Below are 141,645 nucleotides of genomic sequence, written 5' to 3' on the forward strand. Positions count from 1 at the left end.
TGGCAAGCTCCTGATGATCTGTTACATTTTTTTCTGCTCAAGGTGACAAAGGACACTGGGAGGGGGCTGTGTCCAAGAGGAGCCCAGACATTAGGTTTTATCACAGAAAGCTGGCATCCCTCAGACATTAGCTGAAGCTGGAAGGCTCTGGCTCAAGTGAGGGCCACTGCTAAGTGGCCTTAACTCTGAGCAACCAGGGCTATTTGATTTTCATGCTTCCCAGGGTTCCCCCAGGAGAAGGAGGAGCACTCTAAGGCAAGCAGTGGACTGGCAGGCAGTGGCCGGCCATGCAGGGGCCATGCCCTTGGGTACACTGTCTCCAGCCCTTCCATCCTCCTTTCCCCGCCCCTGCCACCTCTCCTCTGCAGCTGGCTGGGAAGAACACATCTTTGACCCCTGACTGTTTCAAGGGCTCCCCTTCCAGGTGTCCTTTCCAGCTCCTTCTCCCGCCTCCATCCTTTACACGCTTAATCCCTCCCCCCCCTCAGGAATGTCTTCCCCTCTGAATTGACCCAGGCTCCAACTTCACTGGCCCAAACCTTGCTCCCTGCCCATCCCCTTCCTGGCTGCCCAGCAACCGCCAGTGCCCCCAGTCTCCCACTAGTCTGGCAGCCAAAGCACCTTTTGGTTATCTTACCATGGGAGGGGCCTGGAGAGGGAGCTGGACTCATAAGGGTCAGGGAGGGACAAAAGGCTGAGATCTGTGATTCAGAGGATGGAGGAAAGGATAAGGATGAATGTGGAATGAGGACGAGAGAAAAAGGAAGAGGAGCAAGAAGAGGAGCAAGGGGAGGAGAACCATGTTTACAGAGGGAGCCAAGGGGTAGAAAAGTGTGAAGGGTAGAACTGTGAGTGTTAAAAAAAAAAAAAATTCTATGATACATGTTAGAGCACAGCAAAGAAGACTTTGTTCAGGAGGATTGTGAGAGGTACAGGGACAGTGCACTGTAAGGGGGCCTTACAGTGTGAGAGACAGATTGCACTCAACTCTGCATGGGCAGGTGGTGCAGGGGGCAGGGGGCACGGTGCAGGTTGGGGAGCAGTGGATGGAAAATGACTGAGAAACATCAGGGATGAGGGGGATCCTGGCCAAACAGACCTAACAGGAAACTTGCTGAAGCCAGGTCCTTGGTGATCAGATTCCACTTAGGGACAGGGAGCTGTGAGATATGGATCGACAGAGTTATTTGCCAAAAGTGGATTTTACAAAGATGTGCACAAATGTACCTAGAATGTGCTTCAGACATGACCAAAAGCCTAGCCAAAAAACAAATCCTTGTCATGGGGAATGGTAAAACCTAAAGCAAGCGTTGCAATTTTGGCTGGGGGGAGCACAGGAAGAAACATATTTTACATCACAACACAGTTCATTGCACTGCTCACGTGTGGACACGCAGCAGACTCAAGTTTACCACTTACCCTTTCTCCTTGTGATACTCCTATTTTTCTATTATACCCTTCCTTTTTTATATGCTTGCCTTTTGTTATATAATTATAATACATAATTATTAAACACAGATAATACTATATTACTTATTATTAAAGTGATTTCACAACCCACCAGTAGTTCATGACTCACAGGTTCTACAACAATGACCTGAATATAGCTCATTGGATGTGAAATTTATTATTGGCTTCTAAATTGCTGAAGGATGATTAACAATGATAGTAGTAAATAATGATAGCACACATACATGGTTCTAAGCACTTTTTAAAAAAATACTTTTTTTAGTTATAGAGGGACACAATACCTTTATCTTATTTTTATGTGGTGCCTTCATACCTAAGAGACAAGCACTCTATCACTGAGCTACAACTCCAGCCGGGTTCTAAGTATCGGGTTCTAAGTATCGGGTTCTAAGTATGTACTGTTTTATCCAGTCTTACAAATCCTTGAGGTACTATTATTATTCTCATTTTACAAAAAAAAAAAAAAAGAAAGAAAAAGGAAATGGACATAATGCGAGTTTATATGGTTTTTGCTCAAGCTAAAAAGTGGCAGAACCAGGATGCAACCCTGATGTCAGAGCCATGTTCCAGGGTTTAGCTACTTCTGCACCAGTGATCAGACATGTTTGTGGAGTCATTTTGTTCAAAGCTTTGAGCTCTGTTTTCTGAGCTACTTCTTGAACGGTGACAAGGGAGCAGGTATGGAACAGGGAAGTACTGACATGTGAGGACCCAGGGAACCACCGAGTGGAACAGATGTTACCAAGGCTGCCCTGCACCTCATGGACAGGCAACTGAGGCCCCAGGATCCACTGAGCTGGAAGTTGAGCCTGGCAGAAATCCAACAGCTCTCTCGGCAACCAAATCTGTTCTCCTTCCTCCAAGATCCTCCCTGCAGGGGTTACGAGAAGCCAAGACTGGACAAATATTTGTGGTTGTCTTCTGGGGATTCTTATGAACAATATCATGAGGTCCTGAAAAGAGAAGGGGGCATATGTTCAGTTCCATCCTGCTGTCCCCTACCACCTGGCACCAGCTGGGCACACTACACCAACTGTAGGCATCATGTTAATTTTCTTTTCATTGTGAGCTGCCTTGTCATTTCTCTGTTTGACTTTTTCTTGCATTTTAGATAATTCTCGTGGCATTTGATATCTCCCCAACCCCTGAGAACCATAAGCAACTTGAGATTGTAGAGTATATACTTCATTTACTAGCGTCGACTGAATTGCCTGGACAGCTCCTGTCTAAAAGACAAGAAGGAAGAAGGGAAGGATCAGGTGGGGGCGGGGCATCTTAGACTTCCCACCCTAATGCTGCTCTTCCATTCCTATCTCTGAGCTTTGCACATAAACTCTGTCCACAGATGTACTTTGTTTGCTTCCTCAGAAACCGGGAGTAACTCTTGCCGGTGGACTGGGAAGCCAGGTGCAAGCAACTCAGAGGGGTTGAGCCTTGTGGCTTCATTTCAGTTTGTGAATACAATGGCCACCAGGCAAGGTAAGCCTGGCCTCGCAGGACCCCTAAAAGTCGCTCCAGGCTTGCTTTGGATCCTTGCCCTGCCCCTGAATTTCTGGGGTTCCTTTGCTCTCCTCTTCTAGGTAACAATGGCTGATTGGAGGAACCAACAGATCAGTGGGGAGGAGGGGGGGGCGCGAAGGCGGTCATTCCTCCCCCAGTCCCTCCACTTCCTGCCGTCTGGGGCAGCAGCTGTGTCTCCTTCTGTGGCCCCAGTTCCCTCAGGGTAACCTCAGCCAGTCCTGCTGGATGGAGAGAGGCCAGATTTAATAATTGAAAAACAGAGCACCAGTTACATCTGAACTGCAGATAAACCAAATGTGTTTTTTACATTAAATTTTTGATTATGATCAAATTCCATAAAGATAGCAAGGCAATTTTCACCACAGAAACCATTTTAAAGCATACAATTCTGTGCCATTTCATATATTCTGTGCTAGTTTTTTATACTAGAAAATATTTGTTGCTTATTGGAGATTCATAGTTAACTGACACCCTGTATTTTAGGTTGCAACCCTCGCTGTAGACTGAGACATCTTTTCTGTGGTCCCTCCAGCCTGAGGAGATTTTTCTAGCACCTAGGGTTACCAATTTCCTTCACTCAAGTTTCTGGAAAAAAAGACGTAGGGCTGGGGGTGTGGCTCAGGGGTAAAGGCTTGCCTAGCCTGCGAGAGGCCCTGGGTTCATCCCCAGCATGGGCAAAAAAATAAAATTAAGTTTTAAAAGATCTAGAGGGTCCCTACCCCTCCCACTTTCCTGGCAGGACCCTGACTGATGCAGATGAGAAATATCTACTCTTCAATCACCAGGAGCCCAGATATCAAAATAAGGTCCCCGAGTTGGCTAAGCAAGTGGCAGAGTTCTCCGTCTCACCAGCCCCTATCCTATCACCAGCTCTTTATCCTCCGTCGCTCCCAGAAGCAGGCCAGGTGTCGTTTTCCTTCTCAGGTGCAGCCCCCACTCCCTGCTGGGGTGATTGGTTCCACGTGTCTGTTTGCCCGGGTCACAGGGTCCCCCGCCCCTCCGCCCACCACCCGCCCACCTGCCTTCCTCCCTCACAGCTCCTCCTCTCGCTGAGCCCTTCCTGTGGCACGTCTGACACGTCCCCTACGTCTGCGGGCTCTCCTGCCCCCTCCCTGCCCCCTTTCAGACAAGACAAAGGAAAGAAAAGGGTGGCTCTGGCTGCATTCACGACTTTTATTAATGAATGCGTGAAGGAAAACAGCTGGCCCTGCAAACATTCCTGCCCAGCTGGGGGATTGTAAAAGGAGATGGAATCTGGGCATTTGGGCTTGGGGAGGGACTTTTGGAGCAAGCTAATCAACTCCTGTACAATACAGGGGCCTCTCCTTAAATCACCCAAACCAGAAACACAGTGCAAGAGCCTCTCACCAACCCTTTAGACTGGAAGGAGGGGTGTGTGTGTGGGGGTGGGGTGGGGGTGGGGGTGAACAGTTCAGCCACCGAAATCCAGACAAGAGATTCCTTTCAGCCCGCAAATGGGTGCTTTACCTCCTCAGAGCCCCAGCCAGGTGGACTGGCACAGTGCTACCAGTGTGTGGCCCCGGGCTGCCCTGGGTATTGTGGTTAGGGCATCACCACCATGAGGTGAGTAAGCATTTAGAAACTTCTAGGACAACTTGGCTTTGGTGCCTCTTCCCAGCGCCTGATCCTTTCTTCTTAGAATTTCATTGTATGAGTGCGTTTTGCAAAAATGTTGGTCTGTGTAAAGTCCGGGGGCAAACTGGCCCTTCGCCAGAAGTAACTCATACTTTCTTTCTTTTTCTTTTTTTTTGGCATTCCTGGGGAGTGAGCCCAGGGCCCTACCTACATACAAGGAAGGTGCTCCTCCAACTGAGCTACATCCCCAGCCCACCTGAAAGTAGTTTGAAAAAGCAACATACAGAGCACAAGTCCTGGCACTGTTGTTTGGGAAAAATAAAAACATGTTGAGGGAAGTTAACCTCTCTGTAGCTCAGCGTCTCCTCTTTGGGCTACTGTCACAGAGCTGGGGCCTTCAGGGAAACCAAGGCAACATAAAGACCCCCCTCCCCCCACTTCAAATCTCTATTCTTGTGATGGAGCAGAGTAACAGGCAATGAGTTCATTAGAAGGGATGGGAAAGGGGAAAAGGGACACTCTTGAGGGTCCTCTCAGAAAGGTGAGGGACAGAGTGGCTCTCCTGCACTCCAGTTTTATTAAGAATTCCAGAGAAGTTTCCAGAAAGTCCCGCCCAGGCCCACCTCTTGACTTTTGACTAACAGCCAGGTGACATCAGACTTTCAAGTCCCCAGTGTCAACTTTAGGTCATTTTGGCCCATGCTAACTGGCTCTAACTGGATTCTGGACCATAAATTCTTACAGATTTTATGGTTAGGAGGAATTCTTATCTTCCTGATTTAGGGGATCTGGTCTGGGAGAGGGATCACAAAGGCTTTTCCCTTCAAGGTAACTTGGGTTTCTCTTATTGACATTATTTCAGACCTGCACTTCCCCTGCAGATAACAGGTAGTTTGCTGAGGAATGAAACGTAGCCTGCCTACAGAAGCCAGGCAGAGCTGCAGGGGAATTACTTCTCGAAAAAGAAATTATGTGGTGGTGGGGGGAGGTCCACACAGTGGGCATATTTTATAGAATTATTCCCCCAAAGTCTTGTTTCCCCCACTCGCATCTGTCTGTCCCCTATAAGCATGATAATGGCTCCTACCTCTTGGGATTGCTAGGAGAATTCTAGGAGCTGGAGCTCATGACATAAACACTGAGGGGTACCTGAGGCACAGTGACGGGCATGTGCAACAGCCATTATTACTCCTTGATGCTTCTTGAGTTGAGTTGACTAAACCACAGAGACCAGTTCTGGGGAATTTCTGAGGACGTGGCTTGTGCCATCTCCTTGTTTGCTGGCATAGCAATTACTGATCTTAAAGTTCTCTCCTTTTCACGTTTGAAACAAAGTTTATGAGGGCCCATTGTTTTGCACTGAGCTTCTGTACTAGGCCCCATCAAACCAGAATGGTGTCACTTGTGCTAGTTGCCATATAATCAAATTGACTTTGAATTGAGCCATTTCTTCCTCAAAACCAGATTTGTGGCAACCAATTGAAAAGGCCTAGTCTACCTGAGCCAGCACCATGATGTCCCTGTGTCTTAACCTCATAAGGAGAGTAACTTCAACAACCGATCTGCATTTTGCTCTCATTGCTGCTCTTTCCAAGCCCTTTTCTGCCTACAAGCCAGGTCCCTCTACTCAGCTCGCTGGAGAACTTTCTTTCCCCCTAACACACACACTCACATATGCTGAGGATTGAAACTGGGGCCTCTCAAACGCTGCTTTTCAAGGACAGCAGAGGATAGACCATTAGAAATAACTGTGGGGTCAGGTGGCAAAGTTCCGGCAGGCAGTCTAGCCCATTCAGCTTTGGAGAGTCAGATGCCTCTATTTCTGCCCCAGAATGCTGAGGATGCTCTCTGAGGTCTGATAGCCTGTCCCCACTTTCCACATGTCTCACTTACTCCAGGAAGGGATGTCCTGGCAGATGCTGTCACATGGTGGAAGAGAGTCATCGCCTCATCTGCTCTCTGGCTCTAAATGGCACCTTTTCACATGGTAGCACCAGACAAATCTCCTGGCCTCTGAGCGAACTCCCTGTGTCCTGGATGCTCTCTCGTGACCCACTCTGTCTCCGCTTTCCTTTGTATAGCTCTGCTGCTAGAGGAAATGTCAGTACCTGGGCCTTGCCTACCAGTCCTAGACTCACATCCAGCTCCTAGGTATGCCAGGTTTGCTTTGTGCCTGATTTTTCTTTCCTAAACTTGAATTACTTCCCAGTATTTTCAAATTGGGAGGATTCGTGTAAAAATCTGGAGAGCTGGTTTTGCTATGAAAACCAACGACCTTGGCTACATTGGCTTCTTATTCCTACAAGGCCACAGCCAGTTGGAGCTGAGCAATGGATGGCCTTGTCAAATGGCACGTGTCTCCACCCCTCTTGATCATTTATTCCTCTGCTTATCTAAGTTGTTTATGTTACCTTTCCGGTACATACACACATCCAAATTTGCAATGCTGGTTAAACTTTGAAATCTTAAAAAGTTATTCCCTTTTTTTTTTTTTTTTTTTTTTGGTGCTAGAGGTTGAACCCAGGGGCGTTCTACCACTGATATGTACCTCCAGCACTTTAAAAAAAAAAAAATTGTGACAGGGTTTCACTTAATGTTATTAAGTTGGTCTTGATCCTCCTGTCTCAGCCTCCCAAACTGCTGGGATTACAGATGTATGTATGATGCATGGCATTTTTGGTTGAAAGGTGACGCCAGCAAGCCATTGAGATGATATGATTATGTTAAGATCTGCTTTCATATGGATATTAGACCCCTGCTGTCCACCTGCTGCGGGACTCCTGGAGAGTTCCCATTGGTTGGGGAAATGCGGTAGGAGGGAATTCCGGAGGAGGGATTTCCTGTTGGCGGTCCGGGAGAACGCCGCGTGTGTCTGTAGGCATTATTCCCAGGAGCCTACGGGGCATTGGCGGGGAGTTTAAAAAATAAAGTTTGTTCCTGCTTGAGTGGCTCGTGATTTTGTGCCCGGTCAGACTGCGGCACAGGACCAGTGGGGTAATAGGCATAATGAGGGAAAAGAATTGCAGCACATGCCAGTTCATGATTTAGGTTTATTTAGAAAATAGATTTACACACAAGGGAGAATGTGGGCTATCTAGAGTAAGCAATACCTTTTGGGGGTTCCCAGCTCTTCTTTTAATGACACTTGGTGTGGTGTGGTGTGGCGCAGGAAGGTAGGTAGGAATGATATACCAGTCTGGTGATCTCAGACAGTTTCTGGTGTCTGGACAGTGTCTGGAGCTTTAGGTTGGTCTTCATTGCCTGTTCAGTAGATAGCACTGGAAAGTCCCCTAAATTATAGGTTTCTTAAAAAACTGTCTCTCTCCCTCTGCTTAATTTATTTATTGGGGGTTAATTAAGAGTGCACGGGTAGATTAAGAGATTTCCCAGGAATGGGAGACCTGGTAAAAGAGACCGGCCTAGGAAGGGACAGGCCGGAAAAGCACGCAGAGCTTCTGAGTTAAAATCTCATTTCCTGTCCTCCCTTCGCCTCCTTCCTGGCTGCCTCTGATTTCTGCGGTCCCACCTCACTTCTTTATGTGTTGATCTGCCACAGGCTTCCACCTCGATGTTGCTATCTTGCCTCGGGCCCAGAAGCAACAGAGCCAATGGATCATGCACCAGCACCTCCAAAACCATGGGCCCAGACGAGCCTTTCCTCTTTATAAGTTAATTCTCTCTGGCATTTGTCAGAGTGACAGAAAGATGACTAACAGCTCCCTTCTGAGTCCACAGTGCAGCCCACGCGGGAAGCAGTCACTTACAACTCTGGACGGCGGTGCCTCAGGACACTGGGTCTGAGAACCCTGTTAGTTTTCTCTGTCCTCTGTGGCTCAGCAAGTGCAGTGTGTCTCTCCTAATCCAATGCCACTCTGGCCTTGGGTTGTGTCCCACTGGTGAGCACCTGATGGGGAGAATGGCACCCACCCAGCCCTCGGTGGTGCTGGAGGGAATTTTGACCACTCCTCGTAGCCGATATTTGAAATCAAGTCTTCTGATATAAGCCCTCCAATCTGGACGGGAAACCCTCTGTAGCCATTTTTAATGTGAAGTGATAACAGAAACATCTTCTCTTTATACAATGACCTCCCCTGGCCCTTACTACCTGATGGAGAATCTGAGCCAGGCCTGGGACTTGTGTTTCCAGAAAGACCTGGGGTGGGGTGGGGACAAGAGTCCAGACTGCAGGCTTCCTGGGAAGTTCACGTTCACTTCGAGCATTCAGACATTCAGAGCAGCACTGAGAGCAGACTGGAGGAGCCTCTGCCCCAGCCTTCCAGGGGAGACCGTATCCCAGTACCGACTGTTATTGAGATGCCCCACTCACCCCACACTGTGGCCTAGAAAGGACCAGAACCAATGGAATGGTCATAAACAACCCCACTGGCTCCATCTCACTGAGCTTATCTCTGCAAATATTGACTCTGAAGGCTCAAATAAGTGGCAAAAAAAACCAAACCACAATAATATTTTCTCCCAGAGAGAGGGTCCTGTTCCAGACAGCCAGGACCAGGTAGGATGGGTGGTGGCAATTGATGGCACACCTGCAAGGTGAAGGTCTCCACATAAGGGTGCTGCTCTGCTTTGGTGGGTCTCCTTGGATTTTTTACAGCCAGGAAAGGAGAAGAGGGGATCAGGGTGCCAAAGAGTGGCCCAAGAAGAATACCAGGCACCCCATATTCTGGTTCGTAGTTTTCAAAGTTAGGATGTCGCCAAGCGGCCAGGGCCCCACATCAAGACCCAACTTCAGAGTCAGGCACAGTGGTGCAAGCCTGTAGTCCCAGCAGCTTGGGAGGCTGAGACAGGAGGATCGAGAGTTCAAAGCCAGCCTCAGCAAAAGTGAGGCACTAAGCAACTCAGTGAGACCCTGTCTCTGAAGAAAATATAAAATAGGGCTGGGGATGTGGCTTAGTGGTCGAGTCCCCCTGAGTTCAATCCCTAGTACACCCCCACTAAAAGACCCAAACTTAGGCCTGGTTTGCATTGAAATTAGTCCCTCTTTGGGCCAGACACCTTCATGAGTAATTCCATTCAGTCCTTATAAAAGCCCCGTGAGCCAGGCCGTCCTACCTCATTTTCCAGGTGAAGAAACTGAAGCTCCAAGCAGTTTGGTGACTTACAAAAAAAAAAAAAAAAAAAAAAAAAAAAAGGTCACATTGTATTATTCCAGCAGTACTGGGAATGGAACCCCCAAATGACTGCCCCTGGAGGGTGTTGGGCTTGTTGTTGTTTCAAGCTATGATTTGGTTTGTGTTACAGCTCAAATGCCCCTTTCCACCCTGAAAGTCCAGGGAACAGGATTCTGAACAAAGAGCAGGGACCGAGGTCATTAGCTTGGTTGAGTCTCTGGGTTGTTTATTTTTTGTAAAGATTGGATGGAAATAATTATTGATTCAACATTCTGGCTTCTGGGCAGGAGCCACAATTTGGAAAGTATTGGCAAGGTGCCCAGTGCTGCAACCCAGCCATGCGGTGTGCTTGTGTGCACGTGTGGTATGTGTTGGTGGCTAGTGAGATCATGGTTGAGAATTCACTGTGACTCTCTTAACCTTTTCTTCTGCCCAGCCTCCAGACAATGTCACTGTATAGTTTCGTGGCCACTGATTATCACTACAATATAGCAATCCAGCCTCCCCTCTAGCTGAGCATGGTGGTTCATGCTTGAAATCCCAGTGACTCAGGAGGCTGAGGCAGGAGGATTGCATGTTTGAGGGCAGCCACCACAATTTAAGGAGACCCTGTCTTAAAATGATAAAAAATAAAATAAACAGAGGTGGGGATATAGCTCAGTGTCAAAGTGCCCCTAGGTTCAGTTCCCAGTGTCCCCTAAACAAAAACAACCCAAACTATTCTCTACAGAAGCAAAGGGCTGGGTCACAGCTACAGACCTTCAATCAGGTGTTGCATGGGTGGAAGGATGAAAAATGACATTTTGAAGAAGAAAGGGAGTATAAAAACTAACGTTCTCAACCAGCTTTATTTTGTATTTTACTTAGAGACAGGGTCTCACTGAGTTACTTAGCACCGTGATTTTGCTGGGGCTGGCTTTGAACTCTCAATCCTCTTGCCTCAGCCTCCCAAGCCACTGGGATTACAGGCATGTGCCACCACACCCAGCAAAACTAATGTTCTTAATGAAGAAAATAGCAACGATGGTAGGAAAAGGGACAGAGAACAGAGAGAAGAAGTGACACAACACCATTATAAGCTACAGTGTGACTGAGGGGATCAATAAAGAGAGTAAAGTGGTGCTCTGATCAATCTCAGAGAGAAGAGAGGGAGGATACTTTACAGAGTGAGGAACAGGATTTTCACCAGCAAGACCTGAAGGGAGAAGGCAGTGTACCCAGAAGGCTATGGACAGAGTGGGTGCATGGGGGGCTGTGGAGAGGATTCAGAGCAGCAGAGGGTGACGGTGACACTCCAGAGACACAGCACGGCAGCCTCGCCATCCTCCAGTGGTCTCCAGTGGTCTCCAGAAAAGCAGTTTCCAATGGCACCTGTTTCTAGGCTAAAACTCAATGGGAGGGTGGGGTTGAGGTGTGGCAGAGAGAAAAAGGATTCCAGAAACTTCCTCACAACCGAGGAGACAGCTTTCTTTTTTTTTTTTCTTTTCTTTTTCTTTTTTAGAGAGAGAGAGAGAGAGAGAGAGAGAGAGAGAGAGAGAATTTTTTTTTAAATATTTATTTTTTAGTTCTCAGCGGACACAACATCTCTGTTGGTATGTGGTGCTGAGGATCGAACCCGGGCCGCACGCATGCCAGGCTAGCGCGCTACCGCTTGAGCCACATCCCCAGCCCAAGGAGACAGCTTTCTAACACCTCCTCCAGGAAGCTCTCCCAGCCCACTATGTAGGCTGTTGAGGTCCCCAGGATTCTTCTAGAGGCTCATTGTCCCATTGCTTTGGATTCATAGCTCTCTAGTATTAGCATCAGGCTTACCGTCCTCGATAGGCTCATTTATTTGTGTTTTCCATGTGGGTGTGCATTGTTCCTTTAATAGCCTGCGCACATCTCTATTTCTGTTTTATCTCCTTTGCAGTATCTGGTGCAGAGCTCCTGTTCTTTGGAGTCTGTGTAGTAAGTATCTCTCCTGCCTCTCCTTCAGCAATCAATGTACATGTCTTAAACTTGCCCACGTGTATTCAGTTTTTATGCTCTTCTCCTGTCATGTCTGTTATTAAAAATTCTCTCCCTACCCCATAGCTCTTTAGACTGTCCACTGTCCCTTTGTGAGGTATTTATTATGTCATGAAAGCAGAGTAGGCATGGTTGGTCCCATTTTTCAGATAAGGGAACTGAGACTCAGAGATAAGTGTAAGTCACTTAATCTGGCTTAAAGTGAAAATATCTCCCACATAGGGTACTAGATTCTAGATGGTTTTCTAAGAAATATCTTTTTTTTTTTTTTTTTTTTTTTTTGTGGAACTGGGGATTTAGCCCAGGGGTGCTTTACCACTGAGCTATATCTCCAGCCCTTTTTCTTTTTTTTTTTTTTTAATTTAAAGTCTCACAAAGTTGTCTACGCTGGCCTTGAACTTGTGTTCCTCCTGCCTCAGCTTCCTGAGTAGCTAGAATTATACACATGTGCTACCCCAGCCAGCCAAGAAGTATCTTGGTAATATATTTTGTTTTCACATACAAAAGAAAAAATAATATATTAAACCTGTGATTTCAGGGTATTATTGCTTGCAATGTTTTATTTAAATAAAGTAAGTGGGTTGTTTTAAACATAAATATTGGCCAGGCATTGTGGCACCTACTTATAATCTCAGTGACTTAGGAGGCTGAAGCAGGAGGATTTCAAATTTGAGGCCAGCCTCAGCAACTTAGTGAGTAATCAATATGAATCAAAGTTACGGCAAAAATTAGGAGAAGGTTCTTAAATGGCTGATGCTTGAGAAACCCGGCTTAGTTTTGTACATGGTGGTGCTCTGTAGTGGTGTTTTATTGCCTGACCATAGCTAGGAACAGCTGGTAGGAGGGCCAGTTACTTTGGGAGTGACTGCTGGCTTGTCCAATGACAAGCCAGGAACTTCTTTTCTTCAGGCTAGTTCTTTCATTTATTCAAAGGGAGTTAGAAGGCTGCTCCCATGGCAGCTGGGAGAATGGAGCCATCTCTGTCATGGGCAAAGCCAGGCAGGGAACTTGTGGGGAGGTGGATGAGAGGACCAGTCCCTTCCCTTGCCAAACTTTCAGTGATATCAGGAGGTTGAGGAGATGGAGGTAGGGCACAAGAGGAGACAAACACAAAGGCATAAACTCTGACTTTAGGACGGCTTCAAGAGAGATGCTCCATTTCTGAGTTAGGAGCAGTGGATGGGGATACACGAGGTTAGCCTCAGCTTCTGGAAGGTGTCCGCAAGAGCTGAGCCAAGAGAGCCTTCCTCCTACAGAGGAAGTGAGACAGGATTTCACTAAGTTGCCCAGGAACTTGGGATCTTCCTGCTTCAGCCTCCTGAGTAGCTGAGATTACAGATGTGTGGTCCGCGCCCAGCCAAGGTAATACTTTTCCCATAGAAGATGATTCTTTGCCCCTTCCACCCCCAAAAGGCCTAGTTTCCAATTATTTCATCATTTCCTCTCATTACCTTTGTCCTCCCTTCCCCCTCAGTCACTCTTTAGCTGACTTCTGACCAGATGAGAGAAGCTATAGCTCACGTACAGACCAGAGAAGCCAGGTCTGCCTGTGAAATCATAGTAAAGTATATGCATCCTTCTCCCCAGTGGGGAGATGAGATGGTGCGGTTCAAACTCATTTTCCACCACCACCCAGCAGTGATTTTGTCTGAGATCAAATGTCCTATAGCAACTTCTTGCTCTCCATGGCTCTCTGCTGAGGCAAAGGATTGCCTAGAGAGGAGAGTTAGGGCAGACTATCAGCTGTGTTGAGGGAAAGGGCTGAGGGTCAGGGCAGGGGAGAATTCCATGCAGCTGGACACACAGATTCTGTAGCCTGCATTGCCACCTGCCTCTGTTAGTGGGCTTGGGTTTCAGCTGTAGGAGGGGCTCAGCAGTGTGTGTGTGTGTGTGTGTGTGTGTGTACTCGCACCCTACAGGGAGGCTGGTGCCCAGGGAGGGTAGAAGGCAGGCTGAGCAGTGAGCCTGGATTTCACATTGCCAGAGCCTTGGAAACACTGCTGGGTTGCTTCCCATCCTTTATTTGTTTAGCTTAGCAGGCTTCTCAGTGGCCCCAAGAGGGTGAGAGTGAGGGTAAAGGGGAGATGAGATAATGGTAGGGGCCTGGACAAGTTTGCTCAGACAGTATTGTGTGGCTCAGACTCATTGAGCCAGCAGGAAAGAGAAAGAGAGACAGAAAGACCCCCCCCCCCCCCCCCCCCGCAGGAAGAAAGGGAATGGCGGAGGGAAACCAAGTGCAACCCTGAATGCGAACATGAAGACTGAAAGCAAGAATTGGGAGTGGAGAAGGACCCAAGGTGGCAACTGGGCGCAAGCTCTCCAAGTCCCGAGCCAGGGAGTGGTGCAGGGCAGAGAAATGCAGGATTAAGAAGTCTGCTGTGTTACAGGAGTAGAAATAAGATGGGCTGAGGTTTGCCAGGGCCTGAAAGGTTTATTTGGCAACTACAGATAATCACCAAACACATGTAGTCTTGTTCCTCGAAAGAAAGGCCAGGCGGTGGCTGGGAGGAGGGGGCAGGCCCAGCAACCAGAGGCTTGTTAATTAAATTTTTCACAGATGCTGTGCCCTGCTTGAAACCTGTCTAGGGAAGCCAGTTCTTTCCTGCTTGAATGTGGGGCATCTGCCCTGTCTCCTTCTGCCACCTGTCTCAATTTCCTTCCCCCAAAAAGACTCAGGGAGAGCCCTTTCCTACGCCCAGACCTGTCCTAAATGAAGAGAGAGGGAGTCACCAGGGCCTGGCCAGTTGCCAGATTGGGCTGGGATTCTCCTCTTGTGGTGCTGAGGACTCAAGACACCTCACTGTGAGATTCTGGGAGAGTGGGGACCCTCATGAAAACCTGATGTTTATGGAGCTGGTCTTTGCAACAAGCATCCTGTTGCTCCTCGGGGTCACGTGCAGGGATGCTCTTCTGGTTCGGTTGGATGCAGGTGGGAAGTGACACTTCAGGCTCTGTATTTTCTCCAGGACATGAGAGCCTTTGGGATTCTGCTCTCTAAAGTGGAGAGGCCCCCGAGCAGGGTTAGCCCTCTGCAGTCTGTGGGTCAGTTCTGGCCTCCATCTGTTCTTGTAAATAAACTTTTATTGGAACACAGCCAGGCTCATTTGTTTGAATATTATCCTTGGTCGTTTCTGCAGTATAATGGCAGAGTCGAAACGTTGCGACAGAGAGTACGTGAAGCCTGCAAAACTTAAACTACTTACCACAGGGCCCTTTACAGAGAAAATAAGTTGGCCATTTCCTAATCTAGAGAATTCTGGCCAATGGATGCTTCGATCAATACCTCTCTCCTTCCAATGGGCTCCAAGGTCCTGAACTGATCATGGACCTCCACAACTGCTTAACCCCAACAACCTTCTAAAAATGGAAGGGAAACTGTTGTTTGCTTCCCAGGTGGAACCTCTACCCAAGGCTCTGTGTGCCTGGGGGCCTCCGAGGCTGGGAGGGAACGGTGGCCTGGGTAGGGTTGACTCATTTAGACAGATTAGCCTTGATCCCCAGACAATGGCCAGCAGTTGGAGAAGCAGAGGGTGTATGGAGTGACTCTTTGACTCCTCAGGAAAAGGCCTGGCAAACATACAGATGTTCTCAACCGTGGGGAGGATGTGGAGGCTGTGTCATTTATGCTTTCCAAAGATGGCCTCAACAATATCCTCTGTCCCACATGCTGTTTCTCCACCCCCTTCAACATGGACTGGTCTTGTGACTGTTTGAGCAGTAGGATGCGGAGGAAGTGATACTGTGGGACTTCTGGATGCCAAGATGCTTGCAATTTCCATCTGGTCTCTTGGAGCACCCCCTCTTGGGACACTGCCTCTCGAAACCCAACCACCATGCTCTGAGAAGCCCAAACCACAGGGAGAAGACATATGTAGGTGCTGGTTGTTGCCCATCCAGGGAGAGCCCTTTCCGGTGCCCAGACCTGTCCTAAATGAAGAGAGAGGGACAGTCAGGATAGGGCAGCCTATGCTGCAATCCCTCCCAGCCAACAGTCAGCATCAACTGTCAGCCAAGGGAGAAAGTGGCCCTCTTGGATGTCAGCTCAGGGTGTCTTCAGATGGCTCCAGTCCTGGATACTATCTACTACAACCACATGAAAATTCCCAGCTAGGTCCAGTCAATCCCAGGTTCACAAGAGATAATAAAAATGGTTGTTTTTAAAATATAAGCCTTGGGCCTGCTTGAGAGTTAGTCAGCTTTTTGTCAGTGTGACAAAATACCTGAGGAAATCAATTTAAATGAGAAAAGGTTTATTTGGCTCATGGTTTCAGGAGTCTCAGTCTATGGTCAGCTGGCTTCATTGCTTTGGGTTTCAGGTGAGGCAGAAACATCATAGAAGAAGGGTGTAGTGGAGAAAAGCTACTCAGTTCTTGGCAGCCAAGAAGCAGACACAAAGAGAAAGCAGAATGATCTGGGGACAAAACACTGTCCCCAAGGGAACACCACCAAGGACCAACTGCCTTCACTTAGTTCCCAACCTACCAAAGTTTCCACCACTTCCTAAAAGTCCATTCAGCTATGAATCCATCAATGTATCCATCCATCGATGAAGTCAGAGTCCTCAAGATCTGAACACTGCTGCACTGAGGACCCGGCCTTCCACACCTGACCATAACCATCTGTTACAGAGTGAGAGATGGCTAGAGGAAGGGCAACGGCAGTGTGGGCTGAGAGAGAGAGTGCACGGCTGTTAGTTCCCTGTGGGGTCCAATGGCTTTGGGCTGGAAAGCCTCCTTTAGTTGTGATTTAATTGTAATACCTCTGTGCTTTGGTGTCTCGTTTTTAGAGGAGAATCACCACCCACTCCCTAACTACAAAATATAAATCAAGAAAGGTTTTTTTTTTTCTTTTCTTTTTTTTTTTTTTTTTTTTTGAGCCTGCAACATATACCATGTGCTGAGCTCAAAGAATCCTTACAACTACTCACTAGGTAGGTATTGTTGACCAAGTCAAAGATAAGAAGATAAGCTCAAAAGAGTTAAACAACCACGTCAACATCACCCTTCAAGCAAGTGTCAAAGTCAGGATGTCAACTCAGATCTCTGGTGCGTGTTCTGACTTTACTTGAAACTGACAGCTCCTCATGCTTCTGGGAAAATAATGCTGCAAAATAAAAGTAATACTTAATAAATAATAGTATTTACAACGTTTTAGGCATTGTTTTTAACTTTTAAGTGCCTAAAATGTTATGATATTTATATGCTCAAAACAACCCTCTAAAGTAGGTATTATCAGTATTTACATTCTGTAGCTGAGGAAATTGAGGCACATAGAGGTTAAATAACTTGCAGATGTTCACACAGCTGGTAAATGGTTGCATTAGTTAGGATAGGGTAGCCTATGCTGCAATAATAAATATCCCTTCCAAATCTTAGTGCCTTGATACCACAAAGGTTTATTTCATACTCATTATCCATATGAGGCAGCTGGTGGGAGGCTCCCTTCTCCATTCTACCATATTGTGGCCTTACCATTTAGAGCATGATGGAAGCAGAACTTGGGGAGTTCTGGAGGGCTTGTTTAATTGCCTCAGCCTGGAAGTAACATATGTCACTCAACACAGAACTAATCATGCATGACTACTTCTGTCCAAGTTGGGCCTCTGAGTGCTCAGGAAGGAAAGGAGGACAAGATATGGGTGGACACAGCAATTTTGGCCAAGACTTGAGCCAAGGTAGTATGGCTACAGAATCCACATTCTTCATCACACTAGAAAGCCTCCATAAGTTATCCTTTCTTTCATCCAGTGCCTAAGACTGCAACTAAGAAAGGATGCAACTTGTGCATGCAAGATAATTTCCTTAATTTCTAGTCCAACCCCACTCTTCCTTGAGGAGAACTTGTAGTAAGGTATCACATTGTGTTCAAGGCCACACACCCTAAAGTTGGCAGATGTTGAATTTGCATCACTGTTTCTTGCTCCCCTGGAGTAGTGGAAGTGTAAGGTTTTGTTTTTGTTTTCTAGAAAGAGAGAGAGAGAGAGAGAGAGAGAGAGAGAGAGAGAGAGAGAGAGAATGGATCTTTTTTTGTAGATGGACATAACACAATGCCTTTATTTTTATGTGGTGCTGAGAATCGAACCCGGGTCATGCCTGTGCTAGGCAGGCGCTTTACTGCTGAGCCACAATCCCAGCCAGGAAGTGTAAGGTTTTGACATACTGATTGGGTGACCACAGACAGGTCACTTAACCTCTCTGAGCCTCCTTCAACATTTAGAATAAAATGAAATAATACCTGTAAAAGTATCTGCACAGACCGTTACTTTTGTTCCTTTCATGTCACTGTACGTCACTATCTGTCACTATGGTGGTACAGATCAACTTAGAGTAGGGGGAAGGTCCTGGAGGGCCAGGGTCTGTGCCTTCTTCCAGCCCTGGAGGACCTCAGGGCTCTGACTGGTAAGTGGTTTCTTTCTTGTCATTCTTCACACTTCTGCTAGAAGTGGTGTACATCCAGTCGTGTGTGCCTCACTACCCCTGGGGAGCAATTCCACTCTTCCTACCACACAGCTCCTCAGTTCCTTCCCCCTCTGCAAATATCTTCCCAGCTTCTTTAGTGTGAAGGGAGTAGTGCTTTCCTGACCTCACCCCAAGGAATTCTCAACCTCGCACAGTGCAAAAGGACAGGGCCTAAAGTAATAAGAATTGCTCAGTTATCTTTGGTTGAAGGTTGTGTTGCAAGCAGGACTTCTTCACATTTATCGTTTTGTGTACTCTTTGCAGTAACCCTCTGAAACAGGCACTAGTATTGCTATCCTCTTATTACAGATGAGGAAACTGAGGATCCAGGAGCCTGGCCTCAAAGTTCTTTCTCCTAACCCTGCTATATCTTCCAGAGCTCCTATTCCGATTCTTCCTTTTTTTTAATTTTGTGGCCTTTCCATCTGGTCACTTTGGAGTCATCCAACCTGATCTAGCAGCTTCAAGAGTGCAAAGTCAGACAGAAGCCTGATCTAGCATCTGGGAAGAAGATTGCTAAGAATTTCTGAAGACAAAGATGAGGGTGGATGCCAGATTCAACAGTTGGCCTGTTACTAGAGACTTGTTAAGAAAATCACCACTACTGGGCATAGTGGTGCCGGCCTGTAAGCCTAGCATCTGGAGAGGCAGAGGCAGGAGGATCTCAAGTTTGAGATCAGCCTTAGCAACTTAATGTGACGCTCAGCAATTTAGTGAGACCCTGTCTCAACTTAAAAAAAAAAGATTGGGGATGTAGCTCATTGACAAAGAGCCCCCTGGGCCCTAGGTTCCATCCTCAGTACAAAAAAAAAAAAAAAAAAAGGAAAGCAAAGAAATTAAATCACCATCAAACATGCGGCCTTGGCCTTAGCCCATCTTTCACTCATAATCTTTTTCATAGTGATGCTGCTCCTCAGACTTCCATTATGGAGTTTCCAACAAAGCACTTAAGTCAGAAAGACCATAGATCCTTATCCTTATTCATTGTGTTTCACGACTCACTGAGGAGGAGCGGGTACTGGTCTATGGCCAATTCCAGGGAAAAATAGAGAACACTTCCCCTGCTCAAGGCATGCTCTTATCCTTCAGTGCCTCTTTCCTTCTTTCTAAAACAATAACAACTCGAACTAAAGCAGAAATCCCAATAGTAAAAAAGAATGTAACTCGTGCATGCAAGATAATTTCATGTGCTACCCAAGAGATTCAATTTTGATACATGGTCTGACAGTATATAACATTGTGTGATGTTACTTCCTTTTAAATATTCTTTCTATTCTGATTCTATCATATAAAAAGATGCTTGGGCTAGGGGGTGTATCTCAGTAGTCGAGTGCTTGCCCTAGGTTCAATCCCCAAGATTGTTAAAAAGAAAGATGCTCATCTTTATCTGTCATCAGAATTAAACCACAATGAGATACAATAACATATCCACCAGGACAGGGTAAATTGAGAAAAAACTAAAAAATGCCAATTGGTGGCAAGGACAGGGAGCAAGTGGAACCATCATGCCCTGCCAACAGAAGTATAAATTTAATACATTTACTTGGCAAAACTTGTCTGCTGTAGCTACTAAAGTTTAATATACATCTCCTCTATGACCCAGAAATTCTCTATCCAGGTGTAGATTCAACAGAAATGTGTGCATATGCTCCTTAAATGGCATGTTCAGAGAAGCTTATAGCAGCTGGGTTCATAATGTAAACCATTCATATATCCATCAACAATAGAATGAATATGTAAATTGAATGAATGGTAAATTCATACCACAAAAAGGTCCCAGCTAATGGAAGAGAATGATCCTCAACTACATGCAAGGATATGGATAAATCTCACATTCATAATTCAGAGCAAAGAAAAAAGAAAAAAGACCAGAGACCAAAATAATTCAGATTGTATATTTTCATTTACATAAAATAAAATACAAAATGGGAGCCAGGCTGTAATCCCAGCGTCTCAGGAGGCTGAGGTAGGGGGATCACAAGTTCAAAGCTAGCCTCAGCAATTTTGCAAGGCCTAAGCAACTCAGTGAGACCGTGTTTCTAAATAAAATATAAAAAAGGGCTGGGGATGTGATACATCCCCAGCCCTTTTTTATATTTTATTTAGTGGTTGAGTGGCCCTGGGTTCAATACCTGGTATAAAAAAAGCAAAACAGGTAAAATTCATCCATGTTCGCAGAAGTACAGGTGATGTTTACCCTGTGGGGAGTGGACGTAATAACTGGAGGGTGTGTGGAAGGATCTTCTGCATACTGTTAATATTCTTTCTTGGGCTGGGGCTGTAATTCAGCGACAGAGCGCTTGCCTAGCACGCATGAGGCACTAGGTTCAATCCTCAGCACCACACACACACAAAAATAAAATAAAGGCATTCTGTTCACTTACAACTACAAAAAAAAAATCTCTTTCTTGATCTGGTTGCTTTTTAAATGGTATTACCAATTTGTGTATATATTGTCAAGTTTTTGATTTCCATACTTTTTTGCATATATATTACATTACAATAAAACATTTGAAAAATATTCCTATTTTTCTGATGACTTAGCAGAGAAAATCGCAGCTTGGGTCTGGCTGTCCTTTAGCATTTCTTTCAGTCTAGCTCATCTCTTTTAAACAGAGGAGGGTGTACCAGGCTCAGAGGCTTCAGCAAAGCAACAGTATCCAGTTTGAATCAAATACCACAGTTTTGTTTTTATTGTGTTTATTTTTATGGTTACCATCTGTATATGACCATCCATTACTGAAATTCCATTTATGGTAGTGATATAAAGTTTCCTTTTTAAAATGGCCTCAAGTTAAAAAGAAAAAAAAAAGAATGAATTGACTCACATTAAACAATTATGTAAATAATAGCACAGGTGGTACTTAATTATGGTAAACCATTGGAGGGTAGAGTTTGTGCAATGTGGTTCAAATGGAAAAAAGGAGGGATTAGGGAGAAAGGAGAAAACCAGTCTCAGCCTGTCCCATCTCTCAACCAAGCCCACACTGCCCGATAGAGTCAGGCTCTCAAGCCTAAGGATGTAACATTTACAGAGGATTCATATGAAATTTAAAGGAACAATGGGCAAACCAAGAGATGAGCAGAGATCTTAGGTTCACTCAACAAATTTTTATTGACATCCATGTGCCACGTGCTTTTGAAGACTCTGGGCTGACTGTGATGTACAAGTGATTAAGTCTCAAGCCAGCTAGTAACCAGTTCTGGGGCTGTGACCAAATCTTTTCACTTTTCTAGGCCTTGGTTGATTAAAGTGTCGACCAGTTCAAATGTAGAAAGTATAAGAATAAAAAGAACTTCATTTAGACCTTAGGAATTATAATTCTGGGGACAGGTTCAGAGAGTTCTGAATTAGTATTTGGAAGAAGGTAGGAAAAATGGGTGCTTATATAAATTACTGAATGATGAGCCAGAACAGGAGCTATGTGACCAACCTGTGACCATGACCAACCCAAGACCATGACTGTGACCAAAGCAGATAAAGAAAAGAATGTATATACTTAGTAAAAAATGTCCATAACACATGTGTCCTCTTGAAACAAACCTTGAGTCTCTGCACACAATGTGATGGTTCTGTGGTCAAAAATGTGGAGGTGACCAAAGTTCACATCCCAAGCAGCAGCCTGAGACATGCACAGTTCCCACCTCTGTAAAGATCCCTCATTCCATTTTCTAAAACCCTTTTAATGTTGCTTTCATTGTGATTTTTCTTTTGATTCATAGAAGATGTGCTGAGGCTCAGGCCTCAGTGGTAGGAGGTCTTTCTGGCATGGAGCTCTGAGGCTCCTGGGGGAAAGGAAAGGATTTAAAGAGAAGAGGTTGTTGTTGAGGTAGGTGTGCTTGTGGAGTAGGTGTGGGAAGGGTAAAATTGGCTATTAACTTGGGAACTAGCAGAAAAGAATTAGGGTGTGGTTTTTAGACCCATTAGAAAGAGAAAACCATTTTGAGTACTTTACATTTGTTAAGTCAGCATTTCTTTGCTTGCTCATCTCTACAGTTCTTGGCTAACTGATCAACAACTTAAAGGAAGGTGAAAGGAGAATGAATCTCAAAAGACAAGTGAGTAGCTAAAAGATTGAATGAATGTCTCTCTCTGCTTCCCAATAGATTGATCACTATCTTTCATCCCAGCTGCTGGGCATTGCAGAGAGAGAGTGAGAGGCTGTGGCAGGGTGACTTAGCAGAGAAGATCGAAGCTTGGGTCTGGCTGTCCTTTAGCATTTTTGCATCCCATTGATGCAGGAGGCTGAGGTAGGAGGATGGGAAGTTCAAAGCTGCTCAACAATGTAGTAAAATTCTATCTCAGATTAAAAAAATAAATAAAAAGAACTGGGATGTAGCTCAGTGGTAAAGCATCATTGGGTTCAATCCCCAGTACAAAAAAAAAAAAAAAAAAAAAAGAGGCCCTGTCAAGGTTATTTTTAGAGTCAATATTTTTATTCATTCAACAAACACTTACTGAGTGTCTGCTAGGTGCCACAAGGTCTTTCTAAATTGCCCAGGCTGGCCTTGAACTTGTGATCCTCCTGTTTCAGTCTTCCAAGCAGTTGGGATCAGAGAATTGGGCCACCATGCCCAGCAAGACACTGTATTTTAGATCCCTGAGCTGGCCATTTTGGTAGTTACTAGCCACATCTGGTTACTGAACATTTGAATTTTGGCTAGTTCAAATTGAAATGTTGAAATGTGCTGTAAGTAGAAGACATACCAGAGCATGAGGATTTAGTATGAAAAAAATGTTTTCTCTCTCAATGATTTTTAGTGTTGACTCATTAAAATATTATTTGGGACATATTGAGCTAAAGTATATATTTTAAAAGGATGTAGCCTGTAATCCCAGCTGAGGCAGGAGGATCACAGATTTGAGGCTAGCCTGGGGCAACTTGGCGAGACCTTTGTCTCAAAACAAAATTTATAAAAGAAGGATTGGTGATGTAGCTCAGTGGTAGAGCATTTGCTGAACCTACATGAGATCCTAAATTCAATTCCTAGTAGGCGGGGGCGGCGGGGATCACCTTTTTCCTTTTACTGAATGTTTTAGTTAGGTTTTTCACTGATCTGACCAGAACAATTTTAAGCGAGAAAAAGTGTGAGGGCTCACGGTTACAGAGATCTTAGTCCACAGAAAGCTTGCTCCATTGATCTGGGCTCAAGGTGAGGCTGAACATCATGGCAGAAGAGTTTAGCGGAGGTAAGCAGCTCACATAGTGATTCAGGCAACTGAGAAGGTGAGAACAACTCCACTGACCAGATACTGTGCCCCAAAGCCACGCCCCAATTCCCACCTCCTCCAGCCACACCCTACCACTTCAGTTACCACTCAGTGAACCCCTATGGGGGATTAAATCACTGATTGGGTTAAGACTCTTAAAACCCAATCATTTCTCCTCTGAACCTTCTTGCATTGTCTCCCACTTGAGCTTGTGGGGGACCCCTCCCATCCAAACCATAACACTATTTTTTAAACATCGCTACTTGAAAAATTTTAAATTGTACATACGTCTCACACTTGGAGTTTACATTAGATTTCTATCGGGCAGTATGGGGCCACACCTCAGAAGGAACTTGGTGGATGTAACCAAGAGAAACATGTTACCAGGCAGGCACCAGACACCAGGACACAGGGAGTGAGGTGACCAGGCGCCTCCCTGAGCCCATGTGTTTTTCCTTCTGTAAGATCTGTACTCTACATAGCTCTAGTGATTGCCAGAGGTCCAGCTTTGTCTATATTCATTCCTGTACTCAAACTTGCCTGCTGCATCCCTGCTGCCTAACAAATTAAGCCAAAACTCCACATGAGTCAATTGGATTTCCTGCCAATCCCTCATGGCTCCTCCAGGCACGGTCTTTGGAGGAAGTGGAATGACTTTTAATTTCTAACCTCACTTCCCGGTCTCTGCACCCTTGCTTTGGCTGATCCTTATGCTTAGGGTGCTCTTGCTACCCCTTCATTTCCACTGAGAGAATTTCCAAGCTTCAATTCTTGCCTCACCTGGGAAACTCTGCCCTCAATTCCCTGCACCACCTCTTCTCTTAACAGTTCTTTCTCAAAGCCTCTGACAACCAGTTTTACCAATTTCTTTTCACAACTCTTCAGCTTTTGGTTCCTTAAGATCTGGAACTTGTCTTCCTGGAGGTCTCTAACTCACCTTTAGGGCCAGGTGCCACATGATTAGCTGCTGAACTGGATCAAATAGGCTCTGAGTACTCAAGTTAGAAGGTAGTACAGAAATCTGGTGGAAGAAAGGTGGCACTGGAGGTATTGGAAATTTAAACCTGGAAGCTAGCTTAATAGTCCATTCCTTAGGAGAGACTCTCTGACAAGGGTCTTTGTTAGGGTCACATACCAGGGAGATGGGTGAATAATTAAGGCTGAGTCCACTCTGGAATGACGGGGACTGGGGGGGGGGGGCAGCTTGGCTGGTGACTCAGTAAATCAAACAGAACAATGGAAGCTATGTTTGTCTATCTGCATTATTGAAGGGAGCTTTAATTGGTCCTGTGGTCAGGGCTTTCTCTCACACTTAGGGGTCTGACCTGACCTTTCCAAGACCCGGCAGCAGGGCAAACAGGGTTATCTCCAGCAGCAAATGCCTCCGGATCTGTGAAAGGTGGCCCGGGTCTCTAAGGGATCATTAAGGGGAGGGGATTGAGAGGAAGGGAGCAGGTTTCTCAAGGTCTAAAAATCGCTTTTCTTATATGTTGTGGCCATGAGTTCCTTGTTGGGAAACTGCAATGGTCATTAGAAGGGGCTGTTTGGGGCTAGCCTGGTATAGACGGGTCTGAATTCCTCAGGACGCACCCAAGGTCATGGTTCTGAACAACGTGTTAGGTACGGGTGATACCTCGAGGATGAGGGAGTGGATGCGAGCCCTGAAATCTACTTGAGGTCAAGATCGTGCCTTTGTGTTTCCCTAACGGCTAGCTCACCGCGGGCCACCAGGGATGCGCCCAAACTTAAGTCCTTTCAAACTGAACCAAACGGCGACAAAAGCCCTGGCTCTTCCCCACTCCCACGCCTATCCTCCCCCGGCTCGCAAGTAATTCTTCTTCTCTGGAGCGAGCGAGCCTCGTTTCGAAGATCCGGGAGGGACCGGGTCAGGGAGAAGTGGGACCCTGGAAGCCGGGAACCTAGGCGGGGTGGACGAGGGGGGCGTGTGCGCACGCACGTGCCGGCGCGCAGGAGTGCTGGGGGAAGGGGGTGGTCTCCGAAAGGGGGAGGGGAGAAGGCAGGGGGCGGGGAGAAGCAGGCTTTTTAGGACCCGGCTGCGGCGGTGAAGGAGAAAGAAGCGGAGGAGGCGGCACCCGCGCTCGCAGTGCCGTGCCACCTGCCCGCTCGGTCGCTGCTGTCGCGCTCCCCACCGCCAACATGCTGCTGAGACTGGGCGGCCCCACGCTGCCGCTGCTCCTGCCGTCGCTGCTGGTGCTGTTGTTGGGCGCGGGCAGCGGTGGCCGCGGAGTGCGCGCCGAGGTGCTGTTCCGCTGCCCGCCCTGCACGCCAGAACGCTTGGCTGCCTGCGGGCCCCCGCCGGACGCGGTGTCCCGGTCGGCCGGCGGCGCCCGCGGGACCTGCACTGAGCTGGTCCGGGAGCCAGGCTGCGGCTGCTGTTCGGTGTGCGCCCGGCTGGAGGGCGAGGCGTGCGGCGTCTACACCCCACGCTGCGGCCAGGGGCTACGCTGCTATCCCAACCCCGGCTCCGAGCTGCCCCTTCAGTCGCTGGTCATGGGCGTGGGCACTTGCGGAAAGGGCCGGGACGCCAAGTACGGCGTTAGTCCGGAGCAGGTTGCAGGTAACGCGGACTGGGACAACTAGTTGGGAGAAACTTGGAGGGCAGTGGGGCGGTCAGCTGGCGGCCGTTAGGTGTAGAAGGAGTGTGCGGCAGGACCTCAGAGACTTTAGTAGAGGAAGATCTGAATCCGTGGCCAGATCTGGGGGGATCGTTGAGGGCGGGAACCCGAAAGTCAGGCCCGGAGTGGGGGACTGGAGTTGGAGCAGGCGGAAGAACCCTGGTTACTAATTTAGTGGGGATAATCGGAAGAGGAGACTCATTGTAGTTACCAGCCTTTCCCGGGTGGTCAGTCCCCTCACTTTTATTCTGGAGGGGAGATTTACTGGGGAGGAGGGTGTCGGTCAGACCCGTGGGAGTGGGAACTTGAATCTTATTTGGGGCACAGCTTGAGTCGGTGAGCGCCAAAGGGTCCCGGTGGGAACGCTGTTGGGAGGCCCAAGCCACTGGATGCCGGTGACATCCGAGACCTCGGGTGAGGAGGGGTGGAGGCACCGGCGCACTGAGTGAGAGACCCTTCCTTCTATTGGGGTTGTGAGGTGGGAAGAAAGGATTTGGTGCTTTGTAGGGTGAGTTGCTTAGAGCAATTAAAGAGAACGCTGCAGTCTTACAGAGAGAATGAAGGGGGCTGTGTTGGATGGAAAAGGAAAACGGGAGGGGGGTGTATTTGGGAGGCGTGCTGGAGACCCCAGCAGTTGAATCGGTGTAACTTAAGCTGGATCACCGGCCGCATTCCCAGGACCCGAGCAGCCAGGCTGTGCGTTTAAGCATCTGGGCAGCGGGTGGGAAGGCAGGAGGAGCCTGGGTCGGGGAACGACTGTTACGTGAGCTGTGTGATTCCCCCCCACCCCCACTCCAAATCGGGGGACTCTTCTTATCCTATAAGATGAGGAACCTGGGCTCTTTGTTAAAGGGTCCTCATCCCTTGCAAAAAGTTACTTGAAGGACACAACCAAGCTATCAGGAGTTCTTTCTTCCTTTCTTTCTTTTTTTTAAATTTTGAATTTACAAAAGCCTTCCCCGTGGTCTGGAGGAAGCTATAATAATTTCTTTCCTCTTGGAGATGGTAGTGAAATGTGTCCACTGTCCGCTGCTGTTTAAAAAGCAAGCTAGTCTGACCAAGTTTTTCAAACTGAAAAAAGAAAAAAAAATTGAGGGTGGGGGGAGAAAAAGTGGGAACATTCCTTCTGGCTTCTGAGCGTCTTTGTAAGCCCCCTCCCTCCTCACACACCACCTCCCTTCTTCTGGCCTGCCATTGTTTTTTCCCTTTGAGAATGGAATTAGGGGTCAGAGTTGAAATCTTTCTTCTATTTCTCCCCACATTTTGACCTTGAGTACTGAGCAAGGTAAGGACTCCCTCTAAGTGGAACCCCTCTGTTCCTTTCTTCTCCTAGCCTGCCTTGAAATTAACCCTTCCCTCCTGCTTCTCTTAGTAATAATAAAAGGAAAAAGAGAGCAAAGTCCTCTCCCTGTGGGATACCGTCCCCCAGTCCTGGGACCAGTCCTCCCCATAACCTCTGGCACCCTGGAGTCCACCCAGGAGGTTTTCTGCAGTTTCTGAGCTGAGCTCAAACTAAACATCTTCCTCAGCAGGGCGAACTCTTCCAAAGCCCTCACAGAACCTTTTGGATTTTGACTGTTTTAATAAAGTTGGTGTGTTTTCTTCCTCACCATTTTAATATTTTTTCCACTCTTCGTTGGTCTCACTGAGCTTGAAATCCAGCTCTCCTGCTTCCAAGATCCCTGAAGCAGGTGGGGGTCTTCAGCCTGCAACAGATGCGGGAGAGAGGTCTCCCCCCACTCTACTTCTTGTATCCTGAAAGGGGGTGGGGGTTGTCAGGGAAGCCCAGGGACAATGGGGTGAGTTCATGGGAAGAATGTCACTCTGGATTTTCTGCCTGGTTATGGGACTCTCCGCCAGCTCGTCCCAGCTGCCTGCTCAGCCTTCTCCTGGTGCCTGATGCCTTCTACATTTTTCTCTGGTGCTCCAGTCTGGGAAGGTGGGGGTAGAGGGATAAGGGTATGGGCGGGGGATGGAAGCTGAGTAGGTGACGGACAGCTGGGGTGGCTGAGCCAGGAGGAGGGCTGGGGAGGGGGCCCTGTAGGGAGAAACCTGGGCTCTAGGGTGCAGGGAAGAGGGGCAAGGATGGAGGCTTTTGTGCCTGCGAGAGAGGGTCTTGGTTTGGGGCAGGGATTAGGTCCCTGTATGGGTAGGGTGGGGCTTAGTGCTGCTGCCTCCTGCTCTGCATCTTCCATCTCCTCCCCCCACCGAAGAAGGAGTCCCCCCACCCCCCAGCCTGCATTCCTCTTGGAGCAGGTTGCTTTTGAGAATTTTAAACATACCCTCTTATTTTGAGGCAGCAAACCCCAGCAGTTCCGGCTTGCTGTTAGCTCTTTTGTCTTTGTTCCCGGGACTCAGGGGCTGTATTGCTGGCTTCCTGGGGATGGCAGGGATGCAGTGGGGTGGGGTGGGCACATCGGCAGCAGAAGTGGGTGCTGGTGAGCCTGCATCCCTGGAGGGTGATGGGCTGGGACTTGTTGGTTCACTGAAACCAAGAAGCCAGACTCTGGGTCTGGGGGGTAGGGGTGGCGAGACCTGGGAGAAAAATGCAAAGGGGATACTGAGATCAGCCTGAAGTCGGGACTTTAAAACTATGTGAGTGTGGAAGGTGGTGGAGTGGGCAGAGATCCCTAGAAAAAAGTCTGTGTGGGGTGGGGAGTTAGGGGGCAGACTTGGACCAGGCCTGGCCCTTTCAGAATTTAGGCCTGGCTGGTTCTTCTGCATCCCCAGCCTCCATCCCTGTCGGGTACAATGAAGGGGATTATGCTGAGGGGCGGGGCCGCCCAAGTGGCGGTCTGGCCCTCTGCACATATGAAGGTGCTAAGGAAATGTGCAAAGTTCTGGGCCAACAAGCAGGCAGGCCCACTGAGGGCAAGCAAGCTAGGTAGCAAGGAAGTGGGGAGGTTGTGCATCTGCAGTTGCTGGGGGAGAGGAAGCTGGGAGAGAGGCAGGCACTGATTTACAGTGGTTCAGTGCAGCTTCAAAAATGGGGGGGGGCGGAGAAAGCAACAGGACTTCTGGCAGCACTGCTTTGCATCTCGTCTTGCATAAATTTGCATACCGAGTTCAAAGTCATAAAATAGACTTGGGAATGAGTGGGACCCACTGTCACTGATTGTTAACACCACTACCTCCTCCTGTCTCCCCTCCCCGCTTCTGGTCAGAACTCCCTGAACTATCTCTGCTGAGCTGATCCTCTGTGTCACCACAGGTGGACCTTGGAAGGAGGAGATGGGGGAGCCCAGGGTTGCTGCTCCAGGGTTCTGTCTCTGGACTCAAGTTTCTTGGTTAAGAAACTAAGTTGGGTGTGGCTCTGTGGCCCCAAGCCTAGGAGGCAGTGCCTGACTGCGGGTGATTGAAGGGTTTGTGAGGCTTACAGGGGTGTTCCTCTCAGTGGCCAGGTTTGGCTGGGATTTGAGGAATCCGTAGCATCAAGAGTTCTCTTTATTTTATGTTATTGATTTTTTTTTTTTTTTTTTTTGGTGTTGGAGATTGAAGCCAGGGGTGCTCTATTACGGAGCTACATGTCCAGCCCTTTTTATTTTTCATTTTGAGACATGGTCTCGCTAAGGGCCTCACTAAAGGACTGAGGCTGGCCTCGAATTTGTAGTCTTCCTGGAATTATGCACCCGGTAGGAGTCTTCTTTCCTTGAAGTTTCCTACTTACCTTCTCAAACTGTTCACTGTGTCATTTCCTTGGTGTAGTAATAATGACCCAATTCCTTAGAGAAGATATTTAAGGGGGAAAAAATCCTGCTTAACAGTGTTAAAGTACCTTACAAAAACAAGCCTAAAGGACAAGGTTAGAATAGGTGGGAGTCTAGAGGGAAGAACTCACTGGCTGGGGTCATGAGGGCCTATTTACACTTTTTTTTTTTTTTTTTTTTGCCAAATTGGGCTGCTGAGTTTCCTGGCAGGCAAAGGGAAGAGAGATTGTTGCTGTGAGCCTACCTTAGCCTTGTGCTTCAAAATAAAAATTTCGGACACATCCTTCCTTTGGGTTAGGGAGTCAACGGAAATTAGTCTGATAAAAGTGCCATGGATTACCTGGGAGCCCCCAGAGCAGACTTAGTCACACATCATCAGACATTGGCGGGTTTCCCTTGAATCCCTGTTCTCCAGCCTGGTGATCTGTGTAACCACTCTCTGCCTTGGAATTGGGACAGATTGTTCTCAGAATGGATAGAGGAAGTTTTGAAAGTTCTTGGAGCTAATAGAAGTACCCACCTGGACGGGAAGGGCCTGGGCTGCTGAGGGGAATGAGGGAGGAGCAGAAATCACCAGGCTACATCTTCCTTCATATGTGCTACATGCTAAGTAGGTGGATAGGCTTCAAAGTGGCAGGAAAATATATTGGCCCCATGCTTCCTCAGATCCAGTTAGAAGGAGACTATGAAGGTGACTGGAGATGGAAGTGTTGAAAAAACTCAAATGCTTGAATGAGGCTTGTCGACTGGCTGGGCAGGGGACATGGCGCTGTCCTTGTAAGGGGGTCAGTACTAGCGCTGCTTCTGCTGAAGCCCAGGCGCAGTTGGGACTGCGCTTGGCTTCACCAGGGGAGCCGGGGATCTGGTTGGCAGATGTTCCAGGCCCTCTGCTTCTCCTGTTATCTCTGGCCAGCCTTTTCCTGAGGTGGCAGCCAGCCATCAGGAGACGGTTGTCTGCACATCTGTCCTTATCCTATCTTGAACTTACTCCAAGCCTGCTTTGTCTCCCTTTGTTCCTGTGAGGGGAGGGAGGCTTTGCTCCCTCCATCTCTGTCTGACTTTTTTTTTTGGTGGTGCTGAGAATTGAACCAAGAGCCCAGAAGGCATGTGAGGCATGGATCCCTCCGTCTCACAGTTGTGGGGACAGGTTCAATTGAGGGACAGGAACTGAGAGACCAACCTGGCTACATTCCTCCAACCCCTCTGCCTCCGTGGCACAGTAAGGGGTTGGGCTCTTGGCAGCAAAAAGCGTTTGAGCCTCTGGGCCAGAATTTGATCGTGGACACCTGCCATGTGCAGGTGATATAGATAAGCCACAGTATGTCGCTGCTGGATTTTGATGATTTGGGTCTTCTTGACTTTTTTGAGAAGCCCAAGTCCTAAACCTGGGGGACTTCCAACATGTAAGTGGCCAGTGTTCTGCTGGTTGTTGAGGTATCTAGAGAGAAAGAAGAGCTGGTAGGTGGCAGGAGGGGAGGCAGCCTGGTTTGTACTGTTAGATTGACCTGGTTTCACAATGCCAGAATTGGTGAAGTGGGGGGGCATGTCGGGCCCATTGTGACAGTGGAAAGTGCCTGACACATACTGGATTCTTCCACATGTTAGCAGCTTGGATCCTGGCCAGTGACATCTCTCTGCCGCTGTGGTTAATTGGCCCTGAAAATGGAGATCAGACTGGACAAGCCAGGTATCTAGCACTTAATAGTCACCTGAGGGAAGTGGTTTATTCTCTCCGAGCCCCTATTTCCTTGTCTGTAAGTCAGAAATCGATCGTCGCAACTCCATTGGGTGGCACTTGCACCCACAAAGCCTGAGCACTTGATTTTGGTAAGGAGTCCCTTGATTTCCATCTGTTCCCCTATAAAGAGGGACTGCCTACACCTCTCTGACTTACTTCCATAGACTGTAGCGAGGCCCTCTATGGAAAGGGTCATGAAACTGTACTTTAAATGCAATATACACCCAGTTGATAATAAAGGGTTTCAGGGCAGCAGGCTTGCATTTTTTATTGGTGAGTTAGGCAGTGAATACTCTGGGGCCTGTTTCCTAATATTTGGGACTGACCATTCTTTAGTGCCCAGAATAGAGGTGGGAGGGACAGAGTGGCCCAGAGCTTGGACACCTGGGTTCTTGTGGCAGCTGTGCTGCTTAAAAGCAAGTCACAGAAGATGGAATCCTGCCTTCTTCTGGCCAATCACTCCCAGCGACCTGGCCTTCCATCTGCCAGTACCCGGAGGGCAGGATATCTGAGGCACCTCTGGGTCAGGAGCAGCGTAGGTGAGGAAGGCCCTTTCCCTGTAGGTGGCCCTCTCAAAGAAATCTACTAGGACTCTGGCTTTAGAATAATAGGGTCAGGTTCACCCCAAGTGGTCCTAACACACTTTGGGCATCCATTATGTTCAAGGGCATGCTCAAAGCCAGTGAGGATCTTGTGGAGCCTGCTTCCTGCTCCAGGAAAACCGGCCTTTCAAACTGGCCTCTCCGAGCCTAGGATGCCAGAAAGTTGAACGTGATCCTAGCAAAGGAGTGGGATGTTCTTTCCAATATGACGTTTCTCACTGCGTCCACTCCAGAGTTGACCTCGCTGCTGAGAGGGGGAGCAGCATCTCATTTTGCAGAGGCTCAGGGATTCTCTACAGGAACACTGGGTTGGGGAATGTTTGCTGAAGGCTGAGGCCTTTCTCATGTTAGATTCCAGAAAGCCCGGTGTGTTGAGGGAGGCCTGGGAGGGTTCGGGCCTCTAAAGGAGGTGGTGCCCTGGGATAGCAGAGAAGGTAGATGCAGGAGTCAGCATATTCTTAGGATGAAATCCAGGACAGTGGAGATAGCATTGGATTTGCTGTTGGGAATTTGGGATGGGTAGTCCCCTTAGACTCTGGGGCCTTCATGGTAGGGAGGGGAGAAGAAAGGAGTAGCTGATTTCTAGGTGGAGTGGTAGAAGCGTGTTGGTTCTCAGGTCTGGAGTAACCCCACCCCCACAGTGAGTAGGATGAGTGGACGTTTTTCTAGTGGAGAACAGACCCACCCCCATGGCCCTCCTCCTCCTTGGCTCCTGGCCCCCTTTTCTTTCCCTGCTTTAGCTACTCCTGTTTTTTAACAAAGCCAGGGAAGATCTGGGCTGGCTCAGCCCTGGGTGTCAGTCAAGATTCAGGGAGACTGTTCAGAAAGCTGGTTCCCCCGGAAAGAAATACAGTCCACTGTGGTCAGGAATTTTTTCCCTCCTACCCCCACCTTTTTTTGGGGGGTGGGGTGGGGTGGGGGTGGGGGGCTTGGCACTTGGAAGCCCTTTGGAGCCCTTCTGGCTGCCAGCCCCACATCTCTGCCTGGCTGTTGGGAAGCAGGGCAGGAGTGAAGACTGGAGAAGGGGGCAGGGGCTGGCCAGTCTCCAGCTGCCAGGCGGAGGAACTGGCCCACAGGGCCCCATGAAGCTGGCCTGGAGCGAGGCCTGGGGAGGTTTCTAATTAGTGGCGGGTGTAGGTGTGTGTCAGCCTGTGTCAACCTGTGTTCATTCAAGGAACTGAGTGGAGCCAGGAAGTCGAGGGCGGGAGGGAGACTGCCCCCACTCAAGGCCTTGGTCTGTTGGGGGTGGGGAGGCCAGAGGAGGGTGTTCACTGTGTTTGCCCAAGATGGGGCTCTTCCTGCTGGGGGGACCCAGGTTAGGGTGTGGGGGTATGGAGTTGTTGGCAGTAAGCAAAGGATGCCACCTCATGGGGCAGATAGCACAAGAATTGGAATTGCTTTGTTCTGGACAACTGCTTCTACTAAGGAGTCCACTGTTTGTGTTTTCCCCCCTCAGCTCTGTGGTAGCCTCAGGATTCCCTCCACTTGTCAGATGAAGAAATCAAGGCTGGCTGCCTTCAGGGTCCAGGGCCAGGGCAAGCACAGTCTCAGCATTCTCACCCCAGGCCTCTGTTACCAAGGTCCCACTTGCACAAAAGCAGGGAATCCTCTATTGCTTCTTGGAAAAGGCTTTTCCTGGGAGGTAGTCTTCAAGACATAACTTCTCAAAATGCTTCTTTATGCAACTCTGCAGGGCGATTCTTGTAGATTGTTGCCTTTCCTTCTGGATGGAGAGGCCAGGTGGTCTCTGGGTGGTACACTTAGTTTCTAAAATGCTGAAGGCCAAGAAAATGATGAGAATGGCAGTTCTCTTGTACCCTGGGCCCAGCCCCTGTGACTCTCCGAAAACCCTGGGTGGCAGGGAGGGTGTGCTGGGCAGGATACAGGGGGTAGAATGGACTGGGCTTACTGGGTCGTAAAGGCTTTTGAATTTGGGTGGGACCAGCTGCCAGAGGACTGATGGCCTCCTTCCCTGGGGAGATGGGGGGCCCTGTCGAGAGGGGGAGCAACAGGAGTGGAGTGCTGGGGTTACTGGGCTTGGTTGGCGTCTGTCTCTGATGATGTCAGTGACCGGATACCATTCTGGTTGGTGGAGAGCTGTGAAGCTAAACAATCCGGGTTTGGTTTTGGCTTTGTCGCTGACTACATGACTGTGTGCAGTCGGCCTCCGACTCTATGTGTCTTTTATCAAGCACAAGCGCGGGTAAGGAATTATCAACCTCATGTGATGCTTGACGATAAAACGAAGTTGTATCTACAAACCACGGAGCACAGAAACTCACATAATCAGATGACATTATACAAGTTCCGGTCCCTTCCTTTCTTCTGCCCTGAGCTCAGCAAAGAGAGCAGGAGAAGGGCCAAGGCCTGTTCAGATGTTTTCTGATGGGTCGTCTTGGGAATCCTGGTGGCGGGTGGTGTGGCTACCTGGACAGCTGCTCTCTGCTTAGGAAAGCTGGGAGTGAATCCGGAGTGCAGAGCCCATGGCTGAGGGGTTTCCATGGGGTGCTCATGGCCACCAAGTTGTCTTTTTTTATGATTCTCTCGAGCTCAATGGCCAAACCATGGTCCATTTTCACCCCAGCGGTGAGGTTCTCCGTGGAGCCTCTGCTGGTCACCTCTGGTTTGGTTTACTGCTTTTAAACCCAGACTGCAGAGGCAAGAAGGGCGACAGATGTGATGCTGCGTTAGATCAGACACAATCAGTGAACTTTTAGTCAAAGAAAGAGAAAAGCATGGTGACCTATTTAAAGACACTTATTTATATTCAGGACACTTCTTGTGCTGGTTTGAGAGTGTGGCCGGCAGTCCTGGACATCTTTGCAGATTTTAAATTTCTTTTTGCATCCAGGGTCCGGTTTGTCAGGTTGGCGTACGGAGGAGCAGTGTTGGGGAAGAGGCCCACGGAAGAGGAGGGTGGAAGGCTCAGTCTGCGTCGCTGTCTGGGGGCTGGGCCGTGAGGTCACAGCGTCAGAACCGAGCATAGGAGGGCTGCAGGTGTAGCTGGTGGTGAGGTGCTCACCTAGTATGTGGGAGGCCTGGGTTCCATCCCCAATACTGCCAACAGAAAGTGTGAGGGACAGTGGTTTGAAATGGGTCTTGGGAGAGGCACATGTCCCTCCTGTCCCATTTCAGACTTCTGTTTCCTCACTGCCTTTCTTTACCCCTAACCATTCTTGCTGCTATGGGGTCTGGGTGGTGAGGGAGAGACCAGAAAAAGGAGAAAGAGAAATAGTGTAACAAGATACATTAGAGGTGGGATGCTCCCTGCCCAGCCTGCTTTTCTAATGTTTGAACTTGGGTTGAGTACATCCCACGTGCAAGCTAGTGGACCAACTGTATAAAAGCAGTTGTCTTGCTGAAAGGGGATAAGAAAAGCATTCTAAAACATCAAATATAATCTGAGGATAAACCATGTCCAAAGAAATGTCTATTCCTCAGATGCAAATAAACAGGTGACTCTTAGCCTTTTGGCCAGGGCTCCCTAAAGATGTTGATGTTAAATTATGAGATCCCTTTGGGGTGAGTAAAGTCACAAAGGGAGTCGAAATTGATAGATATTGGAAGAAAAAAGCACAGCAACTTCCTCCCAGAAGAGCAGATGGAGCACATGGGTTGTCTCCCTTCCTGTTCTCCTTTGGTTAAGTATAATTTTTTTAAAGCTTTACAGAAACCAAGACCAAGCTTGGGTCTTCCAGAAGCTTCTATCACAGAGTCACTGCTCTTGAGGGGCTCCAGGTAAAATGCCGGGAAGAAGTAGAGTTGAATTACGAGGGTATTCTGGCCAGTGACACCTTTCATTGACTCCAACAAGTGGACCTTGGACACTTGGAGGCCACATTGTCCATTCCTCTTTCTCATCAAAAGCTTCCCCTGAAACCATAGCCAAATAAGTCTGTGATTTTCTCTTATCTGTAATTTGTTATTTGTTTGTTTTCTCATGAAACTCTTGGAGGGTTTCTAATCTGGTCTCTCTTGTTTTAGTTGAAGCTGTTTTCTCTCTGGTCTTCAAGCAGACGGAACAACCATCCCCTTTCTATTGGGTGTTACTGGCCGGCCGTTGGACATCTCTACCACTTTGTCACCCTGCAAGTGTTCCCCCTCCCCCAGTCCCTTGGGGCTGCACCAGTATAAGCCCATCCCCTATCTTTCCATTTTCTTGAATTCTTCATCTTGCTCCTCTTAATTCAGTGACCCTCTTTTGCTGTTTATGGGTCTTTTCCCTGACTTATTTCCCAGTTCTCATGGCACAGAGATATAGCTAGGAATCCACGACCAGCTCTGATTTGTGGGCAAGTGACCTTGGTGGCATTGCATTAGCCAGTGAAAGTGGTGTTGAAGTCTGCCATATCACTATTGTTGGGCCCTCTTCCAGGGACACTCCACTTTTAAGGATAACTCCTGCTTGACAAGGAGGGTGGGGGTGGAGGGCGTGAGAAGCAGTCCTGGGAGTCAAACCCAGGCTCCCGTGTGTGCTACGCCAGAGCTACTCAGCTACATCCCCAGCCCGGAGGAAAAAAAATTTTTAAAAGAAACATTTAAAATGTAGACAAGTGGGGCTGGGGTAATGGCTCAGCAGTAGAGTGTTTGCTTCACACGTGCAAGGCCCTGGGTTTGATCCTCAGCACCACATAAAAATAAATAAATAAAATGAAGTTATTGTATCCAAACACAACCACAAAAAATAAATATTTAAGAAAAAAATGTAGAAAAGTACCAAGAACAACAGCATAATAGCAGTCTGCCACCTAGAACTACAAGCAGTTAATATTTTTGTCTATTAGCATGAGTACTTAGCATTTATTTTTCTGGGCTAAACAGATTTGCATGCACTATATGATGGATGCTCAATATCACATATTTGCATAAATGTACATATATATGATGCATATACATGTATGATGGATGGCCAACATTCAAGTTGTTCTCTGAAAATAAGTTGAAAATGCCTGTAAAGAAGCATTTGCATTCCTCTACTAATTGCATTTATTCATTCACCTATTGAAAGACTTTTGAGTCAGGTTGCTGATTGTTTTTTGCAGCTACAACTAATGCTTGTCATGAATGTTTTTGTGTACACGGTCAGTCAGGTGAGTGCTTCCTGTTCCCATCATCTCTGGTTCAAGTTTGCACCAACGTGCTCTCTACTCTTTTGGGCCTTCACCAACAAGGTCACCTTGCCAGGTTCCCTGATGGCTTGAGTCCGGAGAAATATTCAGGACTCATGGGAAGGAGTGAAAGCTGATAGTGCTGTTTGCCATCTTGATATCAGTTTCTCTGGCTCTTCAAGGACAGCGCAGTTTGCACAACCTCAGAGGACCTTGGCTGAATTTTGAACATGCTTTTGTTTTCTCAAACTGTCTGCCTTAGCCCTGACCCTCCCCGGGTCTTTAAGATTCCAGGAATGACCCTGGTGTTTGTAAAGCAATCCTTCAGAGTGTGCACAGGCGGGGAGGCTCTGGAGAGGCCCCTCTGTCTCTGCTCACTCAGGGGGAGCCTGAGATGAGCCCACAGTGTAAGGGCATGCTCTAGAAATCTCCCTGATGCCTGGCCAAGAGAGGCCTCTCTGTGTGTCCAAGTGGATGTGTCTGTTTACAAACCATGAGCAAATGGGTAGAAAGAACTTCTGAGGTCAGGTCTTTGTGAAGTGTGTACGTGAGGCATCTTTCTTCCCTTACCAAGTTCTTCAGGAAATCCAGATTAGAGGGAATCATGAAGGAATGGGAGCCCTGGAAAGGCCAAAGTTCATAATATGGGTCCCTTGGCCCTTGCCCAGGCTTGCTGTCTTTGAATCTCTAGGGTTGGCTCCAGGGAGATTTTTGGCAAGTTCTTCAGATGATTTCTGGTGGACAGCAGTTAGATCTAGTCTAACTCCCTGAACTTACAGAGAACACGCTGAAGCCTACCCAAATTCAACACTGTCCGACATCACTCAGGAAGGGTGAAGTCAAAGTCAGAAGCTTGATTATCTAACTTTCAGGCCAGGCTAGAACCGTTTGGTCCAGGCTTTGAACCTGAATCAGTGTTCCCGGGAAATTCACCAAGAGTTCAGGCGGGGAGGGGATTGCTTGGCCAGGGAGTGGGTGCTCTATTCTGTCCTCTGGGTGGTGCTTGTGTCTGTTGGGCTCTCTGTTCAGCAGTTTTCTGAGTTCTTCCCTCAGTTGGGTGGTGGGTCGTCCATGGGAGCTGGGTGCCCTGGTGAGTAGTTGAGGGGACTTGTGGATCCTTCACATTCACAGAGCCATTTCCTCCCACGAGGGGGATTTAGGGAGGAGGTGCCCATGAGGTGCCACCTATTATGTGGTGACTGGTCCGCTGTCCTCGGAGGAGTTTCCCAGAACATGGTGGCATCTGAGACCTCAGGCTTTGCTTGCCTGGCTCCCGTGCAGGGCTCAGGGCCCAGAGGATAGGAAAGAATGGGAAAGGAGTTTGGAATGAAGTGAAGCTGGGTGTCGGCAGTGGGTAGGTGGATCTAGCAGCTGGGAGAAGGTCAAGCTAAGCTGAAATGTGTCCTGGGGGGCCGGTCTGCACCCAACTGACACGGCTGTGCTCTACGACACACATCCCATGCATGGTGCAGAACTCTAGCGTGACAGGCCACTGCTGCCTGTTGCCTCTGACCTTTTTTTTTTTTTTTAAAAAAAAAGGTGGAGGAAGACACATAAACAGTGTCACTCACCCAGAGAGACTAAGGTCCTCAGGTTAAACTTTAGCTCAAAAAATAACAAACAGGACCCTCTTTCTAACCTCTGGCTTCTCCACCTGCAGCATGGCCTGAATGACGAATCCCGGCCTGTCGGTGGGCTGTGTTGTAGACACAGTGGCCACATAGATGGAACTGGTGACTATAATCGACAGTCCAAAGGGACTGGCTTCACATTCTCTCCATTTCCTGTGTGTGTTGGCCAGTGTCCCCTTGCAGGCATGGTTCTAATGAGCCACTGCCCCTTGCCACCTTTGTAGTTTCTTCCTTCCCTTCCTCTAAATTCTATAAATAAAGTTAATTTAGGAAAATTCGATTTTGCCCAAGAATTTCCATCAAATGGAAGAGAGCTTTGATATTTAGCAACATAGTGTTTAACACAACAGAGCTAGAGATGTGGCTCAGTGGTAGTGCTGAGTATCTGAAAACCCTGGGTTCCATTCCCAGAACCATTAAAAAAAAAAAGACAGGGCTGAGGGTGTATGCCATTGGTACAGCCTACCTAGCATGTTCCATCCCTAGCACTGCAAAATAAATAAATAAATAAATAAAAATAAAAAGTAGAATATTTTTTCTTCCTTGGACCTTGGGAAAACAAGTGACAAAATAACATAGCACACACACCAAAAAAAGAAAAAAAAATAACATAGCACAAATGAAACTCTCCCTGAAGCACTAAAAAGCAGAATTCAAACAGCTAACAAAGTGAAGCTTTAGAAGAAATATCCAGGTGTGGGGGTTTAACAGCTTCAGCAGCAGAGAACTTGCCTAGCACAAGAAAGGTCTTGGGTTCAATCCCCAGCACTGCTCCCCCCACAAGAAAAAAGAACTAACAAGGCAGTGTTAAAGAACTCTTAACTCAGTTTTTCCTTGCATTTGGGGGGAGCAGTGAGGTATCATCAGCCCATCTTGTCGTAGCAGATAATATCTTTCATTTATCCATTCAAGAAATAGATCATTCATCCACTTCTTCTAAAGCTTGATTTTGCCCACAATGGGGAGGCACTAAGCAACTCAGTGAGACCCTGTCTCTAAATAAAATACAAAATAAGGCTGGGGATGTGGCTCAGTTATTGAGTTAGCCCTGAGTTCAATCCCTTGTACCCCACCTAAAAAAGAATGAAATTGTATCCTGCCTTTTGTGTGTGTGTGTGTTGCTAGGGATTGAACCCAGGGCCTTGTGCATGCGAGGCAAGCACCCTACCAACTGAGCTACATCCCCAGCCCTAAAATTGTATCCTGCTTAAGTAGTAACCATCATTTGAGCAGAATTATTCCCATTTTTTCAGACTTGAAGAATTAGAGCTCAGACAGATTAAAGGGTGTGGCCCTTTAATGAGTAAATGGTGTGTAGAATTTGGGTCTTGGTTCCTGATGCTCTTGGCCCATTTGAGTCTGTTGATGAATGGTCCACCACCATGGATACTGACACACATTATATCTTTTGCAGTTCTGGGAATCAACCCAGGGCCTTGTGCATGGTGGGCAGGATCTCTATCACTGAGCTACACCCCTAGCCTTGCTTGCCGTAGATACCAATGGAGAAGTTGCCTGGGGAGAAAGAGGAGAATTATGGTTAGAATATATTCTTTTGCCCAGTATATGTCAAGGTTAAGTGCATTTTGGGAGAAGTTAATGAAGAAGGAGCCATTGAGTTCTCTGCCAGGGTGGAGCCAGGAAGGCAGCCAGCATTCATTCCTCTGGCCCGACACTCAGAAGCAATCCTCCAAGGGCTTCCAGTGCCTTTACCTGCAGCAGGAGGTGAGATCACTGGGGGCAGGACAGGTCCAGGGCTGGATGAGAGCATTTCATGGTGCCCCAGCTGTTAGGTTTCAAGACAGCTGTGCTGTAGGAGAAGGCTGGAAGATGGGTAGGATTTCTTCAGAATAAATAAAAGAAAGGGAAATATGTAGATCTATTTGGAAGACCTGTGAGGTGTAAAGGGAAATGTCTCATGTTCTCCCCAGGCCTGGATAAGGACCAATGCCACCTACTCTAAGCAAGAAGGACTGGGAGGTTTTTTTCCCTAAGAGTGCTTTAAGGTCTCCCCCAGATCAGGAAAAAACTTCCAAGTGGAGTGTTGAGGTCACACCATAGCAGTAGGAGAAGATAAAGCTCTGTAAGACACAAGGGTTTTTGTTGTTATTTTTATTTTTGGTAATGGAGATTTAATCCAGGGGTGCTTATCCACTGTGCTACATCACCAACCCTTTTTATTTTGAGATAGGGTCTTGCTAAGTTACTTAGGGCCTTACTAAGTTGCTGAGGCTGGCCTGGAACTTAAGAACCTCCCGCCTAAACCAAGGGTTTTGATTCATTAAATAAGGTCATTGATGCTGCCATCAAACTAGATTGCATTGGGGGGAAAAGGGATATGCCAAATTAAGTTTGAGCACCATTGTATTAATGCACAGAGGTAGACACAAAGCTCTTTCTGCCGGGGTATGAGCTTTCAGTGGGCCTCCTTGTAGTGGGTCAAAAGACAGTTTGGGGGGCCACAGGCCAATTGTGAAGGACCTCTGAGATGGCAGAGAGGGTGTGTTTGTCCCTGGAAATCCAGATGGGAGTTTTTCTGGGCCTCAGGTTTACATCTTTAACATGAGACAATGATCCATCTCCTCTCATTCCAGCTGTGTCTAAGGTAGAAAGATGTGGTGCTACATCCAAGGCAGTACTCTTCAAGCCCTCTGCTTAGTGGCACTAGTTTTGTCTACCCCCTCCCCCTGTGGAAAAGCCTTACTTTCTTTATATCATCCTGCGATTCCCTGCTTCAGTATCGACCATTTCCTCAGTTGCTATGTAGGGGAGAATAGCGAATGCTTACCAATCCTTAGGGAGAAACTCAAAGTCTCTTCAGGAGCCTTGGAAGTCCCTATTAGTTATCTTTCAACCTGAAGCCTTTTCCACGGATGTCATTTGGGTTGCCAAGAACCATTCTTAGGGTGGCCTCTGTGCCTTAGCCTGCAGAGCTGCATACATAAGTGGTTGTTTAATAAATATTATTCTGGACCTAACTGTCTTAGCAAAAAATGCAACTTGGTAATTTTGTTCCGAGGGAAAATTCCGTCTCTAGCTGCAACTCCACATCTGGAATGTTTTCCTGCAGATGGCTCCTGACGCCTAGAAGAGACTATATGGGAGGAACATGGTAGATGTGACGATGCTCTTGTCTGACTCAGGTGGAGGCTGGTGGGGAGGAAATGGAAGCAGTCAGCGGCCAACCCCTGTGCTCCTTCCTGTCTCAGCAGCCACGGCACTGGCATGCAGTGTCCCCTGGGTCCTCTCAGTAGTCTACCTGAGCTGGATGCCATTTGTCCTTGGTGAGCAGGTGAGCAGGGGAGACATAGAGAGCTTCAGTAACTTGCCTAGAACTGCAAAGCCACATGGAAAAGCTGTAGTTAGACTTAGGCAGTTCAGTTCAGCTCTGGGGCCTGAGTTCTCGGACCTCTTTGGCTGGGAACAGTAGTAAGGTATCAAGAGTTTTTCTCAGCCTCTAGTCTGCTCTGCTCTCTACCAGTAGACATTTCATTCTCTTCCCTGGACTTCTACTTCAAGACGTGTTCCCAGCTGGTCACTGACCTCAGGACCCGAAGCCTGTTCCAGAGAAACAAGTGGATGCTGTACCGCCTTTGAAAAGAGCCTGCGTCAGCAAGCCAGGCCATGGATTTCCTCATCTTAATGGCATGTTTGTTGGCAGGGGTGAGATCAATAAAGAAATGGAACGAACGTACCCTTGAATCCAGATGGCCTCTGTGAGGGTGGACAAACTGACCTTCACCTCAGAGAGATTGGGGACATGTTAGGACAGGATGTCAACTCTGTCCTCCCAGGAAAAAACTTCCCAGTGGAGCTCTTTCTTCTGGGATCCAGAGCCAGGGTCACATGATTGATGTTCATGGGCCCTGGACATTTTTGTCTTTTTTATGCCCCTTCTTCCAAAAGAGCATTTTAAGATCACATTATGGCTGTTTTTCTGAGAGCAAGCATATCAATATGGTATATTAAGACTTTTTGACTAAAAAAAAAAAAATCTTTTCTTTTCCTTCTGATTTTCTACGCACCTAAGTGCTGTGCTTGCTTTGCTTAATGGACAAGTCTGGCTGCTTTCAGGCCTGAGCTCACATTGGTGTCTGTGTGTCCCCGTCTCTCTTCAAATGTTTCCAGAGGTGGTGGAGAGCCTTCTGGCATACAGTGTTGGATTGACCTTTAGGACTCAGTTTAGGGCTGCTTCTTTGGCCACTGTCTGTGGCACCAGCTCCCAGGAGGGCATGGGAAGGGGGAGCAGCAGGCAGAGTGCTCTGGGATGCTCAAGAAGGCCTTGCTCCCTGCTGTGGACCGGAGCGGCTGGGGATAGAGGGTGGTGGCTGGGTCTCAGCCATTGCAGGAGAACGTAGCGGAGCTAAATGAGCCATATGTGGGGCCTGGGAGCTTCCTTTAGAGTCAGATTGACTCCAGTGATTCTCAACCTGGGATCAGTGTTTGCTTCTTAGGTGCCATTTGGCAAGGTTTGAAGACATTTTTGGTTGTCTCAACTTGGGAGGGTGCTAGTGGCATCTGGGTGGTAGAGACCAGGGATGCTGCTCAACATTCTGCAATGCACAGGCCAGACAGATCCTGTGACAGAGAATTATCTGGTGAATGTCAGTCTTGCTGTTGAGACCTCAGTTCCATAGGATGTTGCAAGCAGTGGTTCGGGTGAGGGGAGCCTCCTCAGAAGCTGCAGGTGGGTGAGCTGCTTTTTCTTTCTTCTGCCAGAAAATATGAACTGTAGCCATCATGGAGACTGGCTGCTGTTGGCCAGTCTTCAAGGTGGGCCTCTTCCCCAGAGGGTGGAGCCAGGTGAACTTCTGAGTCATAGGCCTGGAGCCCAGGCTAGAAGTTTCCAGAAGTGATGGAACTATGTTGTCCAGATTCCCAGAGCCCTGGTCTTCTTTAATTTCATGGAGTCCAGTCTGAAAGTGGTATGGAAGTCTCCAGCAGAGAGGAAGCCAGCTGGGCAGGACTCTGGGGAGTGGTGATACTGAGGGAGATCTTGGGAGCAAAGGCTTGGGTGAGGATGGATGGAGGTTCCCATTTGATTCCAGGGAACCTGCCATGTTCTCTTCCTCCTGGGTTCCCATTGTCTGCAGCGGGGAGAGGTAGGGAGCTTGCCCAAGTCCAGGCAGAGAAGTTGGTTTGGCAGTGGAGCAGGACTGGGGCAGTGAGGATGGGGATGAGTCCCCCTCTGTGGCAGCATCTGCCTGGTGCTTCAGAGGTTGGTTTTAAGGAGATGGAGATTTCCCTGTGGAAGAGCATTCCTATGGTCTGGGCTTGGCTCACCTCAGCCTTCTGTCCACCACCTCTGTGTCTAAAGAAGTCAGGGGTAATCTTAATAGTTGACCCCTGCTGTATGGCCCAGTCCCAGAAGGTAACCCTCTGCAGACCTGGTGGAACAGAGGAAATCTGGGCAGCATGACAGGGTGACTTGGTGTCTCTATTCTGGGGAACCTGGCAGGCAGCTGAGCAGGAAAACCCAACCTGTTTCTGGGGCCCTTGGATTTCTGCTGCTGCCCACCTCAAAGCCCAGCAAGGAGGAGTCAGGATGGAAGAGGAGAGCTTGGGTCTGGCTGCTGGGGCTGATTGAACCATGGTGGAATAGGTCTCTCACCAGACTGACTGCAAACACTAGGTCCTCAGCCTTCCCCTGCTGGTGCTGGGGCAGCTGGAACGGGCTTGAATCTTGTGTGATTTATGGTGCAATCTAGGCTATTCAGCACCCCTGGAGAAACAGCCGTTCTAAGTGGAGGAAATTTCCAGGTTTCAGAAGGTTTGTAAAGTTAAGAAATTTCAAATTCTTCTCTAAAGCTTAACAGTTTTGGATAGAAATCTCTTTTAATGCTGAGCACTGGACTCTCTCCCCTTTGGTGATACTCCAGAGTCATCATCGTCATCAATAAAATTCTTGTTCAGGGCTAGAAAACATGTTTGCTGTGCAAAAAAAAAAAAAAAAAAAAAAATCCCCTGAAGTCCTTATTACGTTTGTTTGTTTTGGGGTTCCTGGGATTGAACTCAAGGGCTTTCTACCACTGAGCTACATCCCCAGCCCTTTTTATTTTTTTATTTTGAGACAGGGCCTTACGAAGTTGCCGAGGCTGGTCTCCAACTTGTGATCCTCCTGCCTCAGCCTCTTGAGTCGCTGGATTAGTCATGTGCCACTGTGCATGGCCTGTTGGTTTCTTAGTGTCCTTTTCCCCTCCTGTTTTTGGATTTTTGGATACTGCTTGTCACCGTGCACACATATTCCTCCTCTCTCCTTTCAATTTCATTGATTTTAGTCTGGGTGGGCTTGGACAGCAGACATCCAGAAGGTAGGCTGCTTGGAGCAACGGTGTTGGGAAGCATCTTCATGTGATGGTTCTCCTCGGGTCTCAGGAGATTTGAAAACGCATGGACGTAGTGACAGCTGTTTTGATGCTCAAAGTCTTGTTTTCCTTTGCTTCCTGGTTCTGAGGCAACAGATAACTGAGGCAGTCTTCATCCCGTCAAAAGTGATAACCATGAGCAACATGCCTAGTGTTTCTGTCCCAAGCAGTTTTAGCTGCTTTACCTACAGCATACTTGCAGTAGTTCTAAAGAACGAACTATTATTATCGAGCCATTTTCAGTTAAGAAAGTGGAGGCACAGAGAAGTTACATTCAGGGGAAACACAGCTGATGGAGAAAGTGGCAGAACTGAGACTAACCTGAGTACACCCCCCTCAGCCAGCACTGCTGCTGGTGGATGCTGGGTAGTCAGTGAGAACCCACTAGTATCTGCCCAGTGGGAGGGGAAGGGCTGGGGCGGATACCCTTAATGCTTCTGATCTTGGAGACTATATAGGACACCCTCCCTTTGTATCCCTTGTCCCCAGGGCTGTAGCTGGTATGGAAGAGGTGACCCTCCCTTAGCTGAACACAATTCACAGCAGCTCAAAGGGCACTGCAGCTCCTCTTTGGTGGCTCTTTCCACCATGTAGCACTGTCCAGGAGAGGGACCCTGGGGGCCACCACACTACCTGAATTCTAAAGGGACCACCATGCATTTCGTGCCTCATCTCAAAGTCCTGTGTAGAAATATTTTAAGAGCCATTCTGTTTTGTGACCAGGATTGTAAGTTTTATAAGGCACATTAAAGGGGAAGAGAAGATGGAAGATTTGTTGAAAAACACCCCCTCTGCACCCACTCAGATCTTGCTGGGACCTGCAGACTCTGGCTTTGAGCAGCGTGGTCCAGGTCTCTGTTTGCTCTGCCTGTGTTCACAAGGGGCCCTGGGGCTGGGTTGTCACTCCCTGCCCTTGTAGAGCATGCTGGGAGTTGTCTCCTTGGTTACAACTCCATGCAAATCTGTTCCTCTCGGCCTCCTCAGGGTGAAACTGTGATAGCTGGGCGCTACACTCAAGGTCCCCTCTACCTGGGCTTTGCACACTGTAGTTTTCAGAAAGTCTGCAGAGACTAGATGTTCCTTGGAGCATCTTGATGAGGCCTTATGCCCTGTGACAGGCTGATACTAGGAAGTCCAGGAAGCCAGAGATCTTGTTCTTGGGGTTTCCAGTGTGTTAGTGTTAGGGTACAGAGCACAGACTTGGAAACAGCAGAGTCAGTAGGGTGGTGCTCTAGCAGCCTAGGAGCAAAGCACTGTGGGAACTTCTCAGCCGGGAGGTGGAATGGCTGCCAGGGACTGGTTCTGCTGACAGTGTGGCTCTTCCTGACACTCCCATGCTGGAAGTGCCCAGTGATCTTTGTGGCGTGAGTTTTTAATCTGCACCTTTCAGACCATAAGTGATGAAGTACTTAAACTTGGGGTTAGTGGTGGGTCAACCTGAGAAGTATTGATGAACTCCAGAAAGGACCTAATTCTATTCTATGCTGAGAGCCTTGGAGTCACACAGCCTGGGTTCAAGTCCTAGATCCATGACTTAGCAGGTTTAGGATCTTAGTCAAGCAATTGGCCCGTGTGAACTGCAACTTCTCCATCTAGAAGTTGGGCAGGGTGCCCTGGTACCACTAAGAGTTACTGTGAAACAAATGGATGGTCCACATAAATTACCGTGCGTGGGCCCTGGCACGAGGTTGGTGCTGGTTGGGTGTTACTGATCTCTGTTCTGCCTGTTGTTAGGGGTCCAGGAAGGCCCAGCTCCCTGGGAGTGTGTACCTAGAGCTCTTCCCTCCCTCTCTCTGCAGACAGTGGAGATGAGCACTCTGAGGGAGACCTGGTCGAGAACCATGTGGATGGGACCATGAACATGTTGGGAGGTGGCGGCAGTGCTGGCCGGAAGCCCCTCAAGTCAGGCATGAAGGAGCTGGCTGTGTTCCGGGAGAAGGTCACCGAGCAGCACCGGCAGATGGGCAAAGGAGGAAAACACCACCTTGGCCTGGAGGAGCCCAAGAAGCTTCGGCCACCACCTGCCCGGGTCAGTGGGGCTGAGTCTGGTTGATGGGGGAGGGCATGGGAAGGGAGTCTTCTAGCTGGAGAGGGCACCCTCTCAGGACCATGCGCTGAGCTGCTGTCTCAGAGCATTTTTGTTCCCATTACTGCCACTAACATATTCAGTGACCTTTGGGCTATAAGATGGATTCGATGTGGTTTCTTGAAGTTTATTCCTTCTAAAACCTCTGCATTTCTACTTGGCTCTGGGACATCGGTGAAGAAAACTGAGCCCCAGGGATGATGAAGCTTGCTCACCATTGCTGCAGCGGGTCCCTTTCCCCTTTCCATCTGAGTCTTAGTTTCTCGGGTCTGGGCCCTGATTGGGTTTGTGGCAGAGACAGGTGCTTGGGCCATGGGTTTGGTATAGACACTCTGGAGGGAGCGCATTTTGACCTGTTAATCACGGATGGAGAAAAGGAGTGAAGGAGTGAAAATCACATGCATATGAGTTTCTTTAGGGATGGGTTGGGCATAGTGAGGTCACCGGACTGGTTGTCATTGGCCGTACTTACTAGCTGCGTAGCCTTGGGAGTCTCTTCCCCAGGGACATGTTGCTTTCAAGACTATATCCAGGGCCAGCGTTTGTGTGCCCGTTCTTCTCACTCTGTGCCCGCTGCTTGCAGACCCCCTGCCAGCAAGAACTGGACCAGGTCCTGGAGCGGATCGCCACCATGCGCCTTCCTGATGACCGGGGTCCTCTGGAGCACCTCTACTCTTTGCACATCCCTAACTGTGACAAACATGGCCTGTACAACCTCAAACAGGTGAGTGTGGGTGCTAACCCGGGCCAGAGGGGCTGCTTCTCAGCCGGGGGCCCTGGTGGGCCTGGTTCCTGCCCCACCTACCCTTAATCCTCTGAAGCTGAGAGCTGAGCTGAGACGCAGGCTTCTGTAACCATGGGGATGGGATGGCAGTGCCAGCTGCCAGGCCAGGGAAGGTGGGGCTGCCTCCACTCTCCCAGCCACCTGCCCATGGTGCTAGTATCCAGGTGGGGAGGGAGCCTCCAGGAGAAGTGGGCGTAAAGCAACCACCTCAGATTTTACAGAGGAATACAGTCACCTGAAGCCCATTTCTGGGTCCACATCCAGAGGCTGATTGGGTGTGTTGGATGGGGACCAAGAGTTTGCATTTCTACAAGCTCCAGGCGATGCTGATGGTTGTCCATGAACCACATTCTCAGAATTGCCAATTTAGTCCAGTGTCCAGGTAGCTGCTCTGGTTTTCAGTATCTCAGGGGACAAGAATCGGGGATAGAGAAATACCATTGAAAATCTTTCTGAAAAAACGACCAGAACATCGTTCTGAGTACATTGGAGAAAGTGGAGGAAGTTTACCAGGAGCCCTTTGCCCTTCTGGCTTCTCCTTTCTGTTCTGCTCTCCTTTCTGTATTTGAATGATCAATGTGCATTTGCAGTATTTCCCTCTTAAGATTCTAAATATTTTCCACATAGACCCACGTGTGGCTTATCACTGTAGTGATGAAACACTGATCAGTTGTCAGTTTTCGTAGCCCACCCCTGGCTTCCACCTCCACATCCCTTTTATAGGGAGGAGGATGCATACGATTCCTGTAGGAATGAGACAGAGACAGTGCCATCTGCAGCTCTTTCTGTTTTCAGGCAGAGGTTCTCAGCCCTGGCTGCACACTGGGATTTTCTGGGAGCTTTATAAAATATGGATGCCTGGGCTTACCCCAGAGATTTAGGTTCTGGGGTCTGGGGTGCTTTCTGGGACAGAGTTTTTAAAAGCACCCTTAGTGATCCTCATGAGCAGTTGGCATTGAATTAAAGGGTGGATGCATGGAGCCAGGAGATGGGGTTCAGGGCTCTGTTGATCCCTTGGGGGTCTCACTGCCCCATGTCCTTCACCACATCTTGCCTCTTAAAACATTACTCAGGTGTTAAAAGCTATTTGTAGATCTGTCCATCAGATGTAAGGCACCTACTTCATTTGGAGCTCAGGAGAAGTAATGATCTCTTATGAAAAACAGGCTGTGTACTGTACCAATAGGTAACTAAAGTGATCCCTAAGTGTAATAGTTAACTTCTGGTTTAGAGAGTGGGGACCCTGGAATGTGCATGCCGAGTTTGAATCTCAGCTTGGTTCTTTATTAGCTGTGTGACCTTGGGCAAGGTTTTTAACCAATGTGCTTCAGTCCATCCCCTACCAAGTGGGGATCATCATGGAAACCTAGTTCTCAAGGTGGTTGTGAGGATTATGAGAATGGTGGTATATCTCTTATATTACATATGGCACACACTTACTTTTATTCTGATGTGAGTTTTTTCACCTCACACTACACTGGGTCCTCCACTGGGGGGACCTCCTCGAGGGTGGGAGCTGGGCCTTTGCCCGTGGGAATCTCGAAAGACAGCCCTACTGACAGCAGAGATCCCTGGGTCAGCAGCCTCCGCATCCCTGTGGAGCTTGTTAGCAGGCAGAGCAGCTCTGCCTCACACCTACTGAATGGGAACCTGTATTTTGTCAGGATTCCCAGTGCACCTGAGAGGTTGGGATATGCCACCCTGCAGCACTAGCTCAGCTCAGGGTGGCTGTTGGGTAAACCTTCAGCTGAGTGCAGGAAAGAAAGTGGATGGTTGCCGGGGCATCTTCCAATTTCTCCTCTTGTCTCTTCCAGTGCAAGATGTCTCTGAACGGGCAGCGTGGGGAGTGCTGGTGTGTGAACCCCAACACTGGGAAGCTGATCCAGGGAGCTCCCATCGTCCGGGGGGACCCCGAGTGCCATCTCTTCTACAATGAGCAACAGGAGGCCGGTGGGGCGCATGCCCAGAGGGCACAGTAAGCCACAGTCAGCCGGTGCCTGGCCCCCGCCACCTCTCCAAACACAGCGGAAATGAAGAGTGCTTGGGTGGTGGGTGTGGAGGATTTTCCAGCATTTTGACATGTATTTATATTTGGAAAGAGACCAGCACCGAGCTCGGCACGTCCCCCTCTGCCTTGCCCCTCCCCAGCTGGAGATGCTTGCTCCCTCCCCTTCCTGTTTCTTCCTGGGGAGGAGGGGAGTCTGTGCTGGGGGAGTTGGGTGAAGGTTTGGGCAGGGGTGGGGAGAAAGAAATTTTTATTTTTGAACCCCTGTGTCTCTTTTGCTTAAGATTAAAGGAAGGAAAATTAAAGAGTGTGTCTTGCCTGAATCTTTGGGGCCTCCCTGGGAAAGAGTTCCTGAGGCTTGTTGAGCCTTCAGGAGAATGGGAAAGGTACTGCTGTAGCCCCCCACCTCCAAACCTCAGTGGGAATTAGCAGGCAGGGGGAAGGGCAGCCTCCTGTGTCCAGATCAGACACCTCAGTGCAGCCCCAGGAATCTGCTGTCCCCTATCTGTACTCTTAGGGGAGGCTTCCTGCCCCCATGGGGACCCTGGCTGGCCCTTTATAGGGGCAGGGCAAGTGGTGGAGAGGAGAGAGAGAGAGCATAAGGCTGTGTGTTCCTCTCTGCCACAGTGAGATGACATTCTAGTGGAAGATAGGGAACTGGAAACACTGACATTGGGGCTCTCTGGCCCTAAAATAAAGGACAGTGCCCTCTTGACCCCCAGGGGAGGCATTTCAACTCTGCCCAAGGGAAAGAGTGGGGCTATTGTTGACCAGCCTATCTGCGAAGGTCTGACTCCTGACAATTCAGGAGCAGCTCTCTGAGGGGCCCCAATAACTGTCCCCCCGACTGGCAAATGTCCACTGGGTTCAAAGGACTGTATGTGTGTAAATCAGGCTGAAGGGCTGTGGAAACGGGGTGACAGTACAGAAGCAGGGGTTATTTCAAGCTCTGTGTCTGAGCTCTATCACTTTGTTCTGGTCCCCCTAAGACCTAGTGGAGCCTGGGGGTTCCCTCTCCCTGCGTTGCAGTGGGCCACATGGTGAGGAATGGCAGCCTCATAAGGCCCACTTAACCCCCTTCCCAGCTCCTGGTGCTGCCATGACTTTTCGGGGTACTCCCTGCCCCTGTCAGACCCTCTGGCCACTGGGAGGCCCCTCCAGTAGCTTTGCCCTGTGCACCTCCCCGCCTTCTGTCTAGAAAGCCTGGAGAGGCTGAGGACACAGGGGTCCTTGCCAGGTGTGACATGAGCTTACTTGGAGTGCGAGAAATCCTAGAGAACAGAGATCCCTGCCAGAGGCTGCCCCAGGCCAGGGACAGCATGAGTCCAGCTGCCCTAAAAGTCCGTGAATTTGCTGAATTCCGTTCATCCTTGCGAACTCATGAAAAAGGCATTGGTAGTAGTTTCACTTTACAGATGAGGGAAAGGTCCTCAGAAGTTCCCCAACTGCTGCCTGGGAGGCCCCCCGAAATCCACAGCAGGCTGCTACTCAGCCTGGGTGATGCTGCCCCCCTGTGGGCAGAAGCAGGACATGATGCCTGGAGAGACTGGAATGGTTTTGGGGCACTATGCTGAGAAGCACAGTCACTCTCTGCCTTGGCACATGTTTGAGTGGACAGGGACACTTAAATGCTAATATCAGGATCTCATCTTCAGAGATTCTGGACTGATGGGTGTGCAGGGCAGCCAGGCAGGGTGTTTTTCTTTCATAAGGTTTCAGGTGTTCTGATGGATATAGTCAGGGCTGAGGTGAGATGGATGGGTTTGGATGGTTCCACCATGCACCGCTGCGTTCCCATGGGTGGTGTCCCTGTCCTTTTTTGGGGGTGGCGGGTATTGAACACAGGGGTACTTAACCATCGAGCCACACCACCCCAGCCCTATTGTGCATTTTATTTAGAGACAGGGTCTCACTGAGTTGCTTAGCACCTCATCTTTGCTGAGGCTGGCTTTAAACTCACGATCCTCCTGCCTCAGCCTCCCGAGCCGCTGGGATTATAGACGTGTACCAGTGTGCCCAGCTGTCCCTGTCTTTTTTGAGCTACAGTTTTTATTCTCTGCCTAATGGCAATGCTTTGAGACTTGAATAATGGTAATGTCCCCATGAGATTGTGGGTGTGAAGTGCTTGTACAACTGGAACACTACCAGACAGGGGGGAATTTTCACGGGATGTTGCTGGATCAGCTCTCTGCCAGCCCCGGGCCTCAGGGTTGCCACCTTGCTTAGGTCCTTTCCTGTAACATTCTCCAGAGGGCTCCTGAGATGCTATAGCCATTCTGCCCATTTCATGTCCTTTGCCCAAAGGAGGAAGGAGACTTCTAATGTGTGAGCAGCACCTCTGCTGTAGTTCTGCCCACAAGAACCACATTAACTGTAATATGGTGCAACCAGGAAGCCTTTGTTGGAGGAAGGTTTAATTGCATCTATGTGGGCAGGCAGCTAGCCAGTAGGAATCTTGAAGGAGTCCAGCACGTCTCTCACCTGAGTTCAGGCTCTAACTTCAAGGTTGGCTGTTGCCAAATGCGGGGCTATACTGTCACCTTGTGGCAGCCTGAGGAACTACAGCTTAGCCTATTTTGGGTCGTGAAGCCTTATTTCTTGAGAGGCCATCCTAGGAATCCAGAAAGAGTCAAATGGGGATGCTCCTTAATTGTAGAGTCTTAGACCTCTCAGATTACCTGAGTTAGGAGTGCAGGAAGGCACCCGTGAATATGCATTTAAATATACTTCCTGTGTGATTTGTATATAGGACTGGAGACTTAAATTGTAGGGCAAAATGAAAAATTGGAGCCCCCTGTTCAGGAATCACTAAGCATTTTAAGACAGAGACAGAAAGGCATTAAACCAAGCACAGGGCCCTGCGTGACTGCACAGATGCAAACCACCCAGATTTGCAGAATCCCTGCTGCAGTCACTGAATCTTATGTGACTTTGGACACATATCTAACCTCTATGAACCTCATTTATTTTCATCTTAAATATTGGGGTCATTTCTATCTCAAAGAGTAGCTTTGAGAATATGAATTTTTTTCTATCACCTAGTAGGTGTTGCTTAAATACACTTATCACTGTATCCCAGGCTCAGTGACAGGGTGTCAGGGTGCAGGGATGAAAAAGATTGTGGCCTTTGCACTGCAGGGCTGATATCCCAGTGCAGCAAAACAGCTTCATAAATCAGCGATGACAGTCACGGGATACAGTGTGATGGAGGTGTGCCCTCCAGCAGGTGCTCTAGAGGCGACTGGGAAGAACAGGCAGGTCTGCTGCCAGGGAAGGCATCCCAGAGGGAGGTGCAGAGGCAGAGTTGTAAGGAAGAAGCAGCAGTTAGGGGAAAGGACCATGCATGCACATGTGTGTTTGTGTGTGCATGTGTGGGAATTCATGTGTGTGCATGAGTGGGAATTCATGTCTGTGCATGTGTGCAAGGGACAAGATTCAGGAGCAAAGACTTCAGTCCTGAGCTGCACCATGAACTTGGAGATGTGCAGGTGGTTGAGATTGTGTTTGCTGATGCGAGATTCAGGCAGAGGACAGCTGAAGAGGAAGCCAGAGAGAGGCCCCTCGGGAAGGACAGTGGGTGTCTTACTAAGGCCTTTTAAACCTGGGGCGGAAGTCAGGAGGCATCAAGGAAGGAATTTAGGCTCAGGTTGTAAATAATTGGGTCTGTGTTTAGAAGGTGAACTGATGTGAAGCAGGGAGCCCAGGACTCGGCAGCATATTGGATGTGGGTCTAAGGGAGGCGTCAGGACTGGTACCTAAGGGTCCAGTTCAGAGAGCTGGGTAGATGGAGGTGCCATTGCCTGAGACAGGAGGAGGAGCAGGGGGAGGAGGACAAGGGCAACACAGAGGGTAAAGAGAAGAAGAGGGATGACTCCAGGGAAGATGATATTGAACTTGAACTTCGTAGGTATATAATGTGGTGATAATAGAGGAAAGTACCTGAACTCCAGGATGAATTCATGAGGATATGCTGAGTTTGAGTTTCTTGGGGGGCACTGGGTGGGGAAAGTGTCTTTGCCTTTCCCCTAACCCTGGGGTTCAGCACTGTGCGGGAGGAACTATGTTGGAAGGACGGGCTTCTCCAGGGCTGAGGTGCTGCCTCCAGGCAGGTGAGGCCCAGACAGAGGCAGAGTGGGCTGAGGGATTAGGAAAAAAAAAATGGGCAAGACTTCATCCTGACTCTTCATTAGGCAAAATGCTGGCTTCGTGGGTTTTGCCCCATTTCTTTCATTTAATAGTAGGATTGAAATGAAAGTGGGATTTTTCAGAGTTTAGATGTGGAACCCTTCAGGGTCCCAAGGCTCAAGCATAACGAAGTGGATGAGGAGGAAAACCCCTGAAGTCAGAGCGTAACAGAACTATGTGACCTTGGACCAGCCACCACACCCTGGGTGTGAGGGTGGGAGTCAAGCAGATGCCAGGCCCAGGTCAGCCTGCAAGTCCCCCCCCCCATGCCCCCCGTGAATCATAAGGTTGCTAAGGTGCCTTTTGAGTTAGACTGAATTGTGCAGGTGGAGAGCAAGGGGTGGAGTGGCCAAGAGCCAGAGTCTTAAATGGCCACATACCCCATGCAGTAAGTTAGAAGACAAAGGCTCTAACGGTTGGAAGAGATGAGGAGGGAGTGGGGGAAGGGTGTGTGGGCTAGGAGCATGATAGCTGGGGATGAGATGAGCCCCAAGGGTGAGTGGGGTGCTACCGGGGATTGAACTCAGGGCACTCAACCACGAGCCACATCCCCAGGGTCTCATGAGTTGCTTAGTGCCTCGCTTTTTGCTGAGGCTGGCTTTGAACTCTCAATCCTCTTGTCTCAGCCTCCCGAGCTGCTGGGATCACAGGCGTGTGCCACAGATTCCTCTTCCCATCTCCTTTCAAGGTGCCTGGAGAAGGAGCCTGTTTCCTCTCTGAACCTCCTGCCGCACCTGCCTTTCATATGTTCCACCTTCTGTCCCCTGCTGGGCACTAGCTGCCTATACTGCAGGGTGGAGTCAGGTGGCCCAGCATCTGGAACGCTGTTCCTGGTCTTTTGGGCTAGACCGACTCCTCTTGAGCTTGAGGGAACCTGGTGCTGGGAGGTCTCAGGGAAGAGTTTCAGCCACCCCAGAAGGATATGTGCTTAATGAAAGGCCAGTCCCCTCATCAAGGCAGGGACACCCCGATAACTCCATGTGACTTGGAGCAAAACACCAGGTTCCCGAAGGCTTCAACTGTTGACCTGGGCCAAATACAGATGCCACCACCTCTGCTTCCCCAGGTGTGGTGATGGCCTGGGAGGCCTACAGGGCCCCTCAGAGGTATCCTGAGGGGCAGCCTGCTCTGCTAGGCTCTGTGATTGAAGAGAGGAGGGAGAACGAGAGAAAGAGCCGGGGGAAAAAGGGGCATGGGAAGAAGGAAGTCAGGGAGTCTGCGGCGGAAGGTAGGGGCTGTGGCTGAAATCTGAGGGCCATTTCATATCTCTGTTCTTCACTGGGCACAAACAGCAGTGGGGCCTGGGTAGAATTTGGAGGTAGGAGCCACCTTGACCAGAGGTTCCCAGGAGCTAACTGCTTAAGAAGCACCAGAATAAGGGACTGAGGAACACTCTAGAAATGGCTTTCTGAACATCCTCTCCAAGGACAAGACTCATCATTTGCTTAAGGTGGATGGAGACCCCTTTGTTTAATAGCATGGCTAAGATGAAATGATGTAATAATGCTAATAGTCATAACAGTAGCCAGACACGTACTGAATGCCCATAATTCTAAGTGCTTTGTGTCCATTCGATGGCTGCCCCCTTATGAGGCTGTGTCCACAGAAAGGGAGGCCCTGACAGGTGGAGGAATGAAGAAGGGGGTACTCCAGTTCTGGAGGGTGGGGTTGTCTGCGGGGAGAAGCCTTCCTCCATTCAGGGGTCCCCTCTGGAGGGAGTGGGCCCTAGGCCCTGACCCCACCTAGGTCCTTTGTCCTTCCCTCTGGTTTGTGACCTGCGGGCTTCCCCTTCTGCCTGTCTTCCCTGCGCCCCCCGGAGGAAGCTGACGCAGGCTGACCGAATGCATAACTTTATTAAATAAATGCTTTGTCATGACAAGAGACAAAGATCAAGGAGTAACATAAATTATAAGTTGAATAAATAGTATACAGCAATCTTCACTTCTTAATAAAACGTGAGATTCTCTGTTTTTGTTTTTTTGTTTTTCTTTTTATTTCCTTAAGTACAAAATGCTAAACAGGAGCCGAGCTCTTCCGCATTCAGATGATTTTTTTTTCCTGCCTTTTTTTTTTTCCACAAACTGGTTTTGTTTGTTGGTTTGTTTATTTTTCCATCCTTTTCATCAGTAAAGATTATGAGCATTTATTTATTTCTTTCTTAAAAAAGTTGAAAACAAATGAGAGAGAGAACAGAGCTATGGTATGTCTATGGTATGTAACACTATAAAGAACTACAGTAATATGCTGTGGTTTATTGCTGTCCTAAAAAAAAAAACCAAAACAACCGGTAGGCAACTCGGAATCTGAAGGAATCTTGTCTGACAACTGTGCTATCCGTGTGGGCTACTGTGTGACGGTGGTGATGGTGGAGATGGGGCTGAGGCTGGTGACCAGGGACCAGAGAAGTGGGGTGAACGAGCACAGGGTGGCTGGGGACCCCTTCTCCTCTGTCCCTCCCACCTTCCCTTCCCCATCTGGAAAGATCTGAGGAGTGGAGGCCAGAGTCTGTGAAATGGCGGAACTATAAACTCCATTAGAAACCCAAGAAAGGATGTTTAAAAAAAGAAATAAAACCTAAGAGAGAGGGGAGAAAAAGGTGGAGAAATAGTGCAAAATAATTCTTGCACTTTAGTGGTTTTTAAAAATAAAGACAGTACGACACCCAGGTTGCTGGTTGGTCAAACCTTGTTCCCTTCTCCCCTTGTTTCAACACTTGGCCTCGTTTTCTCGGAAGGCCAAAGGTTCCTCGGAGACTAGAGGGTCTCTTCTTCTGGGGCTACTCCTCTCTCAAGTCCCCATTCTGAACTGGAGCCCTTTAGGGGTCTGAGTGGATGGATGGAGATGGGGGGCTGCCCTGCTCCAGGGGCCAGGCAGTTGCCATGGCAGCCCGGTCTCTGCTAAGGAACTGGTGGTGGGAGAAGGGTGGCTGAGGTTCACCTCCCCCAGAGGAGGTTAAACTGCAGGGTTACCATGGAGACAAGAGGGGGTGATGGGAAGAGGGGGTGAGGGAGAAGAGGAGGGGCCACACAGGGCCTCCCTTCCTCCCAGTGTGGGGCTGGTGTCCCCAGGCCTGTCTGCCTAGGCCTGGCTGTCCGAGAAACATTGATCTCTTCCTCCCCAGGTGCCCTACTTGGCGGGGTGAGTCAGGGCGGGCTGGGGGAGGAGAATCAGTCTTGGCCAGGCCCCCCTCAGTTACCTGGCGATCGTGGGGGAAGACAGAGGTATCTTCTCCACTACTGGAGTGAAGCAGGAGTCAAAGGGCAAGGGGAGAGGCTTGTGGGAGTGGGCTGGGGGCAGGCAAAACTTAGACCTGGGCCACAGATAACCCCGAGACTAAGGCCTCTAGGGGAACTAAGAGTGGCCAAAGGCCAGCTGGAGCTCAGGACTTCCCACCATTGCAAACCTGCCTTCCCACTCCATTGGTAAGGGATAGATGGTTCCTCTGCCCTCAGGGACTTCATTTCTGTGGTCTCCCCCACCTGGGCTTGGCCACACATCCCATTTGGGAGATTTAGTTCCATCTGTCCATGCAAGTCCAGCTTCCTTTAGGGAGAGTCCAGCTGCTCAGATGCACCCCTGCAAACCTGGAAGCTTGCAGTTTGGCTTAGTAGGTGGGACCTTAGGAGACCTGAAGTGACCGGCGCTGGTGTTCAACTAGGCCATCACCCCAACACTTTTGCTGTAGCTGACAGCAATGAGCTCTCACCAGTAAGTGGCAGAAGCCCGTTCCAGGTCCAGCAAACAGTGGGGGTAAAGACAGAGGCTCTCTCAGGAATCAGGTGCAGGCATGGGGCAGGGGACGCAGTTCCTGGCTCAGTCTTTTCTTAGAGGAGATGGCACCCCAGGATCTCCTTGGCAGATCCCAGCTAGATGACTACTGAAGATCCAAAGAATGGCAGAAGGGACATGGAAAAGCTTTAGGATACTGGCCTAAGATACAGAGAAGTGTGATTTGGGGGTTTGGGGACAGTTGTGCAGAGAGATGGGGGTGCGCTGTCCGGGAAGGTCCAATAAGTCCTCACAGCTGCCATCCCCATTGGGCCCTTTGTCTTGTGAAGATCGACCACCTTTCTCATCCCCAGCCAACTGTCCTGTCTGGGGAGTGGGGGACACTCCCCAAGCTCCATAGCAATGAGTTGGCCATCAGCTGGAACATATTGGCTTCTTCTCGGTCCCTCTTTGTTGCCCCACGTTTGGCCCTGGGGGTGTTCTCCAGCATGCCGTGCCTTCAGGAGGGAGGGCAGAGAGCTGGGTCCACAGCAAAAAAGGGTCTCCTTTACCAGTGTCCAAGCCCCTTTTCCTGGCAGGTTACCTTTAGGTTTAGAGGCCAGTCACAAGGCTACCCCTTTGTTGAGGAAGTCAGTGGAGAATGGGATTTTCTTGGATCAGAATTTGGCTGAGAGATGACAGCATCAATTCCCAGTTTGTCCCAGGTCTTCTTCCTGTCCTCCATTCCAGAGAGGACACACTGACTGGCCGGGATGGACAAAGGTCTTGAAAGACTCTCTGACAGTCCCTCCTGGTGGGCTGAAGGTGGGACATCTGAGCACATCGTCTTGTCCCTTGCATTGCGTGGCCAGTCTACTGATCCTTGTTCCCACCCAGCTTCTGGGGTCTAAAACTCACCTAAAATTAGTCACCTTCCCTGGCTCTTTGGCCTGGCTTGGGCTCATTTCTATCTCATAGCCTCTTCCCCCATTTTCCTCCCTTCTTCCTCTGGAATTCCAGAAGGCTCGTAAGGTGGGGAAGCCAAGGAAAGTTCTGCTGGCCTCCCTGCTCTGTTGCTTGGCCCTGTCTCTCCACTCCAGCTCCTGTCTTCCTCTACCGAAACCTCCCTCCAACTTCTCCCTCTTGCCCTCTCTCACGTCGGTCTCTCTCTGGCTGTGCCAGCAGGCAGACAGACGGAGGGAGGCTTTCAAAATGCAGTTCTGCTCAGGTGCCAGGGAAAAGGCTGGGTAGGACCAGCAGGTCAAACTTGGACCTGAGCTGGGCTCGTTTGGCGTGGTGTCCAGAGACCACACCTGAAGGTTTGTACGCTGCGACGAGGTGGGCTGGGCAGCAGAGTGTGTGCACCATTGGGTGCTGGCAGCACCTAGCTGGTGGGTCCCCGTGAATACACGCGGGAAATCATTCAGACATCCAATACGGTGCCCCATGAAGAGCTGAGCTAGTGGCTCATGGGAAACCACTGACCAGAGGCAGGCAAAGCTAGTGTTATGGGTGGTATTAGGAGAATATGGATTTTCCTGGTTTTCCCAGAATGAGGAAGCTCCTCAGTGCCCCATAGGAACTACTTTGAAGAGATAATGCAAACCCTTGAAAGAGAGGAAGAAAGAAATAAGAAAAAAAAAAAGATTTATATGCCTATATATGACTATACGGAGCCTTGTAGATAAATACAAGCCCACTTTGTCCCCAGCCTGTCCTCCTCCACAGAGGCTGCTGCGCTAGTTGCTAATTGAAAAACAACAACAAAAACAAGGGGCGGAGACCCATGTTTCGGCTCATCTGGGTTCTAATCTTGAGTCTTTCCCACGTGGGGGTGTGTGTTGATTTTTAAAAATCTGCACAAGGAGTGAAATGTGCACACAGAATTCATATTTATGAATCGCCTTAGGGAAACCTATAGAATATCACTTGGTTACGATTTTGCCTTGTTTTCAGGGGCATGGAAGGCATCTTCATCTTCTGAGTCTAGGGGGAGAGACTAGGCTCCCCCGGGGGGGGGGGTGAGAAGAGAGGAGGAGACAGACCTGAGAGGCACTGACCAATCCAAACCGGGAAAACTCCAAGGGGGTCACTGATGTCACTGATGTCGTGTCTCAGGCCACACCTAGCGCTCCAACTTTTCGGAGCCCAGGTCAGAGCTGCATGAAGCCCTGGTTCCTGGTCCTTCCTTCCTGCCCAGCTTGTTCTCTCTTCCTTTTCCTAACCCTCTGTCTTCCAGCTCCTCTACGCAAACACTCCCTTCCCTTCTTTCTGTCTTGTTCTTTCTCTCATTCCTTCTCTGTCCATTCAACTTGCCTCAAAAAGAAAACCATTTTCGGGGTGGGGGGATCTCCTTATCTTTTCCATCTCTGTGGTTGCCGTTTCCAATGTTGAGCCCTTGCTAGAGATTCCGAGGTCCTCAGTTTCCTCAAAAAAAAGTATATATATATATATATATATATTTTCCCTTAAATGAGATGAAATGAGTGGCGTCCTGGGGTGGAGGGAGGCGCTGGCCGGAGTCAGGGCTGGGGGTGGGAGGGGACCAGGGAAGGACGGGGAAGGGACGCATCACTCGATGTTGCTGCTGTCGAAGGCGTGGCACTGGAAGTCACCGTCCACGTACTCCATGCCCGGCAGCTTCATCCCGTACTTGTCCACGCACCAGCAGATGCCGCGTTTGCGGCCACGGGAAGGCTTGCACTGGGGGAGGGAGCAACGGGCCCGTGAGGACGATGCACCCCAAGTCTCTGCTCCTGTCTGTCCTACCGCTTCCCCACCCCCAGTGAGGCTCCCGCTACCAGAGGGCTGAGGGGGCCACATCCAGCCCTTGGAGATCAGTGTCCCCTTTCATGGCGGAGCCCAGAGCCCCCCGTGTAGGCAGCCTGCCCTCAGCTGGCTCCTGCAATGTCTATTTTGTGTTACTCACTTGGGGTCCTTCAACCTGGTGTTCCCCAGAGATCCTCAGGTGGGGAGCACTCTTTGATAACCAGGGTGATGACAACTGTCACCATAAGGGGACATCACATGTGAGCGGTGTTATGTGCCGTGCTGCTCAGCTTACCACAGGGAGGGGCTGTTCTACAGCTCTAAGGAGATGAAGCTCTTATTCCCCACCATCGGTAGGAAGGTAGTCCCCATTTATAGTCCCCATTCTACATGAGGCACCAGAGGAACAGGGGCTTGAAGTCCCTGGGCCGAGGAGTATAGCTAGTAAGTGGCGGGGCTAAGATGTACACCAGACCTGCCAACCAGAAACTCAGGGGCCCAGCGATCAGCATTTTGCCAAGCACTTGAGGTGGTTCTCTTGGGAGTTAATGGTAGGCATCTCAGGCACTTGCCCGGAAGTAGTTTCCTGGCAGGTGCCAGGAGCCAGGAGACAGCTGAGTCTAGGAGCAGCCCTGGCAGACGTACCTGCTTTCTCTTGTAGAACCCTTTGCGGTCACAGTTGGGCAGGTACACGGCCCGGGGCACCATGCGTGGGCTGGCTTTGAGCTCCTGCAGGGAGGCCTCCATGTGTCTGCGGCAGGGGCCCTGTGTGAACAGGAGGAATGAGAGCCTGGTGGACCAAGGGGAAAGGACCCAGGTGGCAGGTATGAAGCTCAGGCTGGGGGCCAAAGGGTCTGCTGGGGTGAAGCTACCACCCTGGGTTCTAATCAGCTGCTGCCAAACACCTTTTCTCCTTGTCACCTGTCATGTGCCTGGGGAGTGTAAAAAGCCCGTGTTTAGCAGTCCCAGAGCCCTGTCACTTTCCAGGACACCCACCTTCAGCTTTTCTACCTGCCCAGTAGTGAGGCCCCGAGGTTTCTGTCTCCAGATGCTCTAGGAGAGTGTTCAGCCTCTGTGAAGGAACGGACCTCGTTCCGGGGAACACACACCTAGAGAGTGGTCACTGTGCTGATCGGTGCTTTCCTAAATGATCACTAGCTCTATTCCTGCTCACCTGGACAAACTCTTGGTCCTGACAAATGCAATGGCAGAAACTACCCTCCCAAATCCTACGGTGAGCGACCACGGCAAGCACAGGTTCTTTGCTAGGATCTCCTGCTGCACAGATGGCCAGCCAGATGCAAGAAGATGTCAAATGTTGGGGTTGTGGCAGAGGAAGAGGTGGGGAGAGAGTCCCTGAGACTCACCTGCTCCGATTCCTGCCTCATCTCAGGGGCAGCAATGACCCGGGGGTGGGCGGTGTTCTCGGCTCCCCCGACGAACTTGGACTGGGTCAGCTTCTTTCTGCGGTCCTTCTTCACTGCCTCGGCCTTCAGCTCGGAGATGCGGGTGTGTTTGGGTCGGAAGATCTTGGGGGAGTAGGTCTCCTCGGCCATCTCAGAGGTGGTGGGCTCCTCATGCTCACGAGAGTCTCTCTCTGTGGGGAGAAGGGGTCAGGGGTCAGCGTCTAGGGGCTGGGGCACAGTGTCCAGAACCCTGGGCTGGCCTGATACTCGAGGAAGTGGGACCCGAGGGAGAGGGCGTTAGGAGGCAGGGACCAGGAAGGCCGGGAGACGGCTCACGAAGCTGCGTGTTGTGGAAGCAAGTCCCTTGCTAGGGGGAGGGCTCAGTAGATGAAACAGGGGGTGCTCATGGCCAAGGAACCCTGAGATCTGGACCGATGGAGGAGAAAGGCTATCCTGGGTCTGGGCATGAGCAGTCTCGTCTGTTTTCTTAGCCAGGTCTTTATGCTTTAGAACTTCAGGGCATTTAGAGGCATTTGGACCTGGGGAACCAGGGGCAGGAGGGGCAGGGTGGTGGGGACCATCATAAAGAACAGAAGAAGTGGACCTGGGAGATCCGAGAACCAGAAATGTGGGACCAGGAGAAGAACAGCGTAGGGACAGATGGCATCTGGTGGCCTTGCTTCCTGCTCTGGCCCTGAACTGGCTCTATGCTCTGGGTCCTGGCAGCTGGGACATTCTCAGCTCCATTCTGAGCAAGACGGCAGCTGGCTGGGGCCAGAGCAGTTATATATAGGAGTGACTTGGTGACAGTCTAGACTTAGCTGACTTACGACCTTTAGAGGAGTGGGACTCAGTTCATGTGTTTGTTGATCAGTTAATTCCACTGCCCAGCCTCTCTCAGGCCACAGATTTCCAGTAAACTCGTCTCTCAGAGTCACACACCTTTCTGCCCTCAGCTCCCTGGCACCCTGACACCCCAGCTGACCCAGAGTGGGGAGATGTTGGCTTGCTATTTCCAGGATATGTGACCAGGGCAGGGGGACGATAGGAGCCCCTCTTTTGACCCTCATTGTCCTCTTTTCATTTTAAATGCTCAGAAAAGGTAAAGGTAACAAACAAGGCTCTGGGTGACCACAAATAATGAATGCAGTAAAGAAATACATTCTATTCTACCAATACCTCAAAATGGTGATAATCAGGCATCTGGGATGGGAGAAGAGCAGAAGAATTCAGGGGAGTTGAGACAAGAGGAAGTTGAGAGGAAAGAGCAGCTCTGGGGGAAGACGCTTTGTATGTTGTTGTGGCAGGTGTCGGGCAGGACCGCTGACCTCTCAGCCCAGAGGATATTCAGGTATGAGTTGGGGGGTATTCATGGCACTAAGGGCTGAACCCAGGGGTGTTCTACCACTGAGCTACCTCCCCAGCCACCTTACACTTCCTTTTAAAAATTTGAGACAAGGTCTCACTAAGTTGTCCAGGCTAGCCTCAAACTTGCAATCCTCCTGTCTCAGCCTTCTGAATAGCTGGGATTACCGTGTGCACCAACGCTCCTGGCTTTTGGGGCATTTGGAGGCCCAGTTAGGATGGCAGGCCCAGTTAGGATGGTCCCCCTCGCGGCCTCTCACCCCTCTTCCCCTGTGCCCTCACTACTTTATCACAAAAACTGTGGTGAGAATGAACTTCCAGGCTGCTGTGTGAGCTAGGGATCTAGGGACCTAGAAGAGCAGTGTCTTGGGATAAACCAGATTTTCTTAGTCGTGGGGCAGATCAGGCTGCAGGTGTGGATGCCGGGAGGAGCAAGGCTGGTTCTGGGGACTCTGAGCAAATGGAAAGGCCAGGACTCCTCCTGCTAGTCCTGGCTCCCACCTGAGGCTTGGCCTTGGGGGAGTGAGTGGGCAGAGGGAGAGCTAGCCTTGGTCCAGGAGGGCTGCTGGCCCACCTCACTGAGCCACTGAGCTCAGCCTCTCACCATGCATCTAGTCCTTAGAAAGCACTGGATCCCTGTGGGGGAGGGCAGGTGGGGAGGGAATGGTTGCCATGACAACCTGGGGACAGGCCAGGGCTGTGGACCTAGAAGAGACTATGACCAGATAACGTAAGGGGGCTGGCTGCTGACCAGCGGGGGAGCCTCTCCTGCAGTAGTCTGCTCAGCCTGATCCAGAGAGCTGGCAGATTCAAGGGCAGACAGCCAGGAAGCTGCCGCACTCCGAGGCTTTCAAGAGGCCATTGAGCCCACCCCCATGGCCAAGTACACAGGAGTCTCAATGGTGCACTGTGAGGTTCTTGAAGACCTTCAACTCAAGACCCGCATCTCTGAGAAGTGCCTTGGGCCGCCTTTAACCTTGAGTCACCAAGGTTAGGAGTCGTCAAGGGAAGAGTTTGTGGATACTGTTCAACAAACTGTGAGCGTGTTTATTTTGACCCTTGTTGGTCTTTGGAAGTGTTCTGTATTGATCTGAAGCTAACTTAAGAACTTTGCAAACCCTGGACCTTACAGAGGTGGCGGGCACCCCAGCCCTGCTCCCAGTTTGCAGGCTCTTTGGCTGCTTCTGAAGGGCAGGCTTAAGGTTTTGATATGCCTCCTGGTTTTTGGTGCCACTTAACCCCATGGGACCTATTACTTAGACATCAGGAGAGTCAAGTATCAAAGATACTAACCAGGGTCTTGTGGTCGCCTGTAGGCTTCGGAGAGACAGTGGAAACCTGAAGGGGAGCCAGTGCAGAGCAACAAAGATTAAAGGGTTGGAAAGCAAGACTGCAGTTGGAATGCCAGAGCCAGCTAGCCCTACTCAGGAGCTTTAAGGCTGAATCATAAATAGGTTGTCAATTGATTGTGGAAGGGTTTAAGTTTTAGATGAAATAAGAGGTCTCAAGTAGACTGGCTTACTCTTGAGCTATTTCACCAAGGGAGATAAACTGAGGTTGCAGAAGGGGTTTAGGTAGGATTCAAAGAAGGACTTCCTGGTGAAGGGTGCTCTGTGTGTGAACAGCTGCAAAGGGGCTTTACAGTGGGCTCTGGAACCTGTTTGACAAGTCGATCAGTACCTGGAAATGGCCAGTGGATGGCGTAGGAGGCCGAGGCCTACACAACCTATGCTCATTTCTAGACTGTAAGCAACTTTAAGATCTGGCATCTACTTCTCTGATAATCACTCTGATCCTTTCCCTCTCTTTGTGTGTCTCCACCTGCATTTAAAACTTCAGGGAGATGGAAAGCTAGGGCTGTGCCAAGAGGATGGGAAAGGCAGGTGAGGGAGCAGGAGGAGACGGGATAAAGTTCCGCTAGTGCTTTCATTTGCAACTGTGAAAACCATCCAGGAAGGAAGAGATACACACCCCAAACCTCCATCTCTAGATGCCATTCTGAGAGGATTCTACAGAAGATGGAAAAAATGGAATGCTCAATATCTTTCCCGCATCCTGAAAGCTGTAGGGCAGGACCTCTCATTTCACAATCTAATCCAAAGATCAAGGAAGCCATGAGCCACCCTATTATCCTCATATTGGCTTTGGGGTAGGTTCTGAATCTACGGTGGCTTCTAGCCCAAGTCCTTCCAACCAACTGCGTGATGCCCCAGTTCTGGCCAATGCTGGAGGGGCCTGTCCAGGTCCCAGTCACACTAGTGCAGTAGCACCCACAAAGCACACGTGGGTGCGCTGCCTTCTCCCCATGGCAACATCAACAAGTGCTTGAAGGCTGTGTCATCCTCCAAGACCCAGCAAACAGGGAGGACCTGGGTGTAGGCCCAGTTTTACGGACCCAGAGGCATCCCAGGTGGGCAGCCACACTGGGCACCTCCTCCAGACCTGTCCTCTGGCTGCTGCATTTCTCTTACAGGGGTACAGTGCTTCACCAGCAGAGGCAAAGGTGTATTTCAGAAGCCCTGGCCCCATCTTGCTTCCTGGTCATAGCAATGGAGGGTCCCCCGTGGGCATCTGCTGATCCCTAAGTCTAACCTTCTACCCTGGGGCCCTTAGTCTCACACTGGTACCATTAACAACTTGATCCTGTACTGGTGTTAGTGTCCCCCTCTATCCTGACCTCATACTCAAACAGAGAGAAAAGTGGGTGGCCCAGATACTGGGATCTGACTGATAGAAATTGCGGATACTGAGGCATACTTAGAATTCACACCTCAGGGGGGCTTTTCCAGGCTTCCTCCACCTGGGGAGACTCTCCAGACACTTTTCTAGCCAGAAGATAAGAAAGGAGGTGCCTAGACTCTCTCTACAAGAAATGAAATAGTGACTGGGTTTCCTCTGGCTCCCTTTGTGGAATTTAAATGGTCTACCTCTTAAGGACGGAGCTTTGTCACTTATCTTTACTTCTCCAGTGGATGGTATTCAACAAGTAATCTTTAAATGCATGAATGAATCTGCCCAAGGGGCAATGAGAAGTCCAGAAGCATTTCTGTAACATGCGGTGGCAGGCGGGAACTTGGTGGATGCCTTGAGAGGTCATCTCATCCATGCCCCTGCCTTGAAGCATGGTAATCCTGCTGCAGAAGGGCACAGGGAGCAGGGGTTGGGCAGCACAAAGGTGGGAAAGGACTCAGTTTCCCTGGGTCTACTGGGCTTCTTCTTTTTTTTTTTCTCCCCAATATGGCAGCCACCAACTAATGTGGCTGTCTAAATTAATAAATATTAAATTCAATTAGCAATTGAGTCCTCAGTTGCTGTAGCCACATTTCAACTGCTCTTTCACTACACATGGCTGCTGGCTACTGTGTTGGACAGTGCAGATATAGAACACTTTCATCATCACAGAAAGTTCTACTGGACAGCGCTGGCCAAAGGCACTGATCCGTGCCCGAGAAAGGACAAAAATAGCAAGGCCAGGCTGGATACTCTGCTGTCCCCCTCCCTTACTCTGTCTCCCAGCCAACGTGCAGTCTCCTGCTCTTTGCTACAGCCCAGGGCTTAGGAGGGAAGGAGGGAATCAGCTGTTCGCTGTTTTAAAAAAATGTAAGACATGTCTCCCTCCCCAAAGTCGGACTGTTTCCCAGCTGTGGATGCTAATTAACTCAATTGCACTGTGTGTGCATTTGCATAAAGAGAAAGGGCACAGGGTGGGGGGGTGAGGAGCCTTCCAGAGGAGCTGCGAAGTCCCTCTTTCTACCCATCCCAGCCCTGACCAGCATCTGCCTGGCTCCACTCTCTAAGTCTTCTTTTCCTCTGTGGTCAGAACAGACGTGAGTGTTCCGAGCTCTTTTTAACTGGAGTTCTGAGCAGAGAAGGAGACAAGTATTGACCTTCCAAGAAGGGAACAAATCCAAACAGCTGTCATCTTAAGGGAGCTGTCATCTGCAAGGAGGGAGGACGGCCAGGAGGGCCACACTGTAAGAGTCAGGAGACTCCCTGAGTTCTGTGGACTGGTGGCAAGAGCTGTAGGCTCACCCAGCGGGGCTCCTCTACAGCCCCCATTCAGGCCAGTTAGATGCAAAATTGGCCAAGGTGGGACTGTAACCCTTCTATCCCGACCTGAGAAACAGACCCCATGTAGCACTAGTGGGAGTGCAGTGTGAATCCAGAGCCAGGCTTCCAGGGATAAAATCCCAGCTGAACCACTGCTTAGCTACCGCAAGCTGGGGTGCCCTTGACCTTGAGCCACCTTCCAGGGAGGAGGACCAGGCTGTTAACCATCAATCCTGGGGCAGATTTATTTCGACCGGAGTATGAGTTTCTTCTCCTCTCTCATGGGAGTTATGGGGAGGATGGTAATAGTACCTTCTCCCTAGGGTAATTATGAGGATTAAATGAGCCGACACATGCTAATTAACTCTCAGCACAGGTCTCTGTTTCTGTAGGTCTCCATTGATCCTCGCCTCCCCAGTTCCAGTTGCTGTAGCACATGGTTGACAGATTATAAACCACAAGATCAAAGTTCCTGGAACTGCAGAACGTGAGAGCTCTCCCTCATCTCTGGGGAGTGGGCTTACCAACCCCAGGTGAGAAGGGGAATCTGTCTGTACTTAAGAGGACATACACTGGGAGTTCTTCCCTCTGTCTAATTTCATTCCACCATGCTGCATTTAGGGCACTAGGTCTCTTTCCCTGAAGATGGAGAAAGACGACCCTTGACAGTATATATGTGGTGGATGTCAAGCTGGTGGCATCCCACAGAGTGGAAGGTTGAAGTCTCACTTATAAATGCCTCACTGTCCAGGGACAAGAGGTAAAGAAGAGCTATTTATTTATTTATAGATTCATTCATTTATTCTGAAACCAAACTAGGATTCAGGGCCAGGACTTTGAAGTGATTTGTTGGTCCCCGGGAGGTAGGGAAAGTTGGTGATAAATATCCATATAGGAAAGACACACGTTATCAGGACTCCCAAGATGAGAGGCAGTCACTAGGCAGTCTACTCTAAGAGTTGGGGAAAGAAGAACATATGCAGCAGAAATGTTTTTAGTGTTTCTAGGGCACCTCAAACTTGGCCACGTTTTCATTCAAGACTCATTCAGAATATTACAAAAATCCTGGACGACCACTAGAGGGCAACAGAGAGCAGGCAGGCTCACTCCTCTGTCCCTGGACTGAGCACAGACCTCTGCTTTTGTAGGGGTTTTTCTAGGGGTCAAACAGGAGAGTCCTGACTCTGCTAGGGAGTCCTGTCTGTCAATGAAAACTCAGACACCTCTTGATTCACTTCTGGGGTCCAGAAGAGAGAGTGAAGACAGCAACTCCCTTCTCTGGTGAGGGAGAAGCTGGTTGTTTGAGGGGTCAGAAATAAGATAACTTCCTAAGTTGAAACCTAAATTTCCTCTGGCAGTTCTAACCATGGGAAAGGGGTTTGTCTTCTCTGCCTCCTTGTTAAGCATCCCTGAAGGAAAGAGCTGCCTTGGTCTCCAGGATGGGTTAAGATGGCTCTTGGCTCTGTCTCAGGTCAACCTAAGGGCCAGATGTGACCTGGAAGCCTAGATCTCCTGTCCTACTGAAACATTTTGGTATGCCTGAGCCAGGTGGCTCTCTTGGGCTCTTCTTTCTGATGCAGAAATCCCCCAGGCCCCTCTGTAACCCCACCCTACCTCATATCTTGTCATCCTGCTGGCCAGCCCTGTGGAAAGCCATGCTGTTGGATGCAGGTTGCCATAGAAACAGGCCACTTCTGTGCCCCTTTAGATGCTGGGCAACTGTGCAGCCAAGAGGCAGCAAGAGCCCACCTGGTCACATCGAAAGAACTTCTTTTTTTTTTAATTTTTTTATTGGTTGTTCAAAACATTACATAGTTCTTGATATATCATATTTCACACTTTGATTCAAGTGGGTTATGAACTCCCATTTTTACCCCGTATACAGATTGCAGAGTCACATCAGTTACACTTCCACTGATTTACATATTGCCATACTAGTGTCTGTTGTATTCTGCTGCCTTTCCTATCCTCTACTATCCCCCCTCGAAAGAACTTCTTGTCATTCAGGAAATGGCACCTGGAACTGAAGGCTGGGCTGAATACCATTCCTTCATACCCTCCTTGACCCATTTCTGTGATCAAACCACCAGAATCAACCAGCCCTGTCTGCAAGACCATGCAGAACAAGGGATAGAAGCAAGAACAAGAACAAGAAGGTGCTGCAGTCTCCACTTCCTTCTCCTGCTCCTAAAACAGAGCCTCCCAAAGTGGATGGCTCTAATTTCACCTTGGGAGGACAGCATTTGGCAGTGCTGACCAAGGGCTTCTTGACAGGTTACGGTAGGCCCCAGCAAGAGCCCTAGAGAACAGTAAAGTAGTCCAGAATGGTGGAAGGGGCGCCAGAACTGTAGGGAAGAACAGACTTTGGTCCTGTCTCTGCCACCAACTCTGCCCCTTATCTTGGGCAAGTGACTTCCCATTCCTGGCCTCAGCATCCTCATCCATAAAGATGAGGACCTTGACTGTAGTGATCGCCATGGGTTATTTCCAGCTTTAAAATTCTTTGGCCAGTACTCAGACAATTCCTGGAGAGAGCGATAAGCTGAGTGGACAGGCAGGAAAGGCCACTTCTCCTCTCACAGAGATTTCTAGTCACTTCTGTAGATTTGTATTTAAAAAAAAAATCATAACAGAAATCATGGAAGAAATAAAACTGGAAACAAGAGGAGGATAATCTGAATTTAGGTGCTTTTGTATTTCTGCAAATATGTAATCAACCTTGTTGCTTTGAATAATATACCAGATTAGAATTTAAGGATCGCCTTTGAGAATTGTGACTTTCGGACCGCCTGTGGTCAAAATGCAAAACTAGAGTGAAACGAAACTTCTCATGCGTGCCCCCTTATCTCTCATGACAATCATTCTCTGTCCTCTCCCTTCTTCTCTGTCCCTTGATGGTACCTGGTTGTTTATGAAGTTCTTCCTGTTTCTGGATGTAGTGCCTCTGGAGTGTGGCGATCCTTCTCCAAAGTTTTATTTTCTAACACTTTAAATATTTTAAAAGTTTCATAGGCATTGCTCAGGTAGAAGTAAAAACTTCTGGCAAATCTTCCCTCCCTTTCCACTCGCTCCTCTTCCCTGCCTTAGGGATTCCTGCTCCCATGCCCTTTGCACTAACCCTCAGGGTGACCTCTGGCTCAGGGTCAGCCTGGCCCTCCCTCTGCAGCTGCAGGCCCACCTGCCTACTCAAAGCCAGCTCAAGCCCCAGGACTAACAGCTGCTCAGACTTAAAACTCCAGCCCTCTGGGGATGCTTGAGAGTTGGGGGATGGCATTCTGAAGGAGAGAGAGGGGGGAGGGGGAGGGAGGCGCCAGAAGGGAAATCAGAGGAAAGGAAAGAAAATCGGCCCTCACTGCGCCTGCCATGCTTGTTCTTCGAGTCTGAGCTGACACAGCAGAAAGAAGGGAAAGATTGGGGGGAAAAGGCAAGAAAAGTCAAGTTAAAGCACCGTCCTTTGTCTTCCCACCTCCCGTTTTGGTTGGCTCAGGCACAGCCAGCCTCTCAAAGACTTGTTTCAAAGGGAGGGAGAGCGGGTGGGAAAGGAATCTGGCTCCTTCAGTTTTCCATGATCTTGTTCAACCCAGACATAAATTTGGCCAAAAAAGCTAACGCTGGAACTTGACTTCAACATGGCATTTGGACTGGGCTTGGAGTTGAAGCCAGGGTGATGGAGACCAAACCCCTCCAAGCAGCAAAGGCTGAATTCATTTTCACGTAGGTAACGCGTTTTTTTTTTTTTTCTTCTTTCTTTCCTAGAGGCATATTTTCTCTCTTTGCCTCTTATTTCCAAGAGACAGGACTGAAACCCAGGGCTGCTCCCTACATTTCAAACTTCAGGTCCCTGCCAGCACAGGCGAGGATTCCCAGACCCAGTTGGGTATGCCCAAGGCCCCTTCCCCGGACAATGCCAGAGCAAAGCCCGACCCTTCTTCGACTCGCTCCAGCTCCCGGACATTTGTTAAGCTGGGCCCAATAAAGAGCTCCGGTCTCTCGCCTCCTCGCAGGCTCACGCACACCGCCCTCGGTTTCTATATCTATCCCTGCCCCTGAACTGGCCAAAATAAAATGCAGGAGAGGCGCTCTCCCAGCGCCCAGCTCTCCAGGCGACTCCCGTTCGGGTTGCTCAGCAACGCGCCCAGCAAAACACCAGTCTCCGCCCCGCTCCCTCCCCGGAGCTTTGGCTGCCTGCCACCGGACACTCCTCCACTCCCCACTTCTGATTCCAGAAATGCACCTTTTTTTTTTGGGGGGGGAGTGTTATATAATATAAACATATAATAGATTCTTTTGGTTGTATATGTAAATATATAATTTAGTATATGCACATTAAGTGGCCATATTATATTGCAATATACAATGTTATATATATATATATTCCCTCTATATATCTATGTATCTTGCAAGTCCATGCTCAGATTTGGGTGACAGAGGAGGGGGCAGATGAATAGGGGGCAGGAATTTTGGCTATAGGACCGAAAGGATACGCTTCCCCCCCACCCCACCCCCGCTGTCCATTTTCTTTTTCTTAAAAACCGTGTCTGCGCCATCTCCAGCCTTTTAGGCACAGCTCTCCAGCTGAAAGGCTTTTTCCAGGAGCTCCCACTCCCACCCGGTCTTTCCGAGGAAGGCGTCAGCCTCTGTAGTGGTGGAGCGCCGCCGGGCACCTGCCTTAGTCGGGCGGGTTTGGCGACAAGCGCTGGGGCTGGGAAGCGTTGGAAAAGGTGCTTCTGGTTGGGCCAAAGGCACCCAGAAGGTGGGAGTTGAGAAGAAGAGTTACAGGGAACTCTAAAGGGGATCTTGCTTGAGACAAAATTCGTGTGAGTGTGTGTGTGTGTGTGTGTGTGTGTGTGTGTGTGTGCATGCGCGCGCTTACAGCGTGTTGAACTGGGAAGCTGGACGCGCGCTTGCTTTGCTGTCCGCTCAGCAAACGCGCGTGCGCGTGCGCCCAGCGCACACACCTGCTACACCAACTACAACACACCAATCGTACAGATGGGCAAAACAAATGGGGCCAGGAAGCAGCTGAGTGATAACTTGCATCTTTGTGGTGTGACAGGATTGTTACCCAAGTGCTAGCTCCTGGGCCAGGTCATCAATTCATAAATTTTCGGCTGGAAGGAGCTTAACAAAAATAACCCGGCAAATTGGTCCCTGAGGATTCGGGGGCCTGCACATCCCCCCCCATGCCCCCCCCTTCTATTTCCCTTGTCTTTTTTTAGGCTGCAACCCGTTAAACTACTATCACATATTGCAGGGCTGGAGGGGCTAGTGTCTGCCACAGTCACACTCTATAGTTCGCCAGGGATGGAAGCTGAACCCAGGCAGGTTCTCCTGCCTCTTGGCCTGCGTGGAAGCACTCCTCTCCTACGTGTTAGTGTCCATAGTTTGCTTTTAAGAAAACTCGCGTTGGATTGCTTGTGAGTAATGGAGAGGGACAGGTGGGAGAGAATGGCAATGCAAGAAACTACACCAAATAAACATTATTTTAGCTAAGTGTTAACACCTTTAGGAGACATCCATAACCAAGTTGACTTTTCAGACTTTTGTAGCGTTAAAACATACGTATTTAAAGTCAGTTAACTCCAAAATGAGTTACTCCTGTTTAACTGGAGATAACTCTATCTTAAGGAGGCAGAACTGTTCTGATTGAACAAGCAGCTCTGTCAATCATTTAAACCCCAGACTCCTGGCGCCGAGAATTTGGGGGCGGGGAAACGGGGGCGGGGCAAGCGGAGGGAGGCTTCTGGCGCGTGGACATTTCCTCCGCCCCTTGAATTTTGCATTCCAAGGCCCCTCCTGCATTTACGCCACACCCACTAGTGATCTGGTTGAGAGACTTGGGGCGGAGGGTTGGGGCTAGGGTGGAGTGGAGGGGACCGGATGGGGAGGGGGCATCAGCACACTCCGGGAAGTCGCGAAGTTTGAATCCCCCAGCCCTCTTTGCTTTCCAACCCTATGTCCACCTTTCATCCTAGGTAAAATCGGAATTGAGGAGACAAAAAAAGGGAACCAGATTTACAGACGAACACCAAATGATTCTTTCCTATCCCTCCACCCCCATGCCCTACCTCAGCGCTCCTAAAGTATTCTTTCCCTTACTGAAAGAAAAAAAAAAGCTTTTTGTAATCATATCCAGTCAAAAGCATTGTGTACACATGGGAGGGGCCTTAAGATCCCCATCCGAAAGGTAATTGCTGCTGAAGCTGTGTGTGTGCGCTCCGGGGGCGCGCGAACGTGTAGGGGTGGAGGGTTAGATACTTCTGAGGGAACGGGGGTGGGGTGGAGGGCTGGGAGGGACAAAGGTGGAATTAGCTCAGGAGATGGGTAATGCCTCTCCAGGCCCCAATTAAACCAGTATTTTAACAAAAGAGGGTTTTTTCCCCCAAGTTCAGAAAAAAGTGGGGGGTGGGGTGGAGGAGGGAGTCAATAACGTAACATACACTTTTTCAGATCCGATAATGGGTACCAGGGGATTTGGACCTTGAGACTGAGTAGGAGCTCAGTCAGTATTCGGATGAGGTGGAAGGTGAGGAAGGGCTCAGGTACGTGGAGGTAGGCGAAGAAGGAGCAAAAGCTAGGGGAGGCTGGGATAGACACCCAGCCTCCCAGGGTGGCAGAATACTTAAGGGCTCCAAGTCCGAGGTGCAAGGACCCTCCCCAAAGACTCCCAAGATACACCCGGCTCTAAACCACTTGCTGCGCAAAGCGCGCGCGGGCCCAACCCGTCCCGTGTTCCCCGCCCGTGCGCCGCGTAACTGGCACACTGAGCGCGCTCACCGATCTTGGCTTGCTCGCGGTAGCTCTTTTCGTTGAGGCAAACCCCGCGGCCGTGCAGCAGGGCGTGCAGCGGCTTCTCCTCGTCTTGCCGGGGGAGGCAGCGCAACCCTTGGGCGCAGCGCTCAGTGTAGACACCGCACGACTGCCCCTCCGCCAGGGCGCAAGTCATGCAGCAGCCGCAGCCTGGTTCCTTGACCAGCTCACAGCCCAGGGGGCTGGGGGGGCACATGGAGAGAGATTTCTCGTCGCAGGGCTCACAGTGCACGAAGGAGCCCAGGCCCTGGGTCGGCCCCGCATAGGCGGCCAGCAGCAGGAGGACCGTGGTGAGCACCATCTTCTTAGAGTCTCCCTTTACTTCGGGGCGGGGCAGGAGAGCGAGAGTGCGGGGAGAAGAGAAAGGTGCCAAGAGGGCGTCCGGAGATTTTTTTTTTTTAAATCTTTGGCAGGTAGAGCAGATGCCCTCCCACAGACACTTGCAAAATGTGGGGAGAGAAGGAGGATCGAGGTGCCTGCGAGCAAGTCCCAATTGCAAAGATTAAAGACTTGCAACAGGTAGGGGGGAAAAGGAGTCGCGCCAGGTGCACGCAGAGTGCGCGGAGGCTAGAGAACCCCCCCAGAAGGACCTGGTCAGAATTGCAAGGGGGAAAAGTCACACAATTGCTCACCCTAAAGCAACCACCGAAATAATGAGCTCGGAGGCTGTGAAGAAGAGGGTGGATGGGGGGGGGGAGAAAAATGGATTTGTCTTCAAAAATTTTGCTTAAAATCTAAAACACACCCCACTCCTTTCTAACCCAGGGGCGTGCGGCTGCCACCGAACAGGTAAAAAACGTTGGCGGCAGCCGAAAGGGTGGGAGAAAAGGCTGAAATCAAGGGGGAAAAAAGCCCCCCCCCACACCAAACCCAAACTCTAACACCTCTTTTTCTCCCACTCTGCCACCACCTCTTCGAAATTCGCAGGTTGTGCGTGAAGTCGGGAGAAGGGTGCAAATGGAGGGGGCAATAAAAGGAGGGGGGAAAAAGAAGAAAAGAAAAAGAAAAAAAAAAAAAAAAAAAAGGAAAAAGCCCACACGGCTTTGCAGCTCTTTCCTAGCTCTTTTCCCCCCTGGCAGAAGTTTCCAAAGAGACTGCGGGCTCCGGTCGAGCAGGCGCTTTTAAATAGACGGCCCCTGGCTGCCAGCCAGTTTGTAGCTGCAATTTGAGCTCCCCAACACCCAACCCAGGCAAGGATGCCAAGGAGCTTTGCAGCACAAACTCACACGGGGTGGGGGTGGGGAGAGGCCTTCTAGACACACGGGGGCTCCCCTTCGCTCCCTGAACAGCGCCCTCCTCCCCCCGGAATGTAAGAAAGGGGCTTTGGGGGACAAGCTGGAGCTGCTGAGAAGGGGAGGACGTGGAGGGGCAAGTGGAAGGGAGAATTCTTCGGAGCAAAGTGAACACAATGAGAGTGACTTGGTGTCCCCTCCCCTCCTGTCCCTTAACTAGCCAAGATACTGGCTGGAGAAATATGCATTTTCTTATTAGCTAACTAGATATATACCATGCCCAAGAAATTCTTCCCAAGCTTTGGAAAACTACTGTCGGCTAGTATCTGAGTTACCATGTAAGGGGTGTGTGTGTGTGTGTGTGTGTGTGTGTGTGTTTGTTTGGGGGACCAGTAATGTACAGTTGTCGGTGATGGGTGGTGAGTTAAAAAAAAAAAAAAAAAAGAGGAAGAAGAAGCAAAAGAAAAGAAAGAAAACCTGAATTTCCCCCACTTCCTGCCAGAAAGTCTGGGAATGGAGTTTCTTTCTAGTAGGGTGACTGTCTTTGGTCATGTGGTCAAGAAGTGGTCAGGGGGTTGTGTGTATGTGTGTGTGCATGCTGTGTGCTTGCAGGAAGGGACATCATCCAACAGCATTGTTGGGGAGTAGTGAGTTGCTGAGACCCTCTTTGGAGGAAACATTGCTAGATCTGTAAACCTTGTCTGGTGCTCTAAGGTGTCCTTGTGTAGAGTTTTTAGATGGAAGGAAGGCAGATTGGAGTGACACCCACCCTTCATGCTGTTTTAAAGAGGTATTTCTGTTGGGCTGGACCATTCCTTAAGGAAATGGGTGCCAGACCAGGGGAGAACTTGTCCTAAGAGTAATGGGTGCAAACAGACACATCCCAGGGATCTTTGATTTCAGGGCCATGGGACCTGCTCAGCAGAGATCCTGACAACAAACTTTTTGTGCCACCTGATACTTCAGCCAGTCTATTAGGCACTGCGGTCCCCTTCTTTTCTTAGGAAAATGAAGAAAAACTAAAGCCCTGATAGAAGGAAGGTGGTATTTTCCGAAATTGACATGATAGGTGGGCTATGGAAGACACAGGCAGGTCAGAAAATGACCAGTGAGCAGTGACCCTTTTGTGAGTACTTGGGGTGGGGCTGTTACCTATTTTACATTTCCCTTCCTCCCTTTGGAAGTTCTCTAACACTCCTTTGGAGAAGGGGCTGCATTTCATGAAGTTTGCCACTAGACTGCACCCTTATCTATGACAAGAATTCTGTCTGGTGGATTGCTTTTAAAAAAAATATTTCTCTTGCTAGTTCAATTCGGGAACATCTCACTGGATGCTGTTCACACCCCCAGATCCCGGTCTCTCTCCTTACTTATCTACTTGCCGAAAGGCACATTTTAAAACAAGCCCAAAGTTTAAAGTTGTGCTTTTGCTCCTATTGCCAAAGGAGTTTTAGGCGTTGGCTGGGAGAGGGAGGAGGAACTGTGTGTGTGATGATTAAATTAAAGAAAAAATTAGTAAGGCTGATTCCAATTGCTTCTCCCTTCTGTCTGGAGTCTTGGGAAGCAGGGAGCAAATTAATATTCAAAAATTTGGTTGAAGCATTTTAGAAGTGAGGGAAGTCATGTGTTATTTCCTCATGTGTGTCCAGTTCAGACTAGAAGAACAGTGCATGGTGTGTGATCCCTTTCTGCAGGGCCCCAGCAGCTCTGCTCACTGTGGGTACACTGGTAGCATTTGAGATGAATGGGGAAATTGGGTGTCCTTTGGAAGGAACATAAGTTGCCTAGTTCTAGACACCCTGAATTCCCAGAAGATGGTGTCAAGTGACACCTCTTTTTGTACAACTGATTTCCAGTGGCTGACTGTGTGAGGACAGGGGAAAGGAAGAAGGGTAGAGAGAAGGAAGAAGAGAATGTGGTGGGAGCTGGTTCTTAAGGGAAGACAGGGGTATGGGGAGAGATCACTCTGCTTAAGACTGTCAGCGATAAGCCACTGATTTTTTTTTTAGATTTTTATTGTTGGGTTATAATTATGCATAAGGAGGATTCATTCTGATATACTCACACATGCACATAGCATACATTGACCTATTCCATTCCCTTGGACTTCTTCTTTACCTCCTTTCCTGCGTCCACTGATCCCCATCCTCCTGGTCTCTCTTCTATCTTCATCATGTCCCTTTCCTTTCCTTTTTAGCTTTCACATATGAGAGAAAACTAACAACCCTTGACTTTCTGAGCTTATCTTTCTTAGCATGTTCTCTTGTTCCATACATTTCGCTGCAAATGATGCAATTTCATTTTTTAAGGATGAGTAAAACTCCATTGTGTGTGTGTGTGTGTGTGTGTGTGTGTGTGTGTGTGTTATCTCATATTTTCTTTACCCATTCATCTATTGACAGGCACCTAGGTTTTTTTCATAACCTGTAAGTCACCATTCTTTATTTCCCCTTCAAAATGGGTTTAGGTCTAGAGGAATTCAAAGACTAGAGCTACTGTCCTAGGGCTCAGGTGAAGTTTCCCAAAGACACAAGAGAAATTCTTGGCACCCTGGGATGTTCTAGAATGATTTTTTTTCCCTAAAGATTGGGGATTGGCAGTGTGAGTTTTGCCTCAAGGAGTCCGTAAATAATACAGATCAGTGGAGGGGGAAGGTATGGGGTGGTGGGGCTGGCTTGCCTGCAAGCCTCTGCTGATTCCGTTCCTCCTGTCCTCCATTCTGAAGGTCCAGGACTCTTCACAAATACCTTTAGAAGTTTGCTTCTGGAAAACAAAAGGTTTGCATCAATGAGTTTCATTGGGGAGGGCTCATTTAATCATGCAGATACTAATGTCAGAGGCAGGTGCTTGGTGCCCTCCCCAGAGACCTGCTTTGCTACTGATTCATTTTTGCAGCTACGAACTTTCCTACTGTGGCACAGATGAGCTACTGTATCTTTTAGCCATATCTTGCTTGGAGAGGTAAGGATTTCAATATCATCCTCTTGTGTCCTGTTTTCCCAGAGATCACTCCTCCCTTTCCTTTAAAACATTAACTCTGTATTAAAACCAAGTTTCAAAACATGGGACTGGGTCAAAAATTTGTGGTATTTATCAGCACAATTGGTTTCAAGAGGCAAATGGCATTTTTATTTTATAAAGTTTCCGAATCCTTACCTGTGGTCATTTTCTGTGAGTTTCTTAGTGATTTCCTGGGCAAGGAGATGCCTGATAACACAATTTAGAGAAGCTAGGCTTTTTAACAGTACACAAAATATTATGGGTTCTTCTGGTTAGGAGGGAATAACACCAGCCAAGGGGCTTTTCCTCAGTCTCTTCTATGTGTTGCTCTTTCCATTGTCTCAGAGAAACTTATTTTACACCATGGATTCCATTTTCAAGACCTCATGACATTGACTTCAGTCCCTTTCCCAGAACATACTAATGCTGCTGAGTCCCAAATGAAGATATGCTGACCTTCAAGAAAGAGCACCCAGTTCTCAGGTCACCCTCTAGGTAAGGGAAGTTCAGCAAGACTCAGGTCTGTGGAGGAGCCCCTTATGGTAGCTTTGCGGTAGTGACTTCGCTGAAGGCTAGGTGGCAGAATAGATACACCATTCAAAACACGCCTCCTTTCCCGGAAGGGGGAGAAGTAGATGCTGGCTGAATTTAACAATGGGGATCGGGCCTGGGGGAAGCAAAATCTTGGGTGGAGGGCCATACTGTATAACCACACATGGAGGGTTCACTTATTCGTCACCCCAGCCTTGGCGACGTTGCTCATGCCATCCGGACTCTTGCCTGAGCTGCAAAAATCACCCAGATCCAACAGGCAGCTGCCTTCAGGATCCCTGGGAGATGAAATACAGCCAATGCAGAAGTTGGTGACTTTTAGGTTCATCAAAGGATGTCCTGCAACTTCTCTGACGATTAATCAGAATGTGATCTTCCCGTCAAGTGCATAATAATTTTCCTTTTTCCATTTTAAAATGTTAATTATAGCATATTTTGTACAAAGAACAGAAGTTAATCTAGCAGCTATATGTACTCTCCACACTCGTGGAATGCATGTTAACATTTTGCCATCATTATTGAAGATTTTGTTAGGAAACAGCCCAGTGTTACAGGTAAGAACTTACCTCCTGCTCCTTCCCATCCCAGCCTCTTCCTTTGGTCGAAGTAACCGCTCTCTTGACATATCCTTTTTGCACAATGTTTTTCTAGGTTTTATATGAAGTTTCTTATGGAGCAAAAGTTAGGATGATTTGGAGGGTCAAACCACATGCTGCTTTAAGAGTTAAAATTTGGTAGTGGTGCCTCTTGCAGTGGTAATTTAACTAGAGTCTCCAATGACCCTAAGGCTGACTATTAAAGGAGCAGGAGCCAACTGTGACTCAGAATGATTTGTATCCATGTGTGAGCAGCATATAAGTTAATAGTTTTATGAATTGATGTTTAGGAGGCTCTGGAGCCGATCCAGACAGATAGGGCAGAACAGAGAGAGCTCCATAAATGCAATTTTGGGCTGGAGCCCTCCTGTCTTCTTGGAGTATGAGATCTGGCATGTTCCTACAATGGATAGCTCAGAAACTGTTTGAATTTTGGAGAATGAGATTAACCAGAAAGAGTGATCTGTTGTTGGTTAGAAGGCAGCATTGGTAGATCCAGATGTAGGAGGGAGAGAGAAGAGGTAGGTTGGGAAATGGAATAAGGGGAAAGAGAAAGAATGTTAATTGCTTGAAGCAGGTTTAATATGAGGCATTTGAGCCTTGAAAAGGTGAAATAAAATCACGGAGCTGGTGGCACCTGGGTTTCATCACAGGTCAGCAGGGAGAGGTGGTAAAAGCTGGCTCACCGCCATCAGGTCGCAGGGCAAACTTATGTGAATTTGGAAAAAATGCCTTTCCTCAAGCTACTTTCTTTCTAGTCATCAGAAAGTTGTTATAAGACACAGATTTTTGGATTCTTAAAATAAAAGCAATTCCAATAGACTCTTATTGTTGGACTTAAAATATGTTAATTGTAATGTAACCTTAATTTGTACAAACATATTAAGGTCGAAATTCCATATGCTTATGTCACTGTGAAATCCATCAAAAATGTAAATAAAGTCAACCAAAGCTACCAACCTCAAAAATGCACAATGACAACATTAATTTACTGTGTTGGTTAATGTCAGGCTGATGTGTTGCTGGAAATAAATCAATACTTCTGCTGTGATTATGGTTTAACTGTCAGGGTGCAAGGTTTTTGAGCTGGGCGTGCACAAGTTTGATGTGATTTAATCCTTCCACTACTTTTAAAACTACAGTGGACTTATGTCTTGTGTAGTGGTTAGTTTTATAGTTAGCTTGCCATATCAAAATTGGGTACAATCAAAATTTCCTACGAAAATTCCTTACATCACTCGCAAAACAAAATGGAACCATGAAACCTTCACTTTTGTGATGAGGCAGCGTGTCACTCAGTCTTCATGCAGCTTTTCCCCATTATCTCAGGATCAAGTCCACCTCCCATCTTTTTCCCACCAGCAAATGCCAATGTCAGTGGTGGGACTTGGTTCTGATGCCTTTGGAGAAATGGAACATGTTCCAGAGCCAGATTAGAAGGTGGTTATCCAAATGACCTAAAATATTTTCAGCTTTCAAGATTAGCAAATGAAACACACATGCACATGTGGAGACACACACACAACACACACACACACACCCCAATGCAACTTTTGAGGATATAATCTATAGACCATTCTAATCTGAGAAAAAAATGGTCTACTCCTTCACTAATTTTTTTCTTTTCTATCTTATCTGGGATGGCTTTGTACTTACTCAAGGAGAACAGGAGTGGTATTCAGTGCCATTTCCGTGGTCCAGGATCAGAATGCAAGGAATACAGACATGTATTGACCATGAACCCAAAGCAGGGTTCACAGTTTCGCAGACCTTGAGCTGTCTGGAACTCCAGGAAGTTTATCAGCAGAGATTCCACTCCAGCTCCTGGCCTGCTGGTAGGACCTTGAACTTATTATACTCAGTTTAACTGGGTAATTAGTGGCTTTTAAACAGTCATGGCCTGTCCTCTGAAAGCTTCCGTTTTAGGCTGGGCACAACTGAGAGTCTGAGATATGGAGTCTTCATACAACCGAGTGATGAGTTTTGGGCAAAACCACAAATTAAACAGCAAATTAAAACACAAATTAAAAACAAATAACATGAAGAGTGTGTACTGTTATGGCTGGTGTGTGTGTGTGTGTGTATGCATGCATCAGAGGTTGTAGGTTGTAATGAGAAACTTGATGTGACTCCATTTTTGAAAAACCAGCCTGTACCTCAGAGCAGGGCCTGTCCAAAGGGGGCAGGAGGTGACCCTTGTCCTTGGAAAACCCGTTCCTAGGCACATAAGCTATCCTGCTGGGTCCTTGACTCAGCAAATGCAAGTTCCTGGGCCTGAGGCCTAATTTTGGACCATAGCAACCACCAATCAGAGTGAGACAGGGAAGATACCTGAAATACCAGGTGACCCTCCCAGTAGTTTGGGTGATTGATAACAGGAATAGGCCACCCTGCAGTTTAGTATATACACTTTTGCAACTCTTCTTGGCCTAAATGAATCAGTTCAAAGGTGTCCACCACTTGAACTAACCAATCACCCTTACCCACCAGTGAATGTGCTAATCAATGTTAAGAGTTGTTGTTTGATTTTCCTGTGGTATGAAATTATTTGCTGTGTGACGTTGTGATGCATAGAGTATCCCCCCAAAAAATTTCTATAAATTCTCACTGAACTAAGGGCCAGGACTCACTCCTATGGGGACCACTGCATCAGAAACGGTTGTGAGTCCAGGCTCGAGCTTGCAATAAAGACTCTTGTGTGATTGCATTGGATTCGGCTCCTGGAGGTCTGTTGGGGTCCCACGAATCTGGCATTACAGTATACAGAGAGGTCACAGGGATAGAAGAATTGGCTTCCAATTTGTTGCTAAATAAGGAGGTAGGAGGTACCGTATATGGCATAATCATTATGACTTACTAGTTCCTTCTGCTTGCAAAGACTTAGAACAAGTAAATGCAGCAATATGACTACCAAGTAGGAGATGGAAGTATTTTATCAAGCCAATCAGGAGACAACATCTATTTAGAACAAGAATTGAAAGAGAAGAAAGATGTGGATTTACCCAGTTGGAGTAGATTGAATGTGGAAGTTGGGTTTCCTTGAGCCCTAAGCTTTGAATATCACTCTTCTATTTTGGTTTGAGCAACTTGACCTTGAGAAAGTTGCTTAGCTTTCTTCTGGCTCAGTGTATTCTTCTGTAAAATGGGTATGATCCACATTAATAGGTTGCTATGAGGGTTCAATGAAATAATCTATGAAATCATTTGGCACCATACCTATGAGATAGTGTATTAATTAGTTTGCTAATGTTGCCCTAACAAAATATCCCAAGCCAAAACCTCCTCGAAGCTGATTATGTCTGCAACTACACTAGTTCCAATACACAGGGCACATTTTGAAGTGTTGATGGTTCAACACTTCATACCCTAACATATGAGTTCCGAGGGGACAGAATTCAACCCATAATACATAGTGATGGTTCAAGTAGTCGTTTTTATTATTCTTATTCACAATGTCCTCTTTAATCACCTTTACATGGATGGGTATTTTAATAGGCAGAATTTTCAGACTTGCATCTCTATTCTCCTGGTCTTTCTAGGCCTACAAGAAAGTGCAATAGGATAGGAGGCAATCTGAGTCCTTGTTCATGTGGTATTGCTTGGGATTTACACAGCAATGGCCACAGCAGATGCTCAGAGGACATTTGTGGGCAAACAAATGAAGTCTGTTAGTTTTTTCTTTTGTTCTGTTTCCTTCTTTCTTTCTTTCTTTTTGATTACTTAGTAGCCAGACTCTCTTGTTACCTTTTCTAGATTACCAAAATATTAAAGGCAAAAGAAAAGAAACCAAATTTGAATTTCCTTCATTGGTGATTATTAAACCCTCCATAATTGATTGTTTTCTGAAGTTAGTTAGAAACTCAGCCGGATGGGAGAGGGCAGTGGTGGTGGGGGTTGTGTGGTGGGGGTAGAGTGGTCAGGATAGAGAGAGCTGGAGTCTGAGAAACTGGTGTGACTCCATTTTTGAAAAAACAGCCTGTGCCTCAGGGTAAAGCCTGTCCAAGGCGGGAGGGATGACCCTTGTCCTTGGAAAACCTGTTCCTAGGCACATAGCTACCCTGTTCGTACCAGATGTCCTTGACTCAGCAAATGCAAGTTTCTGAAAAGATCAAAAGAATGCTTGAGGCCTAATTTTGGACCCTAGCAACAACCAATCAGAGTGAGACAGGGAAGATACCTTAAGTACCAGGTGACCTTCCCAGTAGTTTCGGTGATTGATAACAGGCTTAGGCAACCCTGCAGTTTAGCATATACACTCTTGCAACCCCTGGAGGCCTAAACCTATCAGTTCAAATGTATCTACCACTTGAACTAACCAATCACCCTTACCCAACTTGTTCCTGCCAATGAATGTGCTAATCAATGTTAAGAGTTGTTGTTTGATTTTCCCACGGTGTGAAATGATTTGCTGTGTGATGTTGTGACACATAGAGTATCCCCCAAAACCTATAAAATCTCACTGAACTAAGGGCCAGGACTCACTCCTCGGGACCACTGCGTCAGGAACGGCTGTGAGTCCAGACTCGAGCTTGCAATAAAGACTCTTTTGTGTTTGCATCGGATTCGGCTCCTGGAGGTCTATTGGGGTCCCACGAATCTGGCATTACAAGTCCACTCTGGACATTTCCTAGGGCTTGATATTGGCTGGGACTGGGACTTTGGAATAGATAAGAAGAAACAATATCGGCTCAATATTGGCTCTATAGAGGTTCAGTTTAAATGAGAGCTGGGCATGGTGGTGTATGCCTGTAATCCCAGTAACTTGGGAGGCTGAGGCAGGAGGATCATGAGTTCAAAGCCAGCCTTAGCAATAATGAGGCACTAAGCAACTCGGTGAGACCATGTCTCTAAATAAATACAAAATAGGGCTGAGGATGTGGCTTAGTGATTGAGTGCCCCTGAGTTCAATCCCTGGTACAAAATAAAAAATTTACCTGAGGAGTGTTATGGTTTGTATGTGAGTTGTCCCCAAAAAGCTCACGTGTGAGACAATGTGAAAAGGTTCAGGAGGGAAACGATCAGATTGTAAGGGCCTTAACTCAATCAGTGAATTAGTCCCAGATGGGATTAACTGGTAGCTGGATGCAGGTGAGGTGTGGCTGGAGGAGATGGGGAGTTGGGGTGTGGCTTTGGGATATATATTTGTATCTGGTGAGTGGAGACCTCTCTCTTTGCTCTCTGATCATTATGTGAGCTGCTTCCCCCTGGCGTGATGTCCTGCCTCACCTTGATCCCTGAAGAATGGAGCCAGCTGTCTGTGGACTGAGACCTCTGAAACCTTGAGCCTCCAAACCAACTTTTCCTCCTCTAAAGTTGTTCTGGTCGGGTCTTTTAGTTACAGCAGTGAATTAGCTGACTAAAATGAGGAGCCATGGATCTGACCAGGTACAGGGCTTTATTTGGTCCTTAGAAAGAGGTTATATGAGCCAGGCGTGGTGGCACATACCTGCAATCCTAGCCACTCAGGAGGCTGAGACAAGAGTCACAAGTTCAAGGCCAGCCTCAGCAATGTAGCAAGGCCAATTTAGGGAGGACTTGTTTCAAAATAAAAAATAAAAACATGCTGGGGATGTAGCTCAAAGGTAGAGCTCTACTGGGTTCAATCTCCAGAAACACACACACACAAAGGGGTGATGTGTGCCCTTTTCACCTGATGCAGTGACTCTCTAATACACAAGCCACGTGCATATCTGAATCAGAAGGGTCTTGATCTGAAAATGTCAGGAGCCGCATAAATCTGGCAGGAACTGGAATGTGAAATGAGGGGAGCCAATAGTCTGCATGATTGGAGCCCCAGAGGTGAATGTCCTATGCTAAGGATCTCCTTCAGTGGTCTTTGGACCCACTCCCCCTACCCCATCAAAAAAGAAATGACTGAAAACCAAAACCACAATAACAATTACTGATTAACCATGCCCATGTGTCTCCTCTATCCCGCTGTCTGTTTTCTCCCAGCTGCAGAACAGAGGTTGCAGTGTGGGCAAGATGCATGAGGGATGCAGGCTGGGTGGGACCTGGAGACACACAGGTTTAAGGAGGGAAGCTACAATTCATTTCTGGCCTCTTTAACAACTTGAGGCCTTAAGGACAGGACTGGCTCATTCTCTCCCATTCTTTCCCCCCCCCCCTTCCTTCTTTTAAAAATATTTGACTGGTTATTTGAATTTTTTTTTCAAGTTTCCAAACAAGAATTTATTATTTTTAAAATTTATTTTCCTAAAAAAAAAGTACCAGGTACAATTTTTCCTGTTTTTTTGTTTGTTTCATTTTGTTTTTGTTTTTTTCAAGTTTCAGCAAATGCTTGTTCCCCTCAGTCATGTCCCAGGAGTCAAGGGCTGAGGCTGGGTCTGAGTCTGGAGTGGGGAACAGGGTAATTGGGAGCCACATAACTGAGTTTGAGGGATGCCCCTTATCCCAGCTGAGGTAGGTGGGTCAGAATCTGGCCAGGTGAGAGGAGACATCCCAGTCCTTGGCCCTGACTCTGTCCCTGGACACCTTCCTCAGTCAGGACCCAAAGTAAGGAGATATAGGCAAGAGGAAAGGGACAACTGAGTCTGGAGCCCCTGTGTGTGTGCATGCATGCACACTCTTTTTCTCACAAATATCACAAACACAAGCTTGTGCTTGCTCACACACACACACATACACACACACACACTCACATAAGTTGGCTTTCAAAGATGGATTGAAGGGTAGGGGAAGGGAAGGTAACAGGGAAGGACAGGGGAAGCTGAGTCTTTGGCTAGTGACTCAGTCCCTCTGGGATAATCCCTCTGTCCTCAGCTGAGGAAGAGCAGTTTTCTCCCTGCCCCCACACTTCAGCCTCTTCAACTCCTGAATTTGGAGCAATATTTGAGAGTGAGAAAGGAGGAAGGATGATGCCAATTATCAGGTCTGGGAGGTTACCAAGGCAATCCAATTTGAATAAATTATAAATTAAAAATAAATAAAATAAGAAGTGGCCCCTGCCCAGGACAGGGAGGCAATGCTGGCATGACTTGCCTGGGGACTTGGGACAATCTCAGGGTAGCTCTGGTTCCTCTGTACTACCTAAGCTGGCCTGGGACACCCAAGGGAGGGAACAGGCACATGGAGTACCCAGAGTAGGGCAGGGTGTGGAAGGATCAGAAGCTTTAAATACCCAAATAATCAATTTGGGCATGAGCGTGGTGAGGACTTTAATTCAATCCTAAGGGGTTTTCGCCATTTCTCCACGTGTTTACTCTGTCCAGGATGGAGCAGGATGGGCAGGCTTTTGGCCCACCTAGGTTCCGAGAATTGGCAATCGGGGAAAAGGAGAATAACGTGGATTGTGGGGGGCCTCAGTTACGGCCTGCAGTTCATAGGGGAGCCCTGTGTCCAGCTCCAGGCTCCGTCGGGGAAAAAAGCAGGCGGATATCTCCATGTAGGCTTAATCGGCCTGAGCGGGAGCTCCGGAACCTGAGATGCAGCAAGTAGCAGAGGAGGCGGTGGGTGGGACTAGCATTTCCCTCCTCACCCACAGGCACCAAAAAGAGGCGATGGCGCAAGAAGGTCATGTGGGCAGCAGGCATGTCCGAGAAGTCAAAGGTCACAAGGAACATCTTCACCACAGTCTGGTTGGGGTTAAATAAGGTCACTTGAATGGTGCCCACCTTGGGCACGCTGTAACCCTTCCTCCCCAGGGGATTCAGGTCCACGACACCCAGGAAGGGGGGCCGGGGCATTTTGCTCAGAAACATCAAAGAAGGTGACAGTGACAGGCAGCGTGACATGCTGGGGACAGTAGGACCCACTAGCTCTAATCTCGGCTGTGAAGCCCTCAATGTGGCCAGATGGTGCAAAGCGTCCTCGCAACAGTGATTCCTCAAAGTTGCCCAGCAGGGTATGGCTGACAGCCGGAGTAGGAACAGGGGAGGCACTGAGGGGGCTCAGCAGGCCTGGTCCCTCCGGAGGCTTCGAAGGGAGCTCAGCTTCAGGCGATGGGCACCTTTCAGCCTCCGCCCCACAGGACTGCAGTCTCTTGAGTCCAAAACAGGCTCCTTGGGCCCGGGCAGCAGGTGGCTCCAGAAGGGTGTGGCTTTGGCATCAGAACTGTTGGCAGCAGGAGGGTGGCCCAGGGTTCCCCGGCGCCTCCGAGGGGCTGGCCCCTCATCCTCAGAGCTGACATCCAGGGCTTCTCCAGCGGGAAGCAGCCTTCGCTTGGTAGGGCAGAGGCCCCCTATTTGTGCAAGACTGTGCAAATCAGTGTCAAGTGTGTTGGCCTGAAGGGGCTGGCCCTGGAGACTCCCCCAGGGACCCCTGTCCCCCTGGATCTGGGGAAGCCCAGTCTCTGGTGTGCAAAGTATTGCAGGAAGCATTTGATGGGAGCCAGGGGGGTCTTCGGGCCCCTGAAGTCCAAGGTGAGGTGGCATTACCTCCCTGGTAGACCCCGGGGGATGCTGCCCCCCCTGCTGGGCTGTAGCCCATGAGCAGGCCACCCTGGAGGATCCCCTGTCTGACTGGAGGCTGTGAAGGGCCAGCCTCTGGCTCTGAGGATGGAGACGGCTCCGCCTGCACGTGGCGCATGAAGCTCCCCTTGGGTCAGGGGGGCCCCCCACACGGCCTTTATGCTGGGCCTGGGTTGGGGGGCCTGGGGACATCCCGATGAAGGGGCCTCAAGCCTAGATGTGTGTCCCCTCTTCCAGACTGATGCCTTGTTCCCCTAGCTTGCAGTCTGGTCCATGCCTGCTGCACTGGCAAGGTGACTGCCACCATTCTGGGCAGCTCCTGGGTTCAGCTGGACCCTTCCCAGGGCTTGTCCCCTTTCCTCGTTTCTTTTATTATTTGAATTTATTTAAAAATCTTTTCACTGTAGAGAATTTCAAACAAACTCAAATGCAGGCAGAATTGGATAATGAATCCCATGAAAGCATCCTTCAGCTCAGCCACCCTTCCAGGGCCATCCTGCTCCTTCTACCCAGCTCTGCCTTCTGCCTTCCCATGGGCTGAACATAGCCACGTACTGCATGACATTTTAGTCAATGGTGGACTGCAGGTGTGGTGGTGGTTCCATCGATGATGGTGGAGCTTAAATGTTCCTACTGCCTAGTGACATGGTAGCTGTCCTGACGTGGTGGTGCAATGCTTGACTCAGGCATTGGTGGTGATGTTGGAGCAGACAAACCTGCTACATTCCAGATGTTCATGGGAAAGCATATGTAATTATGGACAGTCCACACACAGTACTACAGGATGATCCTAAATTACTTGTTTATGTAGTTACTGTACTTTTTATTGCTGGACTATACTTCTACTTATATAAAAATGTGGACTGTGAAACAGTCTACCATGGTCTGCCTGCAGCAGCTGCAAACATTTCATGCATATCATACCATGTCTTCTTGCATATCTCTCTCTCTCTCTCTCTCTCTCTCTCTCTCTCTCTCTCTCGCTTGATCTAATCTCCTGTTTTAGCCATCATGTCCCTAGGAGTGATGGGCTTCATCTTATGTACGTGTGTGTATATACGTGTGTCTATAGGCACATGTGTATGTAGGTACATATATATGTGTGTGTCTGTGTGTGTGTGTACACACACACACACACACACACACATTTAGGGACTCGTGTGTAGTAGGCTATACCATCTATCTAGGTTTGGGTAAGTACACTCTATGGTGTTTGCACAAGGACAAAATGCCTAATGTCACACTTCTTAGATGGTATCCCCCATGTTAAGTGGTACCTGGCTGTAGGAGAACAGCATGGCTCTTTAGCTTCAGGTGTGTCATGTTTATGAAGCATTTTTTGGTACCCTAAACGTGGATCCAAACCTTCCTGAGTAATAAATAGGGAAATAGATAATATGCCTGTCTACTAAAGGAAGATTTCAGTGAACAACAAAAAGACATATTTGAGAAAGGAGCAGTGGAGATCCATGATCTTGAGGCCCTAGAGTCTGGACCTCTGAGAGGGTGGGGCAGATGATGTGGGCAGAGGAAGCCCTGAAGAAAAAGGGAGAAGAAGTAGGTGGAGAAGAGACCTCGGGGTGAAGCACCCTAAGCACAGAGGAGATGGCCCGGCTGGAGAACAGGGCATTGGTACAGATCTAGATGTCACTAACTTTCCTCGAAGGCTTAAGGCATGCTGGCCACTTGACATGCATTATTTTATTTAATGGTCACAGCCGTCTCATAAGGGAGAACCCATTCATCAGCTTCACTTTATAATTGAGGAAACGGAGGCACTGACTGGCTTAACCTAGCCCAGGATGACCCAGCTAAGAAGCAGAGTTGGGCCTTGGGCTCAGACAGTTTGAGTTGACAGTCTACACACTCACCTGTCAAGATAGCTTCTCTGCCAGACTGCCTGGAAGAGCCACTGCTGGTGGACAGTCACTGGGGCTCTGGTTCAGGGGAGGTGCCCTGGACAGTTGCTGAGAGCAAAGGTCAGGAGAGTCGCCACATGAGCCACCAGGAAGAACAACCAGTCTGAGAGACTATTCTAGAAAAAAGGAAAAGAGATGTGTGGTGGCTAGATGAATGGCTATGGTGGTTAGTTTTTTTGTTTTAAAAATTATTAAAAATTTTTTTTCTTGGTGCTGGGGATTGAACCCAGGGGTGCTTTACCACTGAGCTATCTCCCTAGACCTTTTTATTTTTTTATTTTGAGATAGTGTCTTGCTAAATTGCTGAGGGTCTCCCTAAGTTGCTGAGGCTGGCCTTGGACTTGCCATCCTCCTGTCTCAGCCTCCGGAGGAGCTGAGATTACAGGTCTGAGCCACCTGCTTGGCTGTGCTGGTTAACTTTATGTGTCAGCTTGACTGGGTTGAGAGAGCTGGCACCTTTCTGATGTGTCCCTGAGGGTATTTCTGGAAGAGATCAGCATTTGAGTCAGTGAATTGCATAAAGAAGAGCTGCCCTTCTGGATGTGGGTGGTGTCATCCAATCTATTGAGGAACAAAAAGAACAAGAAGGTGTGGAAGAGTGTGCAGAATCAAAGCCATTTGAGAAGTCTGGGGTATTTTTAAAATTTTAGTAACAGCTTTATAGAAATAGGACCACTCATATACCATGCAATCCACTCTTTTTTTTTTTTGAATTTTTTTAATGTTTTTTTTTAAGAGAGAGTGAGAGAGGGGGAGAGAGAGAGAGAGAGAGAGAGAGAGAGAGAGAGAGAGAGAGAGAGAATTTTTAATATTTATTTTTTAGTTCTCGGCAGACACAACATCTTTGTTGGTATGTGGTGCTGAGGATCGAACCCCGGCCGCACGCATGCCAGACGAGCGCGCTACCGCCTGAGCCACATTCCGAGCCCCGCAATCCACTCTTTTGAAGGATACAACCCAATGATTTTTTTCAGTACATCATACAGTTGTATAATCATTACCATAATCAATTTTAGGACATTTTACCACCTCTGTCAGTAACTCTGAGCTGTTTAGTTGTGACCTCACAGTCTCTCCAGTGCCCCTAGTCCTAAGCAATGAATCAACTACTTTCTGTTTCTATAGATGTGCCCATTCTGGACCTTTCCCATGAATGGAATATTGCTGAGAGCCATAGCCAAGTAGGAATGACGCATGGCAATTTCCTTGTCAGCCTACTCAATGTTGCTTAGAAGGAGGACTCTCCATTGTGGAAATGGGCTTGCCTTGGACCTAGGTCATTTGCAGTGACATTGCATGAATGTTTGAGAGTTTGGGTTTGAAAGTTGACCTTGCTCAGGGATTAGGGCGGTTCCAGGTTTAGGGTGGATCCTGCTGGGAATAGGGCGTATCCTGCTGCCTCAGGAGCCCGCTCCTTGAGTTCCCGTTGAGTTCTCCCGGGATTCAGAGGGTATTTGGTACGCAGAGCCCTGTGGAGGGTGGATTTTCCCAGAACGTGCGTGTAGAGTGCCAGTGAGAGTTCGGGAATAAAGAATTGCTGTTTGAATCTACAAGGCTTTTGTGGTGGCTTAGTTATTTTGTGCCCAGCTAGACTGCGGCAGAATATGATACATGACCTTTTGTGGTTTGCCTTCTTTGGACTTGGCATGCTGTTTCTGAGAGTCAACCATGTTGTAGAATGGATCAGTATATTGTCATTTCTCTTTATGGCTGAACAATATTCCATTATGTGGACATACCATATTTTGTTTATTCACTTGTCAGTGGATGGAAACTTGGATTGTTTCTATTTCTTGGCTATTAAGAATGATGCCAAAACGAACATTCATGCCCAGGTTTTTGCATGAACATATGTTTTCATTTCTCTTGGGTGATATACCTTGGAAGAGATTGTTGGTTCATACGGTAACTAACTCTATGGTTAACTTTTTGAGGAACTTCCAGACTATATTCCAAAGTAACTATACCTTGAGCATTCCCTGGAGCAGAATATGATGGTTCTGACTGTCTACATGCTTGCCAACACGTATCTTTATCTGACTTTTGATTTAATTGTTCTACTGGGTATGTATGACATTATAGCCCAGTGTAATTTTGATTTGCCTGTTAAGCATCTTTTCATGTACTTACTGGCTATTGGTATATCTGCTTTGGAAAGATGTCTATTCAGATCCATTGCCTTTTCAAAAATTGCTTTTTGTTTAAATGATTTTTTAAATGATTTAAATGGGATACTTTTTGATTATATTCTTCCATGTGTCCATCTGTTTTGTTTAGTCAGTTACTAAAACCTTTCCAGGTGTGTCTATCTACCAGCTCCACCAGAGTTTTTACAGTAAAATGGGGGAAAACTCAAAAAGCAGGGACTGTTCCTTTCCACCTTTGCTAGGAATGGCCTTCCTCCCTGTTTTGGTAGGTCAACATTTTTTCACCAGTCAAGAGTTATCCCAAGCCTGTCTCCCTCTTGGAAACTTCTTCAGTTAGCAAGTATTTATTTATCGAGCACTTACTATGTACCAGTTCTGGAGCCAGGAGCTGCGACTCGAATGTCAGATAAAGTCTTTGTATACTCAAGGGTTGCAATATAGCAGGGAAGATAGACAGGAACAAATAAGTACAAATTTGAGGTAGTCGAGGTGGCCAAGGTGTGTTAAGGGGATAGAACAGAAGGTCAATAACTGTGTGATGAATGCCTCAAGCAGACCTTGCTTTTCCAACAAACCAGGTGTTATGGTTTAGATATCAGATGTCCCCCAAAAGCTTGTTTGTGAGATACTATAAGAAAAGGACATCTGTTGAGGAAAGTTGCAGGAATCAAGCAGAGACAAACCAAGAGAGGGGCCATATGGGCTGCAACCAGCCAAGCCACAGGGCGGAGCTACACAAGCCCTTTGGAGAAAATATCATGATGTGATGTGCCCCAGGTGTTGGATGTGGAGCTACAGGACATGTGTGCCCAGATGGACTTCCTTAGGCCCTATTCCTTATTTCTCTGCCCTATTTCTCCCTGGTGGGATGGAAGTGTTTACTCTGTGCCTTATATGGTGGACATGTGTAACATGCGTTTGGTTTTTACAGGGGCTCGTGCTGAGAGTTCACCTTGAGTCTCAGAGAAGACTTTGGACTTGGACTTTTGGGCAATGCTAAAACTGTTAAGATTGTGGGGACTCTTAAAAATGGATTAAATATAGTTTGCATTATGAGATGGGCATGAGTTTTGGGGGCCAGGGGTGAAATGTTATGGTTTGGATATGAGGTGTCCCCCAAAGAAGGTTTAGAGGTGAAATGATTGAGTTATGAGAGTTTTAACCTTAGTAGTGCATTAATACTCTGATAGGGATTGGTAACTGTAGTGGGTAACTGTAGGCAGGAAGGGTGTGACTGGAGGGTCCCTGGGGGTGCCTTGGGGGTATATATTTTGTCCTTGGTGTGCAGAGCTAGTCTCTCTCTCTCTCTCTCTCTCTCTCTCTCTCTCTCTCTGCTTCCTGGTACCACGCCCCAGTGTCTTTCCTCTACCACACCCTCTGCCATGATGTTCTGCTTCACCTCACGCACAGAGCAATGGAACTGGCCGCCTATGGACTGAGACCTCTGAAACTGAGAGTCCCAAAGAAACTTTTCCGCCTTCAAGATTGTTCTTGTCAGGTCTTTTGGTCACAGCAGTGAAAAAGCTGACTAAAACACAGGAATAGACCACAGTCAGGATGAGTTAGGGACAGAGTTTGATACACACGTGCGTGCACACACACACATATACACACACATATGGTTCTCTCTCACACCACTTACACTTAAAGGAAATGCAACAGACTATTTTCAAGTATATGATTTAGTTTTCTATGCTATGAGATACATTGCCACAAATGACACCTATTTCTTGTCTCATATTGGGTAGGCATGGTTTAGCTGGGCCTATTGAAATGTCATTGTGGGCCTGTTTCTGACTTTAGGGAACACCCAGCCCCTCTTTGAAAAGCTTTCCTCATTATGTCAGGCTTACCCTTTTGAGCAACTCAAAGTCCCCTGCTCAGGGACTTTAATTATGTCTGCAAAAATCTTTTCACCTTTACCATATAAGGTAACAACCTCAGGAACAATGTTCCATAACCCTTGCCAGAGTCTAGAGGTAAAAAGCAAGTCACAGGTCTCACCCACACCCCAGGGATGGGATCACACAGGAACATGGATTGTTGGGGACAATCTTGGGTTTCTGCCTCTCATAGTGCTCGTCGAATCAATGCCACTTTTGTCCTTAGGTTCTCTCCCAGTAAAATTGGGCTAAACAGGAAGATTTCTAAGTTCTTCTTCTTTTTTTAAATTTAAGCTGGATGATAATGACAATGGCAATACTGAGACTAATAATGTTAATTAAAGAAACAAACTGATCTCTCTGTAACATTGCCCATTATACATCAGATAATCCAATGAAGCATTTTCAATAATTGTCTCATCTAACCCTCATGACAATCCAAGAGGTAGGATTGTTCTTATTCTAAATTCCTTTGGAAAATGAGGAAATTTTCTAAGTTTGTACTTTCTAATAGGATAGCTATTAGGCACATTTGACTATTTGAATTAAAATGAATTAAAATTAAATAATTTGAGTTCCTGAGTCAAGCAGAAAGTGGTGTGAAGCAACATTATTATAGAGGCCAAGTGACATGTCCAGGATTACACAGGGGTCATCCATGATTCCTAGGCTCTGAGTTCTTGGACCAGTACTGAATCTCCTGCGTGAACCCAACTGGCAAGGAAGAAAGACCTGGAGAGGGGAAGAAATGTGGTGACTTTACTTTCCTAATTCTCAAGTTCTGTAGTGTTTCAAAGAAGTCAGAGGAGGCCACCAGCAAATGAACCCAACTCTGTAGACTCCTAACACTATCACGTTAGCACTGGGCTTCACTTTGGGTTGCCAGGGACACAAAGAAGAGTATGTCTCCTGATGGCAGAGATCTCTGGTTTTCCACGGGAGACACCCATAGTTAGTAGAATGTGACAAAAGGGTGATGTCTTAAGAAAGATGCAGGCCACTGGCCTTGAGGTCATAAGGTCCACACAAAGGGGCATCCCTACCATACACACACTTTGATCAATGTTCTGTTTCTCTGGTCATATGAGCACCCCACCCCCGCCCCCAGGTCTCTCTGACTGTCCTAGATAGTACAATCCACTCCGGGAAAGAACATACAGAGTCATATTGCAGAACTGGGCTTTGACATTGGCTGACATCTGGTCAACTTCTCAATAACAGAGTCGCACAGGCCGGCGGTGCCGAAGAAGCTGACAGCCTTGCTGAAAAATTGGGTTTTCCACTTCTGACTTCCAGGGGTTATTCAAAGTGTGAGGGAAGTGAGGGAGGTGGGGGAGAGGCATTCAAGAAAATTGATGAGGAGCGTCTGGGCCAGTGCCTTTTGGAATCTGCTCCTGTCCTGAGGTTGGCCCAGCCCGTCCCAGCTCACCCTGGTGCCTTTGAAGTGCGTTACCTGGATGGTGAGCTAAGCCAGCTTGGCAGGACAGGGAGAGAAGCTGTGTGGTCTGGCAAAGAGCAAAGCGGAGGGCAGAGGGACAAAGTTTAATCTGGGCTGACTCACCGTGCCCCTCACGCCAGGCATTTCACCATTCGGTGCAGCTGGAAAATGAGGAAAAGACCCAAGTCAGGTCTCACTGAGAAATCCAGATGTTCTGCACGAGGATAAACAAGACAGTCAGTCTCCTTTCTCTCTCTGGTCTCTATTACTGTGTGTGTTTGTGGGTCTCTAGGAGTGTGTGTGTGTGTGTGTGTGTGTGTGTGCACACTCACACCCGTTTCAGCTTTGAACATCTCTCTTCTTCCTTTTCTTGTGTATTCTCTCCAGGGCTTGATTTTGGTCTGTCACGGTCACAGTCCTCAGGTATAACTGGGCAGAGCCCAGAGTACCCCTGCCATTTGTTCCACTATTCCTGTCTTTAATTTTTGTTCTAGTTCAAGTGGAACTCGGGTTTCTGCTGGGTCTTCTCAGCAGTGTGCCTGGGCAGGACTCTGCCCTTTTCCCCTTGACAAGAGAAATGTTGGGGAGTTGGGGATAGAAAATGCTCTGGACCTGCTAAAGCCTTTGCAGGGCTCTGCTTCTATCTGTTGCTGGAGCAACAGCAGGATTTTTTTTTAATAGGCACTTCCGGTATAGGAACAAAGAACAACAACAAAATCACTCCTTTAAAGTGGGTACTTTTCTGTGGCCTTGGATTCCACTTTTCTCCCCTGCCCCCACTCTCCCCCAGGGTTCTGAGGCCAGACTTCTCCCACCTTCCTGCCATTGCTGTCTTCTTATTTCTTCAAAGAAAAAATCCACTTTCCTCCCTTCATCCTTCCTCTCCCTTCCTATTCTTTTTTTCTGGGGTGGGGGGTAGGGTGATATCAGGAATTGAACCCAGGGGAACTTAATCACTGAGCCACATCCCAGGCCTTTTTTTTTTTTTTTTTTTTTTTGTATTTCATTTAGAGATGGGGTCTCAGTGAATTGCTTGGGACCTTGCTAAGTTGCTGGGGCTGGCTTTGAACTCGTGATCCTCCTGCCTCTCAGCCTCCTGAGCTGCTGGGATTATAGGTATGTGCCATCAGCCCAGCTCCTTCCTATTCCTTCTTGTTCAGGGGGCTTTGGAGAGTAGATTGCCCTTTAATGCTGAGTTTCATTTGACTCTACTTGCAGAGGAAGGACCTTGTTTGGTGGCTGACTCTACCTGAAAACATACTGGATAAGAGTCGTTCAATGTGAGTGGGACCAGATGCCTCTACCAAGTGGCTGAGAGACCACAGTCACTTACTATCTTGAGCTTCAGCTTTCCTAATCTGTACAATGGAAATATCAGCCGACTGTGTAAGACTGGAGGGAATACGGAACAGGATTATATATAACAGAGTCTTCACATAGTGCCCAATAAACCATATGAGCTTGTGACTTGGAGTCTACATTCTTCTTCTTCGTTATGGACACCTCTTCTAAAGGTGACCTTGCTTCTCCTCTTCGTTCCTGTTTCCCTTCTGTTTCAGGCATTGCTCTTCTGCCTCTGTTCCTGGGTAGTGAGGGTCAGTGCTTGGAGCCTTTTCAGACCCTGTGAGGGTCCATCCCCAGGTGAGGCTGGGCCAATTAGATTTCCTCTTTCATGAGTATGAATGGAAGGTCCAAAAAAAAGGCACCCGCTGGGACGCTTGTGGGAGCTGAGAAGTCTTAGGCTGGGATATTGTGATCAGGACAAGATGAACAAATTTTCAGTAGCAAGCGTGGAGGATGGAGCCCATGGGTTAAAGATGGGTGAGAGTGGTCCTGGATCACAGGGCTTTGGATTTCCTGTCCCAGGAACCCATAGCCCCTTTGTCACAACCCCACGCCATTCCTGTTACTCTTTCCAAAACCTCTCTCTTCCCTTGAGCCGTCGGAGAGGTTTCCTCTACATCCACAGACATCTTCACAGACTTCCTGATTTTGAGTGGTACTTGGCCGTCACCAAGGCCTCTTTTTAACCCACACAGAGAGCACTGGGACTGTGTCTCTTCAGGTCATGTCCACTCTGAAGGACAGGAGTTCCTGACAAAGGTTCATTCTTCTGTCTGTTTTTAGGCCAGGCATTTTTCACTCTTAGGAAGTTCCTGCAGTACTCTTGCTATATTTTATTCTTCTGTTTTTCTTTATTTTCCTCAGGGACCCTTGGAATTCCATCACTTTTCTCTAATCTGGTTGGGTTCTAGGAGACCAGACCAGAGACCTTTTTTTGCAGATCCTGAAGACTCTGTTTTTCAAGAGAGAGTCCCCAGAGACCTCCAAAATCCCATCTGGAAGCCTTGAGCCTTAGCTTGCTCCTTCCCTCACCTTCCCAGGCTGACTGCCAAGCTGCCAGAGAGAGACCCGGGCTCTGAGTGGAGCTCATTTCAGAGTGAGTCAGAACATGAGGGAGTCTTGTTTACACGTGCCCAGCAAGAGAAAAGCCCCACGGGAGATGCTTCCAGGGACCCTAGCAAGCCCTTGGGAGATCTTTTTTCCTCCTTACTAGGAGAGAGCTCACCGACTTGGAGGGTGCACAGCTGTCCATGCTGTGTGCAGGGAAAGGGCATGGGAATATCCTGGGATGCCCCATGACATGGCCAGTCTCTGTGCCCAGAGTGCAGGGTGGGGAGCCATTCTCAACAGGCACAAAACCACTCCTCCCGTCTGTTAGCCACAGATCTACTAAGACAGCACCACCTCCGCCCAGGCCATCTCTGTGATGTTACCTTAGAAACCAGAAAGAGCAATCTAAGCCACTTTGATTTTTTTTCTAGCACCTGGGAATTAAACTTTTTTATATGAGCCAATACTTTCATCCTGTCCTTACTCAAACATCCTCTCCCAGGGCTGCAGTAGAGGAAGAATTTAGAAGGAGTGATATAATAACCTTCTGGGATGCCTAAGGTCTTTGACATTTTGAGAATCTGAGCACCCCTTTCCCTTTATCCTTTGAGTCACAGACCACATTCCTGAGTGAGTTGAGGAGCCAGGCAGATGCAGAAAGTCCTGGAAAAAAGTCTGCTATTCCTTAGATCCTCAGCCCTGGATAATGTCAGATGGTTATATGAAAATAGGGAAAATTCACAATGGGTCAAGGGTCATGTTCATGGGGGAATATCTACATGGGCTTGGGTCAGGATACCTCTGTTGGGGACCTAGAAGTAGATGTTTATGGCTAGAAAGCCAGATAAAATCTAGAATGTCCAGTTAAATTTGAGTTTCAGATAAATAGCAAGTTTTAGTGTGTGTGTATATATATATATATATATATATATATATATATATATATATATATATATATATATATCTCATTCAATATTTGAGACATATATATTAAAAAGTATTTGTTGTTTACCTAAAATGCAAAACTGGATGTTCTATATTTTCTTTGTTGATTCTGGTGACTCCATGAGGGTGGGCACAATCTCTGGCATCTTCAGTCCCTGCAGATGTTGTAGGCACACATTTATTTGTATGTAGGAAGCCGGGCACCTAGACAAATAGGGTGTATGTCAGTGTGGAATTGTATCTTAAGAGGAAGCAATATTTGGGTCAGGTCATTTCAGTGTTTTTATTTTTATTTTTTGTTTTTGAATGATTCCACAATGATTAACTTTCTGTTTCCAAACATTTCTCAAGTCCTTTGGAGATTGTTGGAGAATTCCAAAGGCCCTCCCAAAACTTGACCAGTTGATCTTCTTAATTAAATTTCCCACTAGGTCATTTGGAAGAATAAGCTAGCAGGGAGGGATTCTTAGACTCGTCTGTAGATCTTTCCCCCTTTCCTTATGCCATTATTTAGAACTACTCTCATCACACTCCTCTTCTTTCTCTTTGATGAGCCTCTGAGAAGATAAAGCATGAGATAGAAGCTGAGGGAGCTTAGGTGTGGTTGGAGAAAAACAAATCAGATCTTAGCAGTTCCAGCCCATGAGAATGGGTGTCTAGCGAGGGCTCTGTGGATGCGGAGAGCAGAGGCTCTGGGATCCGGGTCTGGGGAAACGGGCGGCCATTGGTCAGATCTCGGCAGGTCTAGGGATGACTTCGGACTGTGCACGGGGTATGGGGAGCATGGGCTGGTAGCCTCGGGCTACCGGGAGCCAGGAGAGAGGGACAGTTATGACTGCAAGGCTGCAGGAACATCTCAAAGGTTGCACAGAGCTCTGCGGCTGCCTGTGAACAGTAGTGTCTGGATCCTTCTGTTGTAGATGGATTTGCCAGTGTTGGATCCTAGCTGTCAGAGGACCTGACCAGGATGAAATCGTGTGAAGACTGGGGAGGGGAGGAAACAGCTGGTTGCAGGTTTCCAGCTCTGGCAAGTTCTCCCTGTTTGCATGGCTGGACTCATACCATGGAACCAAGTGTTCCTGAGTCGCTCCGGCAAGCGTCTCCTCCTCTGTTTCTTGGCTGCCTTGTCTGGGGACATGCATTCCACCTCAGTGAGGGGCCATGTGGGTCCACCAGCATCTTATTCTCCAGACCCACACAGCACACCTGGTTCCAGATCCCAAAAAACTTGGATTTGGTCAAGCTGGAGGCTTCAAGTGGAATCCTGTTGGTTTCCCTGTGTGTCCAATTTACTGACCCACCCAGGTCCCTGCTAATTCTCTGTTGACCCTGCCAGGGCATCCCTTTCTCTTTACCACCCCTCTAGCTCCTATTTAGCTAAGGTCTGCAGACACAGTGGTATATGCTTTTGGCCTCAGTTTTCTCATCTATAAAGTGGGTGGCACCTCATCCATCCCTCAGCCCCCCACTGTGACGTCCCTTCCTTAAGCCTATGCTGATGTCAATTACAGTTAAGATTCTTTGTGAAGGATCTTGGGATGTTCTTGATACGAGAACCTGGACATATAAGCTTTGAGAGTGTCACGAGTTGACGACACCAAATTATTAATAGTGTATGATATGGGGTTGTTGGGGTAAAGAATGTTCTTAAGTGTCTTTGTGAATCGGTAAGCACATTGTACAGTGCGAGGTGAGGACAGCAGGAGGGGGACAAGTCTAAGCCACTTGTTCGCTTGTTTCTCAAGGGAACCAATGGACGTGCCATGGTGTTGGGTCAGGAGGCAGAGTCCCTGCTGTGGCTCCAGGAAGCATGTGGTTCTGTGCACGCCGCTGACCCACACCCACCCTGAGCACACTGCCAGGAACCAAACAAGGGGGGAGAAAAGGAAAGGGAACCGAGAGGAGGAAGGGAGGAGGAGAGAAGGAGGGTGAAGACCAAATCGCACTGTCATGTGGAGTTTGGAGCCTTCCTTTCAACTCTCCCTTATAATTAGCTGGTGCAGCTGCAGGGGAGGAACTCTGGGTGAGTTGCGACTTGCTGGGCTCCAGTCCTCAGGACGCTTGGGACTGGCTCTGTGTTTGGGGGGAAGCTTCGGTCAATGGCTCCTCCTCCCCCTCTGTCTTCTTGCTCTAATTCCCTGCCTGGGAAGGGCTTGGGAAAGGTTGATAAGTTTTTGGTGTCCTTAGCCAAGAAGGCCTTTTCCCCAGGGCTGACCTGGGGGTACTGGGGAGGGGTTTTAGCAGATTTCTCTCCAGCTCCTCAAAGGAAGGAGGAGCAATGGAGAAGGCTCTGAAGGAGGGTGGGGGACAGGGTCCTGCAGGAGCTAGAGGAGTCTGGTTGGATCCTATCAAGGCAGGGAGCCTCTTGGGATTCCACAGATGCCCATGTGGGCATCTGCTACCTCTTAGCCTCCCCGAGTCCGTGGTTAGCTAGGGGGCAATTTCTGGCACTGTGGGTCCCTCAGGCTGTGTCAGCATGCCCTGGTGGGAAAATCAGGGCTTCTGTATGGTTTGGATTGAGGTGTCCCCCAAAACTTCACTTGTGAGACAATGCAAGAAGGTTCAGAGGAGACATGATTGGGTTGTGAGAGTCTGAACCCAATCAGTGATTAATCCCCTGACAGGGCTTAACTGAGTGGTAACTGGGGTGGTGGGGTGTGGCTGGAGGAGGTGGGAATTGGGGTGTGGCTTTGGGCATATATTTGTTATCTGTTGAGTGGAGTCTGTCTCTCTGCTTCTGATCATCATGTGAGCCTCTTCCCTCTGCTGCTTCCCTCCGTCATGATGTCCTGCCTCACCTTGAGCCCCGAGAAGTGGCGCCTGCTGTCTATGGATTGAGACCTCTGAAACTGTGAGCCCTTCAATAAACTTTTCCTCCTCCACAATTGTTCTAGTCGAGTCCTTTAGTCACAGCAGCAAAAAAAAAAAAAAAAAAAAAAACTGACTAAAACCTTTCCAAAGTTGGATGACTAGATATGAATCTTGATTCTTACCATCTGCAGCAAGCTACTTCATTTCTCTAGGTCTCAGTTTACTTACCAGGAAATGGGTATAATAGTACTAGTCCCTTCTTAAGGGGGCAGCTCAGCCCAGCCCCTAACACAGGCGCTTAGATAGAAGCTTCTGTTTTTTTGCTCTCCTGGGAGATCATGTGGGTTTTATTTGTAGACGGGACACATCTGCCTTCTTGCCCCACTCAGCTGGGTTGCAAGGAGGGTCAATGAGAGCCTCTGTCAGGGAGAAGTCAGTGTGGCTCCTCAAGATGGAGGCACTGCCTTTGCACCAGACCAGAGGGGAGCCCTGGCAAGGCTGCCTGAAGGTGGCTGTGCACGGAACAGAGGATCCTGTAGGTATTCTGGCCGGCACTGCTCATGGCTCAGTATTTACTTTTTTCTATTAGCCATGTCTGGTATGGAGCAAGAATTTAGCACCTTCGCCATCTCTCTGAGCAGGGCCAACCAGGTGAGCAACAAAAGTTGAGGGAACAGAACGACCCTCCAGTATCATTCAATTTCTGGGGAGCTTCTCCCTACAGGTGAGCCTGGCCAACGTACCTTTCTTTTATGGACTCTACCAAGTGCCAGGCTCACTGCATGAAAAATCTCTCAACTTCATGACATCTCTGTAAGTAAGGGGGATCATTCTGGTTTCATGGATGATCAGCAGATACTTAGTAAATTTAAACTATAAGATCAGACGGATTGTAAGTGCATCCATTAGATTTGGAATAAAGAACTGCATAATTCCAAAGCTTGGGTTCTCTATACTAATAAGAGTAACTGCTACTAATGGAGCCATCACTATGTGGATTATTTTATCGAAATCCTTTTTTTGTTCTTTTTTTTGGTACTGAAGATTTAACCCAGGGGCACTTTTACCATAGAACTACAGCCCTAGACCAGACCCCCATTCTTTTTTTTCTTGTCTTTTTTTCTTTTCTTTTTTGAGACAGGGTCTCACTAAGTTGCTTAGGGCCTTGCTGAGGCTGACCTTGAGTTTGTGATCCTCCTGTCTCAGCTCCTAGAGCTGCTGGGATTACAGGCATGCGCCACCACACCCAGCTATTTTACTGAAATCTTAACACCAACCAAGAACAGTTGCTCTCTCATTCTTTCCTTTCCATCCTTTCTTTCTTTCCTTCCTTCCTTTCTTTTTTCTATCTTTTGTGGTACTGGAGATGGTATCCAAGGCTCATGCATGCCAGGCAAGTGTTCTACTACTGAGCTACATATCCTCAGCCATAGCTGCTGTCTTACACATGGTGACTTTGGGGTGTGGAAAAGGAATGACCAGACTTTGATTGCCTTCTTTAGATCCACATAGTGCTCTCAGGTTGACCATGGGGTTGAAGTCTGTCTTGCTGCAGAAATAATTCTTTGCTTACCTATTAGAGTACCCATAATCTTAGGACTCTCCAGCCTGGCCTCGATGCCCTGTAGGAACTTCCTGTGTCCTGCACTTGACCATAAACTCACAAGGAACTGACAATGTCTTATTATCAAGTGTCTATACTGTCTCATAGACATTAAGTACTTCATAAATGCTTCTAAATGAACTTGCTTACCATAATAACAGCTGCCATGTGCTAATTGCTTACTGTTTTGTTGTATGGAATATCCTGCATGCATCCACCTATGTGATCCCCAAATGTCTCATTTGACAGACAGAGGAACTGAGGCCAGTGGAGGTAAAACAGATTTTCTCAGTGTCACAAAGCAGCAAGTGGGACAGAGGAACACAAGCTGTCTTTCCCCTTCCTCTTCACCCCCTCAAGGTTTTTAGAGGTGGCATTTCCTGGAGCCTTTCCGTGTCCTTTTTCAGAGGGGAGAAAACAGTTTGCAGATTGCTCCCCTTGTCAAAGTCAAGTCCATGGCCTGGCCAGTCGGCTGCAAAACCACTGTCTTGCCCTTTGCTTTCTACCTCATTTGCATTTGGGTCCCAAACCCATTCCTTCCCTCACCTCCAGCGCCTAGAGAGTTAGGGCTCACCCTGACTTGCAAGAGGGTGGCGGGTTGTCCTTAGAGGTTCAGTAACGTGCGTGCACCTTTTCCTCCTGCTCCTCCTTTGTCCTTTCTCTCCCCATCCAGCCTCCTCCTTAAGCCCCAGGTGTCAGTTAGGCACTCTCAAAGGATTGAGTTAGTTTCCTCTTGCTGCCATAACAAATTAGTGCAAACAGTGGATTAAAAGAGAACAAGTTTATTCTTTTATTCTGGAGGCCAGAAGTGATCCCCAAACCAAGGTGTTGACAGGGATGGTTCTTGCTGGAGGCTCCCAGGGAGAATCTGTTCCTTGCTTCTTTCGGTTTCAAGCTGTTGGCTACCTGGGTTTCTTGGCTCCTGGCTGTGCCACTCAGTCCTCTGCTCTTGCTCTCACATTGCTCTCTCCTGGCTCTGCCTTTACTGCCTGCCTCTTAAAGGACCCCTTTGATGACATGATTGGGCTCATCTGGATAATGTCCCCATCCCAAGTCCTAGGTTTATATCTGCACTGTCCCTCTTGCCATCAAAGTGACGTGCTCACATATTGCAGGGATGAGGCCCGGATACCTTGGTGCAGGGCATTGTTCAGTTGACCACCCGAATGTTGAACTGTGCCCCACCTCCTTGTCCATTATACCAATAAGCAAAGCCGTCTTTGTTTCACCAGGCTCTGTACCTGAGAACTGGACCAAGCACTCTGTACTCGCCACTTGGCTGACTTCTTAAAAAACTCGTCTGCCGCATTGGCACTGTTATTTGGCACCTGTTTTATATAAAAGAAGGTCACACAGGGAGTGGTCAAGGACTTGAATTAGAACCCAGGTCTATTTGGTTCCAAGATCTTTCTATTCAACATCACTCTTCCCTCTCCATGCTAGCCAGTCTCCAAGATGGCCCCCAGTGATGCCTGATCACCCTCTTATCTAGACCTCTCCCAGAGGATCAGAGTTGGTCAGAATACCATGAAGTGTTGGTGAGTGTCTTCTGAGGTTAGGTCCACAGAGTCATGGTAGCATTTGCTTTAGTCTCTCTCGGACACTCACTGTGGGGATTAGGTGCCCATGTCCTCGTGTGTCACAAGTACCATCAAGCAACACTTTGGAGAAATTTATGTGGTGAGGAGCTGAGGCATCTCACCAACAACCAGCATCAGTTTGCCATCCATGTGGGGAAGCTGCTGTGGAACTGAATCCCCAGCCCTAGTCAGATCCTCAGAGGACCTCAGCAGCCTCGGCTGACATCTTGACCGCAACTTTGCAAGAGACCTGGAGTCCAAACTACTCACCTAGGCTCCCTCCCCCATTTCTATTCTGCAGAAACTGACATAATAAATGCTCATTTTTGCTTTTAGCCACTAATTCTTGAAATAATTTGTTGTGTATCCATAGATAACTAATACAAGGTCCAAGTTCTAGAAATCTGGACAGAATATTTGCTCTGAGCTCTGGCTATGAGAAAGAAGATGCTAGTCAGGCCTGGTCCTCTGAAACACACATTTCATTCCAGTAGGGTGCCTCCTAGCCCTGAAGTAGAGAACCCAACGATTTCAGAGCATTCCCTATTCCTGAGCTACTTCTCATAGAGGACATTTATTTTTCTTGTTTCCTTCTCTAAAACCATCAATGGATCCTTAATGCCCATTAGTGACTCTGGGGGCCAAACTGCTTTTTCTGCTCTTCACAACCTCCTCCTCATTCTCTCCATGGTCCCTTCAGTCCAACTCCTCCTTGTTCCTCAGACCTTTTAAGCCTCATCAGACCCAGGTGTTCTGTGCTGCTCCCGTGTCTTCTCGGTCATGAGCAGATCCAGACCAATGATCTGCTTGGTACTGGGAACCAGTGATTGCTGCTCCGACATATGGTATCTCCATTTCACAACAGACCATATTTTTATAGACAAGGAAACTAAAGTTACATGACTTTCCCAGAGTCCCAGGGGAAGTAAGTGATGGAATCAGTCCTTGGGCCCTGCTCAACCCTGTGGCTTTGAGTTCAGTGATTTTCCACTACAGCATGTTGCCGCCGACTCAGGTTTCTACAGAATCTTCCAGTTTATGAAGTCCCTCCTGTTTACAATTTTTATTCAGTCTCACAATAACCTAGAGAGAGGTGGTCATGGGAGATGCCTCCCAAAGGGCACATGTGAATGAACGAGGGTGCAGGCTGTGCATCTGTCTGAGGAGTAGCTCCTCAGAATGGAACTGCAAGTACAAAGCCGACGGAGTGGGGAGCCTCGTTTGTATCTTTAAGAGACAGCTAGAAGGCCAGGTAGGAACGGAGTGCAGAGAAGCTGCCAGGCACCGGGGCCATCGTAAAATCCTTGGATTATATCTTGGGCACCTGGGGAGCCTTCAGGATGGGAATGACAGGGTCTGACTTTTGTGTTAAAAGGATAAGTTGATCCCCAAGCTTGACAGCTACAGGCTTCTTTTAGCCTGAGGCTATGCTGGTCTGGCTTAGTAGAGGAGGGGGCGGGGTAGTCAGAAAGGCTGGTCCTGCCTCAGAGGCAGACTGTTTGAACTGTGCCAGGGCAGGCTGGCGGAACCTGCCCGCTCATGCCTCGTCCTGTCGCTGCACCGCAGCCTCAGCCCAAGACTTCAGGGGTGCACAGGAGCATGGAGTTAGCTGACATAGCAACCCTCACCCCAGCACAGAAGCCCACCCCAATGCAGACGCTCACAGCAGCTTTGTCTTGGAGTGAGGGATGCTAACTTAGGGGATGGATATTTGACATCTCGACCACTCTCAAATGATGTATTTTCTCCTTTTACAAAACCCTTCCTTTCCCCTCCCCTCTTTCTTCTAACTTCTCCAAACTTTTTCTTTATTAATTATACTGTTTCAGTTCCTTTTCTTCCTTCTCTATTCATTCCCCAGAGATTGCATAGACTCTCCTCAAAATCAGAAACAACAACAACAGCAAAATGAACAAGATGAGATCTTTGGCCTAGAGGAAAGATCACACTTGCCTGGCGTCTCAAGACTGTCTGGGAAGCCTGGTAGGGTGATTCTGGAGTCCTGCTTGGACACCTATTGCCTCCCAGTAGGCCCCAGAGAATTGCATGCTGTGAAAAGACCCACACCAAGCCTGCCCAGAGCACTCTGGGAATGCAGAGGAGGAGGGTAGCTGGCAGGGGACAGGAGGGGCTCCCAGGAAAGTCTTCACAGAGGGGGGTTATCTGAAAGAGGTTTTGAAAGGTGAGTAGGATTTTGTCAGGAGATGTGGTGGGAAGGAAGGACCAAAAAGGAGATGGCTGGAAAAATCTGTGGCATGTTTGGGTAGAAATTAGTCAATTATCTAAATACCCCAAAGGATGACCTCCAGTGGAAAAATCAGACCCATTTGACCCAATCCTGTAGTTCCTGTTTTGTTTTTAAGTAACTTGCACCTAAATAAACACAATAAATAAAGATAATTTTTCAGGTACTAAATGAGATTAAATATTTATATTATGTTCAGGTCAAAGGGTAAAGAAAACCGAGGAAGGAAAAGAAGGGAAAGGTAGAGGTCAGGAATAGGGAATTTCCTGTTTAGACAGAAGGGTGTCTGGACATTTGGAGACATTTGATCCCCGAGAAGAAAAGAGCTTGGGAAGCCTGGCTGAAAGTTGGAAAGTGATGTCTCCAGCCTCCTGTTCTCCTTTCCTAGAAATGGTTCATCGTTAAGAGTATTAAGGTGCAGAAGGGATTTGAAGGGAAGAAATTCTGATTCATTATAACAATACCTGGTGTTTAGACCACACCTTTCTCCCAAGGAGCTCAGATTCCTGCAGGGATAAGATGTCATTAATTCCTCACAACTTGTCCCCAATCCTGTCTCACCCTGGAGACAAAGAAGTGGCCCTGGACATAGCTTCTGTGACTTGAGTGTGCTCCAGGGAATCTTCTGGGCTGTGAGGCATTGACTTCCAGGACTCTTGTGTTTTTGCTTTGCTTTGATTTCAGGTCCACACAAGAACACGAGACACCTGTCAGTCCACCTGACAGCAGCAAGGATCTCATTCCAGCCATCTAGGATAAAAGCAGCCTCTACCATTTCTGCATCTCCAGAAAGGAGAACACCATGACCTCCTTTGAAAGTTTACCATGGGGCTGGGGATGTGGCTCAGGTGGTAGCGTGCTCGCCTGGCATGCGTGTGACCCGGGTTCGATCCTCAGCACCACATACCAACAAAGATGTTGTGTCCGCCGAGAACTAAAAAATAAATATTAAAAATTCTCTCTCTCTCTCTCTCTCTCTCTCTCTCTCTCTCTCTCTCTCTCTCTCCCCTCTCTCACTCTCTCTTAAAAAAAAAAAAAGTTTACCAGCGCCCAACACAGTGAGTTTTTCTTGACATCTAATGCAAATGTCTTCATTTATCATGCAGCCCAGTTTGTTTTGTGTGCACTTAGAACAAAGAACAGGGTTCTTTCCTGCCACTTCTAGGAGTTCCTGGAACCTTCCCTTAATTTTTTTTTTTTTTTTTTTGGTGAGGCTGGAGATTGAACACAGGGCCTCGTGTGCGCTACACAAGTGGTCTACCATTGAGCTGCACCCCAACCTTGGTTGGCTTCTGCATCTTGCAAACCAGAAAGCTAGGCTTTTCTAAAGCTGGTGAAGAAATTCTTACATCCCAACTGCCAGAAGAGGAGGAGGTGAATCACAAATCAATCATTCTTGAGCCCAGTGTAGTGGCACACGCTTGTAATACCAGCAGCTTGAAAGGTTAAGACGGGAAGATCTAGAGTTCAAAGCCAGCCTCAGCAAAAGCGAGGCCCCAAGCTACTCAGGGAGACCCTGTCTCTAAATAAAATACAAAATAAGGCTGGGGATGGGCTCAGTGGTTGAATGCCCCTGAGTTCAATCCCCGGTACCAAACAACAACAACAATAAAACAAATCAACAGTTCTTTGTTGAGTACTCACTGAGAGCAGAGCCCTGTCCTAGGTGTTGTAGAAATCATATTTAATCATCTCTTGAAGCTGTTTTTGGGAGAAGGTAAAGCAGGCATTTGTAAAAAGTAAAATGTCAACTTAATAATCATGAGCAAATCCTTGATAACCCATGAGCAATGCTGTAAGGGAGAGTATAATAATAAGAGTAACGATAGCTAACTTTCATTAAGCACAGACTATGTGCAAGTCCTATTATAGTGCTTTACATTCTTTAACCTACTTCATCCTTTCACCTTTCTGTGGTAGATACCATCATCCTGTTCTACTGAGGAGGAAATTTGAATCATGGTGATATGAAAAACTTGCCTAAGATCACAGAGTTAGTCAGTGGAATAATTCAGGTTGTGAACCCAGACAATTCAGTACAGAATATGAATGATTAAATTCCATTAGGGAATAGGTAAGTTTTCTCAGAATAGAACACGGAGCTGATTTGGACTTTTGTAAACAGCTGGAGAGTCTGTCTTGGAGCAGATAGAATGGTTTTGTGTACCAAACCCTTTACAACTGGGCCATGTATTTTCTTTAATAGGGAGAAAGATAGAATCTTAACTTGTACGTAGACACGTGTGAATGGTTCCTGGGCTTCGGAAGACCTTTGCATCACTGTGTGTCCCTGGACAAGTCACTTACCCTGTGAGCTTTGTTTCCATTTGAAAATTATAGGGTCCTATCCAGCTCCAAACATTACCATTTTTATGCCTCTTGGCCAAGTCGACACTGTAAGGCATATAAATGGTTCAGCCCACCTCAGGGCTGAGTGTGTTGTATGCCAAGGGGTCAGAAAGTAGGTGCTGATTTGGTCAAGTTGCTAATGAGGCAGGGGTACCCCTAGGTGCTGGAGTGAGTGGACAGGACGAAATTCATAGAAAACCTGTGGTGGAGTGCAGAATGTGTGGAGGAGGTGGCTGAGGTCGCTCCTTCCTTCCCTGTTGCTGTGACTCTAAATGTCAGTTTGTTGCATTGAGAGCTCTCTTACTCATTCTGTGCTTGTATCATGTAGGATGTGTTCAGTTGCAGGTAACAGAAAATTTCTTTGAAATATGCTTAAATCAAGAAAGGGATATTTTAGCTTGTAAGACTTGAGTCCAACTGAGTGGTAGGCTGTAGGCATAGCCCAGGACTGCAGCTCACTGTGATTTCTGAGCTCTGTCCTTCTCTGAATGTTGGCTCTGCTCTCGTGATTGGTTTTTCTCATGGTTGCAAGATGGCAGCCTACTGTAGCCAGCCTGCCTGTTTCCTTGTTTTAACTTTCCACTAACAAATCAAAGTCCTGTGCAGAATCGTCTATATAATGTTTGGGGCTTAATAAGAAAGAAAAAAATTGGGGCCCCTTAAGTTAACAATTATTATGAAGACCTTCAAGAAGACAAAACCAGAGAATCAAATCAATGATAGGGATCTAGTCAATGCAGGGCCTGTGTGGCTGCCAGTCACAGCCATAAAGTTGGCCTTGGTCCTGGGCTTCACTCTCATTAAGCCAACTCCAACCCGCCACTATGACTCCCAGGGGAAAGCATGGCCCAGCTGAATTAAATTTGGGTTATTGTTCACCCTTGGACCAATTCTTATGGTAAATTGATGGGATTGTCTGATGGGTTTAGACCACCAACTGGAGGCTGTCTTTGGAGTTGGGGATGGGTCGAATTTCCCTCCAACTTATAAGTGCTACACAATGAAGGAGGAGAAGCAGCCACCTGCCCAGCATAGCTGTGTATCAATGCCTCTGTGCACCGTTGCAGAATGGATGGATTGGATGGTATCTCCCCACCAGAAGAGCATTTGCAGGGGATCCCCATCCTAAGGAGCAGTGCTTCAGTTCCACCTCCTTCCCTCTTTTCCAGAATAATCACATTTCCCTCTGTTGAGTGGTGAAGAGCACAGACTTCAGGCAGTGAGGTGTTAGAAAGGAACTTGAACTCGCTTTGGGAAGAGTGGGCTTTGCCCCTCCACTGCTCTCCTGACTGGCTGGCTGCATCATTTTGAACCCAGGTCTTTATTTCTCTATCACGGTTTTCTTATCTTGGAAGAAAGACATTGCCTGCCCGACCTATTTCACAGGGCTGAGGTGGCAATTGGATGGGATTGCATATGTGAAAATGTTTTTCAATCTGGTGAGGACTGAAAAGGACTGCTGTTATTTCTTTTAAAACTTGGGGACACGGTGTCTGTGGGCTGTAACAGTTTGAATGCCTGTTTGCCAGTCTCCTTTAGCTTTTAAATGAGAAACAAAGGAATGGGAAGTGAAAGGAACGATGGATTGGCCAGGGGAATTTGGGAAGGCCATGAAAAGACTGTTGAGCTTTGAAAATCAGGAGAAGGATGATTGGTATTACAGCTGGAGAGTAATACCAATAATAGAATTTCTTGTGCAAACAATAGTTTCAAAGGGAAATTATCCTGTTCTTTCCTGACTTGCAAAAATCACTTCTCCGTCTCTCCCTTTGGTTCTCTGTCCCCTTGTCTCTCTGTCCCCCATTATCAGCCCCCTCCTCTTCTCCTCTCTCCTGCAGATAATTTCTAAGCTGTTCTTATTACCTCTCCAATAACTTCTCTGGTGTTTTGGCTTCCTGGGCATCCTGGATAGAACTTCTAGTCACCAGTCCCTGATAATTAAGGATAAAGAGAATGGAACTAAATACGAGTAGGTTCCCAGAGCTTAGCCCTCTCTTTCCTGCCTCTCTCTCACCTATGAGTTCAGCATCCATCATTCTTGACAGTTGCTTGGGTGGGGATGCCTTCTCCAAATTTGCAAACCCCAGGTGCTCCAACAAGAGGGCAACTTGCCTGCAGCGCAGCAACGTGTCTGGATGTTTATCTTGACGTGCACCTGCAACACTGAACACACATCTGTACATAAATTAGACGTCACCCATTAACCCTGAAACTGGTTATCCCAACAACTCATTCCCTGGAGCCCCTGCCCTTCTGTCACCACCACACCAAAAAATGAGACGGCGTGACTTCCCACTCCCACATACAAAAGACACACTGATGGATAATTTCTTTGTTCTTCTGAAATGTTTTTGTTTTTTTTTTTTTTTTTTTTTTTTTTTTGGGTAGATCTATAAAGAATGGTGACAGATGTTATCTGGCTTGTTCTCCTATTTCTAGTCAATGTTCCATTCAAATAACTCCAGGAAGGGGCTCATGAATGATTTTTCTTTAGAAATTGCTGAAGGAGATTCTGTAGCATCTCTGGGCCACCTGTTCCTGGACTTACATTCTGACGGTTTGGTAAAGAAAGCTCCATAATTATAAAGGGCACTCGGATATTGGCCACTCAGGGTCCATTTTCTCTTTTTCCAACATCCTGTCCTGTGCAGAATTCCCCCTGAGTGTAGTTGTGGTCTCAGTTAAGGTGACCTGTAAAAGCGAGAAGCGGGTCTGTGCCCTGAGTTACGCCAGCTGTGTTTTCTCTTCCTCGGCTTAGTTGAAATGAGTAAGGGCTTGGAGCGGCTCCTGAGCATGCTGGTTTTCTTCCCTGCTCCACAAATACCCTGATATGCTATGGATCTGGCTTTTCTAAACCTGGCCACCAGTTTTCCCTCTGATCCTGTGAGCCGCCTATCTCAGGCCCAAAGTAATCCCTATTCACCAAGAGGATTTTGTTTTTGTTTGTGTGATCTGGCTGTTTTCTTTTTAAAATTCTTTTTCTAGTGTTGATTTTTTTTACTTACTAAAGAACCAAAGAATCTTATGGAACTCTATGATGCTTATACTGTCCTGGGCAAGAACACTTCCACTCATGGCTTCTTCAACAAATGGTCTGTACATTGAAATTTTAAAAACTCTGATTTGAACCCCACGATCCTTTCTGAATTTGCAGATCCATCAGTCTGACTGGAGTAGGCTTCTCCACCAGGAGAAGTGCTCTACTACCACTAAGCTACAAGCCCAGCTGGAATCAACTGGATACGTCCCATATCCAATGCCCATAGAATTCTTCAACAGATAATTTTTTAGCTTGTAGTAAGTACTAATTGCCTGCTGGGTCTAGAGGATTGCTGGGTTTTATGGCAGTTCTATTTTTGGTTTTATGAGGGAATCTCCGTGTGTTTTCCATAATGGCTGTAGTACTTCACATTCCTCAGTGTCCGTCCGAGAGGTCCCCTTTCTCTGCATGCTCAGCAGCATTTACTATTTTTTGTCTTTCTGATGGTAGTAGTTTTAACTGGAGTAAGATATCACATTGTGTCTTTGATTTGCATTTCTCTGATGATTATTAATATTGATCAGTGTTTCATATACTTGGCCATTTCTGTTTCCTTTTGAAGAAGTGTCTGTTTAGGTCCCAAGCCCACTTTTAATTTTTGGGTGTGTGTGTTCAGTTTTTTGAATTCCTTCTAGGGTCTGGATATTACTCCCTTGCCATGAGCCCCTCTTGTCCACATGGTTTGATTTTGATCCCCCCTTCCCAGGCCCTGCCAGGCTGAGTCCCCTCCCCGCCTCCCCCCAGAGGACTCCCACCAGCCTGCTGTCACCTTGCTTCCTGCCAAGGTGGCCTGACTTAGAAGATACAAACACGCAACGTCCTGTTAAGTTTGGATTTCTGAGAAACAACAATTTTTACAGTGTCCCTTATGTACTGTTCAGGACGTAGTTGTCTTACAGACTTATTTCTTGTTTATCTGAAATTCAGATTTAATTGGGAGCCCTGTATTTGATCTGAGAACTCTACTTTCTGCACGGTATGTGAGCTCATGATTTTCCTCTTCTCCCCTTTCACATCAACCACGAAACACCTCTCCTATCTCTGCCGAGGGTGTTCTTCACCTCTGTACCTCAGACCCCCTTTCTGCCCCCCGGAGGAGGTTAGCCTCTGGGTCACTCCAGCTGTGCTAGGTTCACAGGCTGCCCCTTGCCAGCCCCATGCCAGGAGCCCTGGGAGGCACAGCTGGGTGCAGGCTGTTGAGAAGAAAAAGACTCTTTCGGCTTATCACTGGGGACCGTTTTTCTATCCGCCTCCCCTTTCCATCATCTGCTCCAAATTCTGGAACTTCAGGAGTGGACAACAGCAATTTTGTTGGGTTAAGACTAGGCAAGGGCAAGTTTAAGGAGACGATGGTGACTGTGATTCCTGCCAGCATTACTAACGCGACTGGGTGCAGTTTAGGTTTACTGAGTGCTTTTTAGGATAATCTCACTTAATCCCCTAAGAACCTCAGGAGGTGGGTATTATTTTGCCCATTATACAGATGAGGAAAATGAGCCTAGGGAGGTTAATTATTGGTCCCGATCACACAACTGTGGATTACGCATGAGATGGGACTTGAAGCCAGACAAGCTCAGCCAGCAAGAGCTTCTCATGGCTACAGGCTGCCTGCGGTGACAGGGCTGAGGACCTCTGTGGGGGCATCCTGGGGCTATGGTCATGGTGCCCACACCATGGGTTGCATTTTATTTGTGATCTTATTTTTACCTGCTTTTTCCTGATATCTTACCCCTTGGACTTTTCTATTCATCTTTCCTCATTGATGATCTGCCCAGGGTTTTCCTAAGCCCTGGAAAAAAGCTTTCGAAATCTCACCTAGAAAAGACCCTGCCAGGGCTGGGGTTGTAGCGCCCTACTGCTCTCCTAGCACGTGCGAGGCCCTTGGTTCGATCCTCAGTGCCACATAGAAATAAATAAATAAATAAAATAAAGGCATTGTGTCCAACTACACCTAAAAAATAAATATTAAAAAAAAAAAAGACCCTGCCAAGTTTTCCCCCAACAGTCACCTGCCGCCCCAAGCCTCTTGCAGACTCAGAGTTGTACGAGGGGGACGTGCCTTCTGAAGCTCTGGCGTAAAGCTCTGAGCACCAGGTCCCCAGCCCTGACAGCTGTTGGACAAGTGGGGCCCTCCCCCTAGGTGGGCGTGTTCCTGAGTGAGCTGAGGCCTGGCCTTGCTCTGTGTACCTGGACCCTTGGCAGCCTCCCAGCTCTCAGGTGTGAATACACCCACTTTCCCATTTACAGCCTTTGCTCTTTGCCAGGGCGATCGCTACCTGGAGCTCAGGTTTGACTCCCACGAAATCCTGTGTACCTTCTCTCTCCCCACCTGCCACTGTACCAGCGAGAGTAATCCCGGGTTCACAGTGTTCGTCTTGGATTAGATTTCAGTGGGAGATTTTCGGGTCTAATTTTCTCATTTCGCAGAGGAGGAAATGGATGCCTAAGGAAAGTTGGAGATTAATCGCATTCACAGAGTTAGCCATATTTTGTCTTATTTGAAAATATTGCTGCTTAGAGGAATGAATCAAGAATTCTAAAAGCACCGACGATCGTGGGTTTGGGTTATTCTGATGAGAGATGGTAGTCCCCGTGGGTGTGAGAGAGGGCTGAGCTGAATGTCGTGCACAATAAGTCTTGAATGTCCACTAGGTTCAATGTCCTAGAGTAATCCAGGACATCTGTTCTTCATGGGATGGACAGAGAGGCTTAAATATCTCACTAGGGATCTGTTAGTAGGATGTGATCTTTGAGGAACCTGTCAGACCCCAAAGTCCTAGATAGGGTCAGAGGGAAGTTAGAGGTTGCCAAGTGGTGACATTGTGGTAGGGTCTGCAGGGGCTGTCCACCTGAAGTCCCATCACACCCTGCAATTCTAAAAGCCCATCTAAGCTGGGGATTCAGCCCAGGCCTAGATGTTTGTTCATATTTGATTCCTGACTAGGGCATGCCGCCTCTTCCCAAACCACGAGGGTTGCTGGAGTCAGCATGGCCGATCCTCTGCTTCTTCATACCCCAAAAGCTGTCTTGCTGGGGAACATCTCCAGGGAGGCAAACACTGTGTCCCTGGAGCCCTGTGCTTTGGTGTCACAAGCTTTACACCTTCCTCCTGGGAGACAGTCTTAATTCTTTCCTTCTTTGTAGATCACCTGTGGAAATGAAAATCATATTAATCAATTAATTGAGCATTTATTGAGAAATGTGCTAAATTAGGGGGGTATTGAGAAGGACAAGGCAGTGACTCAGGTTCTTTAAGTTTCTCATTGCCACCAGCTATTTTTTTTGGGGGGGAGGGGCAATGGGAGAGTGGCACTGGGAATTGAATTCAGGGCATTCCACCACTGAGCCACATCCCCAGCCCTATTGTCTCACGGAGTTGCTTAGTGCCTTTCCAATCTACTTTCTGGTAAGAAATCGGTCTCCTTTATGAATTTACTCTTTATTCCAGTGTAAAATCCTTTCAAGAGAGGTCTCCTGTATGCCTTGATCAGATGTAACTGCCATTTGGGTAGTTACAATGTCATGAGATCCTTTCATTGTATTTTCATACTATTGTAGTGATTCCTGATCACCATAGGAAATATGAAATATATAGAAAGTACAAAAAGAAGAAAATGGAAGTCACCCCTATTCTCATTACTCAGAGACAATTGTGGTTGAGGGTTTGTTCTTATTTCTGACAGGCATATTCTTTAGTTTGCCAAGAGGCAAAGTAGTGTGGAGGCAAAAATCAAAATCTCTGAAGCTCTGTGACCTTGCACAAGTGATGAAGCTCTTTCTGCCTCAGTGGCTTTATCTGTAAAATGGGGACAAGCATGGTACCTATGCTGGTGGAGACTTAGTGACATAGTACATGCCAAGGGCTTAGAGCAGCTCCTGGTATACGGCAAGTGCTCAAGAAGTCATAATGTTTAGTGTTATTATTTGTTAATACAAGAAAATGGATGCTGCCGTGGTCCCTGTTCTGTGCCATCTGGGGGACAATCAGTATTCTCCCCAATTTCGATTCCCAAAGCATTGCTGAATAATGAAGATTTTTCTAGACTTCCTTGGGAGATGATAGAGATGTTTGCATTACACCATGCAGCAAATCCTGCCTTGTCCACACTCTTTAAACATCTGTGCTTTCTCCAACCTTGTAATCCTGGTGGAAATTGTCTCATTCTCTGTTTTCTCTCTTCCCCAGCCACCTGGCACTGAAGTCGTCCCCCCATCTCTTCCAAAGCTCATCACAGAGCTAGCAGCTGCACACAGCTCAGCTAAACTGAAGAGCCCAACCCCGACAAGCACGCCCCTGGGGCCTTCTTTTATTGTGCTTGCATTTCCACACAAGTGTGCACTTATGTCTCGGTTTGCATACCAATGCGCATGGATGGGTCCCCCAGCCGGACTCCTCCTTCCTACCCTGCAGGTGTCTTGCTTTCTTCCCTTAACACTGTACTGTGGGCACTACCATTGCACCGTGGCACACCCATATAGCAGAATACTGGGCTGCCATTGCAGATATTTTTAGGGATTCTTTTCTCGGTGCAGATTTCTTGTATTTTGTTTTTGTCTTTTAATAGGGAGGAAGCTCAAGGCTGCAGGCACTTCAGGCAAGAGATTAGCCAGGAAAGCTACCCACAATCAGCATGTGCAGTCCTTCAGGCCGGGCTCCCAAATACCAGCTCCGCCATTTTTACACTCTTTCTTGAACTCTCTCCAGTTCCATCTCCGTTGGAACATGCCTTCCTGCCTTTCTGGAAACCTCTCTTCATTATCCTTTGCCTGTCTTTTCTCTTCTACTTGTCCTTAAAGATACAGGGTCACCCTAGGGTTCTTCTCTTCTGGTCTCCTGTTTCACCTGTCCCCCTGGACCACCTTCTCTGCTCCCAAGACTTCAGTTACGGTCCGCATACCTCAAACCTGCAGAGCTTTTCCTATAGCTGAGATCTTTCCCCTTAGATCTAAATACTCCTACACACAGTTGTCAGAGTGTTGAGTGTGACTCCCAGGGCTGAGTGAAACTCAACATGTCCTGATGATAGCATCCATCCTTCCTGCTCCCACCTGCTCCCCATTTGGTCTCTATTCTGCTGACACCCACCCCGTCCCCCTCCTTCTCAAGTCAGAGAACATCTACGCATAGGCTTCCTTTTCCCTCTTGGTCCATGTCCAATCAGCGTAAATTTTTCGTAAAATGATACATATTCAATCAAAGCTACTACCTTTTATCATGAAATTCCATTCATCCCGTATCTTTGATATCAAAAGGCTCTTTTTAAAGAAAATGGAGGGGATAGGAGATGGCGGTTGTTTATGTCTGCTGGCAACATCTGTGAGGGAGACACTGGTGATTTCTACCCAAACCCAGGGTCCCTTCCACTTCCATCAGGTTCCCGTTTGTTTGGGTCTCCACCCTGTCCCCCACTCCAGAAGGCCATCCTGGTCGGTCAGCCAGCAGTCCCACGGCTGTGGCCATCAGTTCCTGGAGGGGGTCTAGGACATCAAAAATACTTTTTACTCAGCCCTTCGTTGCCTTTTTCACTGTCCTCCCTTCCTGAGGACACCCTGGAGTTTTCCAGAGGCTCCATGTCACGTGGGGTTGTGACAGAGGGAGCACAGAAGCAGAAGGGGGTGTGCAGCCGCCTTCTATTAGACTGGAATGAAACAGAGCTGCAGAAAAATGAGGAAGAAAGTCGTGCTTCTCGCTAGATTCTTTAAAAAACAGTTATTTTTCCTAACAAGTATATTATTTGCGTTACTGTGTAGTGAGGATATAATTGCTTTAAAACGAATTGATAAATAGTAGAAGAATTCCCAAGTGTTGATTTCTAATACCTATCGATAGATGTAACCCACCTGCACGAAAGCTCTCCATACTTTTACACAGTTGTTAGAATTTTTAAAGGGTCCCAAGCCAGAAAAGTTTGAAAACCCCTGGTCTAACCTGGTGACATACATTGGTCGTATCAGTGATCTGAATTAGCCCAGTAGATTAGATGATGGAAGGATTTTAACTTCTGCTTCTGGGACAGAAATTTCTCTGCTTTCTCTGTTTGGAATGTGAAAGCTTCTCATCTCTGCTGCCACTGATTGTCTTTTCCAGTCATGAGAGACAATATGGATAGAAGGCTGGAGACAGGGAAAGATCAAGATAGAGAGGGAGTGCCTCAAGATACCTTGAGGTATCATCTGTCTGCTGATGTGCCACTGCCTAAGGCCATGTACCTTTGTTGTTCTGGTGACAGGAGAAGATGGCTCTCCTGAGAGTTTCAGCCCCTTTGATTTGGGTTCTCCACCACTGTCCTCAGGAGCTCCCCTAACTGACAAAGGATTTGGAAAATGAGGAGTTGACATGCTCATATTGGTCCCCAAATTTGGAGGACTGTTTGCTTTTGTGTCATCTATAAGCCACAGATGATCCATGGGGGTTTCTGCTAGCCTGAGGAGCCACCAAGGAGGAAGAAGAAACTTGGAGAGGAGGTAGCGGTCGTGCCACTCAGAGGCTTCACCACCTAGAGATGTATGGTGCAGACAGAAACACAACAGAAAATATGGACGCCGTGGACTGGTAGGCCTGGGGTGCCCACACCCCTTTTCTTCTGTGTTCTTGGGCTCCCTTCCTCTACCTCTCTAACTCTCTTGGCAAACCAAGCTCTGAAAATCTGTTTCTGTAGATGGAAAATTTTCCCCACTGTGTGGCAAGTGGTAGATTCAACTTCAGAGCCCTGGGGATGAGGACAGCCTCCTGTACCCACGGCCACATCACCAAATTGAGAAGGAAGAGGGGATGGCACAGGGAAGGAGTCACCTGTGGTCCTTGGGGGCTGTTCCCAGAACCTTTTCCTCTTGAGGGAAATTGTGTTAGTCTCTGTTTTGCTGTTATTCAGGACTTTCAAAGGATCTTGCAGGTAAATTTGGGTACTGTGTGTGTGTGAAAGAGAGAACATGGTAGAGAATCACTTTACGTGTCTTTTGAAAATGTATTCTTGCCTGTTTAAAGAGTGTTCTTCCCTGTTCATCACCAGTTTGGTGTCAACGGCTGTCACTGATGCTTTTCTTAACAGGACATTCTGTGTCCATGGCAGGCATTAAGGTGAGAAAGGAAATAGGAAAAGAGCTGAGGGACTTAAAAGAACAAATTGAACTTTTCTTTAATAAATTGCAAGTAGGACAGTCAAGGTCGCTCTTGCTAGAGAGAGACCAGGGTTAGTTGGAGGCTCCTTGTGCTCTTTTTTTTTTTTTTTTTTAACAAAAACTGCTATGAAGACACAAAACACACTCGACTTAGGATAAGCCCTGGGGAGAATTTATGTCCAAGTTGGGATAATCAAAAAAGAATTTAATTTGCTCAGTGCTGGAATGAAACCAAGGCTGTATTCAGCAATATTTGAAACCCGCTAAAGGTTCGCCAATGAGTCGGCCAGTTGTATTTATGTTTGCATCCGTTTATTTACATTTTACATTGCACTCTAAGCTATGTGCTTTTTTAATTTAAGAAAAGGGTCCTAACTAATTATTTCTGTCATAGTTTAAAAATTTCAACCAGCAGAGGAATGGAAAAAGCATTTTCTAATCTTCATTATTTACTCCTTCCTTCTCAGGGATCTTTAAGCTGAAGAGTATCCGTTAGTGAATTAGAATAAAACCACAGGGTAATTACTTTCTGGGCTTCCAACGCAACACGAGTTGTTTCCATTGTGAGAATGCTGGGAAGTTGCCACAAATTTAAGCCAATTAGGGTAATAAGGGAAGAAAGAGAAGATTAAATTTATTTCCATCTGATTTAGCTTATTAATTTCTGAAGGGAGAAGGATTTCCCTGCCGTTGACCTTCTGGTTTTAACCCACGAGTCCCTTCTGTTCTCAAGATGGGCTTGGGGTGGGCTGCAGCCCTGTCTGTCTCCTGGCCCTTTGGGGTCCACCCCAAAGCCCCTGCCCTTAGGAAGCAGGACTTTGAGGAATCAGAGTCTGTGAACGAGTTAGTCTCAGGCCCCCTCCATTGGCCAGGCTTGTTCTTCAAGGAAGGATTCAGCAGGAACAAACCAGAGCTCTCGGCCTCCCAAGACTCATGTCCTAAGGGGGCAAAAGAGACCAGAAACGCAAGTAAACCCATCAGTAAAATAATTGATCAGTGCTGCAGAGACCAAGGAATGGGGACACAGGGCAGGAGGTCACTTCCCAGCAGAGAGGACAGCAAGAGCAAGGCCCCGGGGCAGCCACACACACTTGGGGCAGCCACACACTTGGGGCAGCCACACACTTGGGGTGTGTTCAAGAGAAGTCTGGCAGGATTAGGGTGAGGAGGGCAAGAGTACAGTGCTGCCCATGTCTGCTCTCCTTCACTCCCTCCGTGGCCCGCGCAGCCAAGAGCTTCTCACTTTCTTTTTTACTTTTCTTTTTCTTTCTTTCTTTCTTTTTTTTTTTTGAGAAGAGAGAAGAGAGTTTTATTGTTCACAGCAGGGGATCAGCCTGAGAATAGGACTGACCCTATCCTCTGGCAGTTAGAAGAGATTTCACAGTTTTTTTTTTTTTTTTTTTTAATTCATTGGTTCTTTTCAGTTCTACATGACAGCAGAATCCATCTTGACATAATTTTAAAAGCATGGACTATATCTTGTTCTAATTCAGTCCCCAGCCTGCTCCCTTCTCTCTGCTGATCTCTCTCTTATTTACCCACAGTTATTTTTTTTTAAATTAATTTCTTGTGGATGTACACAATGGCGAGACCCGCTGTGGTGTATGAATACATGTATGTAGGAAAGTTATGTTAGAATCATTCCATTGTCTTTCCTTTTCCTATGCCCCCTCCCTTCCTTTCATCCCCTTTTGACTAATCCACTGAACTACTCTTCTTCTTCTTTTTTTTTTTTTTTTAAATCCTCCTCCCTTATTGAGGGTTAGTTACCATGTATCAAAGAAGAAAACATTCAATCTTTGGTTCTTTGGGATTTGGCTTATTTCACTTAGCATGGTAGTCTCCAGATCCCTCCATTTACTGGCAAAAGTCATAACGTCATTCTTCTTTATGGCTGAGTAATACTCCATTGTGCATATATACTACATTTCTTTATCATGGGTTGAAGGGCACCTAAATTGGCTCTGTGGCTTAGCTATTAGGAATCAAGCTGCTATAAACATTGATGTGGCTGTGTCACTGTAGTATGCTGATTTTTTTAAAGAGAGAGAGAGAGAGAGAGAGAGAGAGAGAGAGAATGAATTTTAATATTTATTTTTTAGTTTTCAGCGGACACAACACCTTTTGTTTGTATGTGGTGCTGAGGATCGAACCTGGGCCGCATGCATGCCAGACGAGCGTGCTACCGCTTGAGCCACATCCCCAGCCCGTAGTATGCTGATTTTGAATCCTTAGGATATATACAGAGGAATGGGATAACTGGGTCAAGTGGTGATTCCATTCCTAGATTTTTGAGGCATCATAATACTGCTTTCCAGAGTGGTTGAACCAATTTTTAGTTTTCTCACTTTTTCTCTGCCTAGTTTACTATTAAAAAAAAAAATGCCAAGGAGGGATTTGTTAAATTCTCATGGCTGGTACTGCTGGTGGTTCTAGCCAAAGAATAACTAAATAAATATCACCGTCTCCAGCACCTAGCGAATATGGCTTTCTTGTTTTCTTCTTAGATTTAGGGCTTGGCTCACCCATAGTTACATGGCTGGAGTGGTCAGTTCTTCTTCGGGGTTTTCCCACTTCTAGTTACACTTCAGCTAGTGTTGGCTGAAAGGTGTTTGTGAGGTGGTATAGATGCAGCATGTGCCCATTGGGAGGGAGGAAGGAAGATTCTAGGCTGAGATTTCAGGAGTGGCTGCTATGGGAGCTGCTGCTTCTGCTGGCCTCAGAAAGCTGCAGCCACTACTACCTGCTCCAGGTCCACCTGCTTTTGCTACAGGTAAATGGACCTTCCACTTAGGTCCTCTCGTTCCTCACAACTTGGTTTCAACTCAGAGTCTTGAATGAGTGTTTCAGGTGAAATAGATCCCAGATCACATCCCAAACCTTCACTGAGTGGACATGTGAGCAATGCAGTTTCTGGGGTTGGGACCCCTGCAGTGGAGGATGCTCTGTCATGGCGGGTGTGGATGCTGAGCATGGCAGTCTGGTCTGCTTCATCTGCGTTCGGAACCCTGGGGCTCTTTCTGGTGATTCCAGCAGTTTTCTCTCCTGTGCTTGAAGATTGGGGCAGTTGGAAAACCATAAGCAATTTTTTCTTTTTAGATTCTATGTTCAGGGGCATGTGCTCCCAGGCAAGATTTGATCTAGGTTGGGCCGGTTTAACCTGACAGAAGTCTGGAGGAACACAGAGGAAAAGCTAATCAAAAGAGATGATATTCAGGCTCTAAGCCCCAAGAGTGGGAAGTCATGGTTGGTTTTGCTCATTTTTATAGTGGCAGTATGAACACGGAGCTGGATACAGTGAAGGCACTCAATAAATATTTGTTAAGCAAACAAATGAATGAATAAAAGAAGAATAGGGAGAGAAGCCCTTTGGCATTAAACCCTAGGCAAATTCATAGGAGCTTGTGTTTGTTTAGCAAATGCTAATAATGCTTGTTATCTGCCAGGCACTTCAAATATTCTCAGAGCTTCACAAAAATTAACTCATTTAATGCTCATAATTGCTCTATGAGATGCCTACTATTATTAATCCCATTTTAAAACCCAGGTAAGAGAAGTCATGTGATTTGCTGAGACGTGGTGGAGTTAGGAGTCCACTGGACTAGGTTGCCTCCAGTATCTTTGTTGCCCTGGGACTTACCATTATCGATCTGACTTATATGGAGCATCCTGAGTTTGCTCAATGTACATTGAAAAGCACTTGTCTTATTCCTTCTTTAGACTGTCTCTCAGTCTCTTCCAGTGTCCACTAGGCTTTGCCTGCCCAAGTATCTTTCCCTCAGTTTCCCTCCTGTCCCAAATGGGCCAGGTGTCCTGCTGAGCCAGCAAGAGGCTTGGCCCCTGAATGAATTCCAGGGCAGGGATGTGGCTGGGAGAGACATCTGCAGCCCTCTTTGGACCTCTGACTGCCCTGATTGCTGCAGCTCCCACAGCTTTCTTTCTCTCTCTCTCTCTCTCTCTCTCTGTGTGTGTGTTTCTTTCTGGAAATGCTGGGGAGACCATGACAGCAATACAGAGCATCATGTCCCCCACTGTCTACTGGGACCTGTGACCGACCTTCTCCTTGGCTGGTTTCTTTGCAGGTAATAGGTGTCCTGGAAAGCCAGAGATGGAGTTCTGTCAAAACCCTCTGGCCCAGGAGAGCATGGTATTTACAACTGCTTTGGAGAGCATCTCTTTTTACAGATTCAGCCTGGATTATTTGCAAAAACAAAACAAAACAACAAACAAACAAAAAACCCCAGAGACTCTTCTGGCATCCTCACAGATAGCACAGGGCTACAGAGGAAGGTGTCCTCTTTGCCACACAAACAGTAGGGGCAGGGAAGAGTGGTGTGTTCTTTCTTCAGAGTTCATTCCATCTATCCCCCTGCCTCCAAGTAGTGCAACTGTTCCTCAGCTTAGATAGTCGTTTTGAGTTCCCTTCCTTCTGGGAGGCACCTGGCAATGAGGAAGTCCTTCTGACATCTAATGCATCCTACTTCAGGACTGCAGAAGTCTAGCCCAATGGCTTTTGGTGTAGGGAAAAGCCAGCCACATGTGGATTTGCTGCCCTTGACAAAGGATTTCCCACACTACGAGGGGGTTGAGGTTCCCTTTATGCAGATTTGGAAGTGCCCTTGTGACCTTGTCTCAGGCCCAGAGAATTCTGTAGCCCCGGACTTGCCTCTCTTTTTTGAGTCACAAAACTCCCCTGCTCCATCTCTGTGAAGTATATTTTTTCTTTGAATTTTTTTTTCTCCCTTCAGTGTTTACATGAACTGGTTGAACCCATCATGTGGTGAGTCCGTGTTTATATTTGCAGAATCATTGCCCAGGGAACTTCTGTTTGCATCAAGGTCACCCCATCTCCTGGGCTTGGCTGCAGCCCATGCTGGGGTTTCAGCAGCAGTAGCTGAGCACACCCCAGGGCCATGCTCCTCTTCTCATTTCTCTCTCTGCCCCAGGTTCAAGGTCCCTAGTCCCAGTGTGTCTCCTAGACATCCTTATCCCTTCCCATCCTTATCCCAATCTAGTTTTCCCAGGTGTCTCCTTTCTTAGGATCTTGCTGTTATGCATGGTCTTAGAGCCAGACTTGGGTTGATGGAGTAAATGGAAGAATTTAGAGATTCACTGTTGTTCACCTCCCTTTTACTGGGCTGATGATGTAGGAAGGTTGAAACCATGAACTAGGTTCGTGGATAATTAGAATCATGCCTTTGCTAGTTACTAGCTGTGTGGCCTTGGACAATACCTCTAAGGCTCAGTTTCATCATCTTAAATGAGTATAATAATACTAGCTCTTAAGATTGTTAGGGGGATTAACTTAGGGGATGGGCATAACATGTTTTGATGATGATGATGATGGTGGTGGTGATAATAATAACTATTATGGACATAAGGATTAGAAACTTTCCTCCATCCATTTTCCTCCTCGGTTAGAGAGGTGTTTATCAACACCCCCGCCCCCCCCATTTACCACTCCCTTTAGGAGTCTTCGTATACACTGATTTCTTTATCATTTCCTCCTTTCCCCATATACTCTGTGTCTGTTCACATACTGTGATGCTTTAGAGATCATGAGTTATTGTAATAGTTAAGATCCAACAGCAATATTGTCCCTGTTAAAAATGCATGTATTAGAGGGGCTGGGAATGTGGCTCAAGCGGTAGCGTGCTCGCCTGGCATGCGTGCGGCCCGGGTTTGATCCTCAGCACCACATACCAACAAAGATGTTGTGTCCACCGAGAACTAAAAAATAAATATTAAAAAAAATTCTCTCTCTCTCTCTCTCTCTCTCTCTCTGTCTCTCTCTCTCTCTCCTCTCTCACTCTCTCTTAAAAAAATGCATGTATTAGAGAGAGGTTCTTCTCTCTGGGGAATTGTGCAGGTTATTGTTGGTCTTCGATGGAATGGCAAGTCAACCCCAGTGTAGCCCTTTTATGGGGCTGGCTGTCCACGGGAGAGGAAAATCAAATGCTTGTACAATAATGGGACTCACTGACCAACAGGGTAGGGCAAGAATCTTTACCCCGTGTGTACCCTTCTTTCTCCCACCTGTTTAGGCCTGTCTTAGAACACTGTTGGGAGAATCCGGGGACCTATAGTCACTCATCATCTGGCACCTTTCTTTCCCTGGTATCTTTAAGCCTGAGAGGCAACCGACATACTGGTGCTGACCGTAGGCTGCGTGACTAGCTCTGCCTGAGACAGTTAAATAGGACTGACTTAGGAAGCGGAGACCTGTTTGTATGGAAAAGAGAGAGGCTTCCTAAAGGAGAGAGGCATTCAGGACAGGGACACTTACGGGGCAGCTTCTCGAGGACATGTGAGTGACCTGAGTGTAGGTGGGCTGACTTAGGGACAAGGCAATGCTGCCTTTAGGCTGTGGGTCACACCCCCACAAAGCCAGGAGAGCCACCGTATGACTGTCACATCCACAGAGCCCCCAGGAGTTGTGCAACATGGTCGCCCTGCACGCTACCTCTTCCTTGTGAACACCTGAGCCTTAGATGCTGAGAGAGTCCGCCTTCAGAGTCCAGCCTAGATAATCATTTCATTTTCGTTTTCTCTAATTCACATATAACTAGAGCTTGGTGTTTTAGTCTCATGATGGCCAAGCAAAGGAGAGGGGGTGTTGTCTCATCCCAGCTCCTGCCAAGTTCCAGGAGAGAAGGGGTAATGGCCTCTTGGAAGGAATACGGTTCCAGACACTTGGGAGGACCAGTATGTGGCTCCAGGTGAAGGCTGTGGCAGAACATCCCAAAGGACGTATGAGAGAAATGACGCTGGATCCAGCCCTGGGAACACCTCCCTGCGCCAGGCTCTCCTGGGAAGGGAGATAGCGCCTGCGGGTACCTCTGAGTGACAGTTTTCAAGTGCTTTGATTTACATTCTCGGCCCACAACGTAGACGGTGATGAGGGTGCTTATCACTTAGCTTCTGTATATTTTCTTTTCCAGGTTGGGATGGCAATATTCTGGTCCCTTCGGGTCCCTTCTGGCTCTGATGTCCTGTGGAACCTGAGAGAATTTTCAGTCAGTTCCACCTCAGTGTGGATGTGCCCATGAGATTCTTTCCTGAAGAACGCATTACTCATGAAGAACTTGGTGTCCCGGAGAGAACAAGGTCGCGAGAAGGAAGACAGAGTACAGAGCATGGGTGTTGGCATTTCCTGGCTCTGCCTACACCCCCACCTTTAGCTTTTCCTCCAATAGAACCATAAGTGTCCAAATTTTCCCAGTCAGAATGTTTTGAGGTTTTTGCTCTTTGTTTCCTAACCATTCGCCTTCCCCCTTAGACTTTCACTAAGAGTCCTCTGTGGTCACTGTCCCCTCTATGTATGCTTCTCTACCGACTGTGTGACATTTGGCTAGACAACAGCATCCAGTTTCCTTGATGGGAACTAATCCTCACCCAAAGTGAGATGTGTCGGGGGAGGGCACGTCCCAGGGAGGCTGTCGGGGTGGCACGTGGTGTGAATACCAGCCTGGATAATACAAAAACTCAACATCTGGATTCAGAAGACGGTGGCTGTAGGCCTGGCTCTGGCCCTGACTGTTCACATTACTTTGGGCAGCCCATCTAGTTGCCTGAACCTAGATATCTTTATTTGTGAAGGGAGGAGTGTTCAAGATGGAATTTGAAGTCCTTTATTTCAAATATATATATATATATATATATGTTTTCTGTTGCTATAATAAAATCCTGAGACTGAGAACTTTATAAAGAAAAGAGATTTCTTTAGATTATCATTATCATTCTAGAGATTCAAGAGCATGGCACCGCCACCTGCTCAGCTCTCTTGAGGCCCCTGCTACATCACAACATAGCAGATGGCATCTTGGTGGGTGTGTGGGTGAAAGAGTGAGATCAAGGGGTGAGGCAGAAAGCCAGAGACAAGGGAGGGGACAGTCTTGCTCTTTGTATGACAGTCCATCTCTTGGGAGGTAACCTGGATCCCACAAGAACTACATTAATTCCTTCTGAGTGTGGCACACCAGTGATCCAACCACCTTCCACTGGACCCCACTCTAAAAGGTTTGAACCTCAACACCATGACATTGGAGACCAAGCTTCCAGCTGGTCTGGAAGAAAAACCACCTCCAAACCACAGGAATATGTTATAACTTAAAAAAAATTGGTGGAAAGAATCATCAACTTCTTTTCCCCCACAGGACCCGTATCTCCCTTATCAACCACTTAGGACTTGGTGGGAACACCATACCTTTCCAAATTGCTCTATTGCTCTATGAGCAAGAAATAACATTTTTTCCCTTCAATTTTGGTCAGGGCCTCTATTATCTTGATGCTATCCTGCTTGACCTCCTTCATTCCCCACCACCTGCCAACTCTTAGTCACCCAAGGGCAGTTGGGGGAAGAACTCAGGTACTAGAAGCTGAAGCAGAGTTAGGAAGGATTTTCCAGAGAAGACAGAGGAAGGACATCAGTTATTAACAGTGTCTGTCAGTTCCTCAAATCCCCATTGATAATTGCGTAACCATGAAAATATTCTTCTCCATCCTCCTCCCAGCACTTCAGGCAATTGGCCTTAAAGAGAAGAAGCTCTTTTCCTTCCACGTTGTGACTGTCAAGTTTTTGCCTTTTTGATTCACTCACATCATGGTTCTGTAGGCCATGGCAAGACTCCACCAAAGCCGCAGAGGCTGCTGGCACTGGGAAGACCCCACAGAACTGGGTCTTTTTAGACCCAGTTAGTGACCACTGATACCTCTGTGGAGGCTGGAGAGGGAGGAAGGGTCCACTGCTCTTCCTCTTGGTCTTAGAAACTCCGTCCCTGCCCCAGGGTCCAGAGAAGGAGAGTCGATTGGCAATCTCAGGTTGGAAGGTTCTGTTCTGTGGACCTCTGTCCTTAAATGCACCTTGACCTCTCCAGAGGTTATTCCCTCAACCAAGCAGAGACTGACCGTGTGTTCTGCCAACACACTTCTACTTGAGATGCTTTATCAAGGTCTACTCTGTCATCTCTCTGTCGAGAACAGGAAAGTTGAAGCTAAGTATTGGCAGAAACAGAGGGTACCAGCACTGGCTAAGAATTACATTTTCCAGCAAACCCCCAATTCCAGAGGAAAAGCAGTTATTTTTAGGGCCCTCTCAATGCTGCCCACAATGCCCAACCTATAGACAGTAAGGAAGAGAGGGTGGACAGGTTTAGGACGTGGGCTGGTGGTTACCGGAAATGGAAATGTGTGTGAATTTAATTTCATCAGAGAAAAATCAGGAACTGAAGAAAAGACTATTAAGAAATTGTCAAATACTAAATGCTTTTGGTAAAAGGAGCCACATTTTGTGTATCTCTTGGCATCTAGGAAGAACTGACCATAATTCACCCTGGACAGAAAGATCCAGGGAACTTCAATCATTTATAATTATCTTTGTAGTCAGCAGAATTTTCCTTACAGCTTCAGTTTTCATTGCTTTCCCTCTTATTTTATTTGGACCTGAAAAGACTGCCTTCCATATTGTATTTGGAAGTGACCCTGCAGAAAGGAGCTTAAACATGGTGACTTTGACCCCCCCCCTTTCCTTTTGTGAATGACACTGAACCTCTTCAACAATCAGTCCTCAAATTGCACTTCATATTATGAGAAAGCTGGATGGGAAGAATGTGCAGGACATGGAAAAATGCTGGTGGTATAACGTTAAGAAAAAGAAGACATCCCATCACCCAAGAAAGTATGAATTGTATGATGATTCTTGTACATATTTAAGATCTATAGGGAGAAAACTGGAAGAAATATGCCAAAATTCTACTCCCGATACCCCAATTTCTTCCCTCAGTTTTCCAAGGGTGTCCAAGTGAATCTCTTTTACAAAGTGTGTTTCTTTCAGAAGGGGAATGGGTTGTATCTGTTGGGTAGTTGACATCCTTCTGATCATTGTCTTCTGAATTTAAGAAAACTGAGTGGGAATCATGCATTTTTTTTTTCGGAATAGAAGCTCTGTGGGAGATTTTCTTTTGTATGTCTCACCTTTATCTTTGATTTTTCCTAAGCAACACACACACACACACACACACACACACATGATCACTCCCTTCTAGCTCAAGCTTCACAGGGGAGGCAGAGCAGTGCCTGTGGGAGGGGTGTTGGTACAGAGGTCCTGTTTCATGCAGCCATGGTTGGAGTGTGTCAAATACCATCAAATACTGGTCTCAGCCCCCTCTCTAGCCACATGAGATAGTGGGAACTCAGTGGCTGCTGAGGCGGACGTGGGAGAATTGCAGAATCCACAGGCGAAGGGCACCTGTGTTCTCCTCCTAATCTTCTAATATGAGAGAACAGAGAAAGTGATTATCCTGGGATTTGGGACTCAGCCCTCCCAATCCCTCTTTTTAACCCCATCTTAAGGGTTGGGATGGAGGAGGGTAGGTGGAAAGACACTAAGACATCAAGGTTGTGAAAACATTCAGCCATGGTCACCCATCACCTCTCCCAGGAGCTTGAGTTACCGTGACCTCCCTGGCTTTCCAAATCTCTCTGTGTCTGTGTGATCTGTCCTATCCCCTAACCTCTGCTCCACCTCAATGCAGTGGCTGAGAGCCAGGGAGCAGGAGTAGATCTTTCAGATGTCAAGTTCAAATCTGAAATTCTCCCAATTTACTGGTCCATCACCATTCCAATAAACAAATTACCCCCACCCCACCCCGGGCCTTCTAGACGTTATACATGCTTGCTTTTCTATATTTATCTGGTTGGAGTCCCGGGCTAGGAGGCCAAATTCCTGGTCTAGTTTTCTGTGAAAATCATTTAGCTTTGCTCAGGTCTGTGGCCAGGGGCTGCTGCTTCCTTGGGCTTGGCCGTGACTTGTGCTAATGGTGTGGCCAGGAGCAAGGATGACGACGCTGGTGTTTGAGAGCACTTGGAATGTGTCAAATACTGTCAGAGCAGCATTGTGCCGACTCAGCCAGGGCTCATCTGAGCTCCCAGGGCACGTTCTGTTGTTAGCTCCATTTTTCAGATGAAGAAGCCGAGGAGGCACAGAGACGAGAAAGTCACCCAATGTCCTCACCCTGGGAAGGAGCAGAGCCTACTTCTGAGTGGAAGCAGTGTGGTTCCAGAATGCACTGTTATCCTGACAAGGGAGCATGGGTGACCCAGGGATGCATCCCCAACGTCTAGAAAGCAATCATTTGAATATGGTAGGCAGGAAAGGGGCTTGCTGGCCACCTGAGGTTGTTCATCTGTGTGTCCCCAGTACCACCATGATACCAGGCACAGAGTGAGCATGGCGGGCTTAACTGAATGAATGAATCATTGACTTATTAAATAGTTGCTTGAGTCATGGACAGTACTGGATATTCCTGTAGGGGTGGGAACAGATCTGACTTACTCTGCCCCAGAAAAGTCACTTGGATGATGTCGAACATGGAGCAATGTTCAGTTTGCCGTTTCTTCCTTTTCCTTTTCCAGGACGCCCATCTTCCTCCCCCCATGCACATCCGCCTGTGACATCGTCCCTTACGTTTATTCTCTTGGGTGTCCTGATGCTTATTCTACCCGATGTTCAGCTCTGACTTCCCCTCTGACCTGGAGAAGTTGACTTCCCCCAAGTTTTTCTCGGGACTGTGAACTGATTCCTCTCAAGCTCATTACTTGGGGGGAACTTCAAGACACTGGGTCAAGGTTGGGGTTTCATGGTGCCTGTGTGGTTTATGGCAAAGTGCTTTGGGTTCAGAGGAACCCAAAGTGGAGACTGTTCCCACTGAAATTATGTAAAGATGGGCAGAAAATGCCCCCAATCTGGGTTTCAAAAAGGTTCTCCTGTGGCCATAATGGTCAAGAAGGGTCATACTCTTTCTTGAAGGCTTATCTGAGAAGGAACATGTTGGTGGATGGAGTTGGTGAGTGGTGTGGGGATCTTGAAAGCTGGCCAATTTTTTTTTCAATTTTATTTATTTTATTTTATTTTTTAGTTCTACATGACAGTAGAATCTATTTTGATATATTTATACAAACATGGACTATGTCTTATTCTAATTAGGACCCCAGTCTTGTGGAGGTACATGGTGTTGAGATTCACGATGGTGTATTCATTTATGTACATAGGAAAGTTATGTCAGATTCAGTCCACTGTCTTTCCTATTCCCCTCCACCCTCCCTTCCCTTTATTCCCCTCGGTCTTCTGCACTGAACTTCTATTCTTCCTCTCCCCCCCTGTTGTTGTGGGTTAGCATCCACATATCAGAGAGAACATTACTCTTTGGATTCTTAGTGCATCTGGGTTTCTTGTAGCTTTGTGCCAGCTTGAGCCGTGTTTGTAGGACTGTGTCAAGGGGACTGCAGCTGCAGGTGAAGCAACTCATCCCCAGTTTCCACGGGATGAAAGGAAACACTTTGCCCTCAAAGGCACAACTAGCTCAGCCAACTCCCAGCCCCAGAAGCTGGCCTGAGATTCTGGTGTGATAAGTGTGGCATTCTGGGTATCAACATGCAAATATGCAGGGCATGATATGTGTGGGTGGGCAGAGGGACAGTCACTTGCAGGTTTAGGGAGTCCTCCCCAAGGGACTGTCAATCTCTTCCTAATGAAATGACTTAAGAGTAGCAGAGTAGAGACAGGGAGAGAAGAGGCTGGAGAAGGAAGAGAAGAGAGAGAGCAGGCAGGAATGGAAGCCGGCTGCTGGGACACCACTCATGTTAGAGGGGTACCTGAGACAGGGCCTGCCCTCAGATGAGGCCTCAGGGTGCCCTGGCTGCCTGGCCACCCGGGCTCCTCCCACCTGGCTGCAGGCTGATTAGGAGCTTTACCTCCTTCCCTCTCTGGAGCTGACCTCAGTTTCTCCCGTTTGTTCTCATACACAGAAATTGCCCCTGCCCTCTCCGGGTTGTTGTCCAAGGCCCAGAGCTGCTTGTTTTCTTGTGTGCTCCCAGGGGCTGGGCTCAGCTCTCTGGCCGCACATCATCCTTTCATCAGACTCACTCACTAAGGCCCTAGTTAGCAGCTGCCCTCGAGTGTGTGGCAACAAAGGGATGAATGGATGTTCAGTAGACCACCTCCTTGCCCCTGTGCATGAAAGGCAACTTTTACAATCTCACTATGACCCCCAATACTGCTTTAAAGTCAGCGACCTGTTGAGTTCTGGACAGGACAAGTGCATGAATAATCAGCACCCAAACCTCAGTGGCTTCACATGATAAATGTTTATTTCTTACATCTCCAGGGAGGAAGGCTGGGGTTGCGGGGAGGGGCCTCTGCTTTCTGAAGTTATGAGCTGCCTAGTGGCTCTTTTTATCTTTAGCCCTGGGTCCTCCACTGTAGCCTAGTGTGCCCTCCATGTCAGGGCTGGTGGGAGGAGAGGGCTGAAGGAGAAGGTGTTCCAGCCCCAACCTGTAGGTGGCGCTCTTTACTCCTGCCCACGCGACTACACCTGACATTCAGGAAGCTGGAAATGTTCCCTGAGGATGAGACCTGATGGCTTGGTGAAAGCAACGTGGTCTCCACCAGGAGCACCTTGAGCTTTAGTACATAATTTTGGGCCTCCACTAAGATGGCCAAGTGGTTAAGGCTTTGGACTTAAGGGCATAATTTTGGGCTCAGGAAGATTTAGGCTCAAAGCTCAGCCTCGGAAGCCGTTGACTGCTGAGTTAACCATACACAGTTGAAGTGACTAGGAAGATGCTCAAATCAGGGCCAGACCAACTCCAGGGCTGATGGTTTTGGATTAGTGACTTACCCTCTGGGCCTCCAGTTTTCCATGGGTAAAGAGGCTAGTAGTAATGCTCAGCAGAGTGGTTTTTCAGATAAAGTGAGGATGCACTTTTTTTGCACATGAGGTCTCAGGAAGTGCCACTTGCCCCTGCTCTTACTACTAGCTCATGCTCAATCCCATACGGGAGCTGGGGTCAAAAAGTTGAGTTAGGCACAAACGCTCCCCTATCCTCAAGGGTGTCTCCATCTTCGAGGGGAGCTAGCAGGCCAATAAGGGCTTTCAGTATGGTGGCATTCCTTTGAAGGGGATGGCTATGGCCAGAGAAGGAAGAGTGCCTCATCTTAGTGAGTTAAGGGAACTGGTGGCCTCTAGATGTAGCTTGGTGAAAGGGGAGGACTTGGAGAGGTGGGGCGGTGGACAGTGGGCAGTCACAGATGGACCTTAGGAGGTGGGCAGGGTGAGAAGCCTGAGGCACAGGAAGCAAGTGCCAACCAGCCCTCGGGTGATGATGGGTTAGAGCCTGCATGCCCTGGAGAGGGCTGGGGTGTCATAGAAGCTGAAGAGAGATTAGGTGGAGCCAGATCAGGAACACAAAACAGAATGAAACTTGACTTTGGCCTGCAGACAGTAATAGGATCTTCTTGGCAGCCCCTGGCCTCGCCTTGTGCCCTGCCCCAAGACTAGCCTCAGCATGTTGTCACTTTGCAAACCCACAAGTCATGCTCCTGAAGCTGGAGGAGCTGCTGGGAGAGGCGTATCCTATCCCTTAGAGCCAAGCTTTCTAGATGCCCTCTAACCACCTCCACTTTCACCAACCTCTGCCTTGTTTTGTTCTCTTTCTACTACTCTACCCCTTTGGTTCCTATTTCCCTAACCCTAGATAGAGACCAAGCTTCCTTCCTCCACTCAGGAACACCTGAACCTTTCCCCAGGATCGGTCTTTTCTTTTTCCCCCTTTTTTTTTTCTTTACATAGAGCAACCCAGTCTTTATTTACCTTCTCTCTGCATGCTTCATTTCCTTTCTGTAAAACAACCATCTCCTCTTTACCCTTGCCCTTGGGAGTAAGTAAATGTTTTTTCTCCCTGTCAAACATAGATTAATTGAGTTCCTATCTAATGGAAGACACAATATGTAGTGGTCATCATGGCTATTCATGGGTGTAGAGTTACCATTTTTCTTTCTTTTTTTTTTTTTTTTGTGGGGAGGGTACTGGGGATTGAACTCAGGGGCACTTGACCACTGAGCCACATCCCCAGCCCTATTTTGTGTTTTATTTAGAGACAGAGTCTCACTGAGTTGCTTAGCCCCCAGCTTTTGCTGAGGTTGGCTTTGAACTTGCAATTCTCCTGTCTCAGCCTCCTAAGCCTCTGGGATTAGGCGGCTACGAGAGTTATTAGGATTGCAGAGCCTAGCGAGTTATTGTTTTTCTATCCACTTGAATTCAGATGTGGCTCATTCCCTTCTGTCCTTCATCACTGACACTGCCTCATGAGCCTGGGTCTTGGAGGGAGAAGATGTGCACTGCCGTATGTCTAACTAACCTGGGTTGATTATAGCCTCTGGTACTTGGGGGTTGTTTGTTATAGAGCACAACCTGCTTGTTCATCCTGACTGCTGTACCTGGTAATTATAGAAAGAAATCATCACACACAGAGGATTAAACATTATATCCCTGGGTGCCACCAGATACTTTCCGATAAGAAAGATGACTATGGTGTGATAATAAGAAGCAGCTCTGGCACCCAACACAGAAGGCACCCTATTGTGTGACCCAGATGACTGGGTTCTTGGAAATGGGGTGGCAGAACAGCTGGGGATAGGCAATCTTCCAAAGACCTTGGCCTGGAGGCCACTGCCTGCTCCCTGCCTTGTTTATTTTCTGCATCCCTGCACCGTCTGCACACCCAGCTTCGGCTGCCTGCCTGTGAGGAGGGGATTTTAAAGGGGGGGAAGCCATATCAGGAGCAAACGTTCCCAGGCAGGTGATTAAATCATTGAAATCTTATGTGCTTTTGAGAAACTGGGGAGGTGATGGAAATGAGGAGTGGTGAGAAAGGGGAGCAGAGGCAGAAATGGAAAGACAAAGGGAAGGGACTTAGAGTGGCTGGTGAGCACCTGAGGATGGGACACAGGGGAGAGAGGGTCATGTGAGTGTGTCCCAGTCACGTTCCATGTGATATCCAGTATGAGTCAACCTCATGCATCATTTATTTATCTAAAGTATTAGTTATTGGGGATTGCAGGCACTGAGCTCGTTGCTGTGAATTTGAAGATAATTTGGATGTGACTCCAAATTATCTAAGAACTGTCACACAGGCTTGGGAATTCTTAATTAAAATGCAGTGTGTGCCAGGTGCAGTGGCACACACCTGTAATCTCAGCAACTCTGGAGGTGGAGGCAGGAGGATTGCAAGTTCGAGGCCAGCCCTGGCAACTTAGTAAGATGCTTTCTCAAAAAGAAAAGGACTGGGGATATAGCTCAGTGATAAAGCACCCTTGGATTCAATTCCCAGTGCTAAGCCAAACCAAACAACAAACAAACAAAACCCCACAGGGTGATTAGGATTTCTGGTGTCTGTAAGCAAGCAGACGTGAAGTAGCTCAACAGTAAATCTCCTAATGGGTCCTGAGGAATGAATGAACAACTGATCATTCCCAGCCAGGTCTCCAGATAGGAACTTCCCTTTCCTGCAAAAAAGAACTTGAAATGATTCTCTAAACCAGAAGAACACTGGGAATCTCAGGCCTCAAAGCCCAGGTTAGAGAGAAAGCTGCTGGACTCTATAAACAGAGCCTCGGGATTTGCACGGGTTGTTAGGAAGGCAGGGTGTATTTATTTATTTATTTTTAGAGCAGGTTTTAAAAATAAACTTTGAGAGCTGGGGATGTGAGATGCACAGGACAGGACTGGAGGGACTGGGAGCATGACTTAGAGGCCCGGAGGCCAGGCCTGCTCAGCTGCTCCCTGCAGTTGAGGGCTTCCTGGAGCAGAGGTAGGGGAGCCGGCCGTGCCTAGCAGACCACCCCAGCCTCGGGTGGCACTGCATAGAATGAAGTTGGCATTTCTGTAAATGTTAACCTCTTTGGGCTCCACCTTTCTCATGAAATCCTTTTACTATCTTCAAAAAGGTCAGTGTCAGGTGTCACAGTTAAAGGTTGTCATTACCAGACTGCGGGAACCTTGCTTGCTCATGAAGATTCTGGCTCCTAGAGATGGCAACACCAGGCCAAGAGCCCTCTTTGAGGATTTTGTCTTTACTAAGCCGCTCTGGTCAAGAGGGCCTGGTTCACACTGATAGTGGGGGGCCCAGGAGGGAGCGTCTGTGCCTTTGGTCAGGAGGCTGCAGCTCCTCCTCTGGGACATCAGAGAGGTCTCCCTGAGAAGGCGTGTTTTGTGACCAACAAGGGTGTTTGGGCAGAGAGAACTGGTTTTGAATGTGCACAGGAGGAGGGACAGAACAGCCTGGGGAAGTCAGGGAGTGGAGGTTGCAGGGGTACGTGCTGGGTCCAAAGGCCTGTTTCACTATTTCAAGGTAACGGGCGGCCAAATGAAATGACCGTGATTTGGCAATCCCAGCCTCGTCTTCCCCAGGGAGGCCAGCTTGGTTTTCATCATAGTCATGGGATATGTGTTCCCAATGTTCCAAAAATAGTCCTGGGTTCTAGGGAGAGACTGCCTTCCACCCAGACACTCGCAGATTCTATTCCTGGCCAGCATCTCTTCAGCAAGACTTTCTTCCTTGGATTTTGGTCTCTGAAATAACCCAAGTGCTGTTTACAAATGACGACATCTTCTTTTTCAATGGGACCTTAAGTAGATGGTGCATCTTCCCAAGCATGTATTTTAGATTTGATAAACTCCATGTTGTTGGTTTGTGAACTTTCATCTCTAAACCCCCTGAAGCAGCACTATCTTCAGAGCCTCAGATGAATTTCTCTGAGGACTTTCTGTTTGTTTCTCTCGTTGCTCCTGGTAAAGTCATCAGCTTAAATGGATGTCAATTAGATACTTGTCACACAATCATGAAATTAGCATTCTTACGGATCATTTAAAACTTTTGCACTATAGATTATGGTTCAATAAAGAAGACAGTTTGAAGTAGTGAAAAATAAAAAAAAAATGAACTAAATAGCTACTAATAAAGGATCAGTTTAATAAATTAGGATATATCCATATGGTAGAATGCCAGTTGCCAGGAACAATTATGTTGGAGGAAATCCACACAAATGACAGGAGAAACTGTTAGAGAAAACCAGAGCTGGACAGTAGTGATATGGTAATAGCTAGGGAGTAAGAGACCTCAGTATAGGACTGGGCTCTTAGTTTTGAGTACAACATGAACAAATGGGGATTTATAGCCTTGGAGCAGGGGCAGGTGGGATCAATGGATGGAAAATTACTAAGAGGAAACATCAAGAGGAGTGGGGAATTCTGGCTAAGGATATTAGATTCGATGCTTGCTGAAGACAGGCCAGGGCAATCAGAAACCAAAGGGGCAGCTGAGGAATTTGAACAGATGTCAAGGCTAGGGGGTCTTTCTAAATGGACTGCACAAGATTCTCGCTGTAACTAGGTGATACAGGCTTGACAGTGATGGATGTCAAGGTCAAGGGCTCCAGGACTGAAAGTTATTGTTATGGTTTGGATGTGAGTTGTTCCCCAAAAGCTCCTGTGTGAGAAAATGCAAGAAGGTTCAGAGAAAAATGATTGGGTTATGAGAGCCTTAACCCAATCAGTGAATTATTCACCTGATGGCAATCCCACCAGTTATTGGTGACAAGTTTTGCTCCTCACGTGTTGAAGTATGACATTAGAGAAGCACGCGGAGGCACGCATATACAGCAGAGTTTACTTAAAAAGGGGCAACATGGACTTCTCCCAGGAGGGAGCAGGGGGCCACAGCTGGTATTCTGGTATCCCAAGAAGTGAGGGTCTTCTGCCTCTCCCGATTCCCGCTTCCCACATTCATGACTAGGCCCAGGAGATGCTCTGTGGGATGGCCAAGAGGTGAGAAGCAGATGGGCTGGAGTGGCCAAGGTGGAGTGATCTGGGCAGGAAGGGGGGACAGGTTACCTTAGCAACAGATTGGAGCAGGGGCAGGTTATCTTGATAAGGGTGAAGGAAGGGCTCTGAAGGAATTAACATTTCAATCCCTCCATTCTCTGGATCCTATCCTTGCCTATCTGCCTAATTCTGGCTTCAATGGGATTAATTGAGTGGTAACTGCAGGCAGGTGGGATATGGCTGGAGGAGGTGGGGCCTGGGGGGCGTGGCTTTGGTGTATATATTTGTATCTGGTGAGTGGTCTCTCTCCCCCTCCCTCCCTCTCCCTCCCTCCCTCCCTCTCCCTCCCTCTCCCTCCCTCCCTCCCTCTCCCTCCCTCTCCCTCCCTCCCTCTCTCTCCCTCCCTCTCTCTCCCCCTCCCTCTCCCTCCCTCCCTCTCTCTCCCCCTCCCTCTCCCTCCCTCCCTCTCTCTCCCCCCTCCCTCTCCCTCCCTCCCTCTCTCTCCCCCTCCCTCTCCCTCCCTCCCTCTCCCTCCCCCCTCCCTCTCCCTCCCTCCCTCTCTCTCCCTCCCTCTCTCTCCCCCTCCCTCTCCCTCCCTCTCTCTCCCCCTCCCTCCCTCTCTCTCCCCCCTCCCTCTCCCTCCCTCCCTCTCTCTCCCCCTTCCCTCTCCCTCCCTCCCTCTCTCTCCCCCCTCCCTCCCTCTCTCTCCCCCCTCCCTCCCTCTCTCTCCCCCCTCCCTCCCTCTCTCTCCCCCCTCCCTCTCTCCCTCTCCCCTCCCCCCTCCCCCTCCTCCTCCCCCCCTATCTTTTCTGATCATCATGTGAGCTGTTCCCCTCAGCCACAGTCTTCAGCCATTTTGTTCTGCCTCACCTTGAGCCCCGAGGAATGAAGGCAGCTGTCTGTGGATTGAGACCTCTGAAACTGTGAGTCCTCAAATAAACTTTTCCTCTTTTACAGTTGTTCTGGTTGGGTCCTCTAGTCACAGCATCAAACAAACAAACAACAACAACAACAAAAAACTGACTAAAACAGGTATCCTGGCTCAAGTTTGGTCAAGGGGAGCGTCTTTATTGAAATGGTCACATCTTATTACTATGTCAAAAAAGTAGTAGTGCGATCCTGATTGTGTTAAAATATACAGATCCACACAGAGGATATGAGGAAGTCTGGTTTTCTTTTTTTTTTTTTCTCAAGTTCCCAAGTTTGTACAATGAACTTATATTGCTTTTATAATTAAAAATATACATTAAGTTTATTACACCTACTTGGGAGGTGGGAAATTCTTCACCTTGACTTTTTAGGACCAGGCAAGTCTTCTTTAACTTTTATTGAGCATTGCAGCCCTAGAAACAGAAACCAAGAGTCTTTGCAGACCACTGGAGACAAGGCCATTAGCTGTGACAGAGAGGGGCCTGCCAGTGAGCTTTGGCAAAATGGAGGTTGGAGCCAGGAGCCAGTGTTCTGCTCCTCCTATAGCTGTGGTATGTACTCATTCTGGTCTTGAATAAAAATAAAAGATGCTCACCAGGTGATCCAGCTCATGGGAGACCTGCCATCTGCTTTTACAGAAAATTCCTCATCCTGAAAATGGAGAGGCTGAGGAGTCATTCAGAACATATTTATGAGGTTGTTGGAGGATGAAATAGGGTCAACCTAGATGTGATTTTTTTCCCCCCACTCCTTCCTTATGAGGAAGCAGCACCCCTAGGAGCATAAAATGGGTAATTTTAGAAAAGAAGGTAAAAGGACACACATTTTCAGGACCATTAATACAATGAGTAGAGATTATTATCTTTCAAAAGTGGTGCAAGTAGATCACAAACAAGCTTGCAGGAGGATAATGGGTGGGGTAAGCCCCCAACCCACTAGTTTCTAACCTTTTTCTACTTGTGGCATAATATCGAAAACATGCTTGATATGATTATTTTTAAGAACCTAAGATGGCACTTAATGAGTCACCGTTCATAACAGTGCAGTTGATATTGTATTTTGGTGCCTGTCCCCTGGTTCTCTGGGGTTCCTTTCCATGCTGTGATTTTTGAGGAGAGCTCTTTATTATTCTGACTTCACACGGTCCACTGAGCATGTTGCCTTCTCGGGAGCTCACCTCTGTCCTCTTAACCCACAGCTCAAAACTGAGTTCACTGACTAGAGTTGACTCAAAGAGCTACATGGCCTCCTATGACCTGTCAGTGTGTATACCCAGGGGCAGAAAAAATAAAGACACACATGCAGCTTGGTAGCTGGCCCGAAGGTCCCGGAACATGGGCTGGAACCATGGTCGCAGCCTGTGCTGTTAGGGGTGTTGATGGGCTGCTCTGGGAGCTTGCAGAATGAGGTTGTAACTTTGGTCTGACCTAGGGTGACGTCTCTGATGTTGTCGCAGAACAAATATCAGCTGAACGAAGGAGGGAGGCTTTGTGTTGTTTCAAAGGTCTCATAGTCCGTGGCATGTTTTCTTTGGTTGTATGTCCAAAAATCTCTGGAAGAATGACAATCCATTCTTCTTTCCCGTCTTTATGTATAAAATGAAAAGACAGGAGTGGTACCCTCAGGTGAGAGGGGCCGCTAGTTTGATTAGAAGTGCATGTGTGCACCGTGTATGTGTGCATGCACGCACAGGGGGTGTTTCGTAGGTGTGTATTTCCACGCTGTCAGGTGGTGCACTGATGCTTTCACAGATCAGCTCCCAAGGTAGTGGCCCCCACAGGGTTACAAGAGCTTGGATGGAGTAGGGTGTGCCTGTTGTGACTGGGGCATTGGAAAAGGTCCCTAGGGGGTTCTAGGTCACACTTCATCAAGAGCTACTCACTGCGGGAGTTGTCACCTTCCCTTTTGCTTTCCCAAGAGAAAGGTCATGTTGATCACTTCATCCACATTCAAAGCTCACCACTCTCTAGGGTCATTATTAATGGGGAAATCCCCCTAGCCATTAATATGCTAATGAGCCACCAACTGCCTGAGTCTGCAGAGCAATCTCTGGCCATAGGAGAGGCAGGCCACCTGGGTTTGTTAATTGGTTTTCTGTTAACTGGGTTCTGTTCTGCCCAACCCCAGTGGACAGCCATGTTCTGGCTCTCCAGACTGATGGTCAATCTTTTGAGTGATGAGGCTGTCTGAGGCTTGGGTTGGCTGAACTGAGACTTCCAGGGTCCTCTATGCAGAAGGTGCTACTGGGGAGAGACTAGGACAAGGCCCAGAGAGGCAGGGGCAGCAGGCAACCGGCCCAGAGGTGGAAAGACTAGAGCTGGACAGGAAAGTGTGCAGACACACAAACGACCAGGGGTCTTCAACCACATGTGCCTAGAGAAGTCCTGCCTGCCCCCTTCCCTCCTTCCCAGTGGCAGGCCATT

The 141,645-nt window shown here is 47.9% G+C and overlaps 2 protein-coding genes, 2 long non-coding RNA genes and 1 pseudogene across 7 annotated transcripts; 3 read left to right on the forward strand and 2 right to left on the reverse strand.

Moving 5' to 3' along the window:
• Positions 1–25,447: 25,447 nt before the first annotated feature.
• IGFBP2 (insulin like growth factor binding protein 2) lies at positions 25,448–50,357 on the forward strand. 2 transcript variants are annotated; one of them, XM_081262161.1, is made up of 4 exons: positions 25,448–25,974; positions 46,983–47,212; positions 47,853–47,993; positions 49,868–50,357. In XM_081262161.1, the coding sequence occupies exons 1-4, from the start codon at positions 25,554–25,556 to the stop codon at positions 50,030–50,032; spliced, it is 957 nt and encodes a 318-aa protein (XP_081118287.1). In that variant the 5' UTR covers positions 25,448–25,553; the 3' UTR covers positions 50,033–50,357. The 2 variants fall into 2 exon arrangements, with proteins under 2 accessions (XP_081118287.1, XP_081118288.1); XM_081262162.1 differs by lacking the exon at positions 25,448–25,974 and adding an exon at positions 43,224–43,505.
• Positions 50,358–60,431: 10,074 nt separating this feature from the next.
• IGFBP5 (insulin like growth factor binding protein 5) lies at positions 60,432–75,422 on the reverse strand. Its single transcript, XM_081262523.1, has 4 exons — positions 74,319–75,422; positions 62,088–62,317; positions 61,366–61,485; positions 60,432–60,654 (listed from the first exon to the last, which is right to left on the reverse strand). Exons 1-4 carry the CDS (start codon positions 74,650–74,652, stop codon positions 60,523–60,525), a joined length of 816 nt encoding a protein of 271 aa, XP_081118649.1. The 5' UTR covers positions 74,653–75,422; the 3' UTR covers positions 60,432–60,522.
• Positions 74,502–108,077, forward strand: LOC308631356. The gene is made up of 3 exons (XR_014018169.1): positions 74,502–74,641; positions 106,742–106,863; positions 107,810–108,077. It is a non-coding gene; the product is annotated as an uncharacterized lncRNA (long non-coding RNA).
• Positions 85,914–88,496, reverse strand: LOC308631304 (atos homolog protein B-like; annotated as a pseudogene). The gene has a single exon. The product of its transcript is annotated as an atos homolog protein B-like (transcript).
• Positions 95,349–96,967, forward strand: LOC308631357. Of its 2 annotated transcripts, none has more exons than XR_014018170.1 (3): positions 95,349–95,569; positions 96,559–96,663; positions 96,766–96,967. It is a non-coding gene; the product is annotated as an uncharacterized lncRNA (long non-coding RNA). The 2 variants fall into 2 exon arrangements; XR_014018171.1 differs by lacking the exon at positions 95,349–95,569 and adding an exon at positions 95,625–95,783.
• Positions 108,078–141,645: the final 33,568 nt, after the last annotated feature.

This window comes from Spermophilus citellus, assembly GCF_964194105.1.
Source record: "Spermophilus citellus genome assembly, chromosome: 11".
Lineage (NCBI taxonomy): Eukaryota > Metazoa > Chordata > Mammalia > Rodentia > Sciuridae > Spermophilus > Spermophilus citellus.

Bases quoted from the DNA above. Each gene is read 5' to 3' on its own strand.
- IGFBP2 (XM_081262161.1), top strand. From the start codon at position 25,554: ATGCTGCTGAGACTGGGCGGCCCCACGCTGCCGCTGCTCCTGCCGTCG. The intron at 25,975-46,982 runs GTAACGCGGACT...CTCTCTCTGCAG, and splicing joins TAGTCCGGAGCAGGTTGCAG to ACAGTGGAGATGAGCACTCT. The intron at 47,994-49,867 runs GTGAGTGTGGGT...TGTCTCTTCCAG, and splicing joins GCCTGTACAACCTCAAACAG to TGCAAGATGTCTCTGAACGG.
- IGFBP5 (XM_081262523.1), bottom strand. From the start codon at position 74,652: ATGGTGCTCACCACGGTCCTCCTGCTGCTGGCCGCCTATGCGGGGCCG. The intron at 61,486-62,087 runs GTGAGTCTCAGG...CTGTTCACACAG, and splicing joins TGAGGCAGGAATCGGAGCAG to GGCCCCTGCCGCAGACACAT. The intron at 60,655-61,365 runs GTACGTCTGCCA...TCCCTCCCCCAG, and splicing joins GGTTCTACAAGAGAAAGCAG to TGCAAGCCTTCCCGTGGCCG.